Source organism: Globicephala melas, chromosome 4 (assembly GCF_963455315.2).
Source record: "Globicephala melas chromosome 4, mGloMel1.2, whole genome shotgun sequence".
NCBI lineage: Eukaryota > Metazoa > Chordata > Mammalia > Artiodactyla > Delphinidae > Globicephala > Globicephala melas.
Window position 1 is genome coordinate 10,245,362 of NC_083317.1, and position 144,179 is coordinate 10,389,540.

General features: G+C 46.1%; 1 protein-coding gene across 1 annotated transcript; it reads left to right on the forward strand.

Moving 5' to 3' along the window:
- Window positions 1-11,891: 11,891 nt before the first annotated feature.
- RUNX1 (RUNX family transcription factor 1) lies at window positions 11,892-100,390 on the forward strand. The gene is made up of 6 exons (XM_030880839.3): window positions 11,892-12,831; window positions 18,763-18,919; window positions 36,899-37,003; window positions 61,300-61,491; window positions 93,834-93,995; window positions 99,521-100,390. The coding sequence occupies exons 1-6, from the start codon at window positions 12,562-12,564 to the stop codon at window positions 99,994-99,996; spliced, it is 1,362 nt and encodes a 453-aa protein (XP_030736699.2). The 5' UTR covers window positions 11,892-12,561; the 3' UTR covers window positions 99,997-100,390.
- The last annotated feature ends 43,789 nt before the right edge of the window (window positions 100,391-144,179 follow it).

The window sequence follows — 144,179 nt, forward strand, 5'->3', positions numbered from 1 at the left end:
TAAATGGGGCCAAAGACAATGTGGGGAAGATCCAGACCCCTTCTAGGGTCCGCGCATCAGCCCCTTGACCTCTGTACCCAACCCAAAACACTAAGGGGTGGAAACCAGGTATGCTTGCTCTTAAGAGATGCTCGGACCCAATCTCCCAATTCCTCCCACCCCCCTCCCCCCTTGGCGTCCATACATTTGTTCTCTACGTCTATGTCTCTATTTCTGCTTTGCAAATAAGATCATCCGTACTATTTTGCTGGATTCCACATATATGCGTTAATATACGATATTTGTTTTTCTCTTCCTGACTTACTTCATTGTGTATGACAGTCTCTAGGTCCATCCACATCTCTACAACATATATACACTACTGATACTATGTACAGAATAGATAACTAATGAGAACCTACTGTATAGCACAGGGAACTCTACTCAGTGCTCTGTGGTGACCTAAATGGGAAGGAAATCCAGAAAAGAGGGGATATAGGTATATGTAGAGCTGATTCACTTTGCCGTACAGTAGAAACTAACACAACATTGTAAAGGAACTATACTCTAATCAAAATTAATAAAAAAATAAAATTAAAATAAAAGTCAAAATAAAAAGAGAGAGAGAAAGAGAGAGATGCTCAGACCTTTGAAGGTTCCAGCAGCCCCAGAGGAACAAATGTAGTGAGGTAGGGCCTGTGGTTTCTGTTACAGACCTGACTCCATGTTTATTGGTTGTTTCTTCTGAGGACTGAAAGAAAGACAGGTGGACCCACTCCATAACTGAGGCCAGGAGCTACCTCACCTTTGATTCGAACTCATTTTTTAACCTGGAAGATTGCTAGCAAATTGACATATTGAGGGGTTTTTTTTGTTTGAAAAATCTATATGCTATATTTCTAAATAAACCTGTTTATAGAAATTGCTATTTGAGAATATCACTGAATCACTTTGCAATCGTTTTGAAGTCATGAGCTAGTAAAACTTCTTGTTCTAACCCGTGTTGCCTATATGAATTTCACAGAAAAACAAGTGTATTGGAAAAGAAAGGGTCAAGAGATACTTTGGTAGTATTCTTTCAGAGTCAAAGAAACCAAAGCATATTGTATGGGCTGAGGCATCGGCAGCTGGTAAACATTAAATGGAAATGAACACTGCGTGAGGTGGCCTTGTAGCTTATCCGTGGCTGTGAAAATGCTTTAGTGGCAACGACAGTGGTCAGTAGGCCTTTGCAACTTAGTTGTTTTCACCGTGTGTGTGTTTCCTTATGACTACAAGCCAATCAAGTGATGCTGTAATAAAATCCTGAACTTCGCTTCAGGACAGCTCAGAGGGAAAATGAGTCAAGGAAGATGAATTACTTAATGGCCTTTGCTAATAGCAGGTTAAAAACAAGGCTCACTTGAGCACAAGCAGAATAGCAACAAAACTGCTCTTCAGAGGGAATTGCGTTTTGAGTGGTTGCCCTTGAACTGCACTGCCTAGTAGAGTAGCCACTAGCCACGGGTGACATTTGGGGACCTGAAACGTGGCTAGACTGAACTGAGATGCACTGTGAATGTAAAATACACACAGGAATTTGAAAACTTACTAAAAAAAAGAAAAAGAATGTAAAATATCTTATTAACAATTTTATATTGATTACATGTTGGAATGAAAATGTTTTGGCTATACTAAGTTAAATAAAATATATTATTAAAATTAATTTCACCTATTTCTCTTTACTTTTTTAATGCAGTTATTAGAAAAATTTTAATTACATATATGGCTCATATTACATTTCTAGTGGACAAAGCTGCTCAAAATAAGAAAGAATGCCCACACGGTTTAAAGGCAACTTGTCAAGAACTAGTAAAGAAATTTGATAATAGCATAATGATATGAATCTTGCAAGGTTGGTTTAGCTTGCTGACTACAACTGGCACTCCAGGGGCAAATTGAATGGGTTCAGATTGGGCCAATTACTGAAGCTCAGTTTCTTCATCTGTAAAGTGAAGGGAAAAATTATGGACTCTTTGCTGCTAGCGGGTTAAATGGAATAAGGCATGTAAAGTCATTAGTGTGAGGTCTGACGCACTGATAAAAGGGAGCTTCTATTATCATGGTTGTCTTGGTCAACTCAGGGCTGCTATAACAAAATACCATAGACTGGGTGGCTTACGCAACAGAAATTTATTTCTCATAGTTCTGTTAACTGGAAGTCTGTGATCAGGATGCCAGCATGGTTGGGGTCTCATGAGAGCCCTCTTCCCGGCTTGTAGTTGGCTGCCTTCTTCCTATGTGCTCACATGATGAGAGAGAGAGAGAGAGAGAGAGAGAGAGAGAGAGAGAGAGAGAACGGCTCCAGTCTCTTCTTACAAGGGCACTAATCCCATGAAAACCCCACCCACATGACCTCATTTAAACCCAATGACCTCCTAAAGGCCTCACCTCCTAATACCATCACATTAGGGTTTAGGGCTTCAACGTATGAGTTTGGCTGGGGGAGGGATGCAAACATTCAGTCCATCCCATTAGTTTTAAAAGTCCAATCAGAGATAGAGTTCATGTCAATTTGCAATGTTGTTTACAAAAACATTTTTTTTCAATTTTAAAAATTTTTTGAATAAATTTATTTTATTTATTTATTTTTGGCTGAGTTGGGTCTTCGTTGCTGTGTGCAGCCTTTCTCTAGTTGCAGCGAGCGGGGGCTGCTCTTCCTTGTGGTGCACGGGCTTCTCACTGCGATGTCTTCTCTTGTTGCAGAGCACGGGCTCTAGGTGTGTGGGCTTCAGTAGTTGTGGCACGAGGGCTCAGTAGTTGTGACACACGGGCATAGTTGCTCTGCGGCATGTGGGATCTTCCTGGACCAGGGCTCGAACCTGTGTGCCCTGCATTGGCAGGTGGATTCTTAACCACTGTGCCACCAGGGAAGCCACAGAAACCTTTCAGAGACTGCAGTCCAGTGTGTGCTAGGCACAATGTTTGCTGGGTACTGAGCAGTTGGCCTTGCCAACTCTGAGTGGGGTCCTTGAACCAGCAGCAGTGGCATCAAAGGGAGCTTGCTGGGAATGCAGCAACTCAGGCCCCTCCCCAAACCTGCTGAATCAGAATCTGCACTTAACCAGATTCCCGGGGGCTTGGGATACACCTTGCTTATCCAGTACTGTCTAGTATTTGAAGAGGAGGGAGCCTCACTGGTAAGGTATCCAAACTCTAGTGGTTATGTGTTTGTGTGAGGTGAGGGTGAATCAGAAGAGAATGACACAGGTACAGAGTTGGCTTGAGGAGGGCCAATAAAAGACACCTTTTCTCCCCAATGATCCAGAAGCACCTGTGAGACAGGCGAAGTCGAGCAGATGGAGACCAAACTATCAGCTTTATCACTGACAGGACTTTTGGAGAACAGTGACTTGGGTGTGTGGCTTCCTGCCACTGAACCCCAGAAACAGAGATTTATAAGCACACAGGCAGCGTCTCCCTAAAACAATAAGAGGAGGGGAAGGCATGCTCGGTGTGCTAGTTTTCTGTTGCTGCCAAACTAGCAAATGATTACAAACTTAGCAGCTTACACAACACCCATTCCTCCTGTTTTTTCCACCAGCATCTATAATTTTGTTCTGTCCATTCCAAGCTGATTCCTGATGTCTACCCCCAAACCCATCCTCTCTGGTCTTGACTGCTACTAATGGCACCTGGGCCGGAAATGGGGGAAGACCCCTCTCCGTCCCTCACCTCAGTCCCCCCTTTTCTGTCTCCATTGTTTCCACCTTAATGCTCATGAGTCCTTGCCTGGCAAGGCTGTAGCTTTCCTACTCCTTCTCTGCCCTCTCTAATTCACCTATCCACCTCCGACAGATTTATTTTCCTAAAATATGTATTCGTTATGTTATTTCCCAGATTTCAAGGCTCTGATAGAGCCCACTGCCCTCATGTTGAAGTTCAGATTTCTTTAGGCTGTGTAAGCTGCCTCTGACCTGCGTTCACGTCTGCCGGCGTCGTGTCATTTACGAGCTGCCACTCCCCAACCTGATCCCCAGCCTATGCTCCAGCTGTACTGTGGGTTTGTGTCATAACTTCATCCATGCCTTTCTCAGGCTCATCCTTCTGCCTGGAAAGGCTTCTCTCCCCACTCCCCACCCTAAGCCTTTCCTCCCACCCTCCCAAGCACCTGGTGAAAATCTACACGACCTCCAAGGGTCAAATCAAATATCACCTCTAACCAGGAGAGAAGTCTTCCCAGAGCCCACCAGGTGGTGCCAAGCCCTGTGCCTCCTCCCATCAGCTCCCTGCACCCTACACACGTGTCCATCAGCAGTCTGACACTCCATCGCTCTCACTTATTGGCCAAAGGGACCCTGACCTGCTCCTCAAACTTTGTAGATGGCCAGAAATAACCTCAGATATGACTCCTAAATATTTGAGATTTTGCAGGGTAAAGAATTTCAGGGCTATTTTCTGATGGAGACCTTGAGACCAGGGGATAAAAGTGAAAGATGAGATCAGAGTTAATTTTTCAGAAGGCTACAAAGGACACCGATAAAAATACATAGTTGTGGTCTAAAAGAAACAGCTCATCATGTGTGTGGACCCATATGTGGGGATGTGTGTGGACCCATATGTGGGGATGTGTGTGTGTGTGTGTGTGTGTACACAGAGATCAAGCGTGAAGCAACTTTGGGCAGGTTTCCTAAACTCTCCAAGTGTAAGGTTCCTGGTCTGTAAAATGGGGTGGTAATGGCATTGTTGCAAGGAATCAACTGGACGAGGTATGCGAAAGCATTTTGGCCATGGCCTGGCATACAGCAGCATTCAATGGAGAGAGTGGAAGGATGTGCTCGCCGGAGTCAGCTCTCACCGTCATGAACATCCAAGACCTTCCCTCTCTTACAGTTCAGGTTCTAGCACCTTTAACAACTCCTTGGGCAAATCATTACAAATCTTTACAGGTATGACTTCATGTACAGACACCCATCCCTTCTCTCTTCCCTCCAACACCCCCCAGCTTAATGGCGTGTCCTCAAAGCTACTGACACAGGGCAAACTAAGAAAGCTTTCAACAGACCGCATGCACACCTTTCAAAATCCACTACTTCTGCCTTTGCTTTTAGGTTTAGAAAAAAAATCTTGGCTCTTCTCTCAGAATCACTGAAATATTAGGTGTGTAGACAAAACACTTGCCTTTCCACTCTGCTTCTCATATTTCTCAGGCTCAGACATGGAAAGGCTCCTCGCGGTCTCAAGAGAGAATTTCCAGAGTGGTTAGTTTTGTTGGGTCTCTTTAGTATAAACTCAGCTGCCTGGTCAATCTTACTGTTGTGGATTTCCCCCGACCCCCATGCCTATTAAAACTAAACTTACTAACTTCCGGGTACATTTGTTATTTTTTGCCTCATCATTCATTATTAGTGCAAATAATTCTTTCCCTGCTCTGTTTTTTAAAAATCTTTATGGAGTCACTTTATGTACTTGTAAACCACAATCTTGTGTGTGTATGTGTGTGTGTTTGTGTGTGTGTGTATGTGTGTGTTTTAAGGATGCTCCTTTAAGACTACACATACTGAATTCCTTTAATTTTTTATCATAGGGCAGTCCTTCAGAACCCCTTATCATTTTAGTTGCCCTTTTTGCTTTGGCAAAAATATAAGACTAAGGAGCTGAAAATCTTGTTCTCCTGCCTATTCAAACAGCATCCAGAAATCTGAAATAATTACCTCCTTTCTTAGTTTTAAAGGTTTTATTTAAGCTATGTTATACTAATATTGTGCAGTGGAGTTGAAAGCTTTAGGTCTGCAGTATTTGAAATGCTCAAATCCTAAGGCTTTGAAAAAGGCTATTTCCTCCACATTAATCATTCAGTGCTGACCATTATCAATATACAAGGCTGATGGAATAATTTCACATTCAGAACATTATACATAGATATTCAAGGGAAAGAGAAATAGCTTCATATGGCTTTGCTTAATGGATCTACCTGTGACTTTACCTGTAACTGGACATGCAGCGGTATATAGTGATTCATATATGGAAATTATCATATGACAAATATTTTCAAAAATGGTTGATATCATCTGTTACTTTAAGAATGAAAGCTTTCCATATAAATAATCTGCCCTCCTAGCAAAGGGAAAGGAAATCAAGCAAAGAGGGAATATTTCTAAAATGTCCTATCATTGGAAGTAAATGATCATAACATTTATCTACTAGTTTGTTTCTTTTAGAAGGTGTATTCCAAATTGTTTGTTTTTATCACTTTGAAAACTATTCATATTTTTACTTCTTGCATTTAGCTTCTAGCATGTTACAGATTTTTAAATGTTCTTGTATTAAGTTAGGGTTTGGTTTTAATTTCACTATGAATTGTGATCCATCCCTACATTCTCCAAATGGATTTTTAATGTTCATTAAATAATCACATTTGCATCACATATAGAGCTTGAAAGAGGTGATGCTATGAAAGATAAAGATTCAGTATTACCTAGCAATGAAAAACATTGGTCAAAGGTACGTAGAAATCATATGCCTAGGTAACAGTTCATTTTTTATATAATGATTTACTGTTTTAAGTTATTTTTGAGCCAAAGCTAGACAATATGCAATAAAAATCTCCAGTGCTAATAGAGTGTGAGAGGCAACAAGCTACCAAAAAAAATGAGAGGGGGGATTTAGTTTTTACACTGGCACTGATTCCAATTACAATTAAATTAATCCACTTTGGTAAATGTGGTGTTTGCTGTCAGTATATTCATACAATTATTTTTATTTTCCCACTTTCTACTTTTTCAGAATGTGTACATGGAATGAATCCATCTAGAGACGTTCATGGTATGTTAGATTCCAAATTATATTTTTAACAAAATATGCACACTCATATATGCATATATGATATTTTATCCATGTATCGCTATAAATAACTCACGATATAAATTAACCAAATAATCAAAACTTTTTTTGCTGATTCAAAAATACTTAAAAGCTGTTTTCTATATGGTAAATGTCAAACATATAAAATGTTCCAATGAAACCTTCAAAGATACCCTCGGTTCTACAGTATTTACCACAGGTGCATTCTGTTGTTTATTATTAAACGACTCTATATGACTCTCTACAAAAAAAAAATAGAGCTTGGCTTCTGTGTGTTATTACCTAGTTTATTACTTTTGCTATAGCAGTGCTAATGCAAAATTTTTGTGAGAGTAAAATGTTTACTAAGCATCCATAATGTTTTTAAAGATTTAAAATTTTTTTTTCTCAGTTTGCTACTTGTGAGTTGTAAATTGATTTACAAAGTTAGTGAAATAGTCACATATCAACTGCAGGATCCCATGGAAGTCATCACATAGAGGAAGGACATAATGGAAGAACTAAGGGATCTTGTCCGCAAAGTTATTAGACTTCAAAAGTGAAATAATCTCAAATCCACTGGGGGAAGGGGATGTTTAATTAAATTCCAATGTTGAAAACTGGACAGTGTGTATTGTACATACATTAACATGTATGTTAGTCTTCAACAAAATTGTTCTCCCTCCCTGTGACATTAGTACAAACTGAAGCAGTTTGGTCCAGAACCACTAGCAAAATACGTTCTCTGTATTTTTATTTTCATTAAAATAGTCACTGAAAGCAGAAGTAATTCTTTTAGAAATATTACATTTTTAGAAAAGTAATTTTAGAAATATCATATTACAGAGGGGGATTTTAAGAGAATGGTTGAGTCTTATTTATTTTTGAGAGGGTTTTGAAAGAGCAAAAAATGTGAAATATTTAGATATTTTCTGAGACCTCCCCATAGTTATATATTTACCTAAAGTTGTAGAAAAAAATGTCAATAAGCTGTTGTTTTCTGGTGAAATTGTTTTTTTTTTCCTTCCAACTAACCAAATACTGCTTTTTAAATTCACTGTGAAAACTTACATTTCATTCAATCAGTTGATGAGCCTTTTTGAAATTTCCCCCATGCAGCAAATTTGGAAGAATCTGTCACATAGCATTCGCCCAACATACTACTTCGTTATATTTTTTGTATTGTATTATGACAAAAGTAGGTTTTAGTATTATTCCAGGGGAACACCAGGAGTGTATACTGTAATGTTTCCTTTCCTTTTCTCTTAAGAGAGGCAGGGGAAGGGAAATTCTATATCGCCCCTTAAATGAGCGCTCCTGGTGGAAATGAATTCTTCATTTCGTACATGGTTACTCAACTTCATAAACTATGTAAAAAGCCCTTCAGACTAAGGGGTTCCGGGTACCCTTTAGTTGAGCCCCATGCTGCCTGCTTTGCATTCATTTTAGTCCCTCGATAAGGAGGGGCAGTGTTGTTTGTTTCTGGTTTTCAAGCGTGCACCGCGCAACGCAGTTATAACCTGCGCAAAGTCTGGGGAGCCCCAAACGCCCGGTGGCCCGATTCAGAATAAATCAGCAAAAGCTTTCCTTGCTATTATCATCCGTGTCTGCGTTCGAACTCGGGATTTACTGGTTGAGACTCTGAGCTGAGCAGCGCGCTGCCCTTGAAAGGCTAAACCTGATGCATCTACCGCTGTACCTTACTAAGGGAACTTAATCCCCGCCCGGGAGACCGCAGCGCGGGGTGCGCCCCGCAGCCCCTCGCAGGGTTTAGGGTTTCAGGCAAACGGTCGCAGCCCCAGAGGAGCCTTCTCTGACCTTTCCGAGCGGCGGCATACCCCAGACCGCTACATCTCCAGAGTCACAGCCCCCGTCCGTGGGGGTCTACGGGGATGCACTTGGAGGCGGCCCCCAGGAGCGCTTGATCGGCTCTTAGGGAAATGCACTTGAGCTGAAGCAAAAAGATTTCACTCCGCCCGAACTCGCCTCTAGAGCGGGCAGCGTCGAGCCCGGACGCAGAGCGACTGTGGCCCCGGGCAGGAGGGGCGGCAGACAGGGAGGTTTGGGACTGCGCAGTATTTGGAATCCCTCGGCCCAGGTGGAGAGAGGACGTTTGGGGTCTTTACACCTGAAATGCGGCTTCTTCAAAATTACTTTTAAAGAAAAATACAAAGGCGTTTTCTGAGACCCCAGACCCATGAAAACAAAATGCAGCTGGGTCCTGGGAGCTCCCAGACGTCCCGGGTTTTCCGGAGCGAGGGGCGCGAGGGGACCGGCCCACGTGGGGAGAAGCCGGGCAGGATGGAGGGCGCCCGGGACGCCTGCAGCACCGACGGCCTGGGACCGGCCGACGGCGGGGTTCGGGCAAACGGGTTTCGAGAAGAGACCCTAACGCGCGCCGGCCGGGACAGCCAGGACCCCCGTCCGAGGGTTCCCTGGCCGCCAGCTGCGCTGCCGGTATAGCGGGTGATGTGTGGGCGAGAATGCCGTGCAGGCTGGCTTGGGCGGTCATTTCCTGTCGTTTCTTCCCTAACTGAAGTTCGTACAGGAGACCCAAAGGCCGCGAGAAGGCCGGCAGAGCCCCGCGCCGTCGGGGGCGTTCCCCGGCGCGCTGCAAGGCCACTGGGCGCCCGGGGCGGCGAGCGAGGGCGGCTGCTGCCCCCTAGCGTCCTCCCTGAGCTCGCGGCTCGCAGCACCTCCCGGCCTCTTTGGGCGTGGGGCGAGGGAAGCTGCCTGGGCGCCCGGAAAGGCCTCCGCGACTGGCTCGCCACGGCCCCTGCCTCCGGCAGGCCACAGCGCCAGAGCCCGAGGAGAGTCCGAACCGGCGGCAGGGAGGGGACCCACGGGGGGAGGGCCAGAGACTCCCGCCCGGGTAGTCGACGGGGGGGAGTGGGTGAGCGCCTTCCCTGAGGGAGGGAGCGGGTGGGCTCCGCGCGGAGGGGGGGAGCCCCGCGGCCGGGCGGGGGCGTGGCCCCTCTAAGCTCCGCGAAAATGCCCGCGGCGCCGCGGGGACTGGAGCGGGGGAAGTTCCCGCCAGCGCGCAAAGCCGGGGTGGGTTTAACACCCGCGGCGGCTCGCGCGCGCGGGCAGGGAGCGGAGCCGGGCCCGTTTCCGGGGAGCCGGAGGTGGGTGGGGGGCGCGGGCGACCTGGGCCTAGCGAGGGAGCCGACGCTCCGAGGATGGGGAGCGAGCCGAGCGGATGCTTTCAACTTTCTTTCCAGTCGCTTGTTCTTTGGGGTCTTTTCTAACTACGAAACTCCTTTGCTCGCCGCTAAACTCAATCAACCTGAGTAAGGCGCGCTGCGTAATTAATCCGCAGCCCAGCCGCGGCGATAAAACACCAATTAAAGAAAACAAACCAAGAGAGAAAACTGAAAACACAAAAACCATGTTGTGGAGACCGACAACCGTCTGGCCTCGTTAAGTGAATCAGCGCCACTTCGCCGCAGCTGCCAACGGGGCCGTGTGGGCGCGCTGAACGGCTCCCCGGCCGGGCCCTCGGCCCTCCGGCCCCCTCGCGGCCGAATCCCATCCACGCCGGGAAAGCAGAGTCTCGGCTGCGGGCGGCCGTGCAGGGCCTGGGGTCGCCTGGCCGATCCGGCCCCGGTCTCCGGAGCCTCGCGGCGGCCGATTCATCTCGATGGCTCGCGGGGCGCCTCCCTCCGGCAGGTCTCCGGTCCCAGGCTGCTCGGGGCTCAGAAAGCTGCCCGAGTCCTCCCCAGGCCGGCAGGCCTCCTCTTCTCCACCTCCTCGGTCCCTGGACCGCGGCCGCCCCTGGCGAGGCCGTTCACTGCAGCCCCAAAGCAGGCGGCCACACAACCCCCCGTGTGCGCAAAGCCGTAGGGCCGCGGTCCGCACCGGGGCGGGGCCTGGGGGCGAGCGTGGGAGCGTGTGCGTGTGTTCGTGTGTGTGCGTGGATGCGGATGCGCGGGGAACGCCGGGTGGCAGCAGCGGCGGTGGACTCTCCACCCCGGCTGCGTACAGTAGCGCGCGGCGGCAGCGGGGGCGCGCGGGCCAATTCCAGGAGCCCGCGGCCGCGAGCCGCGCCCTGGCTGATACCGGAAAGGCCTGTGATTGGCCAGCGGCCGCCCCTATGCAAACGAGCTGAGGGAATGGAATTCCTCGGGCCGGGCTTACAGTAAAAGCACGTTCATTTCCAGGCACTCTCATTCATAGAGCCAGCGGGCGCAGGCAGGACGGGCGCCCCGCGGCCTGACCCAGCCAGGGCACCACGCTGCCCGGCCCTGCGCCGGCAGGCACCTCTTCCCGGGGCTCCTGGGGACACGAGAAGAAAGTCAGTCTTTGCCGTTTCTCCTTGACCCGCGTCGGAGCTTCGATTTTTATTTTTCTTCTTTCTTTCTTACTTTTGAATGAACTGGTTTCTTGGCTGGATGGTTCAACTTCTTTCCTGGGTGTGAACTTTCACCCGGTTGTTTCCTTTGGCAACTGCTGGAGAAAGTGCGCTGTGCTTCGAGGCGAGTGGTGAAGTTGCGTGTGCGTGGCAGTGTGTGCGTGCTTGTGTAACTCGAGCCGCCCCGTCTGTTTCGATCTGCGCTGCGGAGCCTCCTCACAAGGCCCGCTCCACCTGCTGCGGTTACGCTGTGATCGTGGGTATTGGCGCGTCTGAGTAGTTAACCGGCCGACGCTGGGGCGACGTTGGAGGAAGATCATCTCGCTACTGCCCAAGTCGGGGCTGACTCACCGCAGTCGATGCAGACAGCGGCTGGCTTCCGAAGAGTGCGTGCCTGCGTGCGTGTGACTCGGCTGCTGTTCACCTCCCACCAAACCACAGGACCAGCCGCAAACTTGACCAACATCCCCAAACCCGAGTTCTCAGATGTGGAGAGCTGAACTCTAGGTGTCATTGACTTGGACTTTTTTTTTTTTTTTTTAAGATTAGCTTTTCTTTGAAAAGCTGAATTTTCCGAACTGAGCATTTTGCCAGAATTTATTGAGAACATGACAAGTACTTCTCGCCCAGCCCTTCTCCAACTACTGAAGCTGAGTTTCAAGGCTACTTAAAAAGAAAAAAAAAAAAAAAACCTGCAGCGAACATTAATGGATTTCTGTTGTGTTTAAATTCTCTACAGATTGTATTGTAAATATGTTATGAAGTAGAGCATATGTATATATTTACATATATATATATGTGCACATACATTAGAAGCAGGACCTTTGGAAGTCTCAGCTCTTGCTTTTGAGGACCGAAGCCAGTGTTGCATGATAAAAAGTGGCGCCGTATTTGGAAGACACTCCTCGTGTATTTTCTGTTGTGTTGGACTTTAGACAAAACTCACCTGGGAAAAATCTGACAGGCAATTGACTACTGGAACTTCCAAATTATGTATTTGCTGGTCCTTTTGCTCTCCGCGTAAATATTTTAGGAAGTGTATGGGAATTTTGCCTCTGGGAACTTTGGTAACAGCCAAAGACTGAACTTAAAACTCTCAAAGCAAGACTCAGAAGAAGATAGTCTCCCTTGGCACTTGACTTTGGATTCTGGTCGCCCACTTTTTAAAGCACTGAGCGGTCGGTTGCTAAAGAGTCCTGCGTGGGTCTGAGGCCGATCGGCAAAACTAGAATCTTCCCCCTCCTGGACTCTTAGTAACTTAGTCTGCCCCCTTCCCCAGCCACCCCACAGCAATAAAGCTCCCTGAACTTGTATGTTGGTCTCCCGGGAGCTGCTTGCTGAAGATCCGCGCCCCTGTCGCCGTCTGGTAGGAGCTGTTTGCAGGGTCCTAACTCAATCGGCTTGTTGTGATGCGTATCCCCGTAGATGCCAGCACGAGCCGCCGCTTCACGCCGCCTTCCACCGCGCTGAGCCCGGGCAAGATGAGCGAGGCGCTGCCGCTGGGCGCCCCGGACGCCGGCGCCGCCCTGGCCGGCAAGCTGAGGAGCGGCGACCGCAGCATGGTGGAGGTGCTGGCCGACCACCCGGGCGAGCTGGTGCGCACCGACAGCCCCAACTTCCTGTGCTCTGTGCTGCCCACGCACTGGCGTTGCAACAAGACCCTGCCCATCGCTTTCAAGGTACTCGGGCCGGAGCGGGTGGAGGGAGGACAGGCAGAGGCCGGTCGAGGCCAGGGAGATCGAGGAGGGCAGCGGCCAGGCAGGCGGGGCCGGGTTCTAGAAAGGGGCCGGCGCTGAGGCCTGTGGTCCATCCTCCTGCGCTCGGGAGACAGGGGATGCTGCGTTGCCGTGGCGACCCTCGAGGGGCCCGCCTTAGCCGGCCGCGGCGGCCTCCAAGGATGGCCGAAAAACTCAGGATGCCCCCAAAGACGTCCACTGAGGGCCGTCCGGACCTCTCCCCGGCAGGGGTCCTTAGCTTTGATCTAAAGTAGGAAAAGTTATAACCCAGCAGGGACAAGCCTGTCTGTCGGCTCCTCTGCTTCTCTCCCCGCCTCTGGCTTGACACCCAAATCATTCTGAGGGAGACGTCAGGAAATAAAATAGAGATACTTTTATACCTTCGGGTCAATGTAAATAAACTGACAAGGAAAACTGTCAAGGCTTTCCACTTCCACCCCCTCTTTAACAGCCCTGTAGGAATTAGCAGGTTCAAAGTCCACGGCGGGAGTAGTTAAGTTTGCAAAAGTTTTCTGAAGAATTTTTTCGAGCTTCTAGGCTGCTCCTGCCAGAAGCCGCAAGTAGCGAATGCTCTTTCTTTGCCTGGTACCCTACTGAACGTTATCGCCGGCTCACCTAGCTTAAGCCCGGGGCAGCGGAAGGAGGCAAGGCTGTCTGGCGTGAGACGGCCGTCTAATCCGCCCGCTTTGCTGTTTGAGGAGGGGCGGTGTGGACCGGGTGACTTCAGCCGAGCAGCTTGAGAGGTCCCCGTTCACTTTTCACCCTTGATCTTGCCCTAGCTTTGAGCTCCCTATAAAAACCTTGGCCTTCAAAGGGGATACATAAACAACCCCGGGCGTTTTTGGACAACCACCGCCACCCTGGCAGCAAACAGTAGACATTGCATTTCGGCGGTGGGGATTCAGTTCTTCTGCCTTGGGTGAGTTGAAGAAGGGACAGGCTTTTAAATACAATCAGTGCAGTCATTTCCGGTTCATTGCAGGGACTAAGGAAAGCAGGTGGGGGGGGGGGAAGCTGTAAAGATCAGCTACTCTTTTTTCTTAAAAAAAAAAAAAAATCTGCTTAAATAATTGTCCCCTTAAGGGGCGATTAATTTAATATAAGCTTTTTATGGTTCCAAGTCTGCGCTGGATCTTGAGTTAGTTACAATGAATAATGTTCACTTTTTAAAAAAAGTACTGTCAGAGTTCTTTATTTTTAAGCTTTACATACCTTCCAAACTTAGATTATGATTTCTAAAACAAACAACAACAAAACAAAAGTGCAATTGTCTGTGTCTGTAGAATTGCCTCCGTTTTCTGAAAGCAGGAGTTTTTGAGGGGGATGAAAATGAGGATAAGTTTGAGCAGCCACTCGATGCTTTCCTGTTCCTTCCTCCAGCTCTGTAGGTTTGGGTTAGGAGCCCATTTCAATTTGAAATCACTCTAATCCCTTTACATAAACAGACTCAGCAGGCAGACCTCCTCAGCTCTCCCTCAGTTCCAGAGGACCTGACAGGGATGGGCCCTGGGGTCACTTTCAGATAAGTACAGAGGGGAGGAGACAAGCTGATAATCAACTAAAGGGTCCTTTAAGACCAGGTGCTCTGGACACGCCAAGGGTGTGGGTTCTTAGGGATCTGTGGCTTCCTTTGGGATAAATCAAGTCTCTTCTGTATCTCTCCTCCTCTACTAGGGACCCACACCCCAAGCACTAAGTGATTAAGCGAGAATCTTCAGAAGTTAAAGCGATGTCGTTTCTCAAGCCACCACATGAAAGTATTTATTTTCTTCTAAAAGAATGAAAAAAAATCATATAAATTGTTTTCATGAGCCATCAGGGAATTCCTTTTAGCGGAAATCTTAATAACCATAGAAGTTTCCGTTTTAAAATGACTTTTGACAATTCACTTTAAAAAAAAATCTGTTTTACTGAGTGATAGTTTCTAGGTTAAAGATCAAGGTATAGATCTCTTGAGAAAAGTTCAAGTGGGTCTTGAGAACATTTGGGGCAAAGGCAAGGACAGGAATCAGACCACTCGATGAATAATCTGTCACCACTCCCGTCCCCATAAAGAGGGACCTTTTTCGGAAGGAGACCTGCTCTTTGCATAACGGAAGGAGGCAGGCAAAATTTCCAGGGAGGCAACAGGCGCAGATTAGGGATAAAGCAAGCTAAACTTGAAAAAAGTGACTGTATCCGGCTTGATTCATTCACTGTGTGTCCCTGAATCCAGTCTGTACTCATCTGCCACCACCTACCTCCCAAGCAGTTTCTATAGAAATTATTACTTTAAAATTTTGATCTTATATAAGCTTCAGACAATCTCTTTAAGAAGTTAATCAGTAAAGAATTATTACATTCCCTGTATTAAGGAGGAGAAAATGAAAAACAGTGATAAAGTCTGATGATATTGATGAAAAGAGCATTGAAGTGATTCTTTAAGAGTCTTCTGAATACGTGTAAATCCCCAGCTTTAATCTTTGAAACTAAAGGGAGATTTCAAGTTATGAATTTTCCTTAAAATAGATTACAGTCATCCTAATTGCTTATCCTGGACCCCAGAGTGCCCCCCACCTTCTCCCACGAAACACCTTTATTTTTCAGCCTAGAAGAGATCCATTATTTTGCTACCGAGAAAATCTTAAATTTGCTACTGTTACCCGTTATTTACAGAAGCAGCCAAAAAAGCTGTTTGGATGACTTAGGATATATTTTGTAAGACTATAATATTAAAGTTCATTTAGGCCCTGGTACGCCAGAGTCCAAAGGCATAAACACGCCTTCAGCCAGTTCAGAGGCCTTGGGCACTGATAGTAATATTCTTTTCATAGGAAAGAAATAAGTAACGTTTGTGTCAGCAAGATCGTGGTCCCCTAGCTATGCATTAAATATCATCTCAGCTGAATGTTAAGTTCCACCCCACAGCTTTCTTTATAACACTGGAAAATTAAGGGATTTGAAATAAATGAATTGTGACTGTAATTTCAACCTAATTAGAGTTAGTTTAAAATGCCAGTTTGAACTGTGAACAGGCCGACCAAGAGCAGTGTGGGAAGGTTCTGTAACATAGACAACACTTGATATTTTGCCCAACTTCCTGATACTTTAAAAACAGAGAAGTAAAAAAAAAAAATGAGATATCCTTTGGCCAGCAAGTCCCTTCTTGTCTGTTTGGTCTGTGTTAAAATGTAAATGTTTGTGTTTCCTTACCTATTGTTTATAGCTTTTCATTCCAGTTGCTTCTTTTTCTCTGTTTGAAGTTAGATTTTTTTTCAAAAATCTCTGCATATTGCCTATCAAAGATCAAATCTGTATCAAATTAATAGACACGTTAGTTTTAAATTTAAATTCTTTTTTCCTAGTCTAAGAATGCTTGCTAATAATTAGATGATATACTTTATTAATGTAATATTCCTGGATTTAATATTCTTTCCCTTCCCCCACCATGAAAAATCGATAAAAGGCCAAGTAAATGATCTTTGAGCCCCGAAATACCTTTGACTCCTGCTACAGTTTAAAAAAAGGGAAAAGAAGGAGTTAAACTCCTGATTTGTTTAGTCTTAAATTCCAACATCAACAGCATTTTCTTGTTTAGCCACCATGATTATTTTACTATTTGTTTCTATTTCGTGTTGGCCTCATGAATTTGCCGTATTACTGACGAGGATCGTTTTGGAAAGATGAGTGAGGCACAGTCATGGAGCCTGTGAGAGGGGCCAGTAGGATGAAGGTGATTTAGAAAACATTTGGTAGTTATAAAACAAGATTTATTTATTTTAACCTATTTAACCAACAATGACTTATTCAGTTGGAAAACCATGTGGTTGATCCGGTCCCTGTATGCTTACTGAATGTGGAATTAAAATAGAGATGCCAGGTCATCACAGGGAGATGGGGAAAAGGGAGTAAAAATATGTTTTCAAGGAGGACATTTCAACATTGTGAGCTAATTTTACAGAGGGAAGTGAAAACAGTGGGGAAAAAAAGGAGGGGGGATTTTTAAGAGACTGAGAAAAGCAGAATAAAGTAAGTATATTTTATGGGAATAGAAAAAACGGTAACAGTAACTAAGTAACTGATCAAGGAGATTTATTTCAGTAATGTTTTTGAAACAAAAGGGAATTGTCATATTACTGCTCTTAACTAAACAGCAACAAACGTACTAATAATGGGCTCTAAATACCTAATTAGAGGGTGCTTGGGGAAGAAATAGCTGTGTTTTTAAATTTCCTTTATAGAAAACATGGCCATTTGGATGGAAAGAAAGGTAAGAGTGCAAGTTGGATAAAATAGATGAAGAACATGCCTACCTATTGCTGTGAGAATTGATTCTCCTGGTGTACTCCTGGGGTTGGAAGTACGTCCACCCCTTATAGTGAGTTGGTTCATTTTCCCCATCGTACTCCTTAGAATCCAAGAGCCACAGCCTCCTCGGGAATAAAAACACTAGATGGTCATCTGGATGACACAGAGAAAGGGTGATGACTAAGCAGGCAATGAAGATGGGAATTTAGAGAAACGTGGCTTTTGTATCATACAAGGGAGCCTATGGCAGCCTTATTTACAGACAGAAAAAGAGGACTGAAGTATAGGTGTTACCCCCCCCAAATTATGTAGCAAATATTAGGTAAAAATGGGGAGGTGGAAAACAGAAGGAGGACTAATCACTGTAGAATGCTTTCTTATCACAGCTCAAAACTAAAACCCCCAAAACGATTATATAATTGGAATGATGAGCCCACATTTCACTAGTGACTGAGAAAGTACCATAAGGGGTATCACAAGTGATAGGAATAAGTAGAACTTGGGGCATCTCTATTTGAAATTCTACAACTACCTTAAAAAACAGAAACAATGGAACTATAGCTAAGAATAAATGTTTTGATCAAGAAAATAGTTTCTAGAAAGGTCAAATGATGATCAAGAAATGGATACTACTGCATGAAGCATCTTCGGGCCATGCTCTTTAAAGCATTTTACCTTGAAATTGCTGCTTTTTTTTTTTTTTTAACCTAAGTGTCAAAAAATATGTATTTACTGGTTTACTTTAGTAGTCCTGATGGAAATCCATTCCCATTCAGTTACATTGAAGGAATTCTTCTTCAAGATCAACTGGGTTTGGAGAAAACCTCAGTCATCTATAAGGTCCCAAGTTAACACATCTCTGGGACTCACAGATATAAAAATGCGACATAGTTCCGATCCTGAATTCAGAGGAGCGCATCAAAGTGAGCAGCCCTCTTCTCTGAGGTCTGTTGATTTTGTAGTTAGTGTTAAGCGAAGGGCACGTTTCTGATTTTTTTCTCTTGCGTACCAGAATTCACTGCTAGTGAGAATCAAGATAGTAGAAGCGAGTAGGGGCAACAAGGATGCACTAATTGTGAAGGGAGAGTTTAAGTCATTCAAGAATCGTCAGCAATTCAGTGGTAGCAATCAAATTTAATTTTAGCAGAAGTAAGTTTAAACACCTGAAAGGCAAAACCCGCCCTATTCGGCCTGTCGGTGGAGGTCTAGACAAATGAAAGATGGGTTAGGTTATAAACTTATAAAAAGCAAGACATTCTGTTTCTCAAATATGAAGAATTAAGAGATGATTGTATTCGTGAGAAGGCATAGCTTTTCAAAGTCCTTGCTATAGTGAGTGTTATTCCAACTCTGCTCTGTGACCTTATGTGGCTTCACTAGGTGAATGTTTTATTCTTTAAACATTTATAATTTTGCATAGTGGAATTTAAAGTAAATCTTCCCATTAAGAACTTTTCTGTTGTTTTGCTTAATTTATGACTGTTATTCCTTCGCAAACTAAAAAGCATCACTTAATATACATTCAATTTTAGAATAATTATGCAAATGACATCAAAGTTTCTAACATGCCTGATGTCTGGTGTCTAGGTGGTGGCACTGGGGGACGTTCCAGATGGCACTCTGGTCACTGTGATGGCAGGCAATGATGAAAACTACTCAGCCGAACTGAGAAATGCAACAGCGGCCATGAAAAACCAAGTCGCGAGATTCAATGACCTCAGGTTTGTCGGTCGGAGTGGAAGAGGTATGTATCTGTCAGAACTGAACTTGAAATACCCAGTATTTACATAGCAACAAACCCAGATTTCAAAACATCTAGAAGTTTCTGTGATGGGATTCCCTAGAAACACAGTCATTTCTTCCCGTTATTATTGCTACATCAGCTTTTTATTTAAAATTTAATGTTTTTAACAGAGTCTGGCTTTACGCTATTGCTTTCTATTATGGAATTGGTTTAAGACTGATTTGGAGCAAGCAAAACATGAATTGTGAATTTCAAGGAAACCTCTCAGATCTTTTCTAAAATGTAAAAATATAAAACTTACCGTCATGGAAACTAAGATCATACAACTGGGGTTCTCTTTGATAATTTTCAGATATCTCTTTACTGGAAACCTTTAACTTAGGGTCCATGTGTTACCTTTGACAAGTGACAGAGTTTCAAATGATCACTTCTAATAATTTTAAGGGCTGTATAGTGGATGATGATTGAAATGTGTTTCAAGGAAGCATTTTTTATGGTAAAATATGAAGAAATAGTAACATTCTGGCTTGGTGAATTTGATGGCAATGTGACTGACCTTCCTGTATGTAATTTGGATGCCTTATTAGTATTTTAGGTACTAATAATATTAAAGACTGGATTCTCCAGAGGAATGATTGCATCAGTGAAGTTCTATGTGTAGTTTTCTTTTTCTGTGCCCGTTATCAAAGTATTAGAGCAGAAAGAGGAATCTTGGCATATTGTAATCTCCTCCGGTTTCCAGTTATTTTCAAATATTGTGTTTTCTTTGTATTGTAAGAACCTTAGTCCTATTTTACAAATAGCAATAAGTAGTAGTAGTTTAACTGAAGGAGGTAATATAGTTTGTTTTGAAAATCTCATTTTTGTAATATAGTATTGAATAAGCTTAGGAATAAAAGTTATTTTGAGTATAATAGAAAAGACGTGGTAACCTAGATAACAGTAGCTGACTCTTGTATTAAAAAAAGTAAAAGTACAACCAATGGACATTTGAACATAAGAGTAATCATTAGTCTGTATAAAGGCATTTAAAAATATAAGAAAGTCTGTGTTTTGGGGGAATTTGATTAGTCAAAGAGGAATGGGGGCAAAGGCATGCTGCTTCTTTGCGCTATTGTTTTTGTGCTATCCTAGCTGTCCGGGGAATTTTCGAAATAGAATCAAAGGTAGAGAAAATTGTAAAAAACTTATAACGTGATTGAAAATATTTGTTCATAGCACTATGTTAATAATAGGGTAATACCAAGAAAATTACACCCACTTATTGAAAGCATGAATGGTGCTATAAGGTATAAAGGCACAAGTCATTCTATGGGTTCACTTGTTATATTAAAAGTCCCCACCTTTCAGTAAATGGAATTCCCATTACGATTCAGAGATGTGTGTTTAGAAAACGTCTTGAAGGCTTCAGATGAGTAGAAGCCAATAAAAAACAAAGGCCCTACTGCCTGGTCCGTGCCTTCCAGCCTCGTAACCATCTCAGGTCAATTCCTGTGGATTTCTGTTCTTAGGAAGCCACAGCTGAGTATCATTTAGTTGCATTTCCAGAGGAAGTTATATTATCATCATATGCATCTATGTGGGTCTACGGGTCAGGTTTTGGTTATGGAAGTTTTGGAAGCTCTTTAATGACCCATGCCATTTTCCCATAAGAAGTGCGGTAGTGGCTTTTTGGCAAGGCCCAGGAGGTCGGTGATGATAAAGAGTGAAATTTTGAAAGCAGCCTGCTTTCTTTTCTGGCGTTTCTCGCCCCTCACTGGCCATGTCTGTTTCAAGTGGGTGACTAAGAGAAGCTCGTGTTTACTTGGGTAACAAGGAACCGTTTCCCCAAGGTGTGGAGTGTTTGCCTTTGGCTGCCTGATTCGTGCCAGGATGCCCTTGAGTTTGCAGAGTGAAATAACTGCACCCAAGGCTGGGCTGTCTTCTGATAACCTGGAACGAGAAAATTAATTGAAACACTCCATATATGGACAATATCTGTTTTGAGCAGTCTCTGCTTCCCACGCATGATAATAAGCGATCCAAAACAGAGGAACCCCGAAATGAATGTTTTGCCCGATTACAGTTGCTGTGTATATTGTCAGTCTTGAATGATTCTCTTTTTTCTGGTTAGGACTACAAGAAAAAACGAGCCATCAAAAGGCCCAGTCTGACTCTCTCATAATTTCTCCCCATAGTGGTAGAATACAACTTGATTTCACGCTTTCAAGTCTAAGTGTCAACATCAAAGCCTGCCAGGTTTTTTGTTTTGTTTTGTTTTGGTTTTTTTTTTTTTTTTGCAATTTCCTTCCCATTACGAAGACAGCAGATGACTCTCACTCATTTTAACAATTAGTCTTAATCTGCCTCACTGAATCTTGTCCTTTAAAAGTTTCATAACGTTTTATTAAGTGATCTTAAGACTATCCACTAGTTTGTTTTCTGGTTTTGAAAATGTGTCTGAAAATATGACATTGGCATCAACACACCACCCAGGGGCCGAGAAGGTCCTGGCTGTTGGCTCACCGAACATTTCAGTGCCAATTTCCCATTCTGTCAAAAGCCACTGGTCTGATGGATTCTCAAAGGGGCCTGTTGCTCAGTTCCAAATAAAGAGTAGAAAAAGAAACTCCCTTTTCTTGTCTCAGCTGCCAGTCCCTGGGGATTGTAAAACCTCGTAGAAATTGCCAGAGGTTGAACATGGAAGGGTTTTTCTCTGTTCGACAAAACCAATCTGTCTGGGTGCTGGCTGATGTCCAGGACCACAGCTCCTAACCTCGGGTTCAGCCTGCAAGTGGGAAAACCTGCCCATCCGGCTTTTACGGCCTTGCTGACAACACTGGCCCCTAAAAAGTATTGGTGAAGCCTTCAGCAGTCTGAACCTTCCTCCTTCCTTTCCTTTCCTTCCCTCCTTTCTGGCCCTGACAATTTAAATCTCTCCTTCAGGGCTATCTCCCCCTGGGAATTTTCTCCCTTTGATTCAGTGTCTCCATATAGATCAACCGTTCCTTTACAATGGAAGAAGAGATAGCAGCTCCCAGAAGAGGGGAGCTGACGCGGAGCACACTGGTTCTTGTTCAGAATAATTCACACTTAAACACACGTCCTGGGACTATCCCTTACCTCCAGAAAATCACAGTTCAGGATCAAGAGGTGAGATTGTTAGCAGCAGCTGACATCAGCTGACATCTGTCATTGGGGCAGGTGCTACGGGTATTTTCAGTTACAAGAAAGTGTATCATGGCTGCAGCCGAGAGACGTTGAAGAAACTTTAGCAGTGAAATCTGTGCGAGCTCCCGTCGCTATTGGAGTACTTAATCAGCTGTAAAGGAATCGATCAATCAGGGATTATGGCCTTAGTTAATTCATTTTAGAACCAAAGAGGAAATCTACCAGACCGTATTATCTACCGCATCGTAAATGGGGGAAGAGAATGCACTGCAAATGTCCTTCTGATTTTCCTAAGACTATGATTTTTAATCTTTGGGAACGTCATGAATAATTTTGAAAATCCTTGGAAGTCTTCTCCCCGGGGGGAAAAAAATGCACACGTGCACTTACACACACAGTTTCTTGTACAATTTCAGTTTTCAGGGCCGCTGAAGCTTGTTTATGGACCTTCTGGGGATCCATGGACCCGCCAAGCCAAGAATCTCTGAATCTGGATCTTTGCCTTGACTATGGTGGGCCCGTCTAGCGCCGTGCTGCACATTGTAGATAACTGGAAAATGAGGAAATACACGAACAAATGAGTTAGACATTCTTCTTGCACCCTGTGCTGTTTTGGTTACACCTGCTTTTATTATAGCCAGGACCTGGTGTGTATAATTAGGAAAACAGATCCCAGTCAAACCCCTGGTCCAGACCTTTGAGAGGCCATCAGGTGTGCACGCATATGGTCCCTTGCAAAGGAGAAGGGCTTGTCTTGTCATCGAAGGGGCAGCCTCCTCTCTAGTGACTGCCTGGCCCCCCAGCTGCAGACCTGCACCTCGAATTCCACAACCAGCCCAGAGAGGGCACGTGCTCCCCCATCCGTTAGGACTGGGGTTAATTTCTTGATGGACATTTGTATTTATGCTGATCTCCCTGGCAACTTTAATCTTGCCCACTTTCAAACAAGTACCCTTCCCAACTCTTTTATAAAATGAAATTCCTTCCTTACGTTCTTGCTGTGGATGTCTTCCCAGACATAATATTTACGCTGTCACAATCGGGGTTATTGCATATTTGTGTAATGTTTGTTACGTAAGGCATTTTCATTCTTAAGGTATTTTATGTTATTCGGGGAACAGTGTGGGGAGGCTGCCTCTCAGATGAGTGATAGACTATGGTTGAAGGAAAGGTACATGTAGAAAAGGATAGAGTGTACCGGTATTCTAAGCAGAGACGTGTCTGTATGGAGTGGTCACTACTGAGAAATGGTCTGAATGACTCACAGTATTATCACAGGATCCAAGTCATAGGGGGAGGAAAATTCATCTGACAATCTCAGTGTTGTTTCATGGATAACATTCAAGATAATGAGCTGGCAGTCAGGTCTCCTGGAGAGAATACAAAGAAAAGAGGAGAGTTGTGTTAAAATCAACTCTCCCATTTTCCCCCTCCTTTGGGTTGCTATTGATCTACATTTTAAAATTATATATGTACTGAAATCTGTTTTCAGACTTCGGTGTGGGCAAATATGGATGGGAAAAGACCCAGTCTCTGATACCCGCGGTCTCTGGCAGCCCTAGCAAATAATGCCTTTCGATGGCAGGGCGAAAGCTAGTGCCCATGATCTGATGTAAATTCATCTCTAGAGATCAGCTTTCTCATTCTGTTTCAACTTGCCCGTAAAAGAGTAAAAACACTTTCTCAAAGCAAGTTGCTTTCCACGCCTCCCCCAAACCACCACCCAGCAGTCCCTGTCCCGCTTGGTGTCATGGCAAAGAGGAGAGCTTTCTGGAAAACTGCTTGTGCCTGGAGCACGTAGCTTTGCAATTGATCTCTTCATGGTTTTCTTGCTGATTTAACGAAGTGCCAGGCATTGCTGATGGTGTTGGGCAGCTTTTTAAAATTGATGTTATTTATACGAACAGTATTTAAGAACTGATGGGCAGAAGCTGGACTTCTCTCCACCACCCCTCCCCCAAACCCCTTCCTTGCCAGCCGGCTTGCTTTGGATTGAGGCAGCCCTTTTTGGTGGGGACAGAAGACTATCAATCTGAAAGTGCCTCCGAGAGAAATAATGGTTGAGTGATTTTTAGAGCTTCCTGTTTTAGCAGCGAGCATTATAGACATAAACAGCGATCCGGCCAACGGCTGCACTGCTGCTCTGGTTCTAATGAATCAGTTTTGTATTTTCTTTTGTGCTGGTTGGCGAGGGGCAAGAGAGGATGGAGAAGACTGGTTATGGAAGAACATATTCTGTTTCTTTTTCTTTATTATTTGTAAAGAAAAATGACTTGTTGAAAGGAGAGATGGTATATTGTCTGATGATTGTTTTCTTTCTGTTGGTGATTATAAAACATGTTCAGATGAGAAAGGGGTTGTTGATGAATAACCATGTACTGTCAAAATGGAGAGGTTATGTGGTTTTGAAGGATTTCGTGGACTTTCAGCCAGAAGTGTGTGTGTGTGTGTGTGTGTGTTTGTCCATACTACCACTGAGAAGACTTCCTGGACCAAATTATCTTTGAGGACTAAATCCATACTAACAAGGTCTTCTCATCTGAAGCCCCAGTAAAGCAATTAACAGGAATTAATACGTGAGCAGTGTGGACTTAATGAGCTGCCTGTGAATACTTTCAAAGGTGCCAGTTTTATCAGTTCACTCTTGGGGCATTCAAGATTTTATGTTTATAAGCATGCGTTAGTGGACTTCAGGCAAAGCCCACCCTCTGTCATTGGTCCTGATGTGAGTCCCACTTTCAACAGAGATGTATTTCGGTCCATGTTAAGAACCGAGCTTGCCATGGCATTCCTGTTGCTGGTGCCGATTTGGGATTCCAGCCCATTCCAGTCTCTATTAGGCTATATCGAGCAGCGTATCCCACTTAGGAACTCCATTTTATGTCACTGAACTTCCTCCAACGAGGGTTTCAGGTAGTTGAAGGACCCATAAATCAGAAGGTGATCCCCACAACCTCCTTCGAGAGGCCCGGTGGCCATCCTGCCACTGGATTCAAAATGCGTTTCCCCTGGTTTCCTTGGTGAAGAAACATTCATGTAGGAGCCACTTAATCTGTGTTTTTCTCAAAGATGTAAGTAAATTTCCTGTCTGTTTCTCAACTTAGATGAATCCCTGCTTTTACCTTGGGATTTAAGAGCGTCATTAAGGAGGTAGGGGCAGCCCGGTCTACAGAGCTGCACCCTCCCCGCAGCTTCCGGATCCAAGGATGCTTCTGGGTCTGGTGAACGGGAGGTCTGGCCAGCACCCTCGTAGGCGGTGTGTGGCCTTAACTGAGTCACCTTATGCAAACAAAGGAAACTCTCCTTGGCTCAAACAAAGGCTATACACAGGAATACAGGCATTTGAGCACAGTTGGTGAACTGTGTGCTTATCAGATCTCAGCAGAGAAGGCAAGGAGGGATGGGCCTGTTTGTAGGTGGAGACACTCCAGTTTGCTCTAGGCATTGGTTTTGGGTTTGTAGAGATGTTTTTCCTTCATTCTATTTGAAACCATTGTATGGAGTAGTCACTATCTATCTATCTATCCATCTATCTGTAATTAATGAGAAACAGTCTAAACTCATATCCTAGTACAGCTTTGGCCTCTTTACATGGTGTGTTTCCAGTACCTATGGCAGTTGGGTCTGTCCAGATGTTCTGCCTTCCCCGTCCTGCTTGAAACCTCAGGGCAGGTCATAGTTGGTAGATCTTATCTATCAATCTGCCTATCAATTTGGTCTCCCTCGGCGGGTCCCAACATTTGGCAATATCTGAAGACAGTTTTGGTTGTCACCCCTGGGGTGAGGCGTGCTCCTAGCCTCTAGTGGGTAGAGTGACTCCCGCAGCACGTAGGACAGCCCTACCCCTGCAAAGCGTCAATCACGCTGAGACTGAGAAACCCTGGGCTGGCCTCACACGAATGATCGTGAGAAGTCATAAAATGTCTCCTCTCTTCCCTAACGCTTTCTTCCTCTTTACCAAACTTATGAAAAACTTCAGTTCACACAGAATAAAAAAAAAAAAAAAAAACGAGAGAGCATCACTGCACATTAGTCTTTTTCTAAATATGAAAATATACTAGAGTTCTGTGTGCATAGGATCGCACCATCTTGGCATCTCCTGGGTTGGAGGATGTGTGGCAGCCAGAAGTAGAGGCTGCAGGTGGAGGGGGCCACCCGGCAGGGAAAGCTCTCCCTCGAGGACTCCCCCCACTTACAGCTGCTCCCTCAGGAATACCACACAGGTGCAGGTCCACAGGGACCATCAGAAACAGTGAAAGTGCACGCTGGCTTCTCGTTGCCATCCTCCTCCCCATCAGGCTTCAGTCAGGGGCCACAGATCCACTAATCCAGGAACATGAATTGATGTGAGTGGACAGTGTCCCCTTGAACTAAAAAGGGCTAAAAGCAAGGTCCTGGTATGCATCACTGACCAATACCTTACAGACTCCGAAAAGGAGTCAGTTTGCACACCCAAGGGCAATGCATGGAAGGAGTAGGGACGGGACAGAGGCTGATTTGCTGTCCATCCCTAGGAAGCCCTGGTTTGCTGCCCACGTGTTAGGTGTGCAGGGACCACGGACAGACAGAGGGCTGGGTTCTTCTGGAGCTTTCTCCCACCTGCCCTTACGTGTTGGTTCTGCTATCACCTATTTTCTATAATACAAGAAGACTCAGGGGAAGATGACTTGAAAAAAGTCTGCAAAAAAGAGTCCTCTAGGTGTTCTCATTGAATCACAGTGGTGTCTGCTACAGGTGGAATTTCTTGAATACATTTTGCTGTGACTGCGGTCTCTAGTTGTTTGTTTGCATTTACTCTGCAGGGGCCCTTACTCTGAACTTTCCTGCCCCTTCTATTTCCTGTAAGTTTTCCTCAGTAAAGCAACCAGCTCCCAGGTTCGGCGTGGAGATCAATTGTGTGTCAAATCATTTGAGACCTGTAAGAGTTAGCTATCCTCCTGGGAATTCCCAGGCGGCGTCTGAGCTGGGCTATACGGAGCCCACACGCTGCCCACGTTCTGGGAAGTGAAGGTCACTGGGGAAGGAGCTTGGGAACAGCTGTGGCAGGCAGGCGCGCACTGGTGCACTGCGTTGCTGGGACCCCAGTGCCAGGGAAAGGATGAAGATGGACGTGGGACTCCCCAGGAGGTGGCCTTCCAAGAATTTTCAAAACACAAGAGATCCCGCCTTTAACTAGAACAGCACTGTGTGGTATCACCAGTCACTAGACCAGTGCCTGATACAGAGTGGGGACTCATTAAATATCTCCAGATGAGTGACTACCCCAGGACTCTGCCTTACTCTAGGCAGTAGAGCGTAGTGGTTAGTACATGGATATTACTGAATTCTTCCTGGGAGGACAGTGTCTCACCCTGGGCACCATCAACGTTTAGGGCTGTTTATTCTTTGTCGTGGGAGCCATCCTCTGCATTTTGGGATGGTTAGTGGCATCCCTGGCCTCTACCCAGTAGCCAGGAGCATTCCTTCCATGTCATTCATGGGTGGTGACAACAAGAAGTGTCTGCAGACTTTGCCAAATGTCGCTTCCTGGGGGAGAGGTGGGGGGAAGAAACACTGATTGAGAACACTGGCTCAGAGTTGTGTGTCTGTGGGCAAGTCACTTGACCTGTCTGAGCCCGATTCAGCCTTTGTCCAAAGGGGGCGGGGTACAGTGAGGATTACCTGAAGTAACACAGACTTTAGGGGTTACTACTTTTCGTGGTAAGATCAGTTGCTGTGACTGACTCTGCAGGGAAGCTGACGGCAGCTCTGTGAGCTCCTAACAAACAATACAACCGGGACCTGCTTTTTTGTTTGTCTAAATGAATGACTTTTCTGAGAGGGAACATCAACCCTTATCCTGATCCCTCGGCCCCATAGAGCCAGCTCTCAGGACACGGAAGGGTTATTTATGCGCAGCGGGCACTGCGATTTCAGATCAGCAATGGAAGATATGAAATTAAATATGTACTGTAATCCGAGGCACTGTTTTTCATGGGAAAAGAAGCTCTCCCAACTTAGTCCTTCCAACTCTTTTTTGCCCAAACATTAACAGCATGCAAATATTTATGATTCATACATGCCCCTTTAATTCCCAATCGTATTTTTACAATAAACACGGCATTTTCACAATGAAGCAGAATAATGCCTTTGTCCTGTTGCCGGGCTCCGCAGGCTGGCACCCAGCAGCATCACATTCTTCCTGCACCATAGTTGCTGACTCCACCCAGGTTGAGGGGAGTGTTATAGTGGTGCCGCGGCAGCTCGCCTTGGACCACCCTTCAGGGCATCCTGGCTGTTCACCTGGAAGCCTTTGAAGGTTGTATCTCAGCATTTTCAGAAACCGCAAGCCAACATCCACACATGGTTTTCTTTTCTGGCCACATGTCAACAGAGAATCGATCCATCTGGCTGTTGCTTGGAGAGGTATCTTGCATTCTGCCCAAATCCATGGGCTATGGAGTCCACTAAGGCCATTGTGTCCCATTTAATAGTCCTCTGATTCATGATAACAACATAGAAACACACGCATCTATTTGTGACGATTCTGCGGGTCTTTGGAAGGTAGTGTGACAAAGTATGAGAAGGTGGTGTGCTTGCCGGACTCACTTAGATGTGCCGGCCTCAGTCTCCGCATCTGTACGATAGGTATGACAGTGCTCTTCATATGTACCTCAAAAGGTTATTAGGGTGATTAAAATGAGAAGGTGTGTGTAACAAAACAGGAAGAAAGAGCTATGACTCACCGCCGCATCGTTCTTCCTTCTGTGGGAGAGTCACTGAGGCAGGAGGGAAGAGAGTGGGCAGGAGGTAGCCCGTGTGTCCCTGAGTCAGAAAGTCAGGAACGATGCTATTTCCATTGTCCACTCCTTGTTGGCAAGGAATTTATATTCCTTTATCCTCCGAGGAACTTTGTAAAATTAGAGTGCCTGAGACACAGCAGGAATTTCATAAATATTCATAAATAAATGAAGGAATAATAATAATATAATCATCCCAGGCGTTTGCCGGGCAGCAGCCTGGTGATGGACCTTGTGTTCTCCGTTTTCATTAGTGAGTTGCTCACAGGCTTTGGACCCTGTTCGATCAGGGAAGCATAGTGCCCATGGCTACTTTATCAGAACTGTCCCCCACCCACAGAGGTCATTTCCTGGGGGTCTTTCTTTCATTCATCAGTTGTGCACTGTGTACCTGCTGCTTGCAAGGCACGGGGCTAGCACTGGAGATACAAAGGCCAGCTAAAGAGAAGCCACAGCATGCCGGGGCCGGTGAGGGGCCCGCACCATAGTGAAAGGAGTGACGGGAGCAAAAGGCACAGCTGGGTGCATAGCCCACTGCAAGCTTAGGGGTCTCTCTGGACAGCTTGTCATCTCAGTGGAGATGTTTCAGGGTGACGAGGGGGCTACCAGCTGAAGGCATCAGGACGAGTGTCCAAGCACAGAAAACAGGGTTGGGGAGGAACACCGAGCTGGCCAAGAGAGCTGGTAAGGGCCTTGACATCCACATTGGGAATTTGGTCTGGCCCCCCAGCAGGTTTTAAGCAGGGAATTGACATCACCAGATACAAATGGTACGAAGATGCTGGGATTGCAGACTGAAGAGCAGACAGGGCTTTTTGGAGGTGCTTGGGACCTGAGAGACGGGATCCAAGGTTAGTTGAATTCATGGATGCCAAACCCGTGGACACGGAGGGGTCACTGTATATCCAGTTTGCAAACCCACCATTTCTAAATGTCACCATGTCTAGAAATCAGCTCCCTCCAGGCCCCGCCTACCACACCCTGCAGCCTTGCCTAGACCTTCCTTCTTCTTCCTACTTGGCCTCCATCCCCACCTGCCCTCCCAGCTTCCTGCAGTAGAGCTATGGGTGCGAACAGCCTGGCAGGCAGGCACTGAGGACCCTGACGCTACCTTCCCTCCAAAATGCCCCCCTACCCCCCCATCCCCCACCGGGCCTCTCTGCCGTGGTGGCATGTGGCCTTGGGCTGTGTGTTTGAGGCACTGGGCTATGGGCACCAGCAGGTCAGGGCTAGGACGAGGCCAGCCCCAGGAGGTCACTTTGGTCACCTGTCCTGTGTGGCATTTGGCCCGTTGGGTGGAAACTGTGGAATTGGGGTGTGCCAACCAAAGGGTTCTCCAGGATGGAAGTACAGGGCAGCAGGCGTGGCCTTGACCTAAAGAGGCTGTGAATTCAGGGTCTTGGAGGTGTTTGGGCTAAAAGGATTAAAACTTGGTTCCTCATCCGAGACGCTCAGGCACTGGGACACCGAAAGAAAAAAGGAAGATCGGAAAGGGGCCATGACATCTGGGGAAAGGAAGTGCAGAAATAGCGTGAGAGCATCATGCTTCTTTGGGGTTCGGTAGTGCGCCTCATGAAGAGAAAGCCTTGCCCATCCAACCCTTTAGTAAAGCTGGGCTCACACCCATGCCACCAAAAGGGAGAACTGAGCCTTCCAAGTGAAGTCAGACCTCATAAAGAACCAGCTGTCAAACGAAGTTTACAGAATAATCCATTGATCCATTTATCACACATTTTTTTCTTACTGCCTCAGAACAGAAAATGCAAAGATTAATCAAACACCATTGCTGTCCTCGCACAACTCATTTTTGTAGACCAGCTCCAGAGAAAACACTTGGCATGTTTTTGGTTTTCTCTAAGTAAAACTGCTATGTTTCAAGTGTTGCATCATACTCAACGCATGCTGTTTTTTACGGAAAGCTTAGTTCTGTATTTTCAGCCCCTGACTCTCAGGCAACTTCGCGGGGTTATCCTTGTACCAATAGCTGGGGCCTCCCCCGTACATTTCGCCTGCGTGGCTGCGGGTGCCATCGGTAAGGACATCGTAAACACCGGCGCTTTACACCCAAGTGGACACCCACCGACATCGCCGCCTCAATTCAATGCAGAGAAACCGGGAGATTCTGCACAACTTAAAGAATCTGTCCTCTATTCAGAAATCCCCCAATAAATAATTATACAGCCCCACTGTCAAAAATAGTGGGAAGTGTTTGGGTAAGGAAATGGATGAGCAGAAAAACGTGCACTTTGGCCGTTAGGTTGTTCCAGCGGAAAAGCGAGAAACATAAATTAAAGGTACTTTGTGAAAAATACCCCTGATTCAGGTTTCTCCTGGAATCTGAGGGTTTGTTCATTATAATACTTAGTTATCTGTGATTAAAATTAGACCTGGCACAAACTACATGGTAAGAGGAGAAATCTTCCTGCAACATCGCAGAATCTTTTGGGATTTCCAGAATTTGCAAAGAGCAAAACTTGAGCCTTCCCTGGCTTTCTTGGTTTTCAAAAGCTGCATTTTTATTTTTTTTTTCTGACTTTCCCTTTCTCCCTCTCTCGGGTGTTTAAAGTGTGTGAGCATGACCGGTTTCCCCGCAGAGATGCACAAATGAGTGGAAACTGTCGTGATTTCGTTTCCTAAGCTCTGCGACCCCCTCAGCACACGGTCCTCCGTGTGTACAGCCTGCCCTTGCGTGAAAAAGGGCAAGTTTCACACCCCGTCGAAACTGGCCCAAAAAGGAGAAGATGACTCATGGGTCCAAACCTTCACCAAGGAGAGTGACTGAACCAGAACCCAATGGCTGAGGAGCCACCGCAAGTGGCTTGGCTACCCGTGAACCAAACTTAGGGAGGGGCGATCACAAGAGGACGGAGGGAGACACCCATCGCCATAGGAAGACGTGGCCGCGACGTGACAGGGCACGAGCTTCTAAGGGCGTGAGATGATCTTGAATCGCCTTTTCACCTTCTGCTCCTCTCCCCACCCTCGCCCTTGGGGAACAGGTGCCCATTTGCAGCAATCCTGAGGTTTCGCCACTTCCCAGATGTGGTGAGGAAGTGGCGTGGTGCCCTGGGCCCTTGCGGAACTGCAGCATCCCGCCGTGGCTTTATGAGACCACAGCCGGCTGCCAGAGTCCAGCAGCCCTGGGGCCTGTAAATGTGGGACCTAAGAAAGCACAGACCTGGGGCTCTGTCACTGCCTCACCCTGGAGAGTCTGTTATGGCAGCAAATACCCAGGAAGGCTCGCCCCGTGACCTTCCTCCCAACTAAATAAAGCACTCAGGATTTTGCACTGGCATTTGGATGAACACACTGGCATCGAGGGGGACCACACAGGCTCTGAGGGGAGCGTTTGACCCGGCTTGTTTGTAAAGTGGACCAGCCAGTTGCAATTGTGCCTTACAAAGGTCGCCAGCTTGTGGGAGTAGGACTGACGTTGAAGTGGAAGTTCCAGGGGAACGTGCAGTTTTCCCCGATGGGTCTTTAGGCCCCATTCTGCTGCCTGCGTTTGCTGAAGTTCCTAAAGAAGAGAGGATGGGCCTGGAGGGGCTCAATCGGTTCCACCTACTGCACGCTGAGGCTCACCTCACCTCCCACCGTCAGACCTCAACGTCGATTCACCACCAGCTGCACCTCACAGGATTGCCCGCAGCTCTGGTCTTTGTGGAATCATGTTTGTCACATCTTTAGTGATAATTAAACTGATATTTGCTGATGCATTATTTCAGTTAATTTGCATAACAGCAGTATGAGATGGAAGGACTGTTATCACCCCTATTTTACAGATGATGAGGCCCCCAGAGAGGTTAAGTAACTTGCCCAAGGTCACACAGCTAGCAAGGTGCAGAGCTGAGGTTTGAGCCCAGGCGGTCCTCACTGTTAACTAGCACCCCATGCCTTGGCACCTCTACAGGGTTGTATAATCAAGTTCTTGTCTTTTGCTGCTTCCAGGCTTAAGTCAAGACAGCCCTTCTCTCCTTCACTGTTTCTTCCCGCCTTCTTATTCAGTCCTGCTGTTTGTGCTTCTAAACAGCATTCCTCCTGCACACCACCTGCCAGAACTCATGGTGCTGTTTGGGTGAGGTTTCCGTGAGCAGGAGAAGGAAGGTCTCAGGGACCCCCTTTCCTTAGCTCCCTCCGCTGTGAATCCCCACGCAGAGCACCTGTGACCCTGCAGCTTGCCCCCTGGGGAGCCCAGGGCTGCAGTCTTTCAGCAGCACAGCCAGGGGCACCTCTGCTCACCCCATGGGCCAAATCCAGGGCGGCAAGGAGCCTTCCGGCCTCTCCAGGCAAGGACCCGCTCAGGCTACAAATGGGAACATCAGCTCTCTCTACGGCAGCCCCATCTCCCAACCCTGGAGTTAGTCCCAAAAAGCCGATTTCGCTGGTTATTTAGACGATCCGTCCTCCTTTGCTCTCCCCTACCTTCTTACTAGCCTGGCCACAGCTTGCTGAGAAAAACACTTGAGAGGCTTTTGCTCTCCACACCCACACACTTAAAATACCAGGCCCAGAGGTCATTTTGATGACGGAATCTGGTTAATAACACGCATGCTCTAAGTGCAGCTACCACTGCTGCAGGTGCTGGCTAAGAAGGGCTGCATCTCGGCAGGGGCAAGCCGGGGCATGGTGGGGCGTGGCCAGGGCGGAGAGAAGAGGACAGAGGGCATAGTTCCGAGGGTTCAGTGTGCCCACTGGGTGGCTGTCCCCAGGTGTCAAGTCTGGTGCCAGGTCTGCTCGGAAGAATACAAGGAAGCAGATGACAGAGTTCTCCTGAAGCGGAAAAATGTCACACACACCTATGAGCAAAATGACATCTCTTATTGCCTCTGTCTATGAGGTCATAAGCAGATGTCCTGGTGCTCAAGGCTGTAAACAATAGTCCGTTGTGCAGGACGCGAACCGGAATACCCCACCTTCGTGAGCCACAGTTACTGTGGCCCAAATGCCCCACCTAGTAGCTTTTACTGGACAGACACTTCTTGACTGCACGTAAAATGATGGGCATAAAATAGTAGAATTATAATTACAAGCAACGATTTCACAAATATTCACTTTGGTTGAATTTCCTTCCCGATTCAGTAGGCCAGTCTGTGGTTAACCAGGGTAAGCGCCAGGAGCCCAAATTCAGCTCAGTTAGAAACTGCTTTTGAACTATAACCCAGGCTTTCAATTAGCTGTTGAGTACAGTTTGGGTACATTAGTGTCACCAGGACTGTTTTCGCTTTTGGGGGCAAGGGGAAGAGCATGGAAAAGGTACCACGAGTCTGGATTACTGGTGCTGGTACCACTGAGTTTGAAGGTAGAGATTTAGGACCTCATGACAATAATGTGAAGCACAAAGCTGGAAATCTGGGTTTTCCATGTATCCAAGCTGTGTGACTTTGGACAAACCACTCACCCTTTCTGAGCCTTAGCTTTGCTACCTGTTAACCAAGGACAATAAAATCTTTCTTGTTTATTTCATGAGCGTGTTGTGAGAACCAAATAAAATAGTATATGGGAAAGTGCTTGAAAACTTGTAAGTTTTACACAGACCTGAAAAGGCCAACATTAGGAAGACAGTGATTCTCTGTTGCCATTTAGGAAATCAAGAGTAGGTTGGTTGTAAACTTATGGTTACCAAAGGGGAAAGGGACAGGGAGGGACAAATTAAGAGTTTGGGATTCACAGATACATACTACTATATATAAAATAGATAAACAACAAGGACCTACTGTATAGCACAGGGAACTATATTCAATATCCTGTAATAACCTATCATGGATAAGAACTGAAAAAGAATATATATGAAAAAGTATATATATATATGTAACTGATCACTTTTCTGTACACCTGAAACTAACACAACATTGTAAATCAACTATACTCTAATAAAAAGTTTTTAAAAATTAAGAAAACAAGAATAGGATGGTTGTAGGAGGGCCGCCACAGGAGTGGGACTGTTTTGGGGGTAAAACCCACAGGTACAGAGAGAGTAGTTGTCACTTGTAGTGCCAAGACTGGAACTCTATGACATTTGGTGTCTGGACTGAGTTGAATAGCATTCCCTAAAAAGTCATGTCCGTGGGTGACCTCAGAATGTGACCTTATTTAGAAATAGGGGCTTTGCAGATGTAATCAAGTTAAGATAAAGTCATACTAGAGTAGGGTAAGCCCTAAATCCAGTGACTGGTGTCCCTGTAAGGAGAGGGAGATTTGGAGACAGAGGACAGAGAGGGAGGGAGGCCACATGAGGAAGGAGGCTGAGAGTGAAGTGATGCTGCCACAAGCCAAAGAATGCCAGGGATTGCTGGGAACCGCCAGAAGCCAGACAAGGCCGGGATGGATTCTTCCCCAGAGGGAGTACGGCCCTGTCGACGCCGCAATTGCGTCAACACCTCAGCTTATGGTCTCCTAGCGCTGGACACCGGAACTAGGAGACAGTAAATTTCAGTTGTTTTCAGCCACCCAGTTTGTGGTAATTTGTTACAGCAGCGCTAGGACGGAAATATAGTGTTTTCATGGAATCTCTGAAATGCTGAAGTTGCAGGCAGCCGGGGAAACACCCCTGGCACGGGCACACGCCTACACACGGAGATGGGCACTGGGATTTCATCTAGAAGATAAAACCAGGGACTTCCCTGGCGGTCCCGTGGTTAAGACTTCGCCTTCCAATGCAGGGGGTGCAGGTTCCATCCCTGGTCAGGGAGCTAAGATCCCACATGCCTTGGGGCCAAAAAACCAAAACATAAAACAGAAGCACTATTGTAACAAATTCAGTAAAGACTTTAAAAATGGTCCACGTCAAAAAAAAAAAATCTTAAAAAGAAAAAAGAAGATAAAATCAGAGTTAAAGGTGACATTGTATGTATCCCAGGAACGCCTTCATTTTGCAAACCAGGAAGCTGAGATCTGGAGAGGTCAAATATTGGTACAGGAACCTAAATCTTCTAACTCTTTTGCAGGAAGAGCTGTGCCTCTCTCTCTCTCTCTCTCTCTCTCTCTCCTCCCCCATACACACACACACACACACACACATACACACACACACACCTTTGAATACCATGTGCCAGATGCTATTTTAATGATTTTACTCATATTAATTCATTTAACCTCTCCCCAAATTCGATAAGGTAGGAGAAGTTATATGTACCCATCTTCCATGTAAGTACACTGAGGCACAGGGAGGGCTAGTGACTTGTCAAAGGTCAGCTAGCCAGAATTCAAAACCAGAGGGCATTCTCTGAACTGCTTAGCAAAGAAGAAATGCTTTTAAGTAACTAACGTATTTATATATTAATACTTTTATTATAAATTATATATTTCAAAACAATTTTTAAAAATTATTAAAAGCATTGCATTCGACCTATGCAATGAAGACATGCTTGCATTTCTTAAGCATGTATAAAATGCTTAGATGGAAATCCATCTGCGTATTTATGCTAACAGTTGTCATTGAATCTCAATCTGTCAGCTACATGTCCTTAAATCCATTTATTGAATATAAATTTTGTCTGGCCAACCCCATGAGTGCCTATAATAACATCTGGCCTTTCAAAACAATATTTAGAATCAACCAGCAAATAGTATTTTTAACACAGAGAGAATCATTCCAATTTAGCCTAGCCTCAAACTTAGGAATTCTCTTTCCTAATCCTTGGAGGTACAAACAAGTTTAGAGGGCAAAGACAGAAATGGTTTCTTTTGCTCTGAGCTTATTAAAAGGGAGGACCTGGGGGCAAGGAGTGGACGGCTGCCAATCTGCTCCTATGTCCCTGGGGTCCCGACATGAAAGAAAGCACATCTGAATCTCTCTTGATCCTGTGTTATTCATGACTAAACAAAAGCCACGTGACCAAGGGAAGTGTCACATCTAGACAACGTAGATGTACCTTCCAAAATTTAAGCAAAGCCAAACTCAAAGGAGTATTGGAAAAACCAGTAATGCGTGCTGAAGTCCTGCCACCTTTCCAGCGTGAGGGCTGGAAATCATAAATTAATTTTGAATTACCCAGCAGATATATTCAGGCCATTGCCTCATTCTTCGTTGCTCCCTTTTGTGTTCCAACAGGAAAGAGCTTCACTCTGACCATCACCGTCTTCACAAACCCACCACAAGTCGCCACCTACCACAGAGCCATCAAAATCACAGTGGACGGACCCCGAGAACCTCGAAGTAAGTGGGCCGCCCCCCGGGGCTGGCACCTTCCCTCCCAGCTGGTACGCTCAGGCACCAGAACCCTTGTGTTCCATCAGCATCACTCAGATGTGGCTAAAACTTCTGCCACAGGGAAATGTCAGAGCCCTGCAGGGAGGGAGAATTTTCCTTTTGACACTCTCGCTCCTCAAAGTTGTCTCTGAGCGCTGGGCTCTTGTTTTGAAGCATCTTCTTGGAGGGCAAAAGGAAATCAGGCTGACTCAAGTGCATGTCAGAATCATTTCAGGACTGCATGGGCCTAAGGACCGAATACGCGGTAAAGTTCAAGGAAGATTGGCCAGGGGCAGAGGTGGTCAAAAGAGGCCAGAGGGTCAGAGTGGACCACAAGGGGCTGATCACCATCCATGCTGGCCTTTTATTCACTTGGAGGCTGGAGATGAAATCTATGAAAATGACCCTTTCCTTTCTGTGCCACAGATCAAAATCTTATTACAGGATTGTTTAAAATAGAGAATGGGAGGGGAGAAGAGTGCCTGAGAGAAAACCAGTAAATATAGAAAGAGGGTACAAAAAAAATAGTTCCTGTGAGGAAAGCTTTTTTATAAAAGGAGTGGGGTTGTTTAGTCTGCAGAAAAATGTCTTCACGGTGACTTAATGACTATCTTTGAGTAAACACACAGTAACACTTTTCCAGAACCACACCCTTCCCTGGGATGGAGGCTGGGTTCCAGTTCCAGATCTGTGGAGCTGACTGGAGCCCCCGCCCAGCATCTGCATGCCTCCTAACCATGTCATGCCCCCGGTGGAAAATTAATATTCTCTATTAATTTTTATAAAGGGTGGGGTTGAGGGTGTCAGAAACAGGGCTTCCTACCATGCCAGCAAGTTGAGATACAGGGATGACAGGTCGTAAAATGAAGTGGTTAAGAATTTGGGTTCTGGGGCAAACAAGTGGAGTTCCGGTTGAGGCTCTTAAGCCTTCAGGAAGTTACGGAGCCTCTCTGAACCTCAGTTTCCTCATCTGTAAAATGGGGATAATAATGGGAGCTTCTCTATCAGCCTGAATGAGACAATGCTGTATATGCCCGGCACAGAGAATGAACTCAGGAAATGCCAACAGAGCCTCCCTGCCTGCATCTCTGGCTGCTGCTCTGCACCCCCTACCCCAGGACCATTCCTCCAGAGGACCTGCCTGGTGCCTCTGGGGGCTCTAAGGTCGCCCCTGGGGCGTGGCTCTCTGCAGGTCATCCTGTGAGCACCGCAGCTCATGGCAGTCTTTCCTACAGTCCTGGCCACAGTCTCATGGCATCTTGATCACCCGCTAGAAACATCCTGGGTGCTGCCTCAACCTTCCCCATACCCCAGAGTGGGCAGAACCCAGCAGAGAACCACCACATCCACCAGGGACACCCCCCTGCCCCCCAGGACATGGTGTCCGTTCACCATCTCCTTCGTGCCATTTGCCTGCTCCGTGACTCGCGTTATTTCTGACCTCATTTCCCCCTGGCAGATTTTTCTCTTTAAGCGCCTGGAGATGTTCTGGCCATATCCGGGCTCAGGAAACTCTGGGACTTGGTAGCATCCCCTGATTCCAATTTCTGTGTGAAAAGCAAACCACAGGCTCAGAAACACACAGTTCCAACCAAACCCAACTTGGGAGGTTTCCAAAGTAGGAATGGCAAATTGAAGACTCCTAGTGACCCTGCATTAAACATAACAGACACACCACACAGGTACCTTGGTGCTTGCAGAGGACCGAAGAGGAAGCAGGCTCAGATTACAGCAGGCATGGGGTTGGGGAGCCGGCAGTTGTGAGGTGTAAGGCAATTGACCTTGAGGGTAATTAAACTTCCAGAAAGGCTCACTCAGGAGGCTGTAGGTTCCCTATCTTTAAAAACAGAAGCAGGGAAGTGGGGAGGGGCAAGATAGAGGTAGGAGATTAAGAGGTACAAACTACTATGTATAAAATAAATAAGATACAAAGATATATGGTACCATAGGGATATAACCAATATTTTATAGTAACTATAAGTAGAATCTAACCTTTAAAAGTTGTGGATCACTATGTTACACACCTGAACCTTATATAATATTGTACATCAACTACACCTCAATAAAAACATTAAAAAAAATAAAAATAGGAGCAATAGCCACCTCTGGGACAGTTCAAAGGCAGACCTGCCTGGAGGAGGAAGCTTAAACCAGGAGACGCCTCCCTATACCTTCCGCTGCCCCTCTTCTCTCAGGCATAATGAAGGGCAGTTTTTGCCCCACAGGCAGTATTTCCTGTAACATTCAAAGAACTAATGGTGGCTGAGCTTTGGAAAACAAATGATGGCCGCTTGGATTTTTGAGAACTGGCAGTCAGAAGGGAAAAACATGTGATTGTAATGGCCCGCCTGTATATACAGTTGACTTAAGAAAACAGTCATTATTGGGAAGGGCTCTTTGAGCAGGCAGAAGGGATTTGCTCCAAGAAGACACCCATTTTTACAGAGTCTTTCCTGCCAAATGGCATTTGGGGTCTAGGGAAAATTTAACTTAAAAACCAAATTAAGTTAAATGAATACGTATACGTCTGCTATAAAGAGGTGTTAGAGGCCTAGGTGGGTAGTCTCCATTTCACAAGGGACTTCTACACAAAAGTCAGATGCACACAGTCTCCCAGGGTGACTTAGGTAATGCTCACTTTTCTATTCACTCTCTGAAGCAAGGCAGGCCTAAAGGCATGCTGTTTTCTTACGGTTACTTGAATGTCTTGATTCGAGGTGGGAACTACTTCTTTTGATGAAACTCTGCTCACAGCCAGTTTTGTTCTGTGTTTTTAAGAGAAAGTTAACAGAATTTTCCCCTGGCTTTACTGAGATATCATTGACTTATAACACTGTATAAGTTTAAGGTTTACAACATGATTATTCGATATATGCATATATTGCGAAATGATTACCTCAGTAAGATTAGTTAACACATCCATCACATCGTATGGTGACAGTTTGTTTGTGTGTGTTGAGAACTTTTAAGATCTACCTTCTTGGCGGTTTTGTTGTTAACACATTATTGACCGGGGGATTTTTGCAGAAACTAACTCCTGTGGCCATAATACACGTCTCTGGTCAAAAATGTGTTGACTAGAGTCCATGCTGAACATTAGGTCCCCAGAACTTTTTCATCTTATAACTGGAAGTTTGTACCCTTTGACCCATTTCCCCACCCCCACCCCCTGGCAACCACCAATCTCCTCTCTGTTTCTGTGAGTTTGTTTTGGTTTAGATTCCACATGTAAGTGAGATCATACGGTATTTGTCTTCTCTGCTTGGCTTATTTCACTTAACATAATGCCCTCAAGGGCCATCCATGTTGTTGCAAATGGTAAATGTCAGGATTTCTTTTTTATGCCTGAATGATATTCCTGTATGTGTGTGTGTGTGCATGTGCACGCGTGTGTGTGTGTGTGTGTCACGTTTTCTTTATTCATTGTCTGTTGATAGATACTTTGGTTGTTACTATGTCTTTACTATTGTGACTTATTCTTTCTAATGCAATTTTAAGAGAGGTCATTGCACAGAAATTAGTACGCCCAGGCGGTGTCAAATCTATGGATGAATAACACCTCCCAAGTCCCTTCTATCATTATTATGGTGCTATGAATTCTGGGTGATTCTGGCAAAATGGTCCCAGCATCACCAAGTTGAATAGTTTTGAAAAGTTCTTTTGTTTCATGAAATCAATGACTTTGAGAGCTAAAAGGGACCTGAAAGAGACTTCAGGGCTAATGGCCTCCTCGATAAGGGAAAGCAGGCCCAGAGAAATGACATGATCTGCTTAGGTTGGGAGACATAGTTGGTGATGAAGCCAGGATTAGAAATGAGGAGCTCCTGATGCCTCATCCTGTGCTCGCATCCATCCGTCTGTCTGTCCGTTCATGCATTCACCTCCCCGTCCATACCACACCGTCTACACCTCATCTATTCTAGGCTCTCTGACCCGACCTCGGTATCCTCATTTTCTAAACGAGGTGTCGGCTTATAGGACTTCTCACATGTGTCCCGGCTCTAAGATTGTCTAGAAAGGGCAATTGTTGGGCCTGGATTGCAGGCACGGCGCCTTCAACGTAAACCATTTGTGCAAAACCAGAAGGAAAGCTTATCTCATTCAACCTGCCAGTCAGGTCAATAAGAACAGGACAAAGAATTAAGAAACATGCCACAGCTAGTCTGCTGGCTGGGCCGATGGGATAACTTGATGTTTCCCAGCCATCTTCCTGGTTTTCAGTGGTGAAGTTGTAGCAAAAAGAGTCTTCCAAAGAGAATTGAAAATATTTTTCATTTCGGATGGTTACTTGCCCTTTGACAGTAGCTGACCTGCCTCTTAGTGAGTCAAGACTTGTTTTTCCCACATTCCACAGGATTATTTTTACATCTCAGATTAATAGAGAAATTATTAATTGTTGAAAAATTAAATTTATTACGGAGAAAGAACACCATCAGAAGCTATCTCCTGCTGGGATACTTCTTGCAAGCAGCAATGTGGGGTCTGTTTTCAGTTTGTAGGTAGAACATTTAGAAGCTTGTCAACCTATTAAAAGATAGTCTTCTCTTTAAGCATGAAAGATAGAGTGAAAGGAGTTTTCAAGAAAAGGATATTTGAGATTGTTTTTATGTTTTTGTTTTCTGTTTTTTTTTTACTATTTCAGGGGATCTAATGGAAAACTCTAGCTCTTAACCCATGTGCCTGTAATTTAGCCCATGTGTCTGTAATATGACAATATTGAGATACCGAAGCATATTCTCTGTAGATATTTCACTAAATAATTTGAATGCGTGAATTAATTCGGTGCTATAGAGGAAGATATTTGGCTGATGAGGGGTTGAAGAGTAGTTGGGACCCCAATGACTGACCCAGTGATGGGGGGCCGGGGAGTGGGGGAGATGTCCCAGTAGTGTGGATCGTGGATTGGACATTCTGATGGCACAAGCCATCATCTGGCTGGCCAGGTATCCGTTACATCTGGAACACTGAGTAACTAATTAAAAATTGAAAAGGTTCTTAAAACAAATATTGGCCATTTCTGGGACAACTTCTACCCTCAGGTTAAGGGAGCCCTTCACGGTAACTGTTGTGTCTGAGCCCTTGAGATGCAGAATAACGGATAGCCAGGTGGAGCCGTTACTTTAAAACTTCGGAATATGCTACTTTCTGGGACATTAGCCTTTTTGCCAACTAACTATAATACTATTTTTATGGGGAGTTACAGTTAAAATAGGTCGATTTAAAATATGCTTAATTCCCCATCACTCTATTGCTTTGTTAAGGACTTTGTTGAGAGTACATCACACAACTATAACTTTCTTCTATGATATTGAATGTAAATTGCAAACCTATAATATATATATATAGAGAAGAAACAGGATCTTTGTTTATGACAGTCATGTTTCAAGTGAAAAAGAGGAATGCATGACAGGCACCCATAAACTTATGGTGCTAATGGACCTAAAAATGTTTGAAATCAAGTTTGTCCAGAAAAGTGTGGGATGAGCAGAAATGTTTATGGATTTGCTCTGGTGATTGACTGACATACAGTTCTCTTTTAAAATGTTATTTTCTCTTAATAATAAAAATACCTAAAAATAATAATAATACCTAACACTCAGACAGCGCTAATTGTTTGCCCAACACTGTTCAAAGTGCTGCGCATACCTTCATTGTCATAATTTTTGCAAGATCAGGTAAGGAAATTGACACAAAGAGAAATCCATTCCCTTGCCCAGGGTCACACAGTTAGTCAGCCAGAACTGAAACGAAGCAGTCCAGACACTGCAGGCCACAGACGCCAAAGTCTGTTTTGAGAACTACACCAACTGCTACTTGAGCTTTACTGTGTTGAAACTTCTGTGCAGAAATTGTATTTTTAGGAGAGTTTATCAATAAAATTCTGGTTCAAATACAGTTTTCTTGGAGAAAGCAGAGCCTCATAGCCTCGGCAGTCGTCATTTTTGTACCGATGGGATGGAATCAGTGTTTTCCCTGGGGCGGTGCTGCAGTGAAATGTACGGCCATGCTGTCACATGTGCCAACTTCTGGTTCCACATCTTTCACCAGGGTCTGCTTGGGGACCTGGCATCAGTGGGGGCCTGAAGCAGGGATGCTGCCCAACATAAACCTCTCCCTCCAGTGCGGGCAGGCAGGAAAGATGAGTCATGTGACAAAGATGACCCCCAGGTGAACCGTCCGAGTCCGTCTCCCCCTTCGGCAAAGAGCTTCCTAGAGGGCCCACGTACACAGTTGTGGAGCCTGTTAGGAGGATGCAAGTTCGTGTCATTCTTTGCTCCTGACTTGTTAGTGGAATGCCAGGCGGTTTTCTGGATCTGTAACCTCAGGATCGTAATTATCAATCCCCGATTACTTGGTTCGCTGGGAATTGCTTCAAGCATGTCCTCTAAGTAATGAACGATGATCTACGTAATCCCCCTTTCCTTGGATCCTTCCAATGTCGGATTTGGATTTTCATTCTTTATAGATGAAATTGCGATCCCCGAAAGAAAAGGAAATAATTCCTTCTTCCCTCTCACCCAAATATAAAGTAGGAGACAGAGGGTCAAAGAGGTAGAATGTTCTACTTATATTCCTCCTCCCACTGTGAAAGGCAATTCATTGCTAAGATAGACATTCTGGGGTGACTTCCACTGGTGCTATAATCCCCACTGTGCTGAACTCCCCAACTATCTGATGACTTGGCAAAAGCAGTTTTTAAAGCGCTGATTATCCTGCCTAAATATTTCCAAGGAAGTTTAGAATGTCTTTCTGGTTTTTATGCTTAGTAACATCAAACTAGAATTTTATATCAAAGAAGAATTTTATATACATAAAGACTTCCATGACCCTTGAGCTTTTAGTGGACTTCATAGAGCTTTTAGTGGACTTATCCAGGCTGAGGTCTGAAAGGGTCCCTTGGGTGAGGGGTGTGTAAAAGGACCCTGGAGGGAGTAGGGTTCTGCCTCTGGAAGCAGTCATAATCCCCTTCAGTAGCTCGCCCGAGACCTGGGCAGACCTGTGACCTCTTGGTAACTAGCGCTGTCTTATACAGAAGTCACCAAGATGTTTAGGTGGCATTTGTATTGCTACAGAAAGGAAGGAAATAGTTCCTTCCAGGTACCAGTGAGAACCCAATGAAATGATCTAGGTACCTTCTCAGTCTAACATAGCGGGCATGGGGGAGAGAAGAAACATGGAATGAATCTTAAACCATGACGTTGAATATCTCCTTCCATCCAGACCATTGCAAACCCATATCAGTATTTTAAATGCCACACCAGTGAAGTCAAGATCTAAGCTAACATATCACAGTCCTTGTTAGAATTTAGTATACGAAGTGCTAAAAGAAAAAAAAATCTTGTCTGCATTTAGGCTTCCATCTCTTAATCTTAAAACATGTATAAGGCTTCCCTGGTGGCACAGTGATTAAGAATCTGCCTGCCAATGCAGGGGACATGGGTTTGAGCCCTGGTCCAGGAAGATCCCACATGCCGCGGAGCAAGTAAGCCCGTGCACCACAACTACTGAGCCTACGCTCTAGAGCCCACGAGCCACAATTACTGAGCCCGCGGGCCTAGAGCCCATTCTCCGCAACAAGAGAAGCCACCGCAATGAGAAGCCCGCGCACCGCAACAAAGAGTAGCCCCCACTCACTGCAACTAGAGAAAACCACGCACGTTAACGAAGACCCAACACAGCCAAAGATAAATAAATTTATTTTTTTAAAAAATGTATAAAGTTTTCTAGATCCTGAACTGGGGGGACCTGGGTTTCAGACTGGCGCCACCAGGCCAGTGGGTGTGAACTCAGGCAGTTCTTAAGTACTTTGTCCTCACTTCCCTCTTCTGTCCAACCAGGCAATGGGACGAGATAATATCTAAATTAGTCTGCACTGAAGGAGTAACAAAATATCATCAGAAAAACAGAAGCCACGGGTTGCCCCACAAACAGTGCCCCTCAGAGGCTGACCCCCGTGGGCCGCCGTCCCCAGGGGTGTATCCTTCATACGTCAGACATATCCATATACACTCAGCTCCTACGTTAGATATTTTTTTGCTCTACGTTTTTGAACGGCTGTTATCATTTGGTGTTGAAATTATCTGGCTATGAGTAACTCATTCAATTTCCTGCAGCCCTAATCTCGCTGCCATCAACACAGTGATTGCCATCGGGTTGAGATCCCCACTTCGGCACTTGCTTACTATGTGGGTGACCATACCTGGGGTGCATGCTGGCCTGGCTGAGCCTTCGCAGAACAAGGACAGGGGCTGTACGCGCCACCCAGGGCAGGGAGCCTGAACGCGCCTCCCAGGGCAGGGAGCCTGAACGCGACAGTCTTGGTGGAACATTTTGAACCAATGTCTGGCACACAGTCGGTGTTCAGGAGATGGAACACTTATTTACCTTGAGTCTTAGAATCCTTTGGAAATGAGAAAACGCTAAACAAAAAACAGTTGTGATTCCTAAGTTTAAAAATTCATGAAGTTGCCATAATGTTTCATTTTTTTAGACACAATTAAACATTTATAAATTTTGTTTTTTTTTTTCAGTTTTCCTTTTGTATTTAGACAAGGTAAAATTTCTTTTCTGGCATTTTTATGGACCCTTGAAACACTCCGGGCACCGTTCCTAAGTCCCTCACGGGCAAATGGCTTTGCCCCCAAAAGTTGAACTTTGTTTCACAAACTCAGGGGGAAGAATCCTGCCTGAGTAACATCGAAAGTATTTGAGGTCTAACGTCTGGGTCCTTTCAGATACATGCATGACACAGCTTGGGAGAGGCTCTTCCACACTGATCTAGAAAACTGACATGAAATGTGCCAGAGTCTCTTGGTGTCTGAATTCTCGCGTCAGATGCATGCAACTCACCTCGGGGGCGGTGGTGCCTGGACCCGTTAGCCGCAGCCCAGCTTTGCGGGCATAGGAAACACTCGGCCACTCTGAGTTTCCTAAACCAATGTGTCTTTCTAGATTCGCCTTGGGATTTTCGGATTTTTCTTTTTTGGTATGTGTTTGCTAGGCCTTTTCTTCTCTTTCCCCAAAGACACTCACATTTCAATGACGGCGCTTCCACCTTTCACCATCGGAAACCCTTCTGGGCATGCGCAGGGCCTCGTTCGTGGCCTGCGCACCGCCTCGTTCGTGGCCTGCGCACCTTGTGACCTGATGGAGTGGCCTCTGACCTGGGATGGTTGGGGAACAGCTCCGCTGAGGTCCGTGCTGCCATCTAGTTGCACTTTGGGAAGCGCCTAAGCGTGTTGGAACCCTGGGCGCTGCGCAGCCAGATGGGCCCCATCTCTGTGTGCGAAACTCTCCTGGCGGGGGGTGGACCCACAGTTTGCAGATGGATTGCTGTTGGCACAGCACATTATAATGCGTCTGCTTGTCGGCTTTGGGATGGACTTAGAATATTTTTTATACTCTAACCACGTTCTAGTTTTTATTTTTCAAAAAAAACTCTACTTGAGCTTTTGCAAAGGCTTGTATTTTTTTCCTGTAAGGCATGTAGCTAAGAAAGGCATTAGTAAGAATTGGATCCAGTAGGTCTGATAGAACTCCACCACGACCAAAAAGAAAAAAAAAAAAAAACGCAGGTTTAAGTAAGTTAAGTAAAACTACCCCCTTGCCCTAGATCTGTGTTTAAGTTCATTTGAGCTAGCTTGCCATTTCTGTGTTCTCCCATTTTTTCCATGTTCTTTTCCTTTATAAACAATTTGTTTTAGAGGTTTGCTTTTTTGCTATGAAAAGCTGACCATAAAGAAGGGGTAAATTAGGTATAATCTATTACTGAACATTACAGCTGTATTATCAGACACACCACAAACACTGACAGTGGATGTGAAATGCCTTTTTCATATTCTGAGTTACACGTGGTATATTTGCAGTGAGTTCCTTCTGCAAGTAAGTTATGCATCGTCACTGGGAAAATTCCCAATAGCCAAGCGAAATATTCTGGCTATACATTTGTAGATGAAAGCTAAGGTAAAAGACACTTCAGTACCCAAAGCAAAGTTCTTTTCTGTTTGCCTTTTTTTAAGGAACACAGTTGAATTAATCTGCCAACTCCCTAGACCCCTATAAAGTAAGTTAGTGGCAATACATTACTTTGGTACCTCCATGATTTACATATACTCAGGGTTCATTAAAGCAAGTATTGACTAAAACTCAGCCTGTTATTGAATCTTTCAGGGTACTTTCATACACTGAAATGTTGAGCATTTGAGATCCCATTTGTTTGTTTCTGTTTTTGTTTTTGTTCACCATGGCTTAGAAGTCAGCCTTCTGGTCATTTGAGATAAAAAGTAAATATTTGAAATAACTAAGCTCTTAAGAACTATATACGTTTATGGCCCTCTTTGGATTTGTTCCTCGTATCACCTTGTTTTTCCCTACCTCTGAAGTGGATGTATGATATTTCCAGTTCACTCATGTTAAAGAGCTAAGGAGAAACGTCCACAGTCACATCTTTTTGTTCATTTCTGGCGTTGCTAACAGGGCATAGCCCCAAGTTTCAGAAATGAAGCAGAGAGTTCTGAGCTTGAAGGAGTGAAAGAGGAGTTCGGAGCTGGACCAACCTGGCCTCACGTCTGAGCCCTGCTACTTACTAACTGTGTAATTTCCCCATCTGTAGAATGGGCTTGGGACACCTACCTTGCTGGGGGATGTGAGGATTAAATGAGACAGCCTGAGGGGCAGGCTGGAGTGGTGGTTAGAAGCCCAGCTAGAGAGCTGACTGCCTGATTCAAGGTCACGTCTCCACTGTGATCAGATTAGCTTCCCCAAGCTCAGTCTCCTCAGGTGTAACACCAGGAAGATGTCCCCATCTTGGGGGATTCTTGTGCTAACTGAATTAAGTAACACACGTGATGATACTTAGTGTCTGGCACAGAGGTACCTCTTAAATATTAGCTGTTATTATTAAAGCACATGCCCTGGACACAGGTGGGCCCCCTTCCCACATCCCATAGTCCTCACTGCAGAAGCAATTGGAATGCTGCCCAAGTGGGAGGCCACATACTTGCCATTGCCAAGTTATTTTTTTCTTAACCTTTTTATTTTATGCTGGAGGATAGCCGATGAACAACGTTGTGATGTTCCAGGTGCACAGCAAAGCGACTCAGCCATACATATACATGTAGCCATTCTCCCCCAGACTCCCGTCCCATCCGGGCTGCTGCATAACATTGAGCAGAGTTCCCTGTACTGTACAGTAGGTCCTTGCTGGTGATCCATTTTAAATATAGCAGTGTGTACATGTTGATCCCATACTCCCTAATTTTTTTTTTTTTAATCATTGCAGATGGAACTCTCAGGATACAATACAGGGAGGGCTTTTTTCTCTTTTTCCTTCCGCGCTACCTATTATTAACCCCAAATACTGAATTCCGGAGCCAACTTCACCAATATTCTCCTCACTGAAGCAAAACCAAGTTCACCATATGGTCCTGCTTCTTTGTCTCTTTTCCCAAGCAAAGATTTTATCAAAAGGTAGTTGTTTCTTAACTGAACACGCTGCTGGGTGATCTGCTAGGATTCTTAGCATCTAGAAGCTTCCACTGAGTCATCTATAAGGTGGGGATAATTATATGAGCTTTAATGCATAGGATTGCTTTGGATGAATTGAGATAATAGATATCAAGGTGCTTTGTAAATAGTCTATCAAATAATAGAAATATAGAGATATGAAATTAGGTGAACAGAAAAACAATCAGGAAATTTTACTCTTGATATGTATATTATATTGTACAAAAATCTCAAGGATCTTAAATAAAATAATTATTGGTTTCTTGAAGGTACATTTCATCTCATACTTTCTTCCAGGATTGATGAGAAGAAAACCATAGAGAAAAACAGAGACATTTTAATCAGCCCCACTGTGAATCCATACTTTTAGAAAGTTTACTTTTTGCCATTAACATATCTTAATATTTTCTTTCCTACCGTTATACACCCTTCAGGCATTTTGGAAACAAACAGACAAAAGGCAACCTTGACAGTTAAGAGAACTGAGTTTTATTTTAAGATCTATTTCTTTTCCAGAACCAAATACAGTTTTTCCTCTCCAGCTGTATTATTTCATTTTCTTTCCATGAAAGGCTTAGGGAGAATTGCAGAGATTGCAGGGCAGCTTGCTGAGTCCTTCTTTCTTTCTTTTTTTTTCCACCCGTGGCTTTTTATATATGCTGCTCGCCTGAGATTTCTGGATTAGATTGCAAGGAGGTGAAATATTACACCCTTGAGCCTTCGTGCCAGTTTCCCAGGAGGAGTCAAAACCTGCAGCTGCTCCAAGGTGGGAAACTTGCAAGGCTCCGGAGGCCGGCTTTCTGTCCTGTTCATTCGCGGACGTGCTGCTCAGAGCAGGTTGGGAGGAGAAACTCGTTCTATTCCGTGGGTGATTCAGCCAGTCTCAAAATAAATAAATAGCCAAGTGCAGGGAGAAAGAACTGGAAACTGCTGAAATTTGAGTCTCGAGTGCTGAGCTGTTCTCGGAGCCACTCTGTTGAGCTGTAAGAGGAATCCTGAGCCCTGGGCAAGGGAGAGGCAGCCGCATGGAAAGACTGCTGGGAGCCCTAGATCCTGGCCCCAGCTGGTTCTGCAAAGCTCAGCAGCCTCCGTTTCCTCCTCTGCAGAACAAGAGAGAGAGAGGATTTGATGGTTTTAAGATCCTTATCAGCTTCTAAAAGTAAGGTTCGATGTCTGTAGGAGTGACTGCATCACCTCCACCACCACCCCACCCCCGCCAAGTGCATCACCCAACCTGGAGGAGAGCCCTGGCTTTGCAGCCAGCCCATCCACCTGGGGAACCAGATCTAGGGCTAAGAAGATGGGCAAGGGCCAGGTGGAGGGACGGGGGAAGGCGCAGTTACTCACACCCCAAACAGGGGAAAGAAATGGATAAAGGTCCACCCGGAGTGACATGCCATAAGGAGAGCAAATTATCCTAACTAGATTTCCCATGACTTTGGCATCATTTGAAAGAAAGAGGGAAGGAAGGGAGGGAGGAGAGGAAGGAAGGAAGGAAGGGAAAGAAAGGACGGGGGAAAAAAGTCATCCTTTTACCCACAAAGTGCTCAGTTGTGCAAGCTACAGAGCCCCAACCTGGCCAAATTCCGGAAGCTGGCCAGCCGGAGACCTCAGTGTTATTCCTCAGCCAACTTAAGAAAGATGGGTTGAGTCCTGTTGACCTCATTGCTGGATGTTTCTGAGTGAGGCTGCCTCTCCCCTTTGCCTCCTCTCAGGCTATGAGCAGTTCTTCACTACCTGCCTCACTTACCTATCTTCACAATCTAGCCGCAAACAGCTTGGGTTGACCACACCACTTCCCTATTGAAAGTTAATACTGTTTGACTCATTCTGTGTTACTAACCTGAAGCCAAAGAAAACAAGCCAGAGAATAACCGGCTTGTACGGAGCTTGGAAAGCTCTCAGAGGCCCTGCTTTCAAAATCCTATACAGTAGCTTTCCTATATCTTCGGGCCGCAGCTGCAAAGAAAATGAAGGAAGCAGAAGTGGTTTAAAAAAAAAATAAAAGTGGGGGTGGGGTGGGGAAGAGACAGGGAAGGGAGTGGGGGTGGCCCTCGGGCTGGGAAAAGACAAAGCATGATGACCTGCAGTTTACAAGGGCGCCCTCACCCAGTGGAGGTTATACTTTCACACAGCAGAGTGTTCGTACAGAAGAGGGACTGTTGACGGTGTGAAAAGGAGAGAAAGTTCAAAACACTGGTCCTGTTGCATTCATAGCAGAGCAGGGAGGCTGGGCCTACCGTGCCAGCCTTCCAGAGGCAGAGTCCCAAGGTAAAGACAGAAGGAGGAAGGCCTGTTGCTTTCCAATCTGGAAAGGATTGGGATGGCAGAATGGTGCCAGTGTTTTGGAGGGAAGTTCTGACAGCCTTTTTGTCCTTCACTCCAGACTCAGATGCGCTCATCAGGGTGAATAGGGGGCACTTGTGTCTTGGAATAAATGGAACTTTCCCTCCCAACGTTACGTGGCAAGCGTTGGGACCAACATTTTCATCACCGTGCTGTGACTCTTCAGGAGTCCCAGACAAAGAGCCACTGCCCCTTCAAGTAACTGAGGGGGGAGGACCCCTGCCCCACAAATGCTCCTACTCAGCTGTGGACAGTGGATAAAAGTTAGCCTGAGTGAGGCTATCATCCCTAAAACAATCTGCCCGCTTCTTCTCTGGATGGTGTGAGGTAGGGATAATGGCCTGTTAAAAACAACCACTAGTCACTCTTGGCTTTCTTACTAGCAAGTGCTCAAGAGCTGTGAGCGGCCAGAGGGCCACTGTCCTTTTGTACCAGCCAAAGCCTGCTTAGCCATCTATTAAAGGACTTGGGTTAGGACTTCGGCTGGCCCCTTGGTCTCCTGCTGCCATGAGGCCAGCCCAGAATTCAGTGGGCATTTGTGACATGAGAGGAGATGGGAATCAGATACTGCTCCCCCAGGGACCAACAGGAGGGCTTTTAGGAATGGGAGGGAACTTTCCTTACCCTTTGTTAAAAACAAAGAGAAATGGCATGCTGCCCACTGCTAGATGTGCATCCCAGAGTAAGCCTAGCTCAGAGGGGGTGTTCATTCACTTACGCATTCATTCGTCACTCGTTCATTCACCCAGCATTGATTGGGGCACCACCCAACCTCCAGAGGGCCCTCGGTTTACCGCAGCCCTCTCTGAACAGGCTCGGGGCCCCTGGCTTTTATGCGTGGTGTGTGCGGGTACAGGAGGGGAGTGGAGACCCGCAGGGGTGTCAGAACGCCTGGTGGGGAGACCAGGAACGCCCAGGCAGCCTGATGCAGGAGGCGCAGCCTGTGGACTCTTCCCCCGGGCCTTGCCTGTCCTCCCAGAGCTAGCACTGCTGGGGACCTGGACTCCAAAGCCAGGTCAAAGCCTCGGGGAGTACTTCCTCTCACTTTGACCCCTGCCTCACCACCAGAACGTACCCTTCCGAAGTCACCTCCCATTCACAGAGCCTGTCCTTGGGGAGCAGGGACCATTCGGATAAATGGATCACATGACCAACAGTTACCACTCTGGGGTTACTTTCTGTTACCCTCTACCAGGGTTTTCTTGAGACAGTCTCTCCCCCGAGGACGGGCTGACGGTCCCTGGAATCACAAGCTTGTAGAGGAGAATGAATCCGGAACTTGTGAGCTGTCTGCACCCTTCCACGGAGGTTGCCTGCGCCGCCCCCCAGAGGGCTGCCTCTGGTCAGGAGCAAAAGAAACCAGGAGGGTTCTCCGCTCTAAGCTACCGTGACCTCCTTAGTCACCAGACAGAAACAGGAGGTAACCCGTGGCAACCGATGACCACAGATCCTGACTCCTCTGCTTTTAGGGAGGCCCAGGTCTCCAAGAGCTCATGCATATGAGCTAAAAACTCCACTGCCTGTTACTGTGAGCCTGGAACTTCAGGAAATTCAGTTTTGTTTCTGTTTTTGTCCCATGAATTTTGAGGGCAAGGTTCGGGGAGGGATGGAGGGGGCGGGCCCTGTGTTGGCCTGAAGTCTGGGTTAGTTGTTGTTCTCGCTCTAGCCCCAGCCCGCCGCTTTGCTCTCCACGTTGGCTTTCTACACCATTCCTTTCGTGCTTTGCTCTAGCAGTTACGTCTTAGCCCACGTCTAGAGGGACATGGGACGCTTAGCCCACGTCTAGAGGGACGTGCGCGCGCACGCGCATATGTGTGTGTGTGTGTGTGTGTGTGTGTGTGTGTGTATGGGGATACTCTCTCCAGAAACACAAGGAAGCTGTAGCAGTGCCTTGCTTATACAGGGGTGCTACACTCAGCTCTGCACGAAAGGCCTTTTATCCATTCTTTTTTTATTTTAAGTTCTTGCTGATAACGTTTATTATTATAATCACTACTTTTAATTTTGAAACTCTAAACAGTAAATTAACCCACAAGATCATATGCGTTCTATGAAAAGTACGTTGCAATTTATTGTAAATATAGCATCACTATAAATACTAACACTATTGTATCCATTCTTTTTTATCTTTTTGTGTAATAAAGGGGAAAAAAATAGAGAAGACAAGTTTTATGGACGGTTTAACGTCTCATGAGTCAATTCTCCGTGAAACTCTCTATGTTCAGTTATGATATTTTTCCTCCCCAAGTAGTTTTCCTGAGCCCTCTACAGTTCCATTTCAGCTGGAAACTTTAGTTCACATTTCCTTTGCCCCAAATAAGTCCTACTTTCCTACAATCTAATGGAGGACAATTGGTTGGCACCAGTGTTCAGCCAGTCGGTCGGTCATTCAGTGAACATTTAGTGAGCCTACGGTGTGCCGGGTACTCTCCTATGCACTGGGGATACAGCTGTGGAGAAAAGAGACAACATCCCACCTTCATGGAGCTTGCAGCCCAGTGGGCCTAGACAGACTGTAAGTAACATTAATAAATGGTATGGAGAAAACCCAAGGTAAAGGGTCAGGGGTTGGCCAGGTTGGAGAGGGTTTGCAACTTAAACTAGGGTGTTCAGGAATTTCTCAGGGAGAAGATGAAATTTAAGCGAAGACTGGAAAAAAATAGGAGAGATCTGGTCCACAGGTATCTGGAGAATAAGTGTTCTGGGCCGAGGAAACAGCAAGCGCAAAGGCCCTGAGGCAGGCATATGGGAGCAGCAGCAAGATGGCCGGTGTGCCTGGAGCAAAGTGGGGAATTCAAACTGTCTGCCTTCTAGTCTAGAAAGCACGCTTAGCAAAACGCCAGCCTGACCCCTAAAACATGCGCTTCATGCCATGTGAGGGGGCAGTGCAGGACCACGGTTTGGGAAGACCCAGGATAGGGAAGCCCCGTGCACAGGTAGACTCAGGGGTCACTCACTTCCCTGTTGCCACCTGCAAGAGAACCAAAGCTCTTCTCAGCCAAAGGCATCGCCATCCCTGCTGGTGATTCTTCTGGGGTAAGGCATCACAGCTGCGGAATCCCTCAGTCAGTAGAAATGTATGGCCTAGGAAGTGGTGCGTCCTAGTGGATTTTCCCCACTGGCTTGGTGTGGTTTAGAAGGAGCATGAGCGAAGGGAACAGAAGCCCTGCACAGGGCGCATGGGTGAGGACGGGTGGACAGTTGCACGGGTAGGTTGATAAGCATTAATCTCAGCCTTACATTCCTCTGGCCGTTGATGGGAAGGGGTGGGCAGGGAACCAAAGAGTATCATTATTTTCTAACCAATAAGACATGCAGGAAAATGAGACCCTGGATTAAGATTCAGCAGAGTGGTTTTCTTCCCAGCTGCAGCCCCTGACAACCTGCTAGCAGGCTTGAAGCTGAGTTTAATGGCCCACTCCCTCTGGATACAGCCTTTGGGCCATTATGGGGAAGGGGCAAAAACAGAATGGGATGCTCAGTGGGTACCAGGAAAGGCTCAGGGGAAGCTTGAGAGGGAAGGATCTGGGAAAACTGATGTCCAAGGTCACTAGTAACTGTTCAAAGGGCCACGGATGAAAGAGCAGGGGGCAGAGGGAGAGTGAATTCTCAGGATACCTTGTACAAAGCTGCCAGCCACCAGCACACCCAAGGGTCGGGCAGGCCAGGGAGAATCCCGGGTTCAAGACAGAGCTCTGAAGACCAGTCTCATGGCTCCCAAAGGTCAGGTATTTGCCTAAAAAAAAGAAAGAGAACTCTGAAAGTCCTAATGTCACATGAAGTTGTTCAAGAAAGCCCCCGCTTAGAGTCGTCTGACAGGAACCAGTTGAGTCGAATCGCTGCAGATGTAATTGCCGCGAATGCTTTTAGAGGCCCGCACAGTAATCCGTCTTAGTCCTTTAATTCCAGGCTTGCAGATAAGGAGGCTGAAGAGACTTGCTCTTGTCCGCAGGAAAGTTGGGTGGAAAAGCAGATTTACGATGGAGAGTTATTAACATCCAGACTGGCAGCCCCATTTCCCTGGTGCCATGCTGTATCTCTCAGGGAGAGAAGGATTACAGCATCCGCATTAGCACCCCCAGCCTTGCGGGGGCTCAGAGGTCTCAGCCGCTGCATTTCTGGAATGGACTCATAGCGTCCAAGTAACCCTTTTCTGCTGTTCCCCAAAGTCTTTCCTTAGACGGCAGGGCGGAAGTTGCTTCCTGCCTGAGAATGCTGGCTTCCCCTTGCAGCCCCACCTGATTATTGCAACAGCGACTCAGGGAGTCATCTCAGGGATGGTGGGAGAGAGACGGTCACAACCCACCTCTCTGCGGGCAGAGTTTTGGCATTTTCAGCCACTCTGTACAGCACACTGAAGAATTTAAAAACTTTTTTTAAAGGCCACAAAATAGTTATCACCAAAACAAGGCCATCACTCAGCGTCCATGGGCACTTAGTCTAAACACAGTTCTGGTATATTTGGTGTTTTAATTTCCAAGCCCGGCAGATGAGAAGCATGTTGGAAGTATGTGCACCACAGGGACGAATCGCTGGCGCTCACACCCATGCTCCCAGGGTGGTGCCTGGACCAGCAGCCTCAGCATCACTGGGACCTTATTCTGAACTCACTGGCCCCATCCCAGCCCTGCCAGGACGTCCGGGTGATTCGGATGCCCTTGCAGACGTGTGAGACCCAGCTCTCTGCCAGGGGTCACCCCACGACTCTGGCTCTCTTCTGTTCTAAGGACGAGCCGGGAGCAGAAGTGGGACTGTAAAGGCAGAGTGTGCAAATCATGCAAGTGCCCGGGGTCCCTGTGATGGACAACCATGCGACATTGTGCGCCTCTCCTCTCTGTTACATGGGAGTCGTGGAAATGGGTATTTCTAGGTGCACGGAGCATGAGGTGGGGGGGGAAGGTTGAGGGAGTGGGTGTGTTTTCAGACCTGCCCTCTCTCTCGAGTTGACTGTGTGAGATTGGGAAAATGACATAACTTCTCTGAACTTCACTCCCACGTATGGGTTAAAAAACGAGGCTAGGGCTTCCCTGGTGGCGCAGTGGTTGAGAGTCCGCCTGCCGATGCAGGGGACGCGGGTTCGTGCCCCAGTCCGGGAAGATCCCACATGCCGCGGAGCGGCTGGGCCCGTGAGCCATGGCCGCTGAGCCTGCGCGTCCGGAGCCTGTGCTCTGCAATGGGAGAGGCCACAACAGTGAGAGGCTCGGGTACCGCAAAAAAAAAAAACGAGGCTAATTTCTCCAGCCCTTCTTCAGTTCAGAAGGACTCCAGCCTTGCGCTGTTTTCTAAGCTTAACGATATGGGAGGAGATAGAGGGGGGGAAAGTTAGGCTACCTGTGTACATGTAAAGTTGGATGATATATAAACATGTATTATAATGTATTCTAATATAGTTACATATATCAGTATATATTTTATATCACATTATATATTGTGTATATAAGGTATATACAATCTATATATAATCTATGTATACAATTATATGTATAAATCTATGTAGATATCATCTATACACAATATATAATATGAGACCGTATTTCCCAACATTTAATTAGCCAGCAGATGGATAGGTTTGCAGTTAGGAAGCGTTTTTTTTAAAATAAATTTATTTATTTTAAATTTATTTTTGGCTGTGTTGGGTCTTCGTTGCTGCGTGCAGGCTTTCTCTAGTTGCGGCGAGTGGGGGCTACTCTTCATAGCGGTGCGCAGGCTTCTCACTGCGGTGGCTTCTCTTGCTGCGGCTCATGGGCTCTAGGCGCGTGGGCTTAACTACTTGTGGCACGTGGGCTCAGTAGCTGTGGCTCGCGGGCTGTAGAGCACAGGCTCAGTAGTTGCGTCACACGGGCTTAGTTGCTCCGCAGCATGTGGGATCTTCCCGGATCAGAGCTCGAACCCGTGTCCCCTGCATTGGCAGGCAGATTCTTAACCACTGCGCCACCAGGGAAGTCCTAGGAAGCTTTATTTCACCGCCTGCAAGGTACTTTGAGGAAGGATCACATCCACGTTCAGTACCAGTGCTTTAAAGTCCTAATGACTTTGATGACCCCAGAGCACTCTAACCCTGGGTAGAGTGTTAAACTAGGAAAAATGAGCTGTTCTCTACACGTTTTGGTTTCTTTTCCCTAGTCATAAAGAATAGCAAATTAAAGAAGGAAATGTCAATGTTCTTATACCCGGACATATGTCGTTAGTATCAGATTGATTGGCAAACATCTTTTGAAAAACCTATATCCTTTTGGAAGAATCACAGTGAGACAGATGGATGGAAGGAAGGAGATAGAGATCTATATACACACACATATAGACAGATATCCTTTTGGTCTCATCATTTTGCATCAATTTTTTTCAACTGCTCATCATGACACTGCTTTGAGTATATGCCTTTTCTAATATTTCTGCGGAGAATCTTTCAAGAAAACTACTAAACTCATATCAGAAACATGGACAAGCACTTTGATTGTCAGGAAATGATTCTCTCTACCCAGAACTTGCCAAGAAAAGGTAACAACTTAGCCTCATCTGTTTTCTTTCATAGAAAATCATATACAGATAGTCCCTGACTTAGGATGGTTCTACTTACAATTTTTCGACTTTATGATGGTGTGAAAGCGACACATATTCGGTAGAAACCACACTTCAAATTGTGAACTTTGCTCTTTTCCCGGGCCGTTGATGTGTGGTGTGATGCTTGTGTGATCAGCCATGCCATCTCAAGGATCAACACTGATACACTTAACCATTCTGTGCTCAGACGACAATTCTGTTTTTCACTTTCAGTACAGTATTCAATAAATGACTTGAGACGGTCAACACTTGATTACAAAATGGGCTTTGTGTTAGATGATTTTGCCCAACTGTAGGCTAATGTAAATGTGCTGAGAACGTTTAAGGTAGGCTAGGCTAAGCTAATTTGTTCGGTGGGTTAAGTATTTTAAATGTATTTTCAGCCTATGATATTTTCAGTTGAGGATGGATTTATTGGGACATTACCCAATTGTAATTCAAGGATGATCTGTGTTGTATTGCAGTTACTTACAGCCACAGATCAGCAATGTTTCTTTGAAAAAGCACTTCATTTGTCAGTGAAATATGCATATACCTACTCAGCCTATAGTTCTTATAGCAGAAAACTGAAAGCTGGTCTCATTATCCATCACAAATATCCTAACATTTAGGGATACCCGTTGGGCACCCATTCCAGAAGACGGCAGGACATATGTCTTTGGAATGAAGACGTAAAATTGAGCAGATGGGATTAGTTTGTTTTTATTCTTTTTTTGTTCTTTTGGCTTCGTATAGTTTTGCATATATATAAAATTCTAATCAAGTACTTTTTGGAAAATGTGAAAATAGTAATAGAGAAACGTAGTTTAGGGTCTCTTTCAACTCTGCTAAAGATTCAGTAAGATGTCCCAGTATGAAATCTTGAGGTAGCCACTATTTTCAGGACCACCACGTAGACATACACAGCTGACTTCCAACGTGTTCAAAAAGCCAGGCTGCCAGCATGCACGTGTTTGAGGCTTCATTGCGTAATTCTACCACCGGGGTTGAATTCCCTATTGCCCTCTGAGGCCCAGTAGTCAGTAAGAAAGAAGAAAAGTGAATTTGATCGTGGACATTTTCCATACTCCTGTATTTAAAATTCAGGGGGCTAATTGCACACAGATACAGGAAACTGGAGACATAACGCACTCATTTCCCCCAGCTTGAAAGTTTATATCAGAAGCTTCTACGTTTCACGCAAAACATTGCTCTTTGGCACACGAAATCTGATGGTTTCAGAAAAGAGGAATTAGGTCTTCCTTTGATCTAGCTTATAAACACATCAGAACCACACCTTTAATATGATAATGCTTTTTATTTCCCCCGTGCCTTGGTGTTACAGCTCTCTAGCACTAGTAGTGAGGAAGGGGCCCAGGGTTCCTTGGGAGGGCAGTAACGCTCTTACTTACTCTGTGGATCACAGCACGGGGAGGGTGTGAGATGAACTCTCATCCCCTCCTCCAGCATTAAACTCAGCCCTGCAACTCTCAGGGCTTAAGAAATAGCTTAGAGTGAAGAATTGTTTTCTCTGAGAGCTATGCCCGAACATTCCTAGTAGAGCAGACAGTCATCAGTTAATCTCTGTAAATGACTACGGCTTTGGCAGGTGTCAGCTGGTGCAGAAGTTGCTCACGTGTTGAAAGCTTTCTTTTATTTTGTTTTTTAAGCATAGGGCAATGAGAGGGGTCTCATAAAGAAAAAGTAATCTCACGTCGCTCCTGGCCGCAGTAGTGGCTGTCACCTGCAATGACTTATTCCCGTTTGGTTTCTTGGTGGTGTGTGATGGCACTCAAGATTGGTGACTGAGGCAGACACAATGGAAGGCCTCTCTTCAAAGGCTGGCCGGAGACTCCAAAGCTTTGCCAACCGGCATTCTTTCTGAGGAGGTAGAACTTTCCAGAATCATTTGTCCTGCCTTCTTCCCTGCTTGACCCCTAACACCAGGTCATGGTAGGCATTTAAAGGGCTGAATTACTACGCCTGGGATGGCTTTTGAGTTGGCATTGTTTGCTCTTCTACGAGAAAACTTCAGATTTTTCAGTCTGACCATCGGGAAGCCGAGAATGTATCACAGAGATAAGAGGAAGGAGGAGTCAAGGGAAGCTCCATCCAGGGACCACAGATGAGTCCATGGTGGACCGAAATAGAATGTTCTAGAAAAAGATGTTTTCGTACTTCTGAGGGAAAGGGACGACAGGGGTTGTTCCGGGACCTGGCCCCATGGCCTTTCGCCCACAAGGCCGGTGCTTAAAATACTCAGCGGGTAAGAGGCCTCTCACATGTGTGCTGGGCCCACGTGACTCAGGCTGCCTTGTGTTCAGACCGAGTACTGTGGGCTGTGCGGCTGAATCAGAGTCCAGATTTGCCTTGGTGACACATGAAAAGAGGGAGCGTTGCATTTGAACTACACAAATATTATGCTTAAGTATTTTTCCTCATCTCGGAGCCAAAACAGGTCTTGTTCATGATAAAATCACTGCAATATAGTGCGTCCTTTTTCTGGTCTGGAATTTGAGACAGTGTCAACTGTGCCATGGGGCCTGGCAGCAGGAAGAAACGGCAAACCACGGAGATTTGGAACCATAATACAAGTTATAAATTTTAATTTTATAATTGTAGCAGCGGGAGCTGGGCTAAAATATACGTCTCCCACCCCGACTCCCACGCCGGGCTGGGGGGCATGGAATCAAGGGATCTTCTTCCTCACTGAGGACTGGGTCGGGTGTGCGAAAGGGCACTTGAGCGTGGCAGCAAGGAGGCTGCTTCTCCAATCTTGGTTTGAGGCCAGTTGACAGTCCGGCGAGGGTTTTGTGAAGTTGGTCAGTGACTCTTCGAACCATCCTGGTTCAACGTAAGGAGGAGGAGGGCAGCCTCTCTGAAAGAGGAATGAATCCACCGCCACCACCACCACCCCCCCCGCCCCCCGTGGCTACATCAGTACCTGGGAGCCTCAGCTCTGCTCGACAAGCCTGAGTCTCTGGTGTAAAGACATTTTGATGAAGGATTAAGGCCCAACCCCCCTGGCCCTTCTTGAGTGAATGGCCTCTGCCCGCTGCAGCCCGGTGATAGCAATTTAGACCAGGAGCGAGGCGAGGATACTTGCTGTGTCTACAGATGCTGAGGGGCCCGACTCCCCACCCCGGATCCCTGAGCCCCCTGGGGAAGCCCGGCCAACCTGCTGGCGGCTCCCTTTGGGCTCCAGTGGGCCCGGCCTGCTGGGAGTCTTGGACTGGACAAGGCCGAAGCTGGGGAAGTCGGCTTCAGGGAAGAAAGGATGCTCATGCAAAGCTTGCTAGCAGAGGAGAGGGGCCACCCGTGCCCTGCACTTAACAGGAAATCTGACCTCCCAGGGCTGTGGGCTTGCAGCCACACCTCGCTTCCTGTTAGAAGGGGCGCGCCTCTAAGCTCCAGGGCCCACATTGCTGCCTCTGAAACCTGCCCGGGGTTGGGTGTGCAGCTGGGGCAGCTGTTCCGATGCCACTGGCAGGCCTCCTTTCCTGGCCAAGTGCCAACAGCGAATGCCCCTTCTCTCCGTGCCGCCACCGCCACCAAGCCCCACGTGCCCACCGCATCCCGCCCAGGGGAGATGGGCACAGAGGGTTGAGCTGGGTGCCGGGGCCCAGTCTGGGCAGAGCGCCCAGCGGCCAGTGTGACAGAAGGGGCCCCAGTCTGCCGTGGGGACAGCGGCCCTGAATCCCCCCCCGCCCCGACCCCGGGAGCAGCTAACTGTGCAGATCTCCAGCAGATCCACGCTGGGGGTGAGGGGAGAGGGAGGGGAAAGACGAGAAAAGCCCGAGTTTTAGCAAATCCACGGTACCTCTTCTGATCTCTTGCCTCCCTCTCCCCTCCCCACCCCCTCCCCGCAATAGGACATCGTCAGAAACTAGATGATCAGACCAAGCCCGGGAGCTTGTCCTTTTCCGAGCGGCTCAGTGAACTGGAGCAGCTGCGGCGCACGGCCATGAGGGTCAGCCCACACCATCCGGCCCCTACACCCAACCCTCGGGCCTCCTTGAACCACTCCACTGCCTTTAACCCTCAGCCTCAGAGTCAGATGCAGGGTAAGTACCCGGACGGACAGAGCCCGCTTCCCGCCTCACCCTTGGGCGGAACCCACCCGGGCCGGTTGTGGCTCCTCGTCCGCACTCAGAAACGGCTGGTCCCCGGACCAGCAGCCTGGCAGCTTGTTAACAGCAGAGTCTTCGGCCCGCCCCAGACCCACTGAGTCTGATCTGCGTGGTAACAAGATCCCCAGATTGAAAGGCACTGCTACAGAGGGTATAGAGAGGATATGGACAGATATGTATCGCTGTGTAGATCAGATCTCGAATTTTTTAAGCTTAGCTTTGGCTAGGTTATTTTCTTACCTCCTCAGCTTGAAGACACACACACACACACACACACACACACACACACACACACACACACACACACACATACATCAGGCCAGGTGAAGGTCAGGATGTTTCAAGTTCTTACTGATTACTTGAGGGGTTTGTATTTACTATACGTTCTTTGGCAAATATAAAGAAATAGGAGGAGTGTCTGGACGCCACCCCATCAAGGGTATTCATTGCAATTCGTAAGCCTGCAATCAATAAAGAAGGCGGGTTATCCCCCCTCCCACCGTGGGGTTAGCTGGCAATTGCAAAAACACTGTAAAATACAGTAATTGCATAAAACCCACTGTGCCAAATTAGATAATACACAGAGTTCATTTACACTGTAGAAAGCACTGACGTCAATGATTATTTGCTCTGTGATACCATGTCAAATTTCCGAAAGGCAGTCGTTTTCTCGGTGCTGTGCAGGACACAGCTGTGTATGGTAGGGTCACAGTAAGATTCCTTTCTCAAAGGGTCAGGCTTGTTTAACTCGAAGGAAGAGATAAGCAACACATCTGGGGGAAAGGGCAGGTGGCCAGCAAGGGGAATGCTCCTTGCCCTTCTGGGACAGCAGAAATTAGCTTTCCCGGGTGTTTTCTCTGTTTGAGTTGTATTGTGAGATGTGCAAACATCCTAAGTCCTTTAGGGTTTCCAGCCCGTGGGTTTCTTTTGGGATTAGCACATGTGGGGCTCTTAAAGGCACACCCACCCTCTTTCTCAGAGCCCGATGGTCCATGCCATTCACTCTCACAGTCATGATTCTGGGGGAAGTTATTTTTATTTGCGGGGGAAATTCCCAGAGAACTCCTCCCATAAGATACTATGCAGACAGCTGTTAAGTGGCCTCTCTGTAGAGTCGCCCTTTTGTGGACCACAGAAACCTCAGCTTGATTTTGGGGGGCTGCCTCTCATCTACAGTTTCATCTTAGGTGTATTTAAGAAGAGGTCCCATGAAACCATTGGTGTCCTGGTGCTCAATCATTGCATACTCATTCAAAATATGCATATAGATTTTTTTTTAATTCCAAAATGCAAGTGTGTATGAGAAATTAGATGAAACGGCACATTAAGTGAGAGAGATGGGCTTGAGGGGAAAATGCCACTTTTCTTCTAAATAGAATAAAATTCTCCAGGGGATGGCTGGATCTTGTGTTTAGGGCCATTTACATTCATTTATGTCATCTTCAGGATTCCATCTGTAACATCTAAGAGGAGACTTCTGTTCTCTTATTCTCTCATGACATAACTGACCATTTCTACTACTAGGTTGATAAAGGGATTTGCCTTTTTCTACTGCTATTGGAACTAAAAATAGTAAGCATTTTGAAAGGCAATGGAAAATGTAACCACATGGGGGCAAGTGGAAATCGTCACCGTGAATTCGGCTTGGTTTCAGTTTTGGTGAAGAGTGAATCAGATCTGATTTCCCTCCTGGTCAGATACACTCTCTTTACCAAGAAGAAAACGGCAGGGTGGGGTGTTGAATTCTTGTCCTCAGCAGCCAGCATCTCTCAGGCGGAGGCACTGCCACGGACGGGCATTCCTCAGCTCTTTGGAATACTGTACGCTTAGCAGAGTATCAGGTTTAACCCCGTTTCTTGTTCCTTTTAAAAACTTTGTACTTCTGCAACATCTAAGTAATAATAACTTGCTTTTAGAGTGCCTTGGAGGCTTAGCTGCTACTCGAGAGAATGTGTTAACTACATCGCTGACGTTCTTTCCTTCCAAAACATGATTTGCCGTTCAGGGTGTCACTTGTAAAATTGTAGGAACAACTTTTAAAAAATAAGTATCTGGGAGATTTTCATGTAAATCTACTTTTCCTTATTCTTTCTTTCTTTTTTCCATAAGAAAATGCTTTTTTACCTTCGTCCTGTTTTGAGTAGACCCTTGGGAGTTTTTTCTCCCTGAAGTTAGAAAGTTAACAAGGATAACAGTAAAGTCTCTTTCAGCCAGAACCTTCATTTTGTTCTTGATGGACAGGAAAATGGTTATTTTCCCAGCTTAGCGCTAGAGCTTCTGTATTATATTTAAGAAGATGCTTTATATAAAAATTCAGCATGTGTTTATGGCTCGCTTTGAAATGGCAGCAGTAGTTGGAAGCAAAACCTCCCCAAAGTAGTCAGAGCAGTTTTACAGCAGTGCCGTACCAATGTGTGGATGTATTCAGCCCGGCGGAGTTGTCGACAGTTACGGGCTCGGAGAGATCACGAGTTGATAGGCTGCTACACCCTGTCTTGCTAGGATTTCATCAGAGGGTCATGCCTGGCCCTTTAACTCCTTCAGTACGAAATCACAGATATAGAATAATGCCTCTATGTATCTAGAAGGAGATGTGCTTGAGAATCACCCAAAATAGACATCTCAAATGATCTGAAGCAGGGTGCAGATGGGAAAGGGGGCCAGGTTGCCATGCCACCAAACCACTGTTTATTTGTTGAGGTTTAAGCTATAAAAGGGCTGAGGTTAATTTCAACTTCCTACTTTACCAGGTCTTTAAAATTGAACAGAAAGCCATTTTGTCGTGGCTACGCGTTTAAGTAAGTCAGGACATCATCATGAACTTCTACAGCCGAGTTTTAGAATTCTTTTACAGTCACGGGAAAGAAAACTGACACATGTCCTTTTCCAAGATGGACCAGGGCAGAATCTAGACCCACAGGGCACTGCTGCCGATGCGGCCACACCTACCCCCTAGAGATGGCTTCAGGCAACCCGAGCACGTCATTTTAAGACTCTGACTCCTGATTTACCAAAAATGATGAACCACATTTAAGCTACATAAGTCCCTCCTTTCTGGGAAAATGGAGACGGGGTGAAATCTACTGGTGCAGAAAACCGTCAAAACCAGAGAAACTAAGAGGCCGAGTTTTGTTCTTGTGTGTGTTGCCATCAACATCGAGACACGAGGTTTAACTCTTTAATTGGAACAGTTATGACATATTTTGAAACAAGTCAGACCTTTTGTGTACATTGTGTTATACCTACAATCCTGTGGTGTGGTTCACAGACAGAGAAACTGAACCTCAGAGGTTAACAACTGCCCAGATCTCCAAGGTTGGAAGTGAAGGACTTGGACTCAGACGCAGACCTTTCTGGCTCCAAAGCCAGTCCCGGTGGGTGGCAGTTTCTCCCCGGCTCTCACTCTTGGATCAAGGATCAATTAGACACAGGGCTGACCAGTGTCAAGTAAAATCCCAATCACCAAAGGGGAGACAGGAGCAGTGCTAGGCTGGCCACTCACCCGGCAGGCCTGTAAAGACTGTGTTCTATTATCATTAGGTGTTGATAATAATAACTTTAGGGCTGGACTCTGTGGTGGGCATCTGAATAAATTCCCTCCTTTGGAGATGTGTACATTTGTTTTTAAAGATGGGGAGAAAAGAAAACTGAACGCAGAATAATGACTCTCTAAGCATGAGTGAAGGAAGGATGCGGGGGCAGCGAGAGAGCTTCCCAGCCACTCTGTTTACTTTATTGGGGTAACTGCCTGGCCTTCTTGCATGAAAGAGTCTCGCTTGTGGGGTCCATTGGGACCGAGGCCTTCTTAACCTCCAGACTCCGGCAACATCTGATCAGCCTGCAGGAGTGTGGGTGCCTTGCTCTAAGACTTCTGTATGTCCAGAGGGGCCTTGACCTCTTAAATCACCTCCTGAATTTTAGTATTCCAAATGATTTTGTTTTGCTAGTGAGTTACCCTACAAGTTAAAGTTACTTTGGATACACCATTTTCTGGTGCCTGTTGTCTGTGTAGCTTTTTGAGATACTGAATCTCAGCTGTACCAGGTTACTTATGTCAATCTTTATCAGCTGGATTGACGAAAGAAAACAAAAAACAAAAAAAGAACCTTTTCACTTTTCTGTAGGAGGAGAGATAAATGCCCTTTCCAGCCTCAGGGGTAAAATATCAAAATGCACAACGTCTCTTCCCTCCCCTTTCCTCTTTCTCTGTCTCTCTCTCTCCTTCCTCTCTCTTCTAGCAATTCTGGAAGCTCAAAAACAAAGTGGGTGGGAGGGCAGGGGCGGGAGCTGTTGGAATACCTTGGAGGTAGAGGCTACCCTCAGTCAAACACCGGACGTTCTTCTGCGTAAAATCTACAAATGGTCATGGTTACACAAAGCAAAATATTCAGGGTGCTAGAAATCAGCTTACAAGACATGCTGTGAACATGAAAAGGGAGTGATCTAAAAATAACTCTTATCTAGGTATAGTAGAGTTTGAGAGCCTTTCAAGGTCTACAACACCAGAATCTTACACGGAAAACAAGCCTGAATCGGGTGTTCCCATGAATAAATAAAAATAAATAAATGTAAGAAGGAAGGGGGGCAGGGAAGAGAGGAAAAACAGTGGAATGAACTCAAAATGAAGAGCTTTCGCGTGGGGTGTAAGCGGGTTGGTGGGCGCTGCAGCCGCATCCCCCTTCTTCCTCACCAGCAGGCAGAGAGGTTACAAGTTACTAGAACTAGAGGAACTGAGAACTCAGTTACTGTTTTCCGTCTTCTGGGCTGATGCCACATAAACAAAGTTTAAGGAAAGCTTGAAAAGCCCCTGCTAATCAATTGCATCGTAGGCATTTAAAAAATGGGGATGAAGGATGGGGAGAAAGCTAAGTCTTCATTTTTTTCCTTTAAAAAAGGCCCTCGGGCCTTGGCTTCCTAATCCGCCTGTGGCCTTTGTTGAGTCTGATGTGGCTGCAGCGTGTCAGCTGCCCTTGCTTCCCATCCGCTGCCTGGAGTGACTTACGGAGCGGTGCTCAGAGTGGTGACCAGCCTTACGTTTCCTCCGTGCTCTATTTATGGACGGAACGGTCACCAACACAGAACTCCCTTGAACAGCACTGCTCTGATGCCTGTGATGTCTTTACAAGCACCCCTCAGCTAAGTACTTAATAAACCAGCCCTTCAAAGGAGCCGCCAACCTCGTGAGCTGTCAGCACCCTAGTAATCATAAACCACATTTTAGTGGGACCGCGTTTTCAGACCAAGTGTTTTCATGGATGTCACTCAAGGTGATCAGACCACGCTTTCCAGAGCATGTTGTTAATGCCTGTGGACATCTTTTCTAATTAGAGGAATGAAGGGTTCATTTTAGGGTTTGATCCTAATGATAAAATATTCCTTCCATGGATTTGATACCTTCTGAAATGTTCCCTTCTTCTTGTGATCTGTGGGCCAGCACACACTCAGTTATTATTATCAACACCTAATGATGATAGACACACGCACACTCACACGCACACTCACAAATGCACAAAGGTTTTGTTCAAAAGAATAAGTGTTTAACAAAGCTGTGGTTGGAGCACTTATCTGTCGTCAGTGGTACAACAGCAGGAAGGTTAAGCTGAAAATCTCTCGTCCAAGAAAGATAGCAGAGTCTGGTGGCTAAGAATGAGGGCTCAACAGGCAGGCCACCTTGGCCCAAAACTGGCCTCCACCACGTATTACCGTAGGACTTTTGGCAAGTTACTTAACCTCTTAAAGCCTCACTTTCCCTATCTGCAGAGTGGGAGTAATAATTGTACTTGGAGATCCTAGAACCACTGTGAAAGGTGAAGCAGTGGGCATGAGAGCCAGCCCATGGGTAACACTTAGTAACTGTGGGCTTTTATCATCAGCAGCACCACACCATGTCTATTAGTTTCCTGTGATTGCTGTAACAAGTTGCCACAAACTCGGTGGCCTAAAACAACAGACATTTATTCTCTTCCAGTTCTGGAGGCCGGGATCCAAAATCAAGGTGCCCTACTCCCTTTGAAGTTCCCAGGGAAGGATCCTTTCTTGTCTCTTGCAACCTCTGGGGGCTCCTAGTGTCCCTTGGCTTGTGGCCGCATCACTCCAATCTTCGCCTCCATCTTCACATGGCCTCTTTCTCTGTGTCACCTCCCGCTCCTTCTCTAAAGACACTTGTGATTGGAATTAGGCGCCCTCTAGATAACCCAGATGATCTCATCTCGAGATCCTTCACTTAATTACATCCGCAAAGACCCTTTTTCCAAATCAGGTCACGTTCACAGTTCCGTGGGTCGGAGCATGGACATACCTTTGCAGGGCCACCATTCTACCCATTACACCAAGGTGGAACGGATACAGGGCATCAGGTGAGTCCAGAGATCACTTTCCCTTGTCCACTCCCCCAGAACAGATATGATGGGCAGGTAACTGTGAACTCAAGTGTCTTATGCCACGCATAATCAAGCACATCTTCCAGCTACTCTCACTTCAGGCCATCATTTACTGGAACTCAGTATCATGGTACTTTGATTTTCCAGCCACGAGAATGTATGTTTTTTTTCTACATGAGATCAGATATTTCTTCACATTTTCTAGACACCTATGCTGATGGAATCAGAGGGCCCAGCAGTGATAGAGAAAAGGGATTCTCCCCTGTGTCATGGGAGCCGTGAAAAGCAGGAGGCTTGGGTGCCTCTGGCCCTGGCCCCCAAAAGCTCACGACATCGCGGCTGGGAGTAAGCATAGGGACAGAAGATGACACGGGGACCACAGCCAGCCAGTTGGGAGGGACTCAAGAATGTGGTCGCCTGGAGCTCAGCATATCACTGTTGTTTTGAACAAGCTGCCTTGTTAAAAATGGCTTTATTGCGAGGTGCTGTTGACCAGAAACCCATTGCTAAAGGCTGGTGATTCACTTTGCATATCTCATAATCCCACATTTACAAATCACCCGAAGATAGCCTTTCACATTTGGATATTTAAAAACAAAACTTTGACTGCGGCCGTGAAGTAGTATCAAAGTTTACCAAAAGTTTGTACCAAGAGAGGGGCAAACAATATACGCCGATAAGGGGAAAAAAAAAAAGGCTCTGGTGAGAAAACGACCCATTGTGTTTTCTTGCCGGTTGTAGTTCTCCAAACGGAGCTGGTTTTCCTCATTTGCATTATTTTTCCTCACATCATGGAACAGAAATGCAGGCCCACTGTAATTCAGTTATTTTAGGGCTCTTTAAAATTCAACACATATGATTTAAATAATGCTGAGGAACTGTAATTACGTCTATCTTCCCTTACTTCCCTCTGACCCTCGGAGCACTGCAGCCTGACTTTTAGGGGGAAAATGTAGGGAGGCAGGGGGGTTATCAACTGTTCAGAGACACCTCAGTGTGTATTTGTATTATATTTTCACATTTTATTTGCAAAGCTTTAGCCCTACGTGAGCTTTCCTTTTTTTTTTTTTTTAACATCTTTATTGGAGTATAATTGCTTTACAGTGGTGTGTTAGTTTCTGCTTTATAACAAAGTGAATCAGCTATACATATACATATATCCCCATATCTCCTCCCTCTTGCGTCTCCCTCCCACCCTCCCTATCCCACCCCTCTAGGTGGTCACAAAGCACCCAGCTGATCTCCCTGTGCTACGTGGCTGCTTCCCACTAGCTATCTATTTTACATTTGGTACTGTATGTATGTCCATGCCACTCTCTCACTTCGTCCCAGCTTAACCTCCCCTTGTCCTCAAGCCCATTCTCTACAGAGCCCTACCTGAGCCTTCTTATTATTGAACAATTGCTTTCAAAGCCCTAGAACAGCTCAATTGTTATGGAGATTAAAGATCTGGATTGCAAAACTCCTGTAAATAAAGTCTTCACTGACAAACCCAGTTTCCTAGCATAGACTTTTCTTCCATAATCTCCTTCTGGCAGAACATTTGATGTTTTGATACTAGAGATTCAGTTACCAGCCACAGTAAATAAAACAAAATAATAATAATTAAAAAAAAAAACCCAGTATAGAACGCACCCTAAAAACAAACATTGGCCAATCATGTTTATTTTCTGTTTCTTTGGGCACTCCTGACAATTGATAGGGGGGAGGAAAAAAGGAATGTACCACTTCTTATCCAGTTGATTGTTGAGTATCAAGCTATGGAAAGTCTTCAGATGGAGTGTTAGCTAATTCAGCCTCTCCCAAATGGCATGGAATATAACATTTCTTGTTTAAAAGAAATGAGCATGTTTCCAGGGAAAACAGAACCACGGCACCAAGCCCCCGAATGAGCCATGGGTAGGAGAGAGAATCATTGGGCAGAAAAGACAGTGCTTTCCTCCAGACTCAGGCTCAAGGGCCCACCGTGATTTCACACCACCTAAGGGTCAGGTTTGGGGATAAGAACATTCCAAGCATTTCAAGATTGTCAAAACATCCTCCAGTTGCAATCAGTAGCAAGAGTTAACTGTCCCTTTTGTAAAGTTGATTCTCCTTCTTAAGATGGGACCCCCGCTTTCCCACCTGGAGGAAGCGTGAACAAGAGGGTGGAGGAGGTAGTGGGGGACTCTGATCTGTGCATCTCAGGTCACTTAGCAGCTCGGGAAACCTGAGCATTAAAACACTCGCCAGCACGGACTGAAATAGGGCTTATTTGTGCACACCACGGGTCCTTCCACCCAGTGTCACTGGATCTGAGCCTCCACAAGTCGATGTTATCAAGTCTGGCTAACAAGATCTGGGTCCTTCCGGGAGCGTGAAGGAGGATGCGCTATGGTCCTTCTGCCTTGGCATCTGGGGGTGACCACCCAGGTGTCGAAAGAGCAGAGCGTCCCTAGGGAAGGCGTGTGAGGAACTGAGGGGCCCAGGTGAGTCAGCACTACTCTGGGTGTCAGCAGCTCACCCATCTGGGGCAGTGAAGTTTCCCAGGTCCGTAACTTGCTGGTTCCTGCTGCAGAAGAAGTCCTCTTTGCCCTCCAGCTTTATGTGCTCAACCTGATCATCCCAAGGCCAGATCAAGACCGAGAGAGCTTATGCTATGCATCTTGGGAAGGGCTACACACATACACTTGCTTGGGAGGTTTCAAAAGAATATCTCGGGGTAAAAAGGGAGGAAGGAATAATCCGACTAGTGATTGCGCTTCTTGGAGTTGTAGGTCATACAAGGAAGAGAACGTGATTGTCTTATTACCTCTCCTGGGGGTTATCTCACTGTTGCGGCCACTCATGCATGCTCCATTAGTGCATCTCTCTGTCCATGTCAGATGGCAAATTATATAACGGTAAAGTTATTAAAATATCTGTAAAAGTCAGCACAAGCTCAAGGGCTCGACTTGGCATTTCTACCCATTAAGTAGTTTATTTGCATTGTTCCTCTCAGGGTCTGTTAATCTTCATCCGTACTTTGTTGTCAATTGCCTGCTATGTGGAACAACCATCGTTGCCTGAGTTTTAAGCCGTGCTTCTGTTGGTCATCCAGCGGGGCTGGGATCTTTGGGATGAATGCAGAAGCTTTTGAAATGTGCAGAGCTTTCCCCCGCCCAGGTTTGAAACTGCAGCGTATGTCTGTGATCGGGTCTATACCTGGGTTGTTATTGGAGCCGGGGCCACCGCAGAATGACGAGGACATTGCCTAGTTCTCACGTTTACTAAAGGCAGAAACAAAATAATTATGGCTCACGTTTCTGGAATGACTGATATTGTTGGTTCATTTAACCCCCACCACTAGCCACCCACGAGGTGCGTGGCATGGTCCTGAGGGTCCTGCCTGCTGTGCTCACTCAGGTGCTGGCAGGCCCGTGAGTCCCAGGCCCTCACCGATCATGAAAGTCATGAACAAGGTGGCCCTAACTCTAATAGGCTGTAATTCCGCGGCTCTCAGGGATTAACGCCTAACATTCTCAGGGAGCCAGTAGAGATGTCCCAGAGCCTCCCACTCTGCCCCCTGATTAAGAGGTCCCCCTTTCTTTCTGTGGTAATATTTCTGCTGTGTGACTGGACCTTCTGAGCCACCACATGTTGCTAAATGGGAGAAGCCATTGCCCAGACGTGGCTCTGTTTAATATGATTTTCCACAAATTACAAGGCATGACTTTAAAATGGAATGAGTGCAAAATTACGGGTGGCCAGTTCAGGTGGAAGGGAGAGGAAGTCTTGTTATTCTTATTCCACAATCCCTTCCCGATTTCCTCATTTGATACTTTCACGCCTTGCGGGGAGGGCCGTGGGCGGAGACGCCTTAGAGAATCTATAAGGAATTTCTCTTATTTTTCAAACTTTCTCCCTGGTCGTTCACGGGAGTGCTCAGTGGTCTGCAGAAGTCAAAGCGGAACGCCAGTTCTTCTGTCCATCCACCCCATCAGTCGGGATGGAGCTGTTCCTCCCACCTTATCGTCATAAGGGAATCAGAAAAAACATGGGAACCCCCAGAGTGCAGTACATGAGGAGAGCAGAACCTGGATCCACGGATTAACGCTAAGATCTATGTGGATATAAATGATGGGAATTCAAATCCCCGGCTGGCCACTTCCCAATTAGGTGACCTTGCAAGAATTACTTCAGTCCTCTGCACCGCTGCTCCCCATCTGTAAAACAGGCACGGTAATGACGGTACCCAGCTCACGGGAGAGTGCGAGGATGAAATGAGTTCATATGCACAAAGCACTGGATGCCTGGCGTGCGGTATTTACCCTCACGGCCTCACGAACTCATCACAGAGATTGAGATATGCTTTCGTCAGGTATTTACGTAGAGCCCGGTGCACTTTAAACACTCAGTAAGTGGTCAGTGTTATGCTTTTTACTGTTATCGCTATTGTCGTGCTCTTGTTGGTGGCGTTGGTGCCTCACCAGGGAGGTGCACTTCCGTCCTCTCCTGTGAGCCACACAGCTGCTCTGTGATCATGACCTTCTTCCGTGTCCCCTTTCTTCCGGGAGTGATGATAGCCCTGGGGCAGACAAGGGCAGGGTGGTCTTAGTGTCGTCTCTGTTCAAGTTCAGTTTCCTTGGGTAAATTAACAGGAGAGCACATACCCACTTCTCCACAGGGTCAAATGCAAATGGAAAACTCTTATAGTTGAAAGGGACCTTAAATGTCTTTCTAGAAGCCCTTTATTTCACTCATGAGGCGCTGAGGCCCGGGGAGCATCAGTGATTGGCCCACTGGCTTGCTGTCTCTCTGCCTGGGGCGGGGCGTGGGGGGGCACAGAATGTGGGCTCTGCTGTGAGTACAGAGGGCGCATTAGGACGTTTACGCCGGCTCTGCCTCTCCCTATCTTTCTCGATGAGATGGTGGATCCCCATGTTTCGATTGGGTATCACGTGCTTGTGTCTCCATCCTTTCAACGTTGAATTTCATACTGAAGCGGTAGGGATTTTTTTTTTTTAAAGGCAAGGATAGAACACCTGTCCCAAGGCCACCCTCTGTCCTTCTCAGCCCCGCCAAGCGTCCCCAACCCTACTCCGGGGTGGGGAGGGGGAAGACGGCAGCAGGGAGGCTGACAGGACACTCCCTGTCCACAGGGCCCACGTGGGCAGCAGCCAGGGGTGACCCCTGCCCTGTCCCCTTACTTGCATGAATCAGACACATTCAGAGGATGTGGAAGGTCAGCCTCTAAGGCATTTTGTACAAACCATCTACAAAAGGAGTTCTTTGAACCACGTTTCACCCTCCTGTGTGATCTGAAGTAAATGCCTCCCATGCTGATTCCACCCCCAGGCCCAGGCCTTGAAAGCCTGCTTGCAAACTAGGCCGTGGGGCAGAAGCAGGCCAGCAAACAGGTGTGGGGTGAGATGGGCCAGGGCCACAGCCGCAGCTGCGGGAGCGAGGCGCGGGGTGTCAGGGCCTGGGGCTGAGTGACAGTCCTCCCCGTCCCAGGTCAGGATGCTGCCAAGTCCATGTCATTCACTCCCTGAACGGTGCAGGGCAGTGAGAGCCAGGGCACCTGGCCAGACCCCAGCATCCCTGCGGTGGCCACGCCCTTGCTGGTGAACTCAGGGTCAAGGGCACGAATGCCCGGGCCAGAGCCACCCAGGACGGTGGCAGGAATCCCATGAGCGGAGACCAGATGCCTTTCTCCCTGAGGTGCTGCACTGACGGGTGGCTTCCGGGCTCCCTTCTTTGGCCGAGATCCCATGACTCCATAGCGGCCTCTCCTAAATGAAACGTAGTTCAGGGTCGACAGGAGACACGGGCGGTGCTGGGCTCTCGGAGCATCCTGACCACTGCCCCGAGGCCTGGAGCTCCGGGTTTTGAGGATCACACACTCCTAAGGAACAGATAAGAGGAGACCAATGACGGGCCTTTTCTTGCTCCAAGAAACTGATCCACTCAGACACAGAGCATTCAGTGCAGTCGTACATTTTCTCCCAAGGGTGATGATTTTCTCTGAGTTAGGCAGTTCTTACAATGACTCTGAACTTCTGACCACTGGAGATGAGTGAATCAGAGACAGGCCAGAATGGGATGGCCAGCCACCTCATTTAGATGGATAAGTGGGAAGCCCAGAGAGGTTAAGTGACTTGCTGAAGGTCACACAGACGGCACCCGTATTGGAGGGCTCGGCTTCCCTCTGCCCGTTCTGCCCAGCTTGAACACATTCTTAGTATTTGGATAGAGCAAAGCGAAGCTTCCCGAGCCGTCCCTGCAAAACAGCACTTAGGGAGAAAAAGGGGCCGTTGGAACAAGATAGGGCAAACACCAGTATGCCTCTGCACGCCGCTCCACCCAGTTTCTCATTTTTATATTCCAAAAAAAAAAAAAAAGTCTCAAATAACCCAAACAGGCAGGGTCTGATCTGCAGACAGTCTGAAGGCATCCACCCAAGAACCTGCCGGTCGGCTGGTCCATCCTCCTCTGATTTATGCTGTGTGTGTTAAGTCTTAAATTGTTGAGACTGTGGCTGGCTGCAGTGGTATTACTGGAGGGTTGGTGCATGTTTTCGGCTCGCAGACCTGGCTCCGGGACTGGAGGTGTTGGCCCCGAATCAAGTCCAATCTCACACCTGTCTGAGACAATGAGGGCCTTGTTAGACGCATCTCCAGCCCAGGCAGCTCACGCTGCTTACTTTTCACATTCAGAACGGGAAGGGGTGGGGGGGGTCTGGGGGCCCAGGAGAAGCCGTGGCGAACCTGGGACGTGCTGGGGCTGGGACAAGCTGGGGTCGCTGCCTCCCTTGCCCTCTCCTCCCTCCTCCCCTCCCCCCCATCTTATAAATCTTTCCTTATTTTTGGAAATTTAAAAACACAAATAAGCAATACCAACAGTAGCCCTCTTACGAAAGAGAATTTCCTACTGCAAAACAAGGAGCTCGGGGCCTGCTGGAGAATGAATTCAGTCATCGGGCGGGTTAAGCGAGGCAGTGGGAAGCCGGGTGCCTAGGGCTAGGTGTACGGCTCCTGCAAATGGGGCTGACACTTGAACTCTTCCCACACCGATGGGGTCTCCTCTTCCTGGTTTTCCCTTCCATTGCTGACGTGTCAGTGACTGGAGCAAAAAGCAGAAGGGGACTTCGCCTTTAGCTCTGTCCTTATCCACTGATGAAACAGCAAACTGTTCTGTCCCAATTCAGCCCCCCCCCCATCCCTTGTCGTCAACAGAGAGGACAGAGCCAGCCACCAGCACTAAGTCTGCGGACCCTTTGCAAATCCAGTTCTCCCGAGACCCTGACTCGAGGCGACCACTGGGCAGGACCTCTCCTGGGTCCAGGTTGGCACCCCTCAAGGCCAGCGGCTCTGAGTGCTCATTAGTTGGTCAAAGCCATCCTGAAATGACTTGCTTTTCATAGGAATGCATGATGTGGAGGTCCATAGGAGAACGGCCCAGAAAGGAGTTTCCCAGAGTTATATAATCCACCCCTTCCCGCAAGCACTGCCAGTGGGGAGCCCATGCAGGAGCACCTCGTGATTCCTCTCCTGTGGAGCTGTCGTGTCTAGGGGGCTCCGGTGGCCAACACCTCTCAGTAAGCAAGGCTCTTACCTGAGCTGGGAGGCATTTGGGCACCAGTGGTCCCTCTGTTCGGCTTGTTCGCCAACAAGAAACAGACAGCCCCATCCTCCTAACCTGCAAACTACTGTGTCAGCACTAAGGCCCACCGCTGTCTCGTTACCTCAGCCTCGGAGACACAGCAGGGGAGATCTGAGACCTAGGACTTAGCCGAGGGGCAGTGTGTGCCCCGGCCACTTTCTTAGCATAAATCACTTTTAACTGGTGCCTATATATGTATCAGCCGATGTCCCCAGAGGGACCAAAGGACAACTTTTCAGGGGCAGCGGAGTGAGGCATGTAAACAGCAATGAGTGACAGAAAATGTGGGGATGTCTGGCTCCCCTTCAACCTGGGTTTGGATCCTGTGCAGTGGGAGGTGGCATCACTGCTGAGACCTTGGCCTTCAGGGAGGCCGGGATCGCACGGCCAGCCTCCCCTCAGGCTCCTCCTAAAACCCATCCTGTCTAAGCCCGTCACCTGTGGAGGAACGTGGCGGAGGAAGCAGATGTTGCCATGTCTGATAGCCACAGGGGGCCTGGTCCAGAAATAAAAGAGCACCTTCGCCACTGATTTCCTAGCTTCCCCTCCAGCCGAGGCCCTGCCTTCTCTGGGTCATGAGATGTTCCTCCCTGAGCCCGCCGTGCTCTGAAATGACCGAAAGGCAAGCAGACGAGCCGAAGGGAAGCTGGGGCCCCGACGCTGTGAGCAGCTGTCTTTTTACCTGCCTTTTCTTCTGGGCTCTGAGCACCTGTGGCCAGCCCTGCCCACCTGCTTTGGTCCATGCCGGTGGCCCACCCAGAAAGCTCCTACCCCTAACCCCCTCCACCTCCCCAATCCTGCCCCATCTCCTTCAGGACATCTTCGTCCCCACCAAGGACCAAACGGACCCCCCTTCTGTACTCCTGGACCCGTCTATCGGGTCCTCTCACTTTTTTTTTTTTTTTTTTTTGCGGTACGTGGGCCTCTCACTGCTGTGGCCTCTCCCGTTGTGGAGCACAGGCTCCGGACGCACAGGTTCAGTGGCCATGGCTCACGAGCCCAGCCGCTCTGTGGCATGTGGGATCTTCCCGGACCGGGGCACGAACCCGTGTCCCCTGCATCGGCAGGCAGACTCTCAACCACTGTGCCACCAGGGAAGCCCCGGGACCTCTCACTTTGCCTTCTCCCCTCCCTATACGTTGTCCATTGTTACTGGATAGGGTGAAGGTTTGCTGCTTCTCCAACCATCATGGGCTCCCAGGAGCGAGCACCTAAGGTTTCCCTCTGTGCGGTGCGATCATCGAAACCTCAAAACCCACCAGAGGGATGACTCTCAGATGGTCAACACAGCACCCCACCGACCTGCCCCTCTCCTCCCCATCTGCAATCACAGTTTTCCAAGGATGACAAGTTCTCCTAGAAGTTCCAGGCAGGCAGGAACGCTCTCCCCGACGTCTCCAGACCTCACGACCCTGGCCTGGATCTCCAGGGAAAGGGCTCAGGGGGAGTCATTGAGGAAGCATGTTCCCTGCTTTCAGGATTTGCAGGATTTGCAGGCACCAAGCCTCGGTACTTTCGCTTCTTGCTTTCGTCATTTGCCCTTTCTCTGCTTCCCAGAGCCTGGCTGGGAGCCTGGGGGAGGGAGCCCAGCTGGGCCTACCGGGGTGACAGCACACCTACCCCTCCCTGGGGCCTTTCTCTCCACTTTTGCGACAAAGAGGAAATTGGGAAGTCTCTACGCTTCTTAATCTTCTGCCCCCGTTCGTTACCTTCTACGGCTTCCGTTAACTAGAGAGCCACCCTTTCCCTTTTGCTGTCCCTGCCCCATGCAAGCCAAACTCTCTCCTGCCTTCCTTGCCATCGTTCAGCTCCTGACACAGCTCACCCGGGCCTGTCATTCAAACGCCTGAACCTGGGTTCACGTGTTTAATTACAGATTTGAACCCCAAAGTTGGACTAGGCTGTTTGTCCACTGCTTCCTCCTAAGGCCATGCCCCCACCTCCCTGCCATCTCCCCGGTGCCTGTGTTCTGCCCTCTCCCCCGCCGTGTTCAGGTGTCCCTGTGTCACCTCCTTCCCCAGAAGCGTCCCTAGGTTCCTCTGGGTTCCAGCACTTTTCAAATCCATCCTTCCAAGTTCACTCTTTATCTTGCTAGCCCGTCTTATCTTCCCACCCGTGCTCACAGCCTCTTGCCCAAACTGACCCACTGACCGGCCTCAGGGCCTCGGGTCCCCAAACACTGAAACCTTTCCCTGCCACCACCTTGACGGCTTCACTCTGTGCCTAACAGGACGACAGAAATCCAGTTAACCCCCTTCCCCCAGACCCCTTCTCGTGGTCACATGATAGTTTTCAGCTGGTGGACGAAGGGCCACGCCAACCCATCTGTGTTGGCCCCGCTGGTCTCCAACTGAAAAAAGTGCTGGAATGTGGGCCAGAAGCAGAAAAGCCATTTGCTACCCTCCTTATCAATCTTCCTTCCACTTTTGTCTCCTCTCCCTTGGTCCCTCAGTTCCAATAGAGGGGAAAGTACTTTGAACGTGTTGTTGAGGCTGGTTTGCTCTTTTTTTCAAGGATGGCAGGAAGTTCTTGTTTATTGGAAAGGTTGTTCGTTTCCAAAGACGCCGCATACGGAGCCAAGCAACTAGCTATAGGTTGATTTCTCGCTGCCGTTTTTGGGGGTGGTACACAATACCAAAAAATAAACCAACGGGGAAGAGTCAGTGAACACAAAGGGAGATGTTATAATAGGCTTTTGTTGGTACTTGCATTTTCTTGTTGAAAAACACGGTAAAGACACCGAGGTGCTGAGGTGTGGACAGAAGCCTGATGTTATCAGGCCCCTAGAAATCCTGCCTGGAGTCCAGTGGCAGAGGCAGGACCGAGAACTCGAAAAGACGGAGGCAACTGGTCTTGCTCAGTACAAACGGTGCTTTTAGTCTGTCGTAAACAGCCTGTGCCCCAGGGCTCAAATCCTTCAAAAGTTTGCCTAGGTAATTGCGTTTCATTGCCGTCTGGCATGTGCTTGTCTGTCTAATCTGGACGTTCAGACAGCCAGGCCAAAGCTTGCGAGACTGCAGGAGAACGAGCCCGTGAATTTAATCCACTTGAAAGACAGACTAATACAACTGCGCCTAACTCATTATTTTAAGTGATGTGAGCAGAAGAGGGTATGGTACTTTCCATAAAAGGGTTTAAAATCGGCATGTTGGTTGCAGCCACTTGGCAGTTGAAGGCTATTAGAAGAAAAGGCAGAACCAGGGTGGCAGTGTGACCCTGGCTCCCACCTCTTGCGACCCCCACCCGAAAACACAGCCGGGGGCTGGGGGGCACGGGAATGGTCCCCTCCCTCCCTCCCTAATTTCGAGTTGCATTATTCATGAATTCACAGCAATAGGTATCAACTTTTATTTGAGATTTGGGGTTGTTTGGACTCAGTTTCAGGATGGAAAGGAGACGTAAATGGGGTCAGGGCTTCCCGCCAGCCCCACGAAGCTCAGAATCCCAGGTCTGTTAGCAGGAAAAGGTACCCCTCCCAGCCTCCAAACGGCACTGTACTTGGAGATTACTTACCTGCGTGCGCGCGCGTGTTTTTTTTTCTTTTTTGAAATGTAGACCAGTTTCTTCGTTTTGTCAGCATACGGTAACTAGGTTCGAGGGGGAAATGGCTTCGATCATCATATAGTAAGAGCAGCACTCTACGAGCAACCAGAAGGTCTGTCCCTGCCCTGTCACTAACCTGCCGTGGGGAACAAGAGGCAGTCCTCTCACCTCGCCACACTTCAGCTTGCTCCGACGTGGGGCTGGCTCGAATAGCCTCCGAGGTTGCTTTCTGCTCTATCATTCCACGAGATGTTGGAATGAAACCTTAGAAATGTTGACAGTGAGTTGCATCATTATCTGGTTACGTGTGACTCATGCCCAGGTAGCTCAGGAGAGGCAAGCGCTAGCCTGTCCCTTCCCAGGTGGCAAAGCCGGCGGTCAGCTCAGGAGCGATCTTGTCGGTCGTTTACACCTGCGGCTCGCCCGGGGCTCAGCATGCCAGCTCCGAGACTGGGTGCCAGGCCGTGAGGCTGTGAGAAAGCGGCCGTCCCAAACCCTGCCATGGGGATAGAGCCCTGGCCGCAGCATGACGGCAGACGGATGGCCACCCCTGGTTCCCAGAAGGGCTCCAGAAGGTGCCCGCCACACTCCTTATCTCTTAACACTCCTCAGTTTCACTTGTGCTCGGCCCAGGCCACGTGCTGCATTAAATTTCTCTGAGTCTGGGGGCACCTCTGGTAGTCACGGCGTCCGGCTTTGTCATCATGGTTTGACACTGGGGTTGTGCATGCCTACCCTGGGCTGGGTTTCCCTAAGGCACCACTGGCATTTGTGGCCGGATCATCCCCTGCTGTTGGGGGGCCATCCTGTGCACTGGGTGATGTTTAATAGCACCCCACCCCTGGCCTCCACCCACGAGATGCCAGTAGCATCCCCTTACCCCAGTGGCAACAAGCAAAAACACCTCCAGACATTGTCCAGCGTCCCCTGAAGGAGAAACCGCCCTTGTTGAGACCCATCTGGGAAATTCACAAGGGTTCAGTCGGTCCACACAGGATGTCAGTGTCGACCACAAACGGCAGCCCCTTGGGCCTCTATCCTCATCAGCAAATCAGTGCTGACTCCTGGCTTCTGCAGGCCGCCAGGATCCCTGTTCTCCGGGGTCGTCCCTATTGCTGAGCAGGAGTTTCTAATTGTCTGCTCTCTCAAACTCAGCTTTTAATTTTTAAAAAGTCTCCATTTTAGTCCAAGTCACTAAAAACCTACTGCTTCTCTGAGAAAGCCTTCCTTGACCTTGTAAATCAAAGCGGTTCTCTGGAGGGAGGTTTCCCACTGCTGGGCTCACAGTATCATCTTTCTCAGAGTGACCTCATCTATTAAAGGACGAAGGTTGTATTTGAAATGCCGTTTACTTTCTCTGAGTCAGTACATGAAGCTGTGGACCTTCAGATCATCAGAAGTCTGCTTATTACCAAGAGTTTCGTGTGTGTGTGTGTGTGTGTGTGTGTCAGTTTTAAAACCGAGGTCTGTGTTGGAGTTTAAAAGAATTCCGGCAGATTTCCATTTGCCTTTCTGAATCAGAGTTTGGGGCGATGTTCCCCTGTGAGTGTAGATCGCCCACAGACGCATCTGACTTTATTAGTTTGCGTTCTTTGTTCAGAGCACCAGGGATGAGCTTATGAAAGTACACGCGGCTCTTATCTTCAAAGGCCTCCTTGATGCCGCAAAACTCCACCTCAGCAACCTGTGCTGTTAATCTGTCGCCGTCCCAATTAGTTCACGTCAAGGTCAGTTCTTCGGGGTGTGCGAAATGGCTGCAGACTTAGGTGAGCCGATTCCTCTTGTGCGGATTTCGCAGGGAGGTGGGGGGGGGAGACCGCAGGAGGGGCAGGAGGCACAGAGGAAGCCGATCGTGATCCCCTCCCCCCACCCCAGCTCGCAAGCCAGAGACACCCAGTGATCCTGGCACAGGAACCCGCCACCGAGCGGCCAGGCAGCTCCGCCTCTTCCTCCCAGCTGCTCCGACAGCAAATATCCAAGTGGTTACCGATTTTCAAAAAACAGAGAAGCGTAACGGAGCCATTCCTTGGGGTCTTTTTATGTGTGGCGAAGCCTTGCGTTTAAGACGTAAACTACTCCAAAAAAGATGTTTACAAAAAGTGAACCAGAGCTGGCGGCGCTGTAGGGTGTCACGTTCTAGGAGTGAAGCAGGACACTGGGCTCAGGACTGCCGGTCCCGCCATCTCCCAACCGAAAAGATGGGAGTCCGCGAATTGCAGCGTCTTCTGTCTCCAGCGTCGGGGGTGAGGGCCCTCCTTATGTGGAGAGAACAGGCTGTCTCACTGTGTCATTACTTCAGGCACAGCAGAGTGGGAGGAGAAAAGGGTCGGGGCCAGCTGGGATGGCAGCGCCCTTTAAGAGGGAGAAATCCATTGCTCAGTACATCCAGAGACCTTCCCGGAGCGTCGTGGACGTGCAGAGTGTTGGAGGTGAAGGGACGGCCAGGAACCAGGCAGTGCTGGCTGCCCCCTCGAGGCAGGCGCAGTGTGTTCATGCCCCCCGAGGAAGGGTGCTAGAGGGATGCGGGCGGGTGATGCCCCCGCGGGGTCTGGCCTCCTGGTCCTGCTGCTGGGAATCCCGGGAGCCCGGGCCTGATGTGTAGGAAAGGAAAACCAGGAGCGTGTGGGTCGGGAAGGGAAAGCTGGGACAGGCCGGTGGGGACAGGCGGGGAGGACTGGACAACCAGAGGCAGCCGCTGCCTTGGCTGGCGCGCACGTGTTAGGGGGTGGCGCCCCAGCGTGGGCGTCACTGCACTTCTCTTGGCAGAACGTTCTTCAGGCTGGGCGTGTGGATGGAAGCTCTTATTAGAGAGCGAGTGGTTGCTCAACCTGAATCCCAGCCCCGAAGGTGAAGAGCCGCGCATCCTCGGTTTCCAAGGCTCGGCTCTCCGGTTTCCGAGCAGCAGCTGGCGGGCGCCTTCCGCAGGGCAGGGTGCCGGGGTGCTCCCGCTGAGCGAGGCTGGTGCTCGGCGGGCAGAAAAGGGCTTGTATTCGGTTTGGCAGTCTGTGCAGGTGCCGCGGAAATGGTGTACACGTCGATGGTGAAACCATGTTTCCCCAGGTGAGGGGCTGAGGGCGTTTTGCACCTCGGCCGAGGCCGAGGCAGGCCTCATCCTGGCGACTCCGTGGGCTGTGCCCGCCCTCCTCCCTCGTATGGGGCACTCGGGCCTGAGGGGCATGGAGCAGGCCCTCTCGGGACACGGACCCTTTCTCTGAGGGGACAGGGGAGAGGAGCCTTACTAGGAGCCAGGTGGTGCATTAACGACGCTGGAGTCCGGATGCCGTTTCACCCCCCCCCCCCAAGCCCCTCACAGGTGGGGAAACTGAGTCTCCGAGGGCTTCAGCTGCTGGCCTCAGCACAGGGTGAGTGAGGGGCGAGCGGGGGCTCAGTCCTCATCTCTCAGACTCCCAAACCCTGCCCTCGTGCCCTTGTCCAGGCCCTTTCTCCCTGCGGGGCAGCTCAGGGACGAGGTTCCCAAAACTCGGAAATGTTTGGAGCCAACACAAACCAAAGGAGGAGTTCAGTGTCTTTTGTGTTCTCTCTCAGCATTCTCTAGACGGTATTTATTGCACTCCCTTTTTCCCCCTTCATGAGAGTTCTTCTTCTGGTTTTATTAGAACGCCATGTTTCCGAGTTTGCTGCTTAAAATCAGAGTATCTGGTGTAAAATGCAGTACGGGTGCGCTGGGGCACATGTCACATGAGAGCACAAGACACAGAGGCTGCTTGGCCGGGCTTCGAGCCACTCTGAAATTTGTGTGTAGGCTACAGCCTGGAGCTCGAAAAGTACGGTGGAATGGATTTGCATAACTTTACAACAAATAAACAAATCTCATAGTAATAATACAACAGAATTTGTCAAAAGGTCCTAACTTTTTCCAAACCCGCAGAAGTGCTGAAGTAAAAAGTTTAGCACAGAGCCGGAGGGGGTGGGCGGCACTCAGAGGCAGCCAGGCTGCAGGATGGCCTCACCAGCACCTGCTGTGCGTCAGACGTCCTTATGCGGCGGCCTTAAGAGCATCCTCCAATACCGACAACTCACAGGGCAGAGGCGGGGCAGGGGCACTCATCTTATGGCCCCTGAGGTCCCAGTGATAACATCACTCTTTTTTTCTTGCCTGCTGCCACCCTGAGGCATTTCAAGGACCCTGGCAAAGCTTCAGCCACGTTACTTGATAGGATCTGCCCAAGGGACGGCTGTTATTGTATCTACTTAGTCGGAGAGATGGCTGCTCCCCCGCCCACCCCCCGGGGAGTCCCGTAGGCTCCCCTCCCACCCCATCGGCACATGGCCTTCGGTGCTCAGTAGGGACTGTAGCTTGGCTCTGACAGTCTCTCGCCCTGGGCCACGGAACAAGGCTCTCAAGCCTGCACCGTCCTCTTTAGAGCACGTGCTGCCCTCGGTGGGATGTTCCTTCATCAAATTAAGTTTCTTTAGCTATGGGCAGTCCTAGGGGTGCCGTGCCTCTCCCGCTGGTAGCGTCCCACTTTGAGGCGTCAGCAATTTGGTTCCTATGAGTGAGGGTCCTCATTGCTGCACTGGGGGCTCAGTCCCAAGCTAGAAGCTGCCTGAGATTTCCCAGCCCTCGACAGGTATCTCTGGCTCATCCCTTTCGGGAACTAGCAGAGGGGGCGAGGGTGCTGAAGAATAAGCAGTTGGGAGCAGAGAGCCATTTTTACCCTCCTCCACGTTTTGAGATTTTTTGTTGGAGGAGACAGACATGGAGGAATGGACAGAAATTAGCAGGGCAGTCGTGGAATAATTTGAACATGCCCGTGATGGCCTGGCCTTACAGGAACCTACCCAGCCCATCTGTACAATCAGTTCAGGCCTGGAAAGTGTGTATGGGGGCGGGGGGACAGAGGTTCAGAAAGTGAGGGTGCAGAAAATCTTTACGGGAAGATGTTTGCAATGGATGTCTGTCTGACAAAGGCCAGGGAAATAACGTGTCTGCGAGGGAGGACACAGCAGAGACCAGAAGGTGCCTTCCTTTCTCTTGGAACCAAGACCCCTGCACCCCGTGTGACCTGAAGGCCACTCTCCCCCAGTCTTAGGGAGTCAGCACTGGCAGAGAATCAGAGGTGTTATCCAGACCCCCATCCTTTCTAGAAGCCAGTGACTTGTCCCCAAACCCTGCCTCGGAGACAACTGTGCCTGAGTCCAGAGCCTCTTTCCAGACGCGGCTCAGACTCATCTGGCCGAGGCGAGAGGCCTCATGGCTGGATTGGACTGTTTCCCCTGGGAACTGTCTGGCACGTCTAACGAGGAATAGCTCTTTGAATTTACAGAGCGCCTTTCATCTGCGGCTCTCAAAGCTGCTCCACAAACAGTAATTAACTCTCACACCTGCGAGGCAGGTGAGTCTGGTTACCCCCATTTTTAGAGATGAAGAAACAAAGGTCTGAGAGGGAAAGGGCTGTGGTAAGCCGCCGGAGTTGGCGGTGGGTCTCGTGTTAGGAACCAGCACCCCGACCACAAAGCCAGGGACCTCTCCCGGTCGGGTAAAGGGAAGGGTCCCCAAGGCAGTGAGGGGTAGGGACGTGGCCACACAGCTCCCTTCTGCCCTCCCGCAGGTAGCCTGTCACCTCCCAGGCCCACCGGTCAGCTATGAGGACGGGATCCCTCAAGACCCCAACGGCCTTTAACACGCAGCAGCCCGAGGCAGGCCTCTGCCCCGGCTCGGTCCTGGATGCTCCCCTTCAGAGTAATTGCCGGAACAAGGAACGCATCCTAGCTGTACATGACTAACCAAGCTGTCTTCGGCCAGCAGAGACAAACGGTTGGCAGATACCGGAGCTCTTTCACAACTTCTTTTTCCAGGATCCAGAGCTGGTGGGAACTCACGTTAGCAGGGTGTTTCACTGATAGCAACACCAGGCTCGTTAGTGTCTCTGCCTGGGTGCACCACTGTTCCTACTTCTTGTTCTGTGCTACACTGGTACTGCACAGGCCGGAGGAAACAGCGCTTCAGACAGATGGGGGGACTTTCAGGGAAATGCCTCTTTGGTAGCACAGGACACAGGCCCTGGGGCCGTGAAAGCTGATATCACATGGTTCTGAAGGTAGCAGCAGAGCATCGGGGGGTACCCTTTTTGTTCACAGGGGAGCCTGGATCTTTCTTCCAGAGGTCCCAGACAGGGAGATGCAAACCACCGCCGGGGCTCACCCTGACACATCGCCCTGGAAACTGACTCACATCTGAGTCCTGAGTCACATCCTGTTGTGTGTTCTCAAGCAACCGAGAGGGCATTACACCAGCTGCCCACGACTGAGGTGAACTTGGAGGGCACCCTGGGAACTGCCCTGCCACCTTCCAAGCTGAAAGGCGGAAAAAAAACCCTCTAGGGAAAAACCAGAGCCGCCTGGAGGGTTTATATGTTCACCACTTAGGTTTGGCTCTTAAAAACAGACACTGGGGCCCTGACGCATACGTAACTTGTCTGGTCTTTGTTTTTAAGTGGCTCTGAAAGGTGTCTGAAAAATCAGGTCTTTAGAGATAATCAGCTAAATAGCCAAAGGAAAGGGCCCTCGAACTCTAACCAACAACAGAAGCCATCAATCTTCTGGACCCAGGCTGAGGGGGTCACCAGCATGTGTGTACCTGTGCGCCTTAGGGGACCCAGGTTTTGAGGGTGGGTGTTAAAAAGCCCACAGACGTAGGTGCTCAGAGAACCAGCAGGCGTCTCTGGCCATCCTCTTCTATGGCCCTGCGGGAACATGAGGACAAAGTAGGACATTTTAAACTTTTCAAAGAGCAGCTTTTGGTTTTGTTCACTTTCTGTTGCTTTCTTGTATTCGATTTCTTTGATTTCTACTCTAATTTTTATTATTTCTTTCCTTCCGCTTGCGTTAGGTTTATTTTGCTCGTTTTTTCTCTAGTTTCCTAAGGTGGAAACTCATCGATTCTGAATCATTCCTCTTTTCTAATATATGCACTAAGATGCTATAAATTTCCCTCTAAGCACTGCTTTCCGCTGCATCCCACAAATTGTGGTGTTGGATTTTCATTCAGTTCAAAAGACATTTTAATTTCTCTTGAGACTTCTTATTTGACCCGTGGGTTATTCAGAAGTGTGTTGTTGAAGCTCCAAATATTCAGGGATGTTCCAGCTGTCTTTCTGTCATTGGCTTTTTAGTTTAAATCCATGTGGCCTGAGAGTATACGTCGTATGATTTCTGTTCTTTTCATTTTAAGGTGTGTTTTATGGTCTATCTTGGTGGATGTTCCCTGTGAGCTTGAAAAGAACGTGTACTCTGCTGTTGTTGGATGGAATTTTCCAAAGATGTTCATTGGGTCAAGCTGGTTGGTAGCACTGTTCAGATGAACTGTGCCCTCATTTTCTGCCTGCTTGATGTATCAATTACTGAAAGAGGCCTGTGAAGGCTTCAGCTATACCTGTGTATTTTTCTCTTTCTCCCTGTCGTCTTATCAGTTTATGCCTCATGTCTTTTGACACTCTGTTAAGTGCATACGTGTTAAGGATTGTTATGTTTTCTTAGACATAACATTTTTCATCATGTAAGTCCACTCTTTTTTTTAATGTATTTTATTGAAGTATAGTTGATTTACAGCGTTAATTTCTGCTGTACAGAAAAGTGATTCAGTTATATAAAGACTATATATTACATATATAGTCTTTTTCATGTAATTCCCCTCTTTTTCCCTGAAATTTTTCCTTCTTCTGAAGTCAGTTTTGTATAAAATTAATATAGCTGCTCTGGCTTTCTTTTGATTACTGTTAGCCCAGTCTTTCTCTACCCCTTTACTTTCAACCTGACACTTTAAAGTAGGTTCCTTGTAGACAACACATAGTTTTGTTTTTAATTCACTCTGACAATCTCTTTCAGTTGGTACATGTATTAGACCGTTCATATTTAAAACGATTACTGATATAGCTGGATTAACACCTACCATGTTTGTAACTGTTTTATATTCGTCGCACCTATTCTTCTTTTCTCCTCTTTTTCTGCCTTCTCTGGTTTTAACTGAGCATTTTATTTGATTCCATTCCATTTTATCTCTGTTCTTGGTGTATCAGTTATACTTTAAAAAATGTTTTTAGTGGTTGTCCTAGAGTTTGCAAAATACTGTGTAATGAATGTAAGTCACTGTCAGATAACACGAGACCACTTCTTCCTTCCCATTTCTGTCAGTACTGTCATTCACTTCACTTATCCATCGCTTACAACCACCCAATACGTTACTATTATGACTTTAAACAGTTATCTTTTGGATCAATTAAGAATAGGAAAAATAAGACTTTACCTTCATTTATTCTTTCTATTATGCTCTTCCTTTCTTTATGTAGATCCAAGTTTCTGACGTATATTATTTGCCTTTTCCCTGAAGAACTTTTTTTTAACATTTCCTGCAGGACAGGTCTGCTGGATAAATTAGCTCAGTTTTTGTTTGTCAGAGAATGGCTTTATTTCTCCTTCACCTTTGAAGAATGATTTTGCTGAATATAGAATTCTAGGTTGCTAGCTTTTTCCTTTCAACACTTTATTTACTACACTCTACTTCTGCTTGCATGGTTTCCGAAGAGAAGTCTGAAGTAATTCTTATCATTGCTCCTGTCTGGGCAAGGTATCTGCCTCACACCTTTCCTTTCTGGTTTCTTTCAAGATTTTCTCTGTCTTTAGGCTTTCTGCAGTTTCAATATGATATGCCTAGATGCAGATTATTTGATATTTATTTTGCTTGGTGGTCCCTGAGTTTCTTGGCTCTGTGGTTTCGTGTCTGTCATTAATTTTGTCAAGTTCTCAGCTATTAATGCTTCAAATATTTCTTCCACTCTGTTTTCTCCTTTTCCTTCTGATATTTCTACTACACATATATTACACTTTTGAAATTGTCCCGAAGTTCATGGATGTTCTGACTTTTTGTTTCTGTTTTTTTCTTTTTTCTCTTTACCTTATAGTTTGGGAAGTTTCTATTGACATATTTTCAATTTCATTGAAATTCTTTCATATTTCATTGATTCTTTCCTCACTCATGTCCAGTCTGTTGATGAGCCCATCAAAGGTATTTCTCATATCTGTTAGAGTGTTTTTCATTTCCAGAATTTCCTTCTGAGTCTTAAGAGTCTCTCTCTCCCTGCTTACATTACCCATCTGTTCTTCCATGCTGTTTCTTTTTCCATTAGAGCCCTTAACATTTTTTTTTTTTTTTTTCCGGCTGAGTTCGGTCTTCGTTGCCTTGCACAGGCTTTCTCTACTTGCAGAGAGCAGGGGCTACTCTTTTGTTGCGGTGCGCGGGCTTTTCATTGCGGTGGCTTCTCTTGTGTGGAGCATGGACTCTAGGCATGCAGGCTTCAGTAGTTGTGGCACGCTAGAACCCTTAACATATTGATCAGTTAAATTTCCTGATAACTCCAAAATTTACGTCACATCTGTGTCTGGTCCTGACGCTTGTTTTCTCTCTTCAGATTTTTTTCTTGCCTTCTGTCGTGCCTTATTTCTGATTTGGAAGCTGGATATGATGTATCAGGTAACAGGAACTGAAGTAAATAGGCCTTTGGTGTGAGATTTTATGTTCATCTAACTAGGAGTTGGGCTGTGTTTAATGTTTGCTGTAGCTGAAGGTGCCAGAGGCTTTAAATTCCACTAATGTCCTTGTTTTTGTTTCTGTCTTTGGGCTTCCCTAAGAACCCTTCCTTAAATAGTCTGTCTTGCAGCTCCTTCAGCTGTAACCCACTGCTATTATACAGGATCCCATGAAGAGCTGGAGAAGTCCCTAAATGAAAAACCCATGAAAGTGTCCCCACCCCAGCCCCATACACACAGACAAGAATGCAGCCCTCACGAGTTTCTTACTCTCACACTAGTCTATACTCAGCCTCCAACAATTTGTCAAAATTACCATTTATATGTTCCTACCAGCTCATGGCTCCAGTGGCTTCTGTTCCCAGCAAGCACACCTCAGCGTAATTTTCTGTATTCACCTCTCTCAAGATTTCAGGGTGGCAGTTTGCCCTATGACCTCAATTCTCTACTAGATCTGAGAAAAATCGTGGATTATCAGTTTTAGGTTTTTTTTCATGTTGTAAAGATGGGAGTGATAACTTCTAAGCTCTTGACATTTCAGAGCTGAACTTGGAACCAGCAGAACATTTTGACTTGAATTATCTGATAGAGTCATTTTTTACTCTGAAGACATTTTGATATTGCTGCATCAGAGGTAAAAGCACTCTACCCTCTTAACTCTTACGTATGCTATGGATACTTCTGAGCTCACCACTAGACTCAACCCCCCTTATTCCTAACTCCCCCCCTTCTTTGACCTCATCTCAAATGGAAAGGAGTGGGGCTCAGGATCTCAGAGGAAGGGGGCTGTTTTATCCACTACTTGATGGATCAAAAAGCTAAAAATAACCCATCATAAAACGGCCTCAGTAAAGCAGCTACATCAAAACATTATGTACCCTGGAAAAAACAGGACGCAGACAGACTAAAACTTAAATTTTCTAATCCAGTAGTTTTTTTAACGGAAACATGAGCTGGTTGAGATTGGATCCTCACCTTCTCCGTCCTCACCTCAACTCTCCAGTTTTCTTGCCCATTTACCACTTAATCTCCTGAGTCCAGTTCTTCTCCGGTGCTGAAGACTCTGTGTGTCATCAGCCTTCTTTCAGTGAACAGAACAGCGTTACCTGAGTCTCATCCTGGAGCAGGTGTGTGTGGCCTTACCAATAAATATCAGATAAGTCCCTCGGCACGGATTTCTTTTCCTTTTTAATAATATAATCATAAAAATTAGCCAGACTCACTGAGCATTTCATATGGCCAAAAACGGTGACACCCACTTTATATACAGTTTATCTCACTTATCCCTATTACCCTCTGAAATAGGAAAACTATGTATCCGAGGAAATCAGTGACTTGCCCAAGGTCATACAGCTAGTTTATGGTAAAGGGAGAATGCAAACCGAAATCTGTTTATCACTTAAATTAGGTGCTTTCCCTTGTCTGTTCCTCTCAGAGGTATAACATAGCATGTAATAAATACCACTACGGTTCTTATCTCTAACTTGGGAAGGGCTGTTTGCCAAGTCCCGTTTAGGGAGGTAATCCAGCTGTTCACGTGGATACAGCCCCCACTAGCCACAACTCCAGAAGGCAAGGACTATAATCCACTCACTACTGAGTTCCCAAAACAGTGGCCCTAATAAAGCAAAAAGTCCATTGGCAAGATGAATGAATGAGGAAGTAAATAACTTCATGAGCCTAAGAGTGAATGAATGAAGTAACTCAGCATGATGATGAATGCAATAGGAAAAAGCCTTTCCAAGCATCATACAGTCCTGGGATCTTCACTAAGTTCCAATGGGACAGGGACCATATTGTTCTTACTCATAAATTAGCACATGCCTGGCACATAGTAAGTTTCAATAAACTTGTTCTTTTTGGTGGATTGACCTATCAGAGGCATTCCCTTCAAGAACAAGCAGCCCTCCTCTGAAGAATGACGGACAGTGGTTCTCTTCCTCAGCCTATGACTTTTTTCTTGATAACCCCCATCTTATCCCTGTCCTACTTCCTCTTCCCAGAATACATGTATTTACTATTGCAAGCACCGTTCTTCACCTCAAACACCCACCTGATTCTTCCCTAACTCTGTTTAATATACGAGTTAAGCAGAGAAGTACTGTTTGGGACCTATTTGAATTAGGATCCTGCACTGTCACCACTGAAAGGGGCTCAGAGATCATCTCCTTTCAGAAATGAGAATAAGAAAGCGTAAGCAAGTAACCCAGGGTCATCACACATACAGGCCAGAGGCCATGTCTCCTGCCTCTCAGTCCAGTGCTCGTGTGGCCCACAGCACTGTCACTTCCACACTTGCCTTCGTGTGTTCACGTTGGCCCCATCATGGCAAGCATGGTAACTCAATAGTAAACTCAGCAAACCATATTATTGGCCCTTCGTTTTTTGTTTTGTTTTGTTTTCGTTTTAATGAATAATCCATGTAGTAGAAGAAAACATGGTCAAACTCCGACATGAGAAGCTCGCCATCACCACCTTCTGGCCCACTTCTGCCAATGAAGCCAAACACAGTTCACTGTGGTCACAGATATGAAAAATGATCAAGGGTCATTGAGTTTTTAGTGCTGTCCCCCAACTAGCACTGAAAGGCTGAGTTGTGGTGTGAAGAAAGAAGATGTTGAATTTGAAACCCTGTGTTAAAAAAAAATCATAGAACCTGGACTTTAATCATAAAGATCATTTTACCAAAGCATATTTTTAAAAGGCTGTGAAACATTATGCAACATTTGCATGGTTTACTTATGAGTTTAGAAAAGCCTAGCACAACTTTTTCACTACAGTAAAACATGACAGAGCATGAATCATGGCATAATACTTTATGCTTACTGTAGTTTTAGACATGGGGTTAGGGGTGCTGGGCTGTTTACACAACAACGCATGAATTACTGTACCGCAATTCACACCCAAAGGGCTTTATGGCAATTATAAAACCTCTTCTGTTTGCTTTTTAAATGATTAACATATTTGAATACTATATATATTCACTTTGTAAATACGTGTATCCAGGACATGTGCATGTCTTACGGAAAATATCTGAGTATATAATTTTATTTTCACTTGGAGCAAAATACTTGTAGCAGTATGGGAATGTTAAACAATCTGCTATTGCTATTTGCTTTCAGTTGCTGGAAACACTGTTAGCTGTAAGATTATGCAGGATCTCTGACTATAGTTGAACACTTATTTTCCACTGAGTCTGGAATGGACTGGCTCTTTATTCCTTGCCATCCCGTCAATTCTCTAAAATTCAGAAGAAAATGAAGACCTTTCTTTAATAGTAGATTTCAAAGATTCTGAGTTAAAATATTTCCCCAGGTTCTTCAAAATTCAGAATTAAAATGTCAGTTATTTTAAAGAAAAGAAAGAAGTATATCAGTATGAGGGAAGCCGGGTAGAAGATCTCGGGAGAAGAGTAGGAAGGCAGACCTGGCTCTCCATTTACTTGATTCTGTTCTCCACGGTGACAGCTTCAAAGGCATAATAGACAAGGGACACTTTAACTGGAAGTGCAAAGCCCCAGAGGGAGGAGGTGTGGACAATGTATAACGAGTAGGAATAACTCATTTCTTTATGTCACGACACGCAGAAAACTGACACCTGTTGTTTTCCTAAGGAACTTTGCTGCTCTTTCTGTATTTACTCCCAGCATCATGAACCCCTGGCTATGAAGACCCTTTGGAGTTAGTGTAGTTTGCTGTCACCTTTGTCTACAAAGAAGGTGGAACACAAAGAGAAAATTAACATTCAATTCTAAGACAGAAATGTAAAGCTATCTTATGGTGAGACAGTGGTTGATTTTTACATTTTCTTACACATTTTGCCTAAGAATAGAAGGTGTTGGGTTTTTTTTTCCTCTTCTGCAAACAGTATGATGCTTTTGAAAACTAAGACTCCTATGAATGCTGGAGTCAAATTTACAAAATGCTTTTTACCTAAATCTTCTGAAGTCAGATCTTTGTCTCTTCTCTCGCCCAGGCCTCTCTCTCTCTTTTTTTTTTTTTTTTTGGTTAACATCTTTATTGGAGTATAATTGCTTTACAATGGTGTGTTAGTTCCTGCTTTATAACAAAATGAATCAGCTATACATATACATATACATATATCCCCATATCTCCTCCCTCTTGTGTCTCCTTCCCACCCTCCCTATCCCACCCCTCTAGGTGGTCACAAAGCACCGAGCCGATCTCCCCGTGCTATGCAGCTGCTTCCCACTAGCTATCTGTTTTACGTTTGGTAGTGTATATATGTCCATGCCACTCTCTCACTTCGTCCCAGCTTACCATTCCCCCTCCCTGTGTCCTCAAGTCCATTCTCTACGTCTGCGTCTTTATTCCTGTCCTGCCCCAGGTTCTTCAGAACCATTTTTTTTAGATTTCATACATATATGTGTTAGCATACGGTATTTGTTTTTCTCTTTCTGACTTACTTCTCTCTGTATGACAGACTCTAGGTCCATTCACCTCACTACAAACCAGGCCTCTTTTTTCAATGGCAATCTGTAAAATACTTGCTCAACATTCTGCCCTTTAAGAGTTGCAAACTTGAGGTCTTGAGAAAAAGTGGAAGACATCTCTGTTAGTCTGGGTTGATAGAGGCAGCCCTGCACTGCCGGGTTTGTGAACTAGTCATCAGGCCTTGTTGCCAGTTTCCTAGCCAGACTTTCTTTTCAGTTATCCTTGGGAGAGAGTTCACCTGAACAGAAAACATTTAAAAGCCACAGAATATTTTTGCCGAAGGTACAAAAAGAAGACCCAAACCCTTGCATTCTTTTGCACTTACTGAGTACAGAGAGACGGGTGATCGCCTGATAATGATAACCACGATTACTCGTAAAGCTGGGCAGTCAATACATGCAGTCAACGGTCCGAATGTTAACACTTCTACCTGGAAAGCATAAATCAGCCTCTCTCATCAGTAGTGTGATTAAAGAAAACCTTTGGAAGGAACAGTTAGCGGAGGAAAATCTTCAAGAGTCAAACATAAATTATATTTCAGTATCGTTTTGGGGGGAAATCATCAGACAAAAGCAAATATTGGGACTTAAGGAGGCTTATTAAACACTGGTAAACAGGCCACAAACATGTATTAGATTTAAACAAAGGTAGCTGGTTTTTTATTAAAAGATTTTATTTTTCTAAATCCTGACCCACTCTACATGTAAGTGACCTCCCTGATTCTCTGCAGATACAAGGCAGATCCAGCCGTCCCCACCATGGTCCTACGAGCAGTCCTACCAATACCTGGGACCCATTGCCTCTCCTTCTGTCCACCCAGCAACACCCATCTCGCCGGGACGGGCCAGCGGCATGACAACCCTCTCTGCAGAGCTTTCCAGTCGACTCTCAAGTAAGCTGCTTGAAAATACGCTCTTTGAAGTCCGGTTGCAGTGGAAGGTTCTGGAGACCAGAAGGGATGCACGAACGGGGTGGCAGTCATTTTTGATTGGATGCAGTACGGTTTAAAGACAAGGCTGTCTATCTCTAAGTCCCCCGCCCACACGCTGATTTTCCTTGACACTCAGAGGCAGAGATTACGTACAGATGTGAAGGGAGAAGTGGCTTGGAGAAAGTGGATTCCTTGGGCGTTTGGGGGTGCTCACATTCGGCAGGCACGGGTGGCAGCTGAAGGGTCAGTGACAGAAAAGGCCAAAGTAGTCAGCTTCTGGGCCTCAGATGGGACTGATCCATCTTGCGGTGGCGAGCTTTCACAGGCCACGTGAACAGCGCACTGGGGCACACATGGAGTGGGACACACATCTACCCCAACGGGACACTCTCAACTAAGAGCCGCTTATATCAGGTTTGAGGAACAGACTGGAAAGCTCAGGTGTCATGGCTGGCATGATTGTTGTTAATACGTGCTCATTAAACCTAGTCATTTAACCTATGAGACCTTTGGGCTTGGCACTCACCTTTGCTTGTGGGCAGGGAAATCAGAGTTACAGAGAAAAATTCCTTTGTTGAAAGCAAAAAGAAGCGACTCCCTGTTTGGGGCTTTGAAATTGGAGCTGGACCAGACTGTGAAAATACTTCAGAGGACTTCAGCAGTAGGAAGCCTGAGAACACACTTCTGTGGAAGGGTGGCTGTTTTTGCTTTTCAGCTCCTGGAATCAGATTATAGCAGATTAGGGGCAGGCAAAGGGGCAAAGGCATTGCGTCTGCCATTTTACGTGTGGTGTAATGTTGTGTTTTGTGGACGATGGTGATTATTTGAGATTTCCCCAGATGCTTCAGCTTCTTCTCAGAGCTTCACAGAATCCCTCTCAGCTTCTCAGCAGCAGCAGTGCTGACACCTGCGGCCAGATGATTGTTCACTGTGGGGGGGCAGTCCTGTGCACTGCAGGGCCTTCATCAGTGTCTCTGGCCTCTAGATGCCAGCAGCACCCCCAGTCATGGCAACCAAAAATCACCAGACGTTGCCAAATGTCCTGAGGGCCACACTGCCCCACAGTTCAGAACTGTCTTCTTGGGCGAGGTAGTGGAATAAGAAAGCCAACTTCGTTGCCCAGTTTCCACATTATTTTCAGCCACTGTTGCCAAGAATTTCATGGCACCTGCCGGGCTAAGGAGTTAAGGGACTAGCGTAGGAATTATGAAGTCCATTCAGCTTGTTGTTGTTGCAAAAGCTCTGTCCCCTCAGGACTGGTCTGCTTCCAAAGGCACTTGTCATCTTTCATTGTTTCTTCTTCTTGTTGGCACTGCTCTGCCCACTGGCTGTGGTCTACATCTGAAGCAATTACTGTTTTTCTTGGAAATGTCCCTGCTGTGGGTCTGTCCCTTGGAATTTATTTCATAAGTCTTTTGACTTGGTCAGCACCCAAGATCATCGGCACCTTCGAGTCCAAGAACCCTAGGGGCCAGCTGTTCTGGCTGACCAGTGCAGATGGAAGGGTGACTTCTTTTTTTATAGGAATGAGTAACACATGCCCTCCCCAATCCCGTCTCACAGTTACACTTCTGAATAGCCTGGACTTCAGTTAGCCAAGGAGCAATGGAAGGGCGTTTTATGGCATGAGGGTATGAAGGAGATAAAAACCGCATCCCATTTCAGCACCCAAGCATGACCCTGCGCTGTCTTGGACGGTGGACCCAGGAGAATGCCAGAGGAGCTTTCACCGGTGGCAGAGCATAGCATGGGAGACTGCTCTCCACCTTGGCAGGTCTCCCTCTGAGAAATCGAGCCTGGAGCCCAGGCCTGAAAAGTGTTGTCATCTACCTGTGGGCAGGAGGGGTCTGGGATACTTAAAAGAAAAGTGGCTGCTTTGAGAGCCTGCTTTCCTTGAATCCCGCCCCCCAGCTCAGCTCTGTGCTCTGCCCCTCTCCCCACCCCTAGCGCCACCTGGGCTTCCTCTGGCCGGAGAGACCTGTGCTCTGTGTCTGTCTCTTATCTTTGCAGACAGACTCCACACCTTGTCTGAAAAGAGTTGTCATCTGGAGGTTTTCTTTTCTTTTTTTTAAAATAATGTTTAGCTGCCAACCTGGGCGACAGACAGCATGCATTAATCTGAGTCATGCGAGATCCTTTTAAGGCAGCCATTATCTGCTCAGGCTGTTTAATCCTTCGGGGGCAGTGGGAGGGGCCCAGAGCAGGGCCGCTTTCATCCACAACAAGCTGCAGAATGAAGACTTGAGCTGTCATGGCAAATATTCAGCTCCATCGGTGGGGCAACATTTCCAACTAAAATACCTGCGCCGCCTAATCCCCAGATTTCCTACTGTTTAAAAGCTCCCTGTGAATATCAGGGGTCCCCACGTCTGCCCACACTGCTACCGAATAAGGGGGCACAAGCCCAGCCAAAAGGACAAATGAGCTAAGGCCGGGGGGGTGAACCGTGCGTCACTGGTGGGGCGTGCTTGGTAGCGGGTGTCAGACCGGACATAGAAATGAAAACAAATATTTTAATAGGTCACTTGACTCTGAGCCCACCTAGTGGGCCGAAGTTGTTTTGTTATCACAATGTGTGTGTAAAGGACAATTTGGCCAAACGGATGGTCTTCTGTAGTGTGACACTGGTACTATGTGGCCAGAAGAAGAGTCACAGGCAACATCTAAGATCTTCCAGATATTCTGCCCACAAGTGAAAGAACTATTTTCTCCTGACAGCTGAGACCATAACATCATTCCATTACTTATGTCCGTGACAAATCACGGGCTCACTTGGGATTCCAGTAACTTGCTGTCATCACCAGGTTACCACACAGCAGTTGGAACAGACTGGCAGAGCATGTCCAGACACGGTCATGAAACAGGGTGACCTTTCATTCATTTTCCAGTGGATTCACCTTTTTGTCTCATGGCAAATGAAGCAAGAGGAATAATGGGTGGAGTCATTTATTTGTGTCCAGAGTATTGCATCAGATGACAACAAATGGACTGTATTTGCCTAATGCTGCTCCCTGGACTATAGAAATCTCACTGGAAAAATGGAGTAAAGCTTCCTGTTAACTCTCAAGTATGTCACAGCTCTCTGTGTGAACACAAACAAGTGACACAGGGCTTGCTCACAGAAGGCCCCAGAGGGCAGGGACAAACCCTGTGGAATGAGGTGCGGCCTGGCTTCAGGACGAGCTAGAGAGTGTCCGTGGAAGGGCTGCCCTAGAACCACTGTCAGTTTGCAACTTTTTCCCTGCCCACACGTCTGACTCGCGTTGAAAAGGTTAACAGGAGTGTTTATTTCAAAGTCAGACTCCTGGTTTCCTCATCAGTGGAGGGATTTGCTGCGGACTTCTGTTGTTTCTATAATTACCTCTCTGATGAAGAGTATATCCCCTCACCAGAGGCACCCCAAATTTACAGGAGTTCACTTGGAGGGAGGGAAGGGGAGGGGGAGAGAGAAAGAGAGAGAGAGCGTGCGAGAACGAGAACACTAGCTCTCCCTGCTGGAATAACAGGCTTGAAATATGAGGAAGCTGATCAACAGCCCATGCCGTCCAAAAGCAGATGAACCCACCCGATGGCTTTCCTTTCAGAGCAAGCTTTTGGCTCAGTCAGGTTTCTCTGTGGGCCTGAACACAAAAGGACACAGGCCACATGCCATCTTGGGCTTGGAGTTATTTCATATGTTCATTTGAGAACTGATAAATTTTAAAACATTCAGTTCTTGCCTCTGCTCTGTTTTGTTGCTGCTGTCTTTTGGGTTTGCTGACGTAAAGACTACGGTCTGGTCATTTAACGCATAATTCTGAGGAACAGAAACTACCCCAGGACACCATCCTACATGCACAGTGGTGGTTCTCAGCGGGGGCGGGGGACTTTTGCCCCCCTCACCCCTACCCCCAGGGCATTTGAAAGGTCGGGAGACATTGTTGGCTGTCACAATGGGGGAGTGGGGCTCATTACTGACATCTGCTGGGCAGAGGCCAAGGATGCTGCCAAACACCCATCCCAGACCCACATCACCCCAACAAAGCTGGCCCCAAATGTCAGTAATGCCACTGTTGGGAAACTCTGATCTACAGGACACAGGAAACCATCCTAGTACCCAAACCCACGAGTGGTTCCCAAGGGCAGCCTGCGGTTAAGGAAAATGCAAAGAGATGCCACAAAGGACAGCCAAAGCCAGTCCACATCATCCTAACCAAATGAGTTGTATAGACAAAGCTCTGCCATTTCTGGTAGAATTTCAACATGTACAAAAACGGAGCAGATAAGTCAAGGTCCTGCAGCCACTCCTCTTAACAAACCGGTGATGCATCTTAGAGAAAAGCACATGAAACCGACGCTGTACTGTTTCTAAAACTGTGGAACTAGTCTGAAGGTAGATATGGGAGAGAAAGAGTGATGTGACGGTTCACGGACACCCACTCCCAGTCACTACTATGGCGGGCATCAGCTTCAACCATAGGAAACGGCCAATTTTTAACTATTCCGGGCCTACCGAAACAGCAGTTTTAAACGTATTATAACGTATTAAAATGTTATTACATATTAATATTGTTATGACAATACCGTATTACGTATATATATTCTATTAATATTAATCTATTAATGCATCCATTATATTAGTAGTTCTAGTGTTACATTGTTTTGTTATATATTGTTATATTAATATCACCGATTAAATGTACATTACTATTGATATATTAATATGTTGATTATATAGAGAGGTGGCAAACTTTTCTGCAAAGGGCCAGATTCTAAATATTTTAGACTTTCTGAGCCCTACAGTCCGGCCCTCCAGTCTCTGCCATGACCACTCAACTCTGCGGCGGTGATTTAAAAGCAGCCATAGAGGGCTTCCCTGGTGGCGCAGTGGTTCAGAGTCCACCTGCCGATGCAGAGGACACGGGTTCGTGCCCCGGTCCGGGAAGATCCCACATGCCGTGGAGTGGCTAGGCCTGTGAGCCATGGCCGCTGAGCCTGCACGTCCAGAGCCTGTGCTCCACAACGGGAGAGGCCACAACAGTGAGAGGCCCGCGTACCGCAAAAAAAAAAAAAAAAAAAAAGCAGCCATAGATAATACATAAAAGAATGAGTCAGGCTCCTTCCAATAGTACTTCATGTATGAACACTGAAATTTAAATTCCGTATCATTTTCATGTCAGGACATCATCTTTTGATTTTTTTTTTTCTTTTTCAACCATTTAGAAAAGTGAAACTCATTGTAAGCCTGTGCGCTTACAAAAATTGGTAGCTGGTGGATCTGGCAGGTGGGTTTGCCAACCCCAGAGTTACAGAAATACGGTTATATTACGCAAGTATTATATCATATACCGTATTACGTTGCATGAGATCGTATATTACCATCATCATCGTATCAGCTGTCTGGGCAGCAACGTTCTGGGTAATCCTCTCGCGAGCGGGCCGGCGGGGGAAGGGGCGTGGCCTCCTTGAACCCCTGTCTCACGATATTTTTCTCTCCCTCCCTGCAGCCGCGCCCGACCTAACAGCCTTCGGCGACCCGCGCCAGTTTTCCGCGCTGCCCTCCATCTCCGACCCCCGCATGCACTACCCCGGCGCCTTCACCTACTCCCCGACACCCGTCACGTCGGGCATCGGCATCGGCATGTCGGCCATGAGCTCGGCCACACGCTACCACACGTACCTGCCGCCGCCCTACCCTGGCTCGTCGCAGGCGCAGGGCGGCCCGTTCCAGGCCAGCTCGCCGTCCTACCACCTGTACTACGGCGCGTCAGCCGGCTCCTACCAGTTCTCCATGGTGGGCGGCGAGCGCTCGCCGCCGCGCATTCTGCCGCCCTGCACCAACGCCTCCACCGGCTCAGCGCTGCTCAACCCCAGCCTCCCGAACCAGAACGACGTGGTGGAGGCCGAGGGCAGCCACAGCAACTCCCCAACCAACATGGCGCCCGCCGCGCGCCTCGAGGAGGCCGTGTGGCGACCCTACTGAGGCTGTGCACGCGCTCTCCGTGCGGCCGGGCGTCGTCCCGGAAGCGCCTCCTTTGGGCTCCGGCCTCGTGTGCTTGGGAAACCCGCGAGGGCCCGGCCGCCTGCCCTGGGGAGCGCGCCGCTGCCAACTGCCATGGTGATGTCGCTCCGGGCGGGGCCTCGGGGCCACCTGTGCTTCTCAAGTCCGGCAATTGCCGTTGGCCCATCTCAGATTTTTCTAACCTGATGCAACTTGAGGGTGTCCGCTTCACCACCCCGTGGACACGCTGTAAGGCAAACAGAAAGATTCCCAGAGGGAAACTGTGAATGCTTCTGATTTAGCAATGCTGTGAATAAAAGAAAGATTTTATACCCTTGACTTCACTTTTTAACCAAGTTGTTTATTCCAAAGAGTATGGAATTCGGGTTTTTCGGGGTTTTTTTTGGGGGGGGGTGGGGAGATGCAACTCATTCTGTTTGGCATCAAATTCATATTTTTAATTTTCTTTTGCAGCACCTTATAAATTGCAAAATGCGTATTTGCATTTGGGGTGATTTTTATTTTTATATATACATAAATTTGAGCTTGCTTCTTTCTTGCTTTGACAAATGAAAGAAATATGATTCCTTTTTCTGTAAGTTTTATTTAACTTTTTTTTGGACTTTTTTTGTAGTTGTTTTTTGAGAAACGGCTACAGCTTTGGGTCATTTTCAACTACTGTATTCCCACAAGGAATCCCTAGATATTTATGTATCTTGATGTTTAGACACTTACTTAATGTGTTGATACTTTTTTTATTATTTAAATGTACTTATATTAAGAAGAAAAATATCAAGTACTACAGTTTTTGTTTTTGATAGTAGCCAAAGTTAATTGTATCACATTGAAGAAAGTTGGAAAAAAAGGATGGGTAATGTGATCACTTGGTTATCTAAATATTGTTTACATTAAACTCCCTTTAATGTTAATCAAACGAGTTGGTAGCTAACGCAGCAATGTTTTCAGTAGGCTTTTTAGATACTGAGGGTCACTCCAAAGATCTAAAGTATGGAATTTTCTGCCAAGCTCAACAAAGGGTCTCATATCTGACTCCCTCCCTTCAAACGGAGAAGGTCAAATCTGGTTCCAGAGGGTTCACGCAGATGCCATGATTGCACCTCTGGAGAGGATCTATTTTCTGCCTAGGGGTTTTCTCACTCCATGGCCTCTTGTTAATGTCAGACATGCTTTGTAACAGAATGAATCTGAAGTAAGCTGTGTGGAGGAGCGGTATCCCCATGGAAACTGAGTGGATGAATTCAGGGGTTCCTTAACTGCTTGATTCTGGAGATCAAGAGAGGAGATCATCTGAATCTAGAGTTCAGGTTTTTTTAGCTCCAAGAAAATATTCCTCTTTGATAGAGTACGTGTTCATTGATGCAGAACGAAACTTGTGGCTGTCCCCCAAGGCTGGGAGTGGAAGGGACTAGACCGGATGCCTTTGACAGCTGAAGGTCTCCAGCTCAGTTTTCATAGGGTGGGCCCAGAAGCAGGCCTGAACAAGCCAAATCCCCTCCGTGTGCCTCAGTGGAGTCATATGGGAGAGCATCGTCCCACCTGTGCAGGACCCCGTCCCATGCTGCTCACTGACCACCCATCTTGGTGTTGTTCTCACTAGGCTGAGACCCTACCCCGTAGGGTGTGTGCACTTTTACCCGTGCATTAGCATGACAGGAAAGATTCATGTCACTGCTGCCCATGGCTACAATCCAAACATACCCAATGTCACTGTAAATTTTATGGCACTATTTTTATTGGAGGATTTGGTCAGAATGCAGTTGTTGTACAACTCATAAATACTAACTGCTGATTTTGACATATGTGTGCTCAAAAATGATCTGGTTGTTATTTAATGTACCTCTTAAATTAGTTAAAACGATTTCAGGTCAACTCTGAAGAGTATTTGAAAGCAGGACTTCAGAACAGTGTTCGATTTTTATTTTATAAATTTAAGGATTCAAATTAGAAAGATCTTTGGCTGCAGGCAGCAAAACAGCTGGTCTTATTTAAAACAACTTGTTTTTGAGTTTTCTTATATATATATATATATTATTTGTTATACACAGATGCAGTAGCACTTTGGTAAGAGTAAAGCAGTTTGTGTTGTCAGTCAGGTCGTTCTTATCTAGAAAAGAGCTAAAGCAGATCTTGGAGAAACTCAGAATATATTTATTTTCATTTTAGGCATAATTCTCCCTCCATGACACATTTTCATGTTTTATTCTATGTTACATTTTTACAGCAAAATGACCCTTAAATGTCAGTAAATTTAAAACTTTTTATTTCTGAAAAGGTCCATTAGCCCATTGGCCCCAAATTCAACTTCCTTTTCATGATCAGCCTTCTTTTCATGATCAACGTTCTTTTCAGCACGTTGCCTTATCTGACCTGACAAAATGTTGGTTAAAAAAAATGAAGGAAAAAAATGTATACTTTTCAGTTTAGTTCTGGTACCTGAAGATATTCCAACTCAAAATCAGCCCAATGCCCTACAAGGGAAATCAGATAATCTCTCACATTGAATCTTCACTCTCAAAGCCATGTGTGAGGAGAGCTTGTCACTTTGTCGTGGACCCACAGGTTTGGCCATTCAGAGTTTCACAGACCCTTACCAGCATGTATAGTATTTAATCTTTCCAGAAAAAAAAAAAAAAAGTCAAACCTTAGTTGTTTCGGAGATAGGTCTCATACTTAATGCATTTTTCCCCTGAGGAATTCCATTCTATTGCCTTCAGGTTAAATTAAGGTGGTCCTTTTATGAAGTAGATCCTTAAGCCAATTAAGTAATAACTGGATGTATCTGGGAGCACTGGTCCAGGAGAAGAAAGATTAAATAGCCATCTTTACTGCTCGTTCATGCCCTTATTTATCATTTCAACATAGACATATTTCAGTTATTTTTGTTTTTCTCACTATCTAAAAATACTTCTATTTTTCTCTTTCTCTGCCCCCCCGCAATTATCTCCCTCTTTGTCTCTCCCCGTCCCTCCTCCAAATCCCACCTCTTCCCTCCTCCATTCTCCAGTTTTGTGTAAGGAGATAGCACGCACACCCATCCCGACACCAAACACGTTTCCTCCCTTTACATAAAGGAACAGAGTGAGTCAGCCTTTCTCCTGCCTATGGGTTTCTTCCAGCAGAATGGAGACATTGCCAACCCTTTTGGATCTGCTTGCTGTCCAAATGCAGCAATAGAAGGCTTCCTGGGCAAATTACAATCAGTGACTTAACAGACAGCCTTTCTGCTGCCTAGGGTTTCTGTGCAGATAAACAGAAATGCTCTGATTAGAAAGGAAATGAATGGTTTCACTCAAATGTACTGCAATTTAGGACTGCGGATTTCTGTCTTGAAATACCTGTTTCCTTGGGACATTCTGTCCTGGTGATTTTTGGTTCTGGTGTTTTTTTGTTTTCTGGGGGATGACATGTTTGGGGTCTTTTATACATGAAAAGTCAGTTTAACAATGATATCAGAAAACATTTTTTACATCTGAACAAAATGCCTTTTTGTTTACCCGCAGTATACAGTCTTTGTTTGTCTGTTTCTTTGTTTGGAGTTTCCCCCACCCTTTAGCCAGATCAGTATGGATAAGGCTGATCATTTGGCATTGTTTTTTCCTTCCAGAAGAGTTGCATCAACAAAGTTAATTGTATTTATGTATGTAAATAGATTTTAAGCTTCATTATAAAATATTGTTAATACCTGTAATAATTTTTTTCAATTTTTTGTGTGTGTTTCTAAGGACATTTCTTATGTTTGCTAAATACTGTAGACAAAAAAAAAAAACCCGCTTCTTTCTACTTTGTTTATTTTAGACTTAAAAACGAGCTACTTTTTATTCACTTTTGTAAAGAGCTAATAGCATGGTTCTAATTTTTTTTTTAAGAAGTTCACTTTTTGTTCTGGGGAAATGAATGTGCAAAAAAAAAAAAAACCTGTTGGTTATTTGTGCTATTCTGGATGTATAAAAATCAATGGAAAAAAATAAACTTCCAAATTGAAATGACAGTATAACACATCTATTGAAAAAGTAACGATGGGAAATGCACACTACTTGACTAGGTTCCACCTCGTGTCTATTTGTGTAGCACTTACTGGATCTGTTCCCAAAGCATCCTGGAAATTTGTGTGTGGTTTCTTTCTCCCTCGTACTAACCTAGTGAACATTTTCTGCAAGGGAACTGCCAATCTTGAGTTTTAAACCAGATACATTGTGAGAGGACACCCCAGAAGCCCCTCTCCGAGGTGTTTCTAGATAGCGCAGGAGAGCAGACGCTCCACTGTGCGTGATTCCACTCACCGCACATAGTCACAGTGGCTGCCCCCTCTGCCAGGAGCATCCACCGGGCCCAGCCTGTGCAGGGCAGCTGGACTGCTGCTGCCCAGGAACCACGGGGCCTTACTTTCTTTGTACCACAGTTTCTTGTGTAAATCCAGTATTATAACTAGTGAATGGCAAATAAACAGTTTGGCAACTACGTACACCATATCACATTGGTTTTGTCTTTCTCTGAGATGGAGGGCTGGGAAGCCAACTGAAGCCCCATGCAGCACACGGGAAACCGCCTTCAACGGGCAGTTTATAGTCTGCAAGCTGAAGTCTGTGCCTCTACCTCCCAGGGCCTCCTGCTGCCGACAGCACCACGGCCTAGGCACAGCCCAGGCTCCTGGGGTTGCTGCTGTGGGTGTGAAGGAACACCGAAACATGCATAAACGGCATAAATGCCTGTCTTACAAAAGAAAGGAATTAAGTGGGATTTTCAAACACAAGGTGGAAAGGGTGTATGTTGAACCTGAGGCCGGACACCCTTACCCGCCTCCATTTCTGTAAATTTGGTGCCTGTGATGGGAAGTTGTTTATACGGGCTTCCCTCACCACCAGCCCTGTGCAGAGGAGTATTAGTACTTCAGTCTCAAGGCTCTGTGTGACCCAATGTACCTCTCAGCCGAGCACTGGGCTAAAGCTGCTTCCCAGGTATTGCCGTTGCCACCTCATGGTCCGAAGTGACCTACAGGATGGCCACACAGAATGTCAGGAACCTAAGCAAGTGCGATCAAAAGAAATCACGGGGCTTCCCTGGTGGCGCAGTGGTTGAGAGTCCGCCTGCCGATGCAGGGGATGCAGGTTCGTGCCCCAGTCCGGGAAGATCCCACATGCCACGGAGCGGCTGGTCCCGTGAGCCATGGCTGCTGAACCTGCGCGTCTGGAGCCTGTGCTCTGCAACGGGAGAGGCCACAGCAGTGAGAGGCCCGCGTAACGCCAAAAAAAAAAAAAAAAAGGAATCACGGGGACTTCCCTGGCGGTCCAGTGGTTAAGACTTTGCCTTCCAATGTAGGGGGTGCGGGTTCAGTCTCTGGTCAGGGAGCTAAGATCCCACATGCCTTGTGGACAAAAAACCAAAACGTAAAACAGAAGCAATATTGTAACAAATTCAATAAAGACTTTAAAAATGGTCCCCATCAAAAAAAAAAAAAACTTAAAAAAAAGAAAAGAAATCCCAGACGTAGGAGTTAATGGCTAATGAGCAGGGGCAGGAAATGGGTGGAAGGACTGGGTTATATACATTCCGAAAGGGAGCCTAGGGGAGCTGCTGGAAGCATGGACTCAGGGTCTGAGTTCTAGTTCTGTCTCACACAAGGGAACAAGTTAAACTAGTGACCTAGGTTTTCTCACCTGTAAAATAGACATGATACTGTTTTAAGTTATGAAATTTAAATAAGTTAATACATATCAAACACTTTAAAAAATCCTTGGCACATAATACATGCTCAATAAATGTTAAATACACGAAGTGATACCACACGTTATTAAACATGTAAACAATATCAAATAGCAAGTTTAACTGACTTCCACTTTGCCCAATCCCTGCCTTGCTGTTGCTAGTCACTGTTCCGTGTTCACCATTCCAGACTCTTTTCTATAACCGTAACATACACCATGTATTTAATCTACACCTAAGCAAAAAGGCATCAGATGATACATATCATTGCATAGATTTTTCACTTAATATGTATACAGCGTGCATCCTTCCACATCGGTCAGCTTAGATCTCCATCATTCTTTTTAACGACTGCACTGCATAGCATTTCATGGTTGTACTAATCCATTTACCCCTTCATTTATTGCTGGACATCTAGGTTGCTCCCAACATCTTGCTATGACAACCGTTCTCTGTATATATCTTAGCACCTTGTGCTAGAATTTTTGTACGTTTAAAAGCAACTGCTGGTTCAAAACAGTTTTACATTTTGACAGGTACCTCCAGATACCTGTTTCGGAAGGTTTTATTGAATTAGATTTCTAGGGTCGGGGCCCTGTACTAGGAAGAAGAAAACGGAAACTTGCCAGGTAGATGCTTGATGGCTGTCTGTAGCAGGCGTTTAATCCAGACCTTAGTGTCAGAGAGATTTTGGATCTTCTGAAGAAGCGCTCAAAGCGTTCCAGAGGAGGAGTGTCGGCCTGAAGAAAAGAATTACAACAAACATTTTTCAAGTGCCTACTACAAACCGGGCTCTGGTTTAAGCGCTTCACGTAGGCTAGCTTCTTCAATTCTGACACTGGCCCCATGGGAGAGATCCTGTTGTTGTCTCCATTTTGCAAATAAGGAGACTGAGGTCCATGAGGTTAAGTAATTCACATGGTCCCACGGCTATTGGAGGAGCAGCAGTCCAGCCCGGGACCCCCTGCTCTTAATCACTCTTCTGTACTGAAGCTCTGAGAGACGCTAGACATTCCTTGATGACAAAAGAGTTGTCTAAACCTTCAAGGGTGGCCGGGCTCTTCAAATAATGCTGCTTCTTGCTAGTCTGAAAAACAGAAGGGAGAGATGATTGTGGGAGGGTTTCTGGTAAAGGGGGGCAGGGCTTGGAGCCCACAGGGCTTCCATGGAAATGGTTCAACCCTGCTCAGCGCTCGAGACCGGGGAGGGGTTCCAGATTAAAGTCTCCTTCCCTGCAGGACCGAGCATGTCAGGCAGACCCCGTGAATTCTGAGGGGAAGCTTCTGCAGGAGTCCTCCACACCTTCCCGAGTCTGCCCTCCATTTATCTATTTATCTTTAATTAATAAATTCGATTTTTAGGACAGTTTTAGGATTACAGAGAAACTGAGCAGATAGTAGGAGAGTTCCCATCTCCCCGACCCCTACACATACCTCCTGACACCAGCACACAATTTCCCGGGTTATTAACATCTTAAACATTAAGGTGGTACATTTGCAACAACGAGTGAGCCAATATTGATACCTCATTATTAACTGAAGTCCATAGTTTATTCAGATGTTCTTAGGATTCACCTAATGTCCTTTTTCTGTTCCAGGGTCCAGCATTACATTTCATTGTCAGGGCTTCTTAGGCTCCTCTGGGCAGGGACATTTTCTCAGACTTCCCTTGTTTAGGAGGGTCACGATACTTTTGAAGAGTACTAGTCAGGTGTATCGTAGGATGCCCCTCTATCAGAATTTTCTGCTGTTTTCTCTTGTGACTTGACTGGGGTTATGGGTTTGGGGAAGACGATCACAGAGGTACCATGCTATTCTTATCATATCATACGAAGTGTATGTATGATCAACATGACTTATGACTGTTGACATTGACCTTGATCAGCTGGTGGGGAGTGGTGTTTGGCAGATTCTCCTCTGCAAAGTCACCCTTTACTTCCCCCTTTCTGTACTGTACTCTTTGGAAGGAACTCCCTACACACAGGCCACATTTAAGAAATGGAAAATGATGCTCTCCCTCCGTTGGCTGGAGCAGCTCTACCAGCAGGCGGCAAGCCCTGTGGGATGCAAGGGCCAGATGCTCCCAGCATGAAGCACTCTCTTTGCTCCGTAGGGGATGGGCAGCTCCCCTTTCTTCTGAGTGTTTGTGCACCCCCCCTTCACCCCTCCAGCCTAGAGAATCCAAAGGTTCAGGGCTCTAGAAGCATCTCCCTGTTGCCTGTCACTTTGGGCCCACTTTGGACAAAGCCAAGTTCCCCCCACTCCCCGGCAACCAGAGGATGCTGATAAAATCCTCACCAAAGTATCCAAATGTGGCCTATGACTGCAAGAGGTCACCACCAATTTTTCTTTTTCTTTTTCTTTTGTTTTTCCTTCCTTCCTTCCTTCCTTCTTCCCTCCCTCCCTCTCCTTCCTTCCTTCCTTCTTTCTTTCTTTCCTTCCTTCTTTCTTTCTTTCTTTTTCTTTTTTCCTTTCTTTCCTTCCTTCTTTCTTTCCTTTTCTTTCTTTCTCTTTCTTCCTTTCTTTCTGTTCCTTCTTTCTTTCTTTTCTTTCTCTCTCTTTCTTTCTTCCTTTCCTTTCTTCCTCTCTTTCTCTTTCTTTCCTTCCTTCTTTCTCTTTCTTTTTCTTTCTTCCTTTCTTTCTTTTTCTTTTTTCTTTCTTCCTTCCTTCCTTTCTTTCTCTCTTTCTGTTTCTTCCTTTCTTTCTTTTCTTTCTTTCTTTCTCTCTCTTTCTTTCTTTCTTCCTTTCCTTTCTTCCTTTCTTTCTTCCTTTCTTCTTTTCTTCTTTCTTTCTTTCCTTCTTTCTTTCTTCCTTTCTTTCCTTCTTTCTTTTCTTTCTTTCTTTCTTTCTTTCTTTCTTTCTTTCTTTCTTTCTTTCTTTCTTTCTTTCTTTCTTTCTTTCTTTCTTTCCTTTCTTTCCTTTCTTTCCTTTCTTTTCTTTTCTTTTTCAGTTTGGCACCATTGGCTGAGCTTTGTCTTATGCCCTGACAGAATTCTCCACATATTTGTTCAAAACCTTGTGTCCACGACTTACCTTAGGAAGGGTCTCAGCATCCTAGATCCCAGCATCCTAAGGGAACTTTGAATCCACCCCTCTCTCTGATACACAAATACCTGTCCCCACCCCTGGGGGTTTCTCAGGAATAGGTGTGCCTCCTTCTTGACATATTACAGAACTAAGTTCCCAGCTCACTTTTACAAAGGGAGAGGAGATGGCATGGAATATGTTTACTGCCCAGGCAGGAGAAGTATTAGTCGTGGGCCAAATTTTAACATTAGAAATTAAATTTTGCATACTTTAAATTCTCCCTCGTTTCCATTTCACTGATGCTGTTGTAAGGATTAATTAATGTTTTGAAAGGGCTTTGAGGATGAAAAATCTTACACACATACAAAGTACGATTATTTGTTATTACAAATAACTGTATGAGACCACTTTCTTCCTTGATTACATGAGGGTTTCTGCAGGTAGTTAAAAGCTGCAGTGTCTCTCTTACAGAATCGCTGCCTTCATCAAAAATGTATCCTATGGCAGTGAAGCACAGAGTCCTTTCCCTCCTAAAGGGGAGGCAGACCCCAAACCAATGAACAAGTAATACACTGTATGTCAGAGGGCATAATCATTCCCTGGGATTGCTGTAACAAAGTACCACAAACTAGATGGCTTCAAACAACAGATATTTAGTCTCACAATTCTGGAAGCCAGAAGTCCAAGATCAAGACGTTGGCAAGGTTGACTCCATTTGTAGACTCTGAGGGAGAACCTGATGCTTACCCCAATCCTTGGTGTTCCTTGCCTTGTACATGTAGTGCTGGAATCTCTGCCTCTTTCATTAGGCGTTCTTCCCTGTGTGTTTCTGTGTGCAAAGTTCCCTCTTCTTATAAGGACTCCAGTCACTGGATTAAAATCCACTCTAATCTAGTATCACCTCATCTTATCTTGACCACATCTACGAAGATCCTATTTCCAAATAAGATCACATTCACAGGTACGGTACCGGGGGTTAAAACTTGAACACATCTTTTCAGCCCACAGCAGATGGGGGTACAGCTATGGAGGGTAAGGAAGATGGTGCGCTCCAAAGACGGAACATTAGATGTCTTGAAGGATGAAAGGGGGAGTGAGCCATTTTAGGGACTTTAAGCAAAGGGGACAGGAAGTGCGAAGGCCCCAAGGCAGGACCTTGCGTGGTATATCTGAGATCGATTGAGAAGCCCAGTGTGACCAAAGTAAAAGGAGATGATGTCACAGAGGGAGCAGGACCAGGTCACACACAGCCATTATTGTGGGATTTTGACTTTCTTCTTAGTGAGAGGGTTTTGAGCAGATGAGTGACATGAGCTAACATATGAGGCAGTTGCCTGTCTACAGGGCATCTTGGTGCAAATCGAAAAGGGTGCCCCTTGTCCAAATGGACAGCCTTGGAACAAAGCACATGATTCAGTGAGTGAAGCAGGGTTGGGTTTCCGCTCCTGTTCACCTGCTCAGCTAGGCTCTCCAGGTAGGTAAGAGATGTGACAGTAGAGGTAGCAAGGGTCGTTTGGATTCTGAATCCATTTTCAAAGTAGAATCCACAGGGTATGCTGATGGGTTAGATCTGGTGTGTGAGAAAGAAAGGATCTGAGGACACCTTCAAGGATTTGGGCCTGAGAAACCAGAAGAATGATGTAGCCATTCTCTGAGATGGAAATGTGGGGAAGATTGAGTTTGTCAAGGGACCCCAGTCTCATGGTGGGGCAGGGGAAGGAGAGACTGGACTGTATATGCTCTTCAAGATTTCTTCCAACAATGAAGGATCCATCCAGGTGGAAAGAGAAGCTATGAAAAAAGTTGATCTACCTTGCTTGTTAGGAATGCTGCTTGAGAGCCACACGCATAGGTTTGATAAGAAAGCTGTATTCCATTTTCTGACATGTACTCCATGATCTAGAGCTGACTCTTTGCAAAACAAGGGGGACCCTTGAACTCTCCTCTGCATGTCCTCATGGTCTACTTTGATAAGTGAGGGATTTCCTCTTCCTTTGGCCTTACTGCCCACAGGCAGGCAGCCCCACAGCAGTGTCCTAAGTGTTAGCTCATCTTCCTCTTATGCCAACCAGCTGGCACCCAAGGATGGAGGGAGAATTTCACAAAGTTTCTGTGCGCCTTGATTTTGATTGCCAAACAGAATGGCCTGCATGTTAAAACCTGCAAAAACGATAGGATTCACAGAGCTGAAATACCTGTATCTCCCTTCCATTAACGAATTTAAGAGAGTGAAAACCTGCTAGTTGCTTACCCCAATCTCTATTTTCCTTAGTAAGAGATTCCCTTGGGCACATGACTGCCTGGAAGAAAGACCACATCTCCCAGGCTCCCTTGCAGTTTGGTGTCCCATGTGACAAATTTATGGCCAATGTTATCTAAGTGAAGGTGTGGTGTGGCAGCTTCTGGAAAATCTTAAATGCATATCTTCTTCATCCCTTCCCCAGCCTTGCTGCCTAGAATGGGGAGGTGATGGTTAGAGGGAGAGGGCCACAGCCCAAGAAGGGCAGCCGGCATTAGAAGGAGCCTGGCCCAGTGCCTTTGTGGAGCCCTCATCCCAGGCCTGGGCTGCCTGCATCTGGATCCATCTACACCCAAGAACACTAAATATTTCTCTCTCACTTAAGCCACTCATCTGTGGCATTTCCTGTCACCGCAGACAGACAATCCTAATTGACACACATACATAAATGGTTTCTGTTGGGTCACCTCCAGCAGAAGCAGTGGCTAGGGGAAAAAGTGATTTCTTTTCTCCCAAACTCTAGTCCCTCCCAGGTTACCAAGGGTCTTTCAGGGTGTTCAGGGACTACAAAGTAATGAGGAAGTGGGAGGGGGTACTAGGGTGGCTCCAGAAACTACCGTGATGAACAGCCTAGTGCCCTCACAGAGGGCTCATCCCTAACTCGGCCCTAGGGTTTGTAACAACTCAAAAGCGTCTAGGTCATCTTGTTGGAAACTACTTGGCCTGTGATCCATTTGCCTGAGAGAGTCAAGTCACCCTAAAATTCAATCCAGCTTCAAAGGTTTTGGCATTTTTTTCCCATGTCCCATCCTCACTTTCCATCCTGGTTTTTAAACTGTTGAATATGTCTAAGGGCAATTCTGACTTTCTTTTTTTAATCTTTGACAAGCAGTCAGCAAGCTTGAAGTGTTTTATGGATAATGTTTTGTTTTGTTTTTAATTGGGTGTCCTTTGTTCCCCTTGTGAATAAATGTGGGACTTTTAAGCTTTTATTCTAAAGCTCCTTTTCTCAAATGTTAAGCTATATTGGTTTTTATATTTTAGTTTAATTTTACTTAGTAATGGTGCTTTGTATTTCGTTTCACATGAAGGGCTTCCAAACAGATGCAAAACTTTCAAAGAGGTGAATTTGAAGAGAACTGACCATTAGCTGATTGATCATTAGGCAGGCTTTCTATGGATTGGTTTTGGGTAATATGATCGCCTTCCTACAGATAACACATTCCCAGAATCTATGTTCCTTAAACCTAATCAAATGACTTGAAACCTACAAGCTTCAGCATCCACACGGTTAAGGTACAAATAAAAATGTCCATTTAATCATTTTGGGTTTTTTTTTTTTTTTTTTTTTTTTTTTTTTTTGCGGTACGCGGGCCTCTCACTTCTGTGGCCTCTCCCGTGGCGGAGCACAGGCTCCGGATGCGCAGGCTCAGCGGCCATGGCTCACGGGCCCAGCCGCTCCTCGGCATGTGGGATCTTCCTGGACCAGGGCACGAAACCGTGTCCCCTGCATCGGCAGGCGGACTCTCAACCACCGCGCCACCAGGGAAGCACCATTTAACCATTTTGAATAAAAAATATATTTGGCAAAAAAAAATGAAAAGGAGGACAATAGAGCACATCGGAGTGGATGAAGAGCACTACAGCTCCCAAACTTCGCAGTTGGGAAAATAAATTAGTTTAACCACGTTTGGAAAACAAGTTGACGCTACTCTCAAAACATCGGAATGCCTACTTACCCGAAGTCCCAACATTTCTACCAGTAAAAACATACTCCATAAATTCTCTTCATACACACCAAGAGATGTGTACAAATGTGAATAGCAGCACCAATGGTGATAGCAAAACCTGGAAACACCAGTGTCCACTACAGAAGAATGAATAAATAAGTTGTGTTTTATTCTTAAACTGGGATAGTATTTGTATATATGAAAGTGAATGAACTACCATTGTATGTAACAAGATAAACTATAGGGGAAAAAAACAGAAGACTATATAGAGTATAATTCCATTTATGTAAACTTCAAAAGCAAGTAAAGCGAAATAATTAGTTTTTAGAGATTCATACATAGGTGTCGTAAGAAAATTGGGGAGTGATTAATACCAAATTCAGGATACTCAGTTACATTTGGTGAGTAAGGGGAGGGACACTGAGGAGATTCTGGGATGCTGTTATGTTCTGTTTCTTTGCTTAGGTGGTAAATATGTGTATTTATTTTATTATTCATAGAACTTAGTTTAAGTAGACAGCTAATGAGATCAGAACTCACTCAATAGAGTTTGCTCTGGCCCAAGGTTTCCTTGGATCCCTAGAACCAAACTCTCATGTGACAAATACATACCTGTGGTCACCATGGGAACCAGGTAAAAGAGTAAATGGCTGCCGTTGGAACCACAACTCAGATTCCCTATTCCAGTGCCTGTGGTTCTTCTATGCAAGGTAGAATTTACTTCTTCTCAAGGATGGACTATCTGGGTCAGGGGAAGAGAAAACGCCAACATGCTATTGAGACTGAAAGTAGCCATGAGTGTAAGTTGCATAGCTATTTGACTTCCTTTGAATGTCTCCTAACAACCACCACCTTCAAAGCCCTGACAGGGGCCCTGCACTTATTTATGAGCCCTCTCTAGTTGCTCCATGAAACAGAGGAAGTAGGCATGTTGTCCATAGATTAACTCTCCATCCATATGTGGTTAATGATTTCAATACCAAAGAAGGGGTATCTATCTATCTATCTATCTATATCTGTATCTATATCTATATCTGTATCTATCTATATAGATATAGATATATATGGCACTGATGGATAGGAGATAGTTGGACACCCTTCACTGAAGTAAAAGAAGGTGGTAACGACCACAGATTTAATTCAGAAACAAAACATCCCTTCTTTTGGTTTCCATTGTCTCTTTCTTTCTTCACAAATACCTCACGTCTGTGTAATGATTGGTTCAAACCTCACTTAAAAAACAAGCTCTTAGCAAGATTCCAGTTCATTGGTTAACAAGGAAGGAAGAACGCTTGCTCCATGCTGTAAAAAGTTTGATGTAATTGCCCTCCCCCACAGCCTCTTTTTGTCTAAACTGCAAACTCCTGCAGTCCTGAGACTCTGCTTGGATTTTCTCCCAGTATTTGAATACATAAATACAGGTCTGCAAGTGCACTGCCCCTGTTTATGAGCCTTTTAAGATCAAAGAGTCATGTTCAGCTCTTGGGCTTGTCACTTAAAACATGCTGTACTTTACCTTTTAACAGGTAGTTCTTTCAGAATGGCCCATTAGGCTCTTCCCATCTTGTCTTAACACTGAGTCCTACAGTTTGTGTAAAGAAATGTCTTTAATGGAGGATTCAACACTATTTCCAACATGTTAAAAGGCCCAGCCTCCCTTTAATGAAACTGAATTTTAAAGGGTGCAGGTCAGAACCTCCATAGGTAATATCATTCTGAAGATGCCATAACTCTGGTTAAAAATTGGTTGGTCACATTGACAAAAGAAACCATCACAAAGTCAGGAAAAAGATAAGAGCTTATAAAACACCAGTTCGCCTGGTGCTGCCAGAACTTGAAGTGTAAAGAATGGTTCCAAAGCCATGTACAGCCTGGGGACCAGGTCACATTGTTTACCAGTCGTGGTCCCTACACGTTTACCTTGTGTGGTCTTTGCAACATCTTTACATTCAACGCTGAGTTCAAATCTGAACTTTGGGACAGCTGAAGTATTTCTTACACAGACAAAGAGATGATGGACAAAACTGGAGGATTAATAAATGCCAGAAGCTTTCAGTTTTAATTTATGCCTTTCCTGACATCATAAATATAATTTCGGTTTTCAAAGACTTGGTTCTCAGAAGTATACCAGGCTGCCTATCTTGAAGTTAAAAGATTTATGCATGTGGTAGGTGAAAAGTAGATTTTGAAAGATCCCTGCCTCCAGTAATGATGGACTAGTGTGTTGCAAATCAACACTCCCAGAGATAAGAACTAAAAAAATAATCTTCCAAGTGTGTGTGTGTATGTTTGAGAACATCAAGCCAAGGGAGCATGGACTTAAGGAACCAATATACTAAAACCATATAGAGCCTCAAATTACCTCAAAAAATGTTTATACACAATGCTTAGCGTTCAATTGGATATTATTTGGTTCACCAAAAGACGTGAACAAATAACTGAAAACCGAGAGAAATCACAGATTAAAGAAATAGTCCCACAGGTATTATTAGATATGGACTTCAAAATATATGTGATTAATAAATGCAAGAAAGTTAGATGGCTATGGTGTTGATCCTCAGCAAAAGAAAAAGTAGACATTCTACAACTGAAAAGTACTTGTACTGAAATTCAGAACTTAATCAATGAATTTAATAGTAAATGAGAGACAGCTGAAGAGAGGATTAGTGAACTGGAAAACAGGTCAAAAGTAATATCCAGAGTTAAAAAAAAAAAAAGTATGTACAGAACACAGCACAAGAAACATATGGTACATGGTGAAAGGTCTGATACACATGTAATCAAAATTCCAGGAGAAGAAAAAGAAAATAGAGAGATACAATGTTCAAAGAGATGACAACCAAAAATGTCCACAACCAATGGCATCAAGCCACAGATTTTAAACTGTTAAAAAAAATTAAAAACAAAAAAAGCCAGCAGTATAAATACTAAGAAAACTATCCTTAGGTACATAATAGTAAAATTGTTGAAAACCAAAAACGAAGGGCAAAAAACTCTTACAATTAGCCAGAGAGAGAAATAAAGACATATTACCTTCAAAAGAGCAACCAAAAAAAAAAAAAAAAAAGAGCAACCATACAGCTGACAGATAATTTTTAAACAGAAAAAGCAAAACCTAGAGAATAACGGAGTGGTGTCTTCCAAGTGCTGAAAGAAAATATGCAATCTTAGAACTCAGTCAAAATATATTTTAAAGTGATGGAGTAAAGACAGTTTTAGACAAACTGACAAAAACAAACAATTTGTCACCAAATAGGACTGCAGCACAGAGCAAGTACAAACAGAATTCTTTGGGTAGAAGGAAAATGATTCCATATGGAAGCATACAATGGAATGAAGAGTAATGGAAATGGTAAAACACCTGGGTATAAATTTGTGATAATAATGTCTTGTGAGGTTTAAACTATATAGAGAAATTTAAAATATGTCCTGATAATAACACTAAAGGCAAAAAGAAAAGTTAAGGTGTCTTACGATCCTTGCATTATTCATGAGTGATAAAAAATACTAATTTATAGTAGATTGTAATGTCAAAGATGCATGTTGTAAGCTAGAGTACCCATGAATATAAGTGTCTGACAGTTGGGGTTTTTTATTATTATTGTAATGCGAGTGTCCTACTTAAGCTTTTGATTGCTGAGACATCTACTTCAAAGAAGCTATCTCAAATAAACAGATCGCCAGCCAGAGACTAGACAAAGAGCCAGGCCACCCCACCGCTGAAGTTTCCTTTGTTTTAAAGATCTCTGGTTGGCGTAGATAACTATTTGGGCTATTTGTTCATTATTTCCCGCGCTTTAATTCTCACTCTTAGGTTTTCAATTCACCAATAAAGAATGAACCGGCCAAACCCTAGGCCCCCCTTCTCGACCCCAATAAAAGCAGAACCCCAGGCCTGCTTCCTCACTCTCTCTCTTCCCTCACACCCACCTCACTGTGTGGCCCCAGGCATGCTGTCTACCCTCCAAGACCTGGGAGTGATAAACCTTGTCTCTTTTTTTTCAAAGTTTCCAAGGAGTTGTTGCTAAGGGCATTTTGCAATCATAATAAGAAGGGCTGGTCCAGTTACAACATTGGTTCTGAAAGGGAAGATGTCTGTCGGGGCGGGGTGGGGGTGGGGGCTCGACATAGACCCAGGTGAGTGTCCCTAGGCATTTCTAGCTGATAGTTTCACTATCCATTAGCTGAGACAGGTGTACAAAACCCAGAGTAAGAAACGTGAAAGAATGTGTGACCAACAGATGTCTAACAGAATAAAAGAATAATATGAGATAAGTATTCCAAATAAAGTAAGAAACGTAGTAGCTTAAAGAAAACTTAGCAGCTTAAAACAACAGAACATTTGATGCTTCACAGTTTCTGTGGGTCAGGAATTTGGAAGCAGTGTAGCTAGGTGGCTCTAACTCAGAGCATCTCATGAGCTTGCCACCAGGATGTCAGCCAGAGCTGCAGTCATGTGAAGGCGTGACTGAGTGAAGAACCTACTTTCAAGATGACTCGTTCCTAAGGCTATTGGCAGGAGGTCTCAGTGCTTCACTACATGTGAGTGGTTGTTCTAGTGTCCTCAGAACATGGCTGCTACACCCATGATCTAGTTTTTTAAATCACTCACTGTCATTTATGCCTTATTCTATTTGATAGAATTGAACCATTAAGTCACACTCAGGGAAATGCGACCTTGAAAGTCAAGATCTCAGAAGATCTTGACTTTCAAGATCCACCTCTTGAAAGATGACATATCAAAGAACCTGTGGACACATTTTAATACCATGAAAAACATGAGAAAAAAAATCATAGAAGGTGAGACAAATAGGCAACAAAACATTTTTAAAAAAGCAGATTGAAAACTACATATATCAGAAACTCTTAAGTATAAAGATTAAATATTTCAATTAAATAACAAAGATTAACAGACCAGACAGAAAAATATGCTGCTTTTTTGAGGCATACCTTAAATATAAGTGTACAGAGAGATTTAAGATAAAAGGATGGAAATAGATATACCTCCATGCAAACACTAACCAAAAGGAAGTGCATGTAACCATATTAATATCAAACAAAATAACTTTGAAGCCAAGAAGACTTACTAAAGAGGAACATTTTATAATGATAATGACATTTTGTAGTAAAAGGGTTTATCCTCCAAGAAGTATACGACAGATATTAAATAGATAAAAGATATTAAGAACAAGTCTACACCAATCAGTTTGAAAATTTAAATGGATGAAAAAATTCCTAAAAATATATAGCCTACCAAAACTGACATAAGAAGTAATAAAAACTCTAAATAGATCTCATGTCAATTTAAGTGATTGAATCCATGATTTAAAACCTTCCCATAGGGGGCTTCCCTGGTGGCGCAGTGGTTCAGAGTCCGCCTGCCGATGCAGGGGACTCGGGTTCGTGCCCCAGTACAGGAGGATCCCTACATGCCGCGGAGTGGCTGGGCCCGTGAGCCATGGCCGCTGAGCCTGTGCGTCCGGAGCCTGTGCTCCGCAACGGGAGAGGACACAGCAGTGAGAGGCCCACGTGCCGAAAAAAAAAAAAAAAAAAAAAACAACCTTCCCATAAACAAAACTCCAAACCCATGTCTTTCATTGGTAAAAAGTTTGTGTACAATGGTGCTATTAATTCCTTAAGATTAATAGTACCAATTGTACACAAACTTTTTCAGAGGAAAAAGGAAAAGACATTTCCTACCTCTTTTTATGAAGCCAGAATGACCTTGACACCAAAACCTGACAAGAACACTGTAAAACAAAAAAGGAAAAGTACGAACCAGTTTCACTCACAAGCACAGATGCAAAAAGGTTGAGCAAATACTATCAAATGGAATTCAGCTATATAAAAAAGAATAATACATCAGATCAAGTTGGGTTTATTCCAAGAATTCAAACTGGTTTACTATTCAACAGTCAATCTATTAGATTAGTATACAGTGTGATCTATTTAGGCAATAGTTTACTAGGCAGTAGTGAAAATTAATAAACACCTGCTTATTTCTCACAAACATAAGGTTGAATTAAGAAGCTAAAGAAAAAAAAAAATACATATTGTATGATTCCATCTACGTAAAGTTCAAAACTAGGCAAAATGAATCTAAGGTTAGGTCAGGATACTGGTTACTGAAAGTGGGGTCCGGCTGCTCACTGCTCAAAAGCCAATAAAGAGGCAAAGTTGGTGGAAAGGAAAGTTTGCTTTATTTTGCAGCCCGGCGAAGGGGTGGGGAGTGGACTCATGTCCAAAGACCGACAACTCTCCCCTGATAATCCGTGGGCAAGATCTTTTAAAGGGGAGTTTCAGGGGTGCACAGGTGGAGGGAGGGGCTACATGCAGAAAGAGCACAGTCAGCTCTGACAGTCATCCTGAAATTGGTCATTAGTGGTCTGATCAGCATCATCTTGATTGTTTTCAGTACAGTTAGTCTTCAGTTCCAGGGTCAATTTGTTCCCATTCCTTTGAAGCCAGTTCTCAGAATTGTGGCAGCTTATGTGATGGCTACAGTCTGGTCATTACGTAGTTAACTTTTTCCACCTGGTGAAGGTTTCAGTATCTACCAAACAGCACAAGGGATATGGCTCAGAATATTATCAATAGCCCTTGAAGAGGAACTAAAGGTCCTTGACTTTGCTTAATGACTAAACTATAATTATTTTGTCCTGCTTGACTGCTTTCCTTTGCTTCTGCATTTTCTCACTTCTCTGATGAAACTTATTCTTTGCCTAAAGTTTTTCTACAGACAAAAGATAGGCTGAGGACACTTGGGGGGAGTGGGGGAGGACCGTAGGGTCCTGATCTGTTTCGTAGTGACTACCTCTAGGAAGAAAGAAGGGCATAGTAATTGGGAGGGGGCATAAGAGGGGTGTCTTGAGTACCGATAATGTTCACTCTCTGATATGGGTAGTTACGTAAAAGTGCTTCATTTTGTAATAATTCATCAAGCTAATTCACAAATTATGATTTGTGTATTTTTCTGTACCTATTTATAGGTCAATATAAAAAAATATAAATGGATTTGAATATCAGAACCAAAAGCTGACATTTGGACACCTGAGACCTAGTAAACCAAGTAAGAGCAAATCAAAATTGCATAACTTTACGATTTAAAAACATGCATTTATATTTACTTGCTCTTCACTTCAGTCAGCAAAGGTAGCATAGGGTATTACGATATTATTATTATCCCAAGTACAGATGAAGAAACATTTTAACGAAAATTTCAGTGACTCATCCAAGATGATACAGCTACTATCACAATGCTAAGTCATCTAATAACAACAGAGCAATCCAGGATTGACCATATTTTCCCCTTGGAGTCTAATTTCACAAAGCTTATTTAATGAAATTCATGAACATGGCTACCCAGATTCCATTTTTCCATTGCTTTTAAAAGCCAGATCATACTGTGTCATGGAACATAGATTTTGAAGTAAGACCAGATCTGGGGGTAGAGGGGGTAATCCATACCCTGTCACAAGTTTACTGCATAAAGTTGGACTGCATTGCTCTAAGCATCGCTTTTCTAATCTACAACATGGAACTAATAACATGCCTCTCAATAGGGTTTTGGGGAAGAGTAAATTAGATGACACAGAAAATTGCCTAGCATGGTGCCTGAAAGCAACTGGTGCTCAGTTAGGTCGGTTCTACCCCTCCCTCCCAGCCACCAACTTCGTAAAGGAAGTGAGTCATCTGCCCCATGGAGATCAACACAAAAACCCTTCAAACAATTGTGGAATAAGGCATAGAGGGACACCCAAGTTTATCTAATCCAGCAGAGGCCCTTGCAGACAAACAGGCTTGTTCAAGGTCATTACTTAGACACAAGCTAGTCTTAAAAGCTAAGTCTAAAAGCCACCTAGGTTTCCCAAACTCAGATAAATCTACCCGCACCCCCACACCACCACCACTACAATCCTTTCTTTTCCTCTGTTTCTGCTTTTATCCCAGCTGAAGGCAAGAGTGAGACGTGCAACCTTCATAGAAATCCCTCGAGATCAGCCTGTGCAAATACAGGGCTAACCCCACACAGAAGCAGTCACTCCCTCCCATTTTCTCCCATTGCCTCTTATATTTCATCTTTCTGTAGTGCATGGTCGCACTTCATTGTGATAATTTGCTAGTTTACCCTTAGTCTTCTCTTGGGAACTCAGAGAGGACAGGGTCTGTGTAGTATTTATTTTCACATGCCTAGTGCCAAAACAATGTAGTGAGTCTCAAAAACGTTTTATAGAAGAAAGAAAGGAAAGAGAGAGGAAAGAAGGAAGGAAGGGAGACAGGGAGGGAGGGAGGGAATAAAGGAAGGAAGGAGGAAGGAAAGGAGAAAGGAAGGAAGGAAGGGAGGGAGGAATTCAAATTAATTTGGGGGCAAAGGAAGCAAGGTTTGTCTTTGAACACTCAAGCCTCTTTCTCTGCAATCTCGTCCTTCTCCTCCCACTGCTTCCGTCACCCCGTTGAGGCTTCCAAGTTGGGCAGTATGTTTTTCACCTTTCTGATGTCCTCTTATCAGAAAAAGACCCCAGGCCAGTGATTTACATGCTAGTGTGATTAGGAATCACTCGGGTTTTATTTTTCCCTGCTATGGCGGGATATGCATTTCAAGCATCCCCGAGAATTACAGGAGGCTTAGTGCCTTGTTAAGGGAAAGCGGTGAGGAGGATGTGGAGTTGGAGACAGGGAGCCTTCTCAGTAGCCATGAAGTTGACCCTAGTGTAAGTCATGAGGAAAACTAGACCTGAGGTGCTTACTTAATCTCAAAGTCCTTGAACTGCATTCCCTGTTTGTCTTCTCAGACCTTACCCCTCACACGCATTTTCCCACCAGGCCACCTTTTCCTTGGTGACTCTGACCAGAGGCCTCCCTCTCTCCCCACAGGTGTCAGTAGGTTAGTGGCCACCTCACCTGGGTTCTGCGGCTGAATACACCCATGTGGCCCAGCCATCTCCAACCTCACAGTTGAGTAAGTCTGAATGGTATGATGGTGCAATCATTGCTGCCCACATTTGCTCCACATGGGGTGATCTGTGGTTTGTGTGGCATTGTCCTCCCTGCTTCTGCCACAGAGCCTGGGGTTGAGTAATCGGCTTGATCCTGGCTGGTACTGGGCTTCATGATTACGTCTTTGTCCTTTTGCACGTGTCTGCATCCTTTCCCTTCAGCAAGAGGTGGATGTTTTAGAGGGCATCTGGGACCCTCTTTTGGCATCCTACTGTTGGGAATGAGGCTGGGGGCACCTGCTGAGGCACAAAAGCAGCTGAAGTCCATCCAGCCATGGGTTCGGCAGCCCACGGTCACAGCGCCATTTGAAGTAGGACTTGAAGCTCCATTCCCTGCATTGGGAAGGATGCAGATAGAGGCCTTCCACACATGGATCTACAGGGAAGGGATAAGTAGGGCTCACATTTTCCCTTTAAGTCAAGTTCACCCAGTGGACACTACCTCCAATGGGTGATTTAATTAAAAGGAGCACACACACACACACACACACACACACACACACACACACATTTTTGGTAAGGGGAATGTACACTCTTCAGAAAAGAGGCAACAGAATTTCTCTGGCGCTAGGGCAGGGTCATATTCATCCATACTCCTCCTAAAGTACAAGAACACAACTGTAGTGCTGCTAGCAATCTTTATAATAACTAGCAAACATGTGTTGAGTATTAACTCCGTGTCTAATGCTTATGAAGCACCCTTCATGGATTATCTCATTTAATCTTTAAAATGACCATATGAAAAGCATGCTATTATTTTCACATCACAGATAAAAGCACCCGAGCCTTAGAGGCTTTAAGCAGTTTGCTCACAATCACACAGCTAGTAAGTGGCAAAGCCACGGTTCCAACCCAAATTATCTTTGTCCAGAGCCCATGCCCTTGGTCCATACACTATACTACCTCCCCACAGAGTAAGCTCTTGTTTGCTGAATTAATTAATGAACAGTTAAATGAATAAGTGAATGAAATGGACTATGGATCAAGGACGTACTTCATGCCTTGCAGCAAGCTAGGGTACTGCTAAGTTTTCTCACTTTCACATCCAGGTAGATGTTACCCTCAGACCCTGAGATAAAGAACACAACAGGTTGAGCATCTGGTCAACCTGGAAGGAAGGTGTTAGGTTGAGTCCTGGCTGTGTGGAGGGCCACCTGGGAAGCTCCTCATAATGGTCTTCTTACATACCTCCCCTTCCTAAGTTTGCAATCCATGCAGATGGAAAAGAAGGGAAATCATAGTTCTCTGGCATTGCACATGTCCCTGTCAACTGAGCGTGTCAGAATGTTCCTAATCAGACTAGGAGCTCTTAGAGAATAAGGACCATGCCTCCAATACTTGCAGGTCCTGACTCAATGTGACTGTTCTCAAATTTGGGCCATTGCTTGGGAGAGCTAAAGTCTCAAGAGTGCGCCCATCAAACCTGCTTCCTGGTGACAGGGTACATATCTCTTGGCCAAGCAGGAAGAATTCTGCTGGCTTTCTATGAGACACCTTGACATACTGTCAAAGTTGAATTATGTGCTTTCAATTAGGTATTAAGCTTATTCCAGAAACAGCATCCTTCAAGACTCAGTACAAATCCCAACTTCTCCACAGAGCACTCTTTGAGCATCCTGGTTCAGGGCAATTTCTCCATCCTCCAGACAACCACCAAAACTCATGGTCTGGACCATAATTTGGCACTTGCCATTCCATATCTTTGTTCATCCCGTATCTTATACCAAGTGTAAGCTCCATGAAGGCAAAGACTATGTCTTCTATGTCTTTGAGTAGCATGATAAGATTTTTAGACATGTACTAATTTTTAGATATGTATTGTTGGCATATCAACAATATGCCAATCAAAAAGACAACTGAGACAAACAGACCAAAATCCCTTCTGCAGTGGGTGCACTCTCCCCCCTTGCTGCCTTGGTCTCCCCACAACTCTCCCTTTTTCCTGTAGACACAAATGAGAGGGGTTACACAGAAGACAGAGACCAGAGTAAAATTGTCTAAGGTAATCCCCAAAGGATGCCAAGCCCCAGTCAAGTAATGGGTTGAAAAGAGCACAAATAGGAGATAGATTACCATTTCCCTAGAGATTGGAGAAGGGCTGCCCCAGCTAGGGAATGCAAACTGAAAAGGAGAAAGTTGTGGGTGTCTAGAGAAGGCCCCTGTGCCTTATCCCAGTGGTGAACCTGGAACCAACTCATTCCAGCAGCCAACTGTTAAATTTTCAGGAATTTTGTGAACTGGTTGGGATTAGCAGCTTGAAATTGGTCAGGGTGTGGGTTTTCACACCCCTGAAAACAGTAAACGCTACAGATTGGGCCCTCTCTGCACCCCTCCCCCCACATCAGAGCCAGGTATTAGACACTTAACAGCACAGCTGAGCTTAGGACCTCACAGAGTCACTCCTCCACCCTCCAAAGCAGTTGAGTGCAAGAGGCAGCAGAGCCAGACGGGAGGGCCTGAGATAGCACCAGAGAGGCTCAGAGAGCAACAGAGGAGAGTGCAAAGGGGTCGTAGTCAGGACTAAAAGGAAACAGAGTCATGGGCTGATAACTAGAGACCTTGGTGGGACCACAGGAACCTCATAAAATGACTAATTATTTTAATCATTATTAGAAATAACTAACAAAAAAGTGGACCATAATGATAGTATGGCATGAACTAAGGGTTATGATTAATCCAATCTGCACATCAGAGACCCAGAAAAAGAAAAAGAAGCAGGCTGATAAAGACATACCATGTCCTGGAGGCAGGAATGTTGGGATCACAGACCTCTCAGTGGAAGCCAAGGAGGGCAGAGAAAGTTAGTGACAAAATGCCATGATTTCAGCCAGATGCTACCCTGGAAGCAAGGGGAAGGCAGAGACTCCTAAACTCCCAACCGTGATCCCAAAGCAATTAAGAAAAACACAAAAATGAATGAGTTTACCCTGAAGTAACTAAGATTTTTCTACCTACATTAGTCTGCTTGGGCTGCCATGACAAAACATCACAGACTGGGTGGCTTAAAAAACAGATATTTATTACTCACAGTTCTGGAGGCGGGAAGTCCCAGATCAAAGCCCATCAGGGTTCAGTTTCTGATAAGGGCTGTCTTCCTGACTTGTGGGTGGCCACTTCGTCCTCACATAACCTCTTCTTTGTGCTCATGTGGGGAGAGAGTAGTCTCTCTCTTTCTCTTCTTATAAGACCACCAATCCTATTGGATGAGAGCCTCAACCTTATGACCCCACTTAACCTTAATTACCTCCTAAAGGTTCTGTCTCCAAATGCAGTCACAGTGGGTGAGGGTAGCATTTCAACATATGAACTCGGGGCAACACAATTCAATCCACGGCACTATCACTAGGTAGAAAGAGGATCTCCAGCATGGACTGAGTTGATGATGCTCTGTTGGTGCAGTTGTGGCCAACAGGTGCTCTCTCCAGGGCTGGCTGAATTGACACAACCCTGCGCAGGGGAGTTTGGAAATGTCTATAAGTCTTACAAAAGCATTTTCCCTCTATTCCAGTGATTCCGCTTCTAGGAATTTCTCCTCTTGACCTACCTGTTCAAATTGACATATACATATAGTCACTCACTGCAGTTTCGTTTATAATAAAGAAAAATAGGAAACAGCTAACATCAACAAGAGACCTTTTAAATCAATAATGGAATATTCTATAGCTATGAAATAATAATGATATGGAAAGGTAATGAAGAAAGCAAGGTGCAAGCAATATGCTACATTTTTATGTAAAAAGGGAGGAATAAGAATATCTATATTTGGGGAATTCCCTAGTGGTCCAGTGGTTAGAACTCAGTGCTTTCACTGCCAGGGGCCCAGGTTCAATCCCTGGTCAGGGAACTAAGATCCCACAAACCACAGCATGGTCAAAAAAAAAAAAGAGAATATTTACATTTGGTTCAACCTTCAAAAGATTCACAAGCAACTAGTAAAATAGAAAAAAAGACATTAAGTTATAGCTTTTTAATATTTTTTGCTTATATGTAATATGATCTATAGAAAAATAAGAAAAAAATAAAGTTGCATTTCTGCATACCTGAGTTCGAGACTTGTAAAAAATTACTACCTGCTCTACCTGTATCCTCCACATTGTGATGCTCAAGGAGTGTTTTCTGATTGACTAATTCTGATCTATTGAGTCATGAATATAGCATTCTTCAATCAAATAAGAATGCAATGAGAATCTAGGCTATGCCTGACCCTGCCTGAGAAGCTGATGAGCACAAGACTTTAGGGAGGTCCCCATCCCTCTTGTGGCTTCAATTCTTACGCTAGAAAGAAAGGAATTAGTTCAGTTCCGTAAATATATATTGGCAGGTGGCTCCCATCCTGGAGACTCAAAGCTGTGTGAGATCCAGAGCCTGCCCTCAGGAGTCTTTCAGACTGGCTGAACGAGACAGCTAAGACAAGGACAAGAGCGACAGAATGTGTCAGAGATCATGGCAGAGACATCTCCAGGGAGCTCTTGGGCCTGGAAAAAGTTTGTCCCTCTCTGGTGTGGTCAGGGAAGACTTCCTGCAGGAGAAGGGTGATGGGGCAAGGTGTCCCAGACAAAGAGAGGAGTGGGGGAGCAGCACGGATTACTAAAGTGACAGCGTGGGTCCAGGAGGAGTGGCAGGTGCAGCTATACCTGTGTCCTTCCTGAGGGCCAGCCCACTGATTCTCCAGGAGGCTGTGGCCCTCCGCGGGAGCGTATAGAAGGAATCCTCAACCTCGGTGACCAAGGCACAGGCTATGTCAGAGGTGGTGAAAGCAAAAACAGAGCTCTACCAGGACCAGGGCCAAGGGAAAGGTCCCCTTGCACCCAGTGGGAGCCTAGACCAGGTAGGCAGGAACCTCTCCCTCCAAGTGCAGCTCTGCCAGGCTCCCTGGGAGCTGCCGGCCCTGCTGCAGAGGAGTTAGGGAGATGGTCCCTGGCACCTGCAGGCTCCCACCCCCAGAATCTCCAATCCTTGGCACCCCGTGGAAATGTGCACACCCAGATCTCTTCCGCTATCCGCATCCGCAGGGTCAGCACAGCTTCTAGCTGCAGGCGTATGCCCAGCTGCTCAGCAGCCTTGCAGGACCAGACCCCGGGCTTATGTTACATGGCCTCATTCTCATCTCATTTGATTCCCACAAAAATCTGCGAGGTTGTCGTTCTGTATTCACTGTACGGATGAGACACTGAAGCTCAGAGGAGTTAATTGGCCCACGGTCTCAGGGATACGTAGTGGCAGAGCCGGGATTCAATTCCAGGTCCCTTATCTCCAAGCCAGGGAACTAAGCCTAGAAGGGAAAGTCTGTTCCTTTGCTTGACCAACAGATTGGCCATTCAAGCTTTGTCCCAACCACCTAGGGTGAGATCCTCCCACGCCCCACTCATTCCCCCCAGTCCAAGGCCAGCCCCGCCCCCCTCCCAAGTGCTCGCTGGATCAGATTAGTAAAAGCAACGGCCCTCACAAGATTGCCCCACTGGGCTCCAGCCATTAATTAAGAGCCGTCTGAGAGCCTCCAAAGGGCCTGCAAGCTCCAGCAGGATACGGCACACATAGCTGAATCTAAAATACTTGCTGTGCTTTTCCCCTTGCTGGGGAACCAGTCCTTACCTGTTACCTGAACCTGATTAAAATGTAAGCCTCTCATTCTCAGTGCCAACCGTGAACCAGCCTGTCGCTCACATGGAAGATGAGGAGAGGGCTGCAAACTTGACAAGGATAATGAGTGATCAATCAATAAGTCGTTGTTTCCTGGCTGTACCATGAAGCACCCAGGACCTGCACCAAATGCGGCTTGTTCTGGTCATCAGTGCTGTCTGCACACACGAGACCTTGAGGCTCAGCCCCGGCAAGGCAGGAGCCCATAAGTCCAGGTCAGAGAGGTCTACGGGCAGAAGCCCCATGAAGGAATCTGATATCTCTTGAGTTTAAGAAAGCTACTCATGAACAACTAGATTTAGATGATAAAAAAAAGACTAGATAAAGCACTCTACAGTTTGCCATATGGTTTCATCACGTTTAAGCTTACAGCAAACTGGGGTTTATTATTGGTTTTACAGAACAGAGTCACAGAGGCTGCTACTCTTCCAGCATCGCTTAGCTAATAAATCGCCAATCTGAGATTTGACCCTAGGCTTTCAAACTTCGGACTCAGTCAAAAGTTTAGCTGGTAAGTACAAGGTTTTTCCATAAGGGAACAAATTATTTTGAACATTTTTTCAAGGAGAATTAGTTGGACAAGTATATATTATTGCAGATTCCAAATTTGCAGGATCCAAATTAATGACGTTACTGTTGTATCAGTGACTGGTACATGAGAAATTCTAGTTCTTTAAAAGCTCCTAGTCCCTACAAATTTTTACGGAGAGAACTTTCCAACTTTCCAGTGGCTCAGGGTTATGAGGTTCCGGTTTATTTATACAAGCAAAGTAGAATTTTACAGCTAGATTTCTTTTGAGGGACGTCCCTGGTGGTGCAGTGGTTAAGAATCTGCCTGCCAATGCAGGGGACACAGGTTGGAGCCCTGTTCCAGGAAGATCCCACATGCCGCTGGGCAACTAAGCCCGTGTGCCACAACTACTGAGCCCGCGCACCACAACTACCGAAGCCCGTGCACCTAGAGCCCATGCTCTGCAACAAGAGAAGCCACCGCAATGAGCAGCCCGCACACCGCAACGAAGAGTAGCCCCGGCTCACCGCAACTAGAGAAAGGCCGCACACAGCAATGAAGACCCAACACAGAGAAAAATAAATAAATAAAATTTCAAAAAATCTATGAGATTTCTTTTGACAATTACTTTAGAAGGAAGAACCACCCCTGGACTCAGTTATTTCCCCATGATCCCCTATGGGCAGAGAGGATAACACCAACAGATATTCCATTCCCACATTGGGCTGTTCATTCATTCCACAGACGTCTGAGTGTCCAAAGCATTGCTCTCCCATGTATGACTTTCATCCTCTTATCTCTCACAACCCTATGAAGCAGAGAAGTGAGGAGACAGGTGGGGCCCCTGTCACCAAGGAGGATAAGGCAGCAACCGAGGAGGGATGAGGCTGACCCGCTTGGAAGTTGTCAATCCACCTTGAAACTCTCCGAGACTTTGACCTCTGCGAGCGCTGCCTGTCCACAGGTTTCCATCAGCACCAAGCCCTGTGCTAAGGATTGAGAACTGAAGACCATCGTGGTCGGATGCTGATATGGGTAAGGCAGTTGTTGGAACCACTTCCCAAGGCATCTTAGTTTTATTGCAAATGTTAATACAGGCTTAATTAATACTTGGTACACCATGTAAGACCTTTGCCATGGAGTCATTTTTTAAAATTGAAGTATAGTTAATTTACAATGTTGTGTTAATTTCAAGTGTATAGCAAAGTGATTCAAATAAATATATTCTTTTTCAGATCCTTTTCCCTTATAGGTTATTACAAGATATTGAGTATTCTCGGGACTTCCCTGGTGGCGCAGTAGTTGAGAGCCTGCCTGCCAATGCAGAGGACACGGGTTCGAGCCCTGGTCCGGGAAGATCCCACATGCCGCAGAGCAACTAAGCCCGTGCACCACAACTACTGAGCCTGTGCTCCAGAGCCCACGAGCCACAACTACTGAGCCCGCGAGCCACAACTACTGAAGCCCGCGTGCCTAGAGCCCATGCTCCACAACAACAAGCCACCACAATGAGAAGCCTGCACACCGCAAGGAAGAGTAGCCCCCGCTCGCCACAACTAGAGAAAGCCCACGCACAGCAACAAAGACCCAACACAGCCAAAAACAAAAGATATTGAGTCTTCTCTCCTGTGCTATACAGTGGGTTGTTTATTTTATATATAGTAGTGTGTATCTGTTAATCCCAAACTCCTAATTTATCTCCCCGCCCCCTGCCCTGCCACTATCCCCTTTGTAACCATAAGATTTTTTTCCATGTCTGTGAGTCTATTTCTGTTTTGTAAATAAGTTCATTTGCATCATTTTTTTAGATTCCAATATAAGTGTTATCATATCATATTTGTCTTTCTCTGTCTGACTTACTTCACTTAATATGATTATTTCTAGGTCCATCCATGTTGTTGCAAAAGGCATTATTCCATTCTTTTTTATGCCATGGAGTCTTGAATCACCCCACACCTTTCCCTATCCCCACCTCTGCATCTACCCGTGCAGCCAGTCTACAGAAGGCAGGCCTGCTCGATGCCCCCGGAGGGTCTGGAGATCTGCTCCTTAGGTCCCGTGAAAGCATTAGTTCTTAATCTTGGCTGCACCAGAATCACTTGGGGAGCTGCACAAAATACCGATACCTACTGGCACTTCCAAAGATTCCAATTTACATGTGACCTGACCCTCAGGATTTCTAGAAGATTCCAGGTGGTACCAACATGCAGCTAGAGTCTAAGCCTCCTCTGAGTCAAAGATTTGTGGTTCTGGAGGTTTCAGCTCCACATAAAGGGAACAATTAAGGCTTGTATCAATGTGAGAAGGCGGCAAATGCGGTTAAATGACCGAGGTCTCTATCCTTCCAGCTTCTCCGGATGAGCAACTTTCACAGCTCTCTGGAGCTTGGACCACTTCAAATTTCCTGTGTAATGTGGGTTTTGAGGTGATGCACACACACAAACACACTCCCAACTAATTGTAAAATAATGAATACTCCTCAATTGAGTTCAAAGAACAGCTATTAAAAAATAATAATAATAACAGTCAACTTGTTGATCTGCAGGACAGATTATCAGGGTTGATATTTTCAAACACACCTACAATACAGAGGCGGTCTGAGAATGAGGTATTCATTGCACGTGGACCAAAGAGTTTCAAGTCTTTCAAATAGAATTTCAAGGGAGTTATGTCTATATTTGGTTCCTAAAGGCTGCTGTAACAAATTATCACAGACTTAGAGGCTTAAAAACAACACACGTTTATTCTCTTATAGTTCTGGTGGTCAGAAGTCTGAAATGGGTCTCACTGGGCTCAAATCAAGGTATCAGCAGGGCTGCGTTCCTTTCTGGAGGTTTTAGGGGAGAATCCATTTTCTTGCCTTTTCCAGCTCCTGGAGGCTGCCCGCATTCCATGGCTCATGGCCCCTTCCTCCATCCTAAATCTAGTGATGACAGATAGAGTCTCTCTCAGGATGATTCGGACTCTTCTGCATCCCCATTCAAGGACCCTGTGATTATACCTGGTCCCTCATATAATCCAGGATAATCACCAACAGCTGATTAGCAACCTTGGTTCCATCTGTAACCTTAATTCCCCCTTAATGTGTAACATAGCCTAGTCATGGATTCTGAAGATTAGAACCTGGACATCTTTAAGGGGTCATTAAGCTCATCTAATGTCCAAATTAATTGATGACAGATTATCCTAAAGGCATAAATGGTACTTGAAAATCTGTCTTCACTGAGGAAGGAAATAAAAAAGCTTATCACCAAAATGGGACCCATGTGTCATCCAAGTCAATCAGGAGTAGAGATGGTCACTCTGATGTCTGACGTCTAGCTTAATGCCTCTGGTCATGGTGAAAGCAGCAGATGAAATCTTCCACAGTGCTGCAGATGTGAAAAAGCAACATGATTTATTTATCTTTTAGGGACCACTCTCAAGACCCCAGGTTGAAACTGTTTCTTCTGGATCCAGCCTTTGTGCCTGCCCATAGGTACACTCCCACATGAGCATCTTTCCCGATTGGTCTCTGATGGTCTCTGCCTATGTGCATCTATGTGCTTTATGCAGAATATCTGTCTCTATTTCCCTCTCTGTCAGTCATCTCTCTCTCTCTCTCTCTCTCTTCCTTCATTCTCCTTCTCTGCCTCATTCTTTTTTGCCTCTCTCTATCTTTCTTATTTCCATCTATCCTCACTCCCCTTCTCTTTTTGCCTCCTTCTCTTAACTAACTTCAATATTAAGCCAACATATGTATTTTATTATTTTTGTTTTTGTCAAATGGAGTTTTCTGTCCCACATTGTTTACCAAAAAAGTAGATAACATTACATGTATCACCCTTTCAAAGTTAAACTCATTATTAAGTTGTTTTCTATTATGTAGCCCACAATGGATTTTTTTTTTCTCCTTGCAGCTCAAGGACTCTCCTTAGGACAAACATGTTATAAGTCAAGAGAGCGCATTTGGAACTGAAGCACAGAGGGTTAATTTCCCCTTGTCCTCCAAAATCCTATTGTCAGTGCCACAAACAGGCCAGTTTAGGAGGTTGGAGGAAAGGCCTTCCAGTTGGAGGAAAGGCCTTCCTACACATCTTATTCTGTATTCTTAACTTCTCTTTGCTTTTCAGAGCCTGCTGTGTCTGAGGCAGGTGTGCACTGGTCCCTCGTGTGGGTGCTCAGGGTCACACCTTGACAGCAGTCGGGGATTTGAAAGCCTCCAGAACCTTCCATGGTCTTGACATCTGTCTCCTCCTGCTCCAAGGATAGGCAGGACCACAGCTCTAGGGAATCTGAGGGGAAGATGCCCCATCAGCTGCAAGGTGATGCCTCACACTGAAGAGGCTGGGACTTGAACCAGGCCCTGGGAAAATGAGCAGTCTGTCCTCAGTGGCTCAGCTGGGTCGGGAAACAGCTGTTGATTCCGTTAGGTCATCTAGCTCCTTATCCGTCAGAAACACCTGTCCAAAGCCCTCTCTTTTTTGAGTTAAATATTTATTTACATTTTTTTTCTTTTGATGTAAGATTTACATACAAGGAAATGTACAATCCTTAAATGTACATCTGTGATCTTAAGTGTCCGTGCATGCACCCATGTAACCTAACCCCTCATCGAGGTATAGAACATTACCGAAACCCCATAAGTTTCCCTCATTTCCCTTCTCAGTCAAACCTTGACCCTGGAGCATTTCTCTTATTTATTTTAAATAAATAATTCTATTGAATATCTAGTATGAAGCTTGGGATTTGTTTTATACTTTAAAAATATGCAATAACATTTAGTACATATACGAAGTGCAAACTCCTAACTGTTCGTCAAATGGGAGCTTGATCAAATGGGGATCTATGGGGAGTTTTTAAACTGTTCTTTTTATTGTGACAAAATACAGATAACATAAAGTTGACCATCTTCACCACTTGTAGGTATACAGCTCAGTGGTATTAAGTGCATGAATAATGTTGGGCAACCACCACCACCACCCATCTCCATGATCCTTTTCATCTTGTAGAGCTGAAACTCTGTACATCTTTGTCTCATTTTGTCCAGGATGGGACTCCTGAATCCAGTTCTCACTCCTTTGTTCTCACCTAGTTTTGTTCCCTATTCTTTTCTGCAGGGAGACAATTTCTGGTAAGATTAGTAGAATTTTTTTTCTTTTTTCTTTTTCTTTTATCACCCTTTTATCTTTCCATTTTCTCCTCTCCTTCTTTTTCTATTCTCATCTCTTTCTTTCCCTGTTTTCATTTTTCTTCCTTTCTTCTCTTGCTTTTCCCCTTTCATTGTCTGTCTTCCTCTCTTCATTGATGTGTCTTCCTTCTCACCTCTCTCCCTTTTTCTCATCCCTTTTTCCATCCATCCCTCTTCCTTTCTTCTCCTCCCCTATTCTCTTGTCTCCTCTCTATCTTTGTCCTCACTTTCCTGCTAAGAATCCCTTAAGATTTTCCAAACAACAGATGGGACCCACGTACACTGGAATGAACCAAGATGAAGGCAGAGCTGAGGTGTCTGGGTGGCCGGAGGAGGCTGGGAGAACAAGGTGTCACCCTGCTCAGCCCGGGAGAAAGTGGAGGGCGGCTGGGGACACCGTTCTGTGCTCCAAGGCTTGCCATTGAGTTGGAGAGATAAGACACGCCCACATGGAAACGTGGTGAGACAGGGTAGTACAAGAGGTGCTTGATCCAAGGACAGGCAGAATTCCAAGAGTTGGTAGGTCGGCAGTTTAGAGCATGTATGTGATGTAATGCATTTTCCTGTAAAACGATAGTCTGAGTAGAGGTTGTTTGGCTAGCTCATGAAAACCTATGTACCCCTGTGTCTTTAAGCACAGCACTCAAAACGTTTTCTCAGGTTCACCTGCCGATGTAGTGTTGTTTACCTCTGCAGGAAAATTGGTTTCTGATTCCAGCTTGTTACCAAAACATTCTGATTTCCTCACCAACACCATGGGCAGCCTGAGGGTAGGGGCTCTGGGGAAAGAGGGATTGGGTATTCTCGGCCACCAGTAACTTGCTGAAGTGCTAAGTGTCCTGCTCCTGGCCAAGTATTTCTCGATGGTTTGAACGGGGAACCAATCTGTTTGTGGTGGGTTGTCCATAAAGTAAGCGTCATGAAAGCAGAGCCCATCCTCCTGATCTAGGTGCCAGGTGTGTGGGCATCTTGGTCCGGGTCGCTTCAGAAGGAGGCAGGGGTTGAGCTGGGCCCACAGGACCAACAGGATGAAGAAGAGAATGGGACACACTGGGACAGGCAGAAAAGAGCCTTGAGCGTCAGGAACCACTGAGAGTGGGTCAGTTTGGGGAAATAAAACCAAAAGTTCCTACATGGAGTCCTGAAAAAAAAGCTGAAGGGGTGATGGGGGCGGGTGGCAGGAGTGGGGAACCTGGGGCTGGCAGGTTGGCAAAACCTTGAAAACAAGGCTAAAAATCTTGAACTTTCCCTCTGAGTCAAAGTGGGACAGTCAAAATGGGACAACCCATTAAGGGGTCATGAAATAAAGGCATTGGGGCACCAGTGGCATTAATTTTAATGAAGTGGAATCAAATAAAATGAATGGAATAGAATAAAGTAAAATGAAATGGAATAGAAGATGCCAGGGAGGACATCCTATAGGAAATTCACATTTCATGAATCTTGTCTTGAGTTTTTCACCTGTGCGTGTGTATACACATATATGTATGCATACAAACATGTATATATGTGCTCACTTACATAGCTAGGGGGTCACAGTCTAAAATGCATTTCTTCACTGTGGGCTTTTGAATAATGACACGTTGACATGAATGGTTTTAGATGAATCTAGGAGTGATTTGGGGATTGGTTTTGGGGAGAGCATCTGGCAGGGAGTGGCAGAGAAGGGAGGCACTCAAGAGTCATTAAGGGGCCAGTGGGGAAGCCTGAGATTAGAGTGATGACAGCAAGGATGGGATGAGTGGCCACCAGCCCCACTGAGAGGAAGGGGACCTGCCACACAGGGTCTAGAAAATTGGCGACGGGGATTGCACAACTGCAAGAGATTCAGTGGCCTGTGCCCAGGGCAGAGCTGGGGTTGTCCAATGCCTAGCCCAGGCACCACCCCCCAGATGGCTATAGTTCCCAAGACCAGGAAGTGTGTGTGTGTGTGTGTGTGTGTGTGTCCAAAAAACTTTGTCCAAATCCCACTGTTCTGTATTCCATCTTAATTTCTTTTTTAGATTTTTGAACTTTTAGTTTTAAAAATACTTAAATTTTAAATACCACATTTTAATAAATCACTGTATAATAATTTCCACTTTATATCACTGTGCACAGGTAAGTGTCAATACGACACCTGTGGTAGGTATGATTGTTATTCAGAAAAATTGCGGATTAAATGACCTACTTTTCTGTGTTGTACATAAAGTACTTGCAATGAACAGAGTAGAGTTGGCTGCCACTATTATTTCAGGAATCACTTCTCAAAAGTTGGAGTATAGGTGTCTTGGGCATGAGAGGAGGATGATAAAGAATTAAGTACACCTATGTCTCCAACGACGATTTAGCCCTGCACTTACAAGACTGAGCTAGACAGCCCTGAACCCAAGCTGTGGGCAGGAGACAGCATGCAGCGCAGTCCGGCAGGAGCCAAGGGTATCAGCGGGGGTGGGGGTGGGAGATACAGGGTCATGGACTGAACTGAGGACTGACGGATGACCACCAAGGGAGTCTCAGCTGCTTACTGCCCAATGGCATCAGAAATCTTGGTCACATTGTGTCTCTTCCAGTCATGAGCACAAAACCCCCCTTCAAACAGAATCAGCCACATCATGGAATGAAATCATCACTCCAAAAATGATTGTAAAGGAAGACTCCACAATTCCCGCCAGTGACCTTGACAATTAGCGGTCCAGGTGCAAATTCATGAGATGGTAGACTGTCGTGATCTGGTGTGCAATGGCATACATATGAATCCCACCCCAGTAATTATTCACCGTATGATTCTAGGTAAGTTCTTTAACCTTTCTGTGTCTTAGTTTCTTCTCCTATAAACTATAAGGATTGATGACATTATATATAAAACCCTGAGAGTAGTGCCTGGTCCATAATAAGGTTTCTCTACTTGTTTGCAATCAGCCCCAGTTTATCTAAAAGCAGGTAGGTCTTGGCAACATGTATGGCCAAGTGTTAAAGTAATAATAACAATAATAATAATAATAATATAAAAAGAACTCTTAAAATAAGAGTTACAGTAACTCTTGTACCTTATTGTAACTTATAGTAACAATAAGAGATACAGTTACTCCAATACAAAGGAAGGGTAGAAATCTTCTTGAACAAGCAATTCAAAAAAGAAGAAATCCAAGTGGTCAATGCACAGGCACCAAAAATCATCAACCTCCCCTCTAATAATAAAAATACAAATTAAACCAGAATGTCTGAAATTAAAAGGACAAATATACTATGTGTTGGCAAGGGTGTGGAGCAACTGGAACTCTCATGCATGTCTGGGGGGAAGTTAAATTGATACAACCACTTAGAAAAATATCTTTGGAAGGATCTACTAAAACTAAATATACGAACGCTATCTGACTCAGCCCTTCACTCCTGGGCATAGACTCCAAGGATGTGAGTGCTTAGGTCCAAAAGACATTACAAGAACGTTCATAGCAGCTTTACTCATTGCAGCTCAAGACTGAAAACAACCAAAATATCCTTCCACAGACGAATGGATAAGTAAAGTGCAGTTTATTCATACAATGGAATAGGCTCAGCAGTGAGAATAAGCAAACTACAGGTGCACATATCGACATGGGTGAATCTCATGGACAGATGAGTTACTGTATGTTTCAATTTATAGGAGGGCCACAAACAGACAAACTGTGTAAAGCGGGAAAGGGCAGAATAGTGGTTATCTTCCAGTGGGGGAAATTAGCTGAGAGGGGGCACAGAGGACCTCCTGGAGCGGTGGAAATGTTCCATACCCTGATCTTGACAGTGGTTACATGGGCATTTCTATACATAAAAATTCATCCAGTTGCCCACTTAAGATGTGTGGGTTTACAGGTTATACCTCAATAAAAAGTATTTATAAAATATTAAAAAATTAAGACACAATGAAATGTCATTGTCTCCTGTAAAATAGGAAACTATTTTGCAAATGAATAATACTCAGTGTTACTATCTTATTTAGTACCGTGGGGAGGACTTGGTACAACATTTCAGAAGGGCATTTGATCCTACTTATCAAAAAACCTTAGGGACTTCCCTGATGGTCCAGTGGTTAAGAATCTGCCTTCCAAAAAAAAAGGGCTTCCCTGGTGGTGCAGTGGTTGAGAGTCCTCCTGCCGATGCAGGGGACACAGGTTCATGCCCCGGTCCAGGAAGATCCCACATGCCACGGAGCGGCTAGGCCCTTGAGCCATGGCCGCTGAGCCTGCGCGTCTGGAGCCTGTGCTCCGCAACGGGAGAGGCCACAACAGTGAGAGGCCCGCGTATCGCAAAAAAAACAAAGAAGAAAAAAATCTCCCTTCCAATGCAGGGGACACGGGTTCAATCCCTGGTCGGGGAACTAAGATCCCACACGCCGCAGGACAACTAAGCTTGCTTGCTGCAACTACTGAGCCCGCAAGCCCCAACAAAAGACCATGTGTGCCGCAACTAAGACCCAACACAGCCAAAAAAATAAATAAATATTTTAAAAACTAAAAATAAAATAGGGTCACACAAGTTTAAACAAAAAGGTAAACCTTAAAAAATATCCATCTCTTAATCCAGCATTTGTACTTGTAGAAATTTATCCTAAGGAAATAATCAGACAGATGTACAAAGATGCTTCTTCAAGGATGCTTATTTCATTGCTTATAACAGCAAAGAATTTGAAGCACCGTGATGTCCAAAAATGGAGGACTGAGTAAATAAATTTAGCTACATGTATGTGATAGGACCCATTAAACACCCATTTTAAATGATGGAAGAGACTATCTAATGGAATGGGAAATGCAGCAAATGAAGAGAAAGATCACAAAACAATGTGCTCATTATATTTATATACATTATAATACATATACATTTTTATTACATACGTGATATATGATACGTATATGATATCCACCAAAGGAGACAATTGTTCTCTCTGAGTGGTGAGATCATGAGCAATGTTAATTTTGTTCTTGGTACTTCTCTCTGTTTTATAAACTTTCTGTGAAGAGAAAACCTGATAACCCTTAAAGAAAATATGCTATCTTGTAGGAAATATGCAGAGAGTTAAGTGAAGAAAATTCTAGACATTAGGGCTCTTTCCTGCTGAGTTTAGCATTCAGTAAGATAAAAATGATGGCCCCTCTGCTAGGGTTACAGAAGGTCATGCATGAAAATACATGCTATGAAATACACAACCTGGAGGAGCTACTGGTTCCCTAAAATCACACACACACCTACACACACAGGCACACACTGACCCTCTAGCCACACCCCATTGATCTAAGCAGATCCAGGCTCCGGGGAGTTGGAGGTTGGACCAGCGACCCCGCACACCAGGAGCTGAGGCGGCCAAGTCAAGGTCATCCCTCTGATCTCTCCGGACAGCTGCGCAAGGAAGGGACAATTTTGCCCGCCAGCACCCTCTCTGAGTCATGAAACCCGGGTCTCCCTCCAGTACATCCCAAGTTTTAGTTACGCTTTGATTAAACCGATAAGCCAGAATCCACTTCTGTGGTTTGTAACCAAAAGGACCTCAATGAGCACAAAGCTGTGTTAATGAATCCGGCCCCTCTCCTCGCGTCTCCCCTCCCCACCCCACCCGCCCCTGCGCATCCGCGCCCTCAGCACGCGCGTGCGTGGAAGACCGACGTAGGCGGCCCTGTGCTGGGCACTTCGTGCCCTTTCCAGGGAAGCAGGTCAAGGTCTTGCCCTTGAGGCTGCAGTAATCCAGCCAAGAGAGTTGTTCAGGTTCCCCAAAAATTAAGTGAAGCAGAGCTGGGTTAGGCTGTGGGCTGCGGTGAAAGGACACCCGGCGCTGGGGAAGAAACCACGCTCCCCCGCGCAGGAAAAGACCTCGCCCTGGAGCCAGGACTTCTTTCCCCTCCAGCCCTTGGCAGTGAGACTGGACTGTTCAGGTTCTTCAGTGGTTTCTCTTGCCCTTCGGTCTAGATGCAAAGGAGAACGATTCACAGCACCTACAAGAATTACTTCACTAAGAGCAGCAGAGGGCTTCCCTGGTGGTGCAGTGGTTGAGAGTCTGCCTGCCAATGCAGGGGACACGGGTTCGTGCCCCGGTCCGGGAAGATCCCACTTGCCACGGAGCGGCTAGGCCCGTGAGCCATGGCCGCTGAGCCTGTGCGTCCGGAGCCTGTGCTCCGTAACGGGAGAGGCCACAACAGTGAGAGGCCCGCGTACCACAAAAAAAAAAAAAAAAAAAAAGAGCAGCAGAGTGTCAAACGTCCCGCTTTATAAGGGATTAATTTTAAATTCTGTTCCCACGAAGGTTCCCATCTTAGCTGAGGTCACAGTTTGGGGATGGTGGCCTTTAGGATTTCGCCTTTCTGACCACATCGGCGGTCCCATCTAATCGGAAAGAGGAAGCCGGGCAGCAGGGGTTTCAAGGAAGAGGCTCTGCTCCCGGGTCCTTATCTCCCGCCAGCATCTCTCTTCCTTCTGCGGCTCTGGGTTTCTCCTGCCTACTCCTCCCACGCACATCCTCAACTTCACAGAACCTTGCAGAGACCCCCAGGAGATAATGTCGGCTGTGAAAGTGCTTTGGAGACGAAGCCTCAGCCCCACATTCGAGGGTTTCCATTATTACCACCACTCCCCACTTCCACTGGACGATGGACCTGAGCAGAGCTGGCCCCGTGCCTGGAGGTGTTGCTCAGTTATGCGGCCAATACGCTCTGACCCCGAGCAGGGCTCCCGCGTCAGTTGGTCTCAGCCCAGCAAAGAGTCATTCATGAGCCAGCACCCCTTGCAGCTTCTCAGCCACCACTGGGGGCCTGTGACTTGGGCAGAGCAGAGTGACAGGGACACACACCGAGTGTGACTAAGCCCTTTGCTGGGACTCTGTGGGCAGCTTGGTGTGGCCTGAGCTCAAGATAGTGTTTGCAAGTGGCTTCACGGAGGAGACAATTCCTTGACCCACAGGGGTGGGGTGGGTTGTCCGTGTCACCGGAGAAGGTCACCAGAGTGAACCTGATAGCTTGAAGGAGACACTCAGACGCGCCTTGAGAAGGAGCTCCCCCCTTAACACAGCTTTGTCGTCTTCAAAGCCCAGAACCTCAATCAAGTAATTAATAGATCTGGTCATGTTCACAGATCTCTAAAAATGAGACTGAGGGAGCTCTGGCTTTCCCTCCACGAGAACTGCTTTCCCGTCAAGCTCAGAGAAACGCCTGAGAAGGCGACCAGTAATCCAATAAGCTTCCCCCTCTGCTGACAAGTTCCAAATCGGCTCTGCGGGTTGAGGGGCTGCCCCGGCCCCGGAAACGCGGCCAGATTTTGTAGTTTGCTGCCCCCTTGAGGATGCTTTGAGGATAGCAGGCGGATGGAACACTGCATCCAGTAATGGGAAGAAAACAGCTGTTTTCATCTGAGGAGTATCAGGCGTGCCCAAGACTTCTTCAAGACAGGAAAATATTTCCTGCACAATAATTCCTCTCTCTTTTTATTCAACATCTAGACAAACTGTGTTCATACTGAGTTAACAAGTTCCAGGGGCCAACGCTTTCTGAATGAAACGAGAGTGTTCTTGAATTTATGGGTGAGAACACTGCTTCACACACCAGAGGACCAAGGGAAGGTAACTGCCCTCGATATTTATTTTGGATTTGGGAAATCCACAAGCAAGAAGGCTTTGAAGAAGTCAAGAACTGATTATAATTCTAGACTTGGCGGCAAAGGGATAAATTATCTGGTGACTTTTTGCAGACTTATTGACTCTGTTTGCATCTGATGCCAATGGCCTTGCCTGGTATAAAGCCTCAGAAAGCACTCAGAAAAGAGCATCATTCCTACATCACTGACAAGATGCAGAGTGCCGGGGCTTCAGGACCGCCCCCCATTGATCATAACCCGGTCACCTCAGGGGGCTGCTGGCAACTCAGTCCCCTAGAAGACTGGCTTAGCCCACAGGGGGTCTTCAGTCTGTATGTTTTGAAGGCTGTCTGGCCTCTCATGATTTAGGGCTCTGGGCTGGCATGTCTAGGGACTTCTTGCACTAGATAAAAATTTTTTAATAACTAAAAAGCCCCCAACAGAGAGAGAGAGGGGGAGGGGCATGCACAGTTGTGTGCCCCAAGCTAAACTCTTTTCATTCAAGTTTTAGATTCACAGAATTTTCAGTGTTCATCCTATCCTGGTGTCATAGGCAATGGGAACTGACTGCAGTGGTTCCTGAGGGCATGGAGGGATGGGGCCCAGTCAGCACACTGCGGACAGCTGGAGAGCAGCCCAGCTGACTGAATCCCTGCCAGTGGAAGAGACCTCAAGGTGGGAGGTGAGCGGGAAACATGGTGGCCAGGGACATGGCTGGCTGGGGCTTCTTACCTCTGCGTCCCCCAGAGCCCAGATGGGTGAGGTGTCAGGGGGCTGGAGAAGGGGCTTATGGCCAGGGAAGCACTGAGATGGTCACAAAGGAGAGGTCAATGCCTTCTGAATGGAAACAGCGATCCCAGTTGCCTTGCAATGGAGCAATTGCCGTGGGAGTTGGTGTCACGCAGACTTTGAATGGCTGAGGGGTGGTGAAAAGAAAGCAACTTCCGGCACAGCTGATGACCCTGTCTGTCCAGGAACAGGCCTTTCCAACGATACCCAGAGTGATCCAAATTCCCTCCGGGAAAGTCCAGTCTTAAGACAATGCAGCTGCCTGCCATGCAGCAGCCTGCCCAAAACCGCAGGGGGGAAAACATCCAATAACCCAATCCCAGTGAGCCCATCCTTTCTGCAGTTACTCAGAGCTGGCTGGCTGAGGTCCAGGGTGCAGACCCAGTCAGGGTGAAGTCTATCCAAATTCAATTTCCAATTGAAAATGGAAACACGTCAGGCCAAGGCAAACCCAGGGCCTGGCTTAGCAACTGCCATGGCAAAGCTATTGTCACATGGGCCCAAAGGTCAGCCCTCTACCCACCACCTTTCACAAAGAAACTCATTGACCGCATAACCTCTCTATGACACAGTTACTGTTAAGGTCATCATTGTACAGGTGAGGAAACTGAGGCACAAGGTTAGCTCTCACGGTAGGTGGTGGGGCACGGCTGAACCCCCGGGTCTGGCTCCAGATCAGCCTCCCAGGGCTGGGATCCCCCTGGCCCAGCCCCTCACCCACCCGGGCACCCTCTTCAGCTGCAGACCCCAGGGTGGGCGAATGGGGATCCAGGACCAGAGAGGCTCTAGGCCTGCACATCCCTCTTAGACACTGTGCTTGGATGTGGCCCACACACTCCTGGGGGCGAGGCCTCATTCCCAACATCCAGGGTCCTGAAGACTTAAGGTAGCATCTTCAGGGCTGCTCCTGTCTCCCTGCCTCAAGTTCACTTCCAAGGTGGAGGCTCCTGTCCCCGCTGCCCACCGTAGCCCCTGATGCACGGCCACAGGAAGCCCCCTCTCAGGGAGTGCTTGGGGACAGGTCAGCACACAGCCTCTGGGCCGCAGCACCTGCATGACGAGCTTGATTCCTCTGAACATTTCTTTCATCCTTTAGAAGATGGCCATTGTGAGGCTGCGTGCCTGCGTGGAATTTCAGAAGACTGACTAGAAAAACTACGTGATAACAACAAATTATATCTATCTCCTGTGGAATTTACCAGCCTCTTACATATAGGGAGTATCTATCATCTATCTATCTATCTATCTATCTATCTATCTATCTATCATCTATCATCCATCCATTTAACTATCTTTCCTTCTTTCTATCACTCTATCTATATTACTGATTTATCAATCAATCATCTATCGTCTCTCAATCACCTATTTTTTATCTATCTATATCTTCTATCATCTATCCATTCATCTATCCTCTTTTTCCTCTATCCTCTATCCATTTTTCTACCTTTCTATCTTTCTTTCCATCAAGCTATCTATGTTATCTATTATTTATTTATGCCACCTATTATCTACCTACCTACTGTTATCTACCTATTATCTATCTACCTATTAACTATCTACATATTATCTATCTACATATTATCTATCTACCCATCTATCTAACATCTATCTGTCACCTATTTATCTTCCCACCCACACACTCACAGTCTCAGACATTCAAGCTGCCATGTGGGATTTTGATTATGAACTCTCAGTAGTACCTGGGTCAGAGTCCAGTTTCCGAAAATCACTAGCTATGTGACTTCGGATAAGTTACTTGACATCTCTGTGCCTCCTTTTGGGTTTTTGCATCTGTAAACTGGGAAGCATAAGAGTGGTTATCTAACTGGATGGTTTGCAAGGACTACATTAGCAAAGCTATGTAAAAGGCTAGTCTGACAGACTGGAGCTTGTTAGGTCTTAATAAATGGGAGGGAAGCTACCCTGGGCTGCAGCAGGGGCCTGGCTTTACTGTGCCCTAAAAGAGGAAGCAGCGAACCTCAAAGCTTTTAAAGCAGTTCTTTTGCGGAGAGCCCTGGCCTGTGCCAGCTGGTCTGAGCTAATTTTCACATATTTCCTGGAGGGAGGTAAGGCCCAGAGAAAAATCAGATTTGGCTAGCAGAGAAGAGAAACACAGCTGAGTTTGACACGCAGTTCTGTGGAACAATTAAGGGCCATAAACGGAACATGGGAAGGCACAAGGCAGAGGAGCAGGGTCCGTGAGCTGTAAACCATCCTCAGCTGGTCAGCCCGCTGTGACCTGACACAGACCAAGGAGGAGCCTTTGCTGGGCCCCGGGACCCCTACAAGTGCCCCTCTGTGTGATTCACAGTCACTGCCCCAGGCAGGATGATGGTGAGGCCCGAGTCTGGAGCATTTCTGGGAACTCATGCAGAATCCGTAGCCTTTACAGCTCCTTGAGAATTAGGTCATGTTAGGACCTTCGGGCTTCCCCCGCCTGCACTCGGCAAGCCGCCAGGCACTGAGGGAGTCAACGTCCACTGCAGGACAGACGGGGGCATCTCTCCGGGACCCGAGTCAGGGCTGCTCTCTACATTGCCTTAGGGTTTCAAGAGAGAACGAACTTTGGGGAATGTGTCACTTGTTGGGCTTTAGAAGGTGACAGCAGGCAGAGCCCAGATGCCCGAAGGCGCCACCCAGATATGGATAGAGATTTGGAGGTTATCGGCAAGTCTATTGAAATTGACAATAAATGTGATTTTGCACGTGAAACCATGGGAACTATTGAAGTACAAAGAGGAGACGTGGAGAAAGGCATTAACATGTTCAAC

Coding starts and splice junctions, on each gene's coding strand:
- RUNX1 (XM_030880839.3), top strand. CDS start 12,562: ATGCGTATCCCCGTAGATGCCAGCACGAGCCGCCGCTTCACGCCGCCT. Junction 12,832..18,762: donor CCCTGCCCATCGCTTTCAAG/GTACTCGGGCCG, acceptor TCTGGTGTCTAG/GTGGTGGCACTGGGGGACGT. Junction 61,492..93,833: donor GCCTCAGAGTCAGATGCAGG/GTAAGTACCCGG, acceptor GATTCTCTGCAG/ATACAAGGCAGATCCAGCCG.